The sequence below is a fragment of the Echiichthys vipera genome (assembly GCF_963691815.1).
Source record: "Echiichthys vipera genome assembly, chromosome: 19".
Lineage (NCBI taxonomy): Eukaryota > Metazoa > Chordata > Actinopteri > Perciformes > Trachinidae > Echiichthys > Echiichthys vipera.
In genome coordinates, this window is record NC_139844.1 from 13,516,227 (window position 1) to 13,659,620 (window position 143,394).

The window sequence follows — 143,394 nt, forward strand, 5'->3', positions numbered from 1 at the left end:
GCAGAATAATGACACAAAAAATGCAGTTTAGTGAAATCCTACAGTAAATTTATTCTGGAGAATAGTGTTGAAGCACCAGGAGGGCTCTCACATCCTCCATATCTGTGCAGTTCAAAATATGTTGGTTCAAGGATGGTTGAGGAAGTGGTAATGATTAAAGGGAAATATCGAGGAGTGGGCAATCTGAACATTATCCACAGTTTCTTCTGAACCAGAAATATGCTCAAGACCATAGGTATTTCGTCCTGTACTCTTGACTACTGCTGAGAAATAACATTAAATACAAAGAAACAGCTAATTATTTGCAGTTGCATTTTAATCTGGACTGGGTTTCCTTAGTACATTTTGATATATGAATGAAATTATAATGGCTGAGTTGAGATGGTCATTGTTTCCTCAAATCCTCAAGTAAATCCATGTAAATTATATCTTCTCAAAAAGAAAACTGTGAGTATTGTGTTAGGCTAATTATTTTGTATAAACAACAACAATAATAATAACAAAAGTTCACAGACAGAGTAAACGCAAAAGCGAATTAAATTACATACCCATATATATATATATATATATATATATATATATATATATATATATATATATATATGTTGATTCAAGGATGGTTGAAAGGATGGTTAGAAACGACAAGTGAATAATAAAAATGAAAGTAACAGATGATAAGGTAAAAAAGACAGTAAAAGACAATCAAATAGAAATAAGTAAATAAAAATGATAAGACGAAATCAAATACGTTTTTAAAACGCGTATTTAACATTTTTTGGCAAACGTTTAAATTGAATCTGTAACTTATCTGTAGTAGTCTGGGGGGTTGTTAGCAAACAAAACAAATTTGAAAAAACGGACTGTTTCAAGGTCTTCGGGAAATGTAGTTTTCAAGTGAATAAAAACAATGGGCCCGATCGGAAATAAAACTACAAGTACCAGCGTTGGCCGTTTGTTTGCGCATGCTCACGCCGGATCAAATCGAACGGAATAAAAGGTGAACTAGTCTGAGACGTTAAGACGGGGATAGTACACTCGGGAATAGGGCAGACATATCTGCAATCATCCGATTTTATAGCGAATATATCCTACATCCTCTTATCGGGATTTACTCGAGATATATGCAGTGGCGTAAATTAATTGAGATTTATCAGCAGAAGGCAAATATAGGCGTGTAGAAGTGCGTATTTTCCTGCTGCCCGGAATCGCTGCTGACCTAGCTAACATTAGCTAGCACTAGCAGCACATACCGGGGCCCACCTTTCCCAGATAACGGGAAACTTCAGCGTTTCTGATTAAGTGTTTTAGACTCATTTCTGCGTGATGGCTTGCGGGGCTACCCTGAAAAGAACGATGGACTTTGATCCATTAATGAACCAGGCGTCACCTAAAAGAAGGAGGTGCGCTCCGATCATGTCTCCGGTCTCTTCACCGCAGAAGTATTTGCGTATGGAGCCCTCGCCTTTCGGGGAAGTGTCGTCCAGACTCACCACAGGTAAGGAATTTAAAATCTTCATGTATACATTTCACAGTAATACCATAGTTCAGTATAAAAGTATTCAGAATTGTAAACTAGGGCCACGTTAGCATTCCTCTGTCAGCAACTCCAACCGGTAACTTGTCAATTTAATATTAAATTAGTGTTTTTTTCAATGCTGCCTGTTGTCAAACACATGTAAACAAAGTGATGTGAGTTTTAATCACCCAGTTGTAAATTCAGTCAACACTTTGTAGCAGTTTTTTTTTAATGAATTATCGTTTGATAATAGTATTAACAGTGTTGGGGAAATATCAGGAAACTCTGGTTTGTGACGTTACTGTGTGTAATCAATATATGATGGTGAATGATGCATTTGATAGTCACTAGTGGTGGAAGACGTACTCTGAGCTTTTACTTAAGTAAAAGTAGTAATACCAAACTGTAGAAATACCCTGTGTCAAGTGACAGTCCAGCATTCAAAATGTTACTTCAGTAAAAGCACAAAAGTATCAGCCTATTACAAAAAGTAAAAGCACTCATAATGCAGAATGGCGAATTTCAGAATAATATTGTAATTGATAGATTTATGTAAACATCACTTAAGTGTTGCAGCTGATAATGGTGGGGATAGTTGGATTTTGTTTATATACTGCTGTGTAGCTTAATCTATAACAATATGCCATTTCATTCGTTGATATTTTGTATTAATAACCTGCATTTGTAAAGTAACTATTAATGAAGTTACCAAAAGAAATGTAGTGAAGTAAAAAGTATATTGTTTCTTCTGAAATCTAGTGGATTAGAAGTAAAAAGGAGATGTAAAACTTAATTATATTGACACAGGGAAAACCCATGGAAAATTAAAGAAACAAACCTTTTATGGTCCTGGCAATTTATTTTAGCATATTCCTTTTTACCTTCAGGTGAGAATGAACAACTATGCTATCCATCAGAGCTGCCAAAAACAAACACATTGTAGTAAATGGATGAAAGCATTTTGAATATGCTGGTATGTTGGGGACACACTGTACACCCACTTAGCGCATGCTGGTTGGATGACAATACAATTTAAGTGGCTGGAATTCTGAAAAATGTAAATATCAGTCACTGCTGGCTGGTAACTCCAGTACTTTGAAAAAACTATTATAATATTCTACAATCAATTTGTTTCTAATGTAAGCACATTGGAGATTAGTTCATAGGTAAGTTATCATCAGATTTGCGAGTTCTACAATGTTTTTCCCCCCATATGCATGCTGCACCTCTGTTTATTGGAGCAAATGTTTTTCTATCTGTTTCAGAGCAAATTCTACACAACATCAAACAAGAGTACAAGCGGCTGCAGAAACGACGACACCTGGATAGTGCTTTCCAACAGGCAGACAGCTGCTGTCCTCTGGACCTGCAGAATGCTCACAGTGGATCAGCCCTGCCAGGTAGCTACTGTCTTAACCAGGGTATTGACTAAACTTCCTGGTTAGGACGACAACTGGGATACTACTAGCACATGATTACAAGCCTGATATTCAGACTGGCTGGCCATTATGTCACCACTTTATAAATCATGCTGACTTTCATGGCCCTTGGACTCTGACCTTCTTGTTTGCCATTTTCTCACAGATGTGAACTTGATTCAACACACAAGTAACCACTGACTAACATATTCATGCACTTTGGCATCAACAAGTTGGGATGTTATTTACCTTTTTCAACTGCCAACAACTGTGGGAAATCCCATATCCATAGCCGACTTCTACAGAGAAAACAAATAATAGAGTTGGAAAGCCCCCTTATCCTTTCACTTTCTTTTATTTCTACTTATTATGGTGCTTTTTTTAAATCCACCCACTCTGAAAAGGTGAAATGGACTGATACTCGGACAGTCAGTGTGTATCTGGTGTTATAGATACGAACATTAATATGTTGCCATACCTGCTTTGCATGAAAGTTGGACGATTTCAATGTTGTACTTATTGCAATATGAGCATGACCATGTTGCAATGCTTTGACAGCGTGTAATGTCATGCATCTTGTATTAATTGTGTCATGTTGACTCAACAGGTACGTCCTCCGGTGCCTCGTCTCCCACCAGGAAAGAGCAGCCTTTATTTTCCCTCAGACAAGTTGGGATGATTTGTGAAAGACTGCTTAAAGAGCGAGAGGACAAAATCCGTGAGGAGTACGACGAGATACTGACGACAAAGCTTGCAGGTAGGTTTTTATTTTTATGGCTTATAAAACAACTTGCAGCGAGTAATCCATACAGTGTGCCAATAAATGTTCACTCTTCCAACAGAGCAATATGATGCGTTTGTCAAGTTCACGCATGATCAACTGATGCGAAGGTTCGGAGAGCAGCCTGCCAGCTGTAAGTATATTTATTGCTGCCAAATACTGTTATGAAGCACATTTAGTAGTTATCTGCTGATTAAAAGCCTGAAACATGCTGATGAGCATCTGCTGCTTAATGCCCACATTTAGGAATAAAGTTGAATTTTAAAAATCGCTTCTGAATTGGAATCTGAATCCAAACTATAAAACTGAACATTTGTTTGGGAGAAAAAACATGTTTTTTGCTTATTGATTACTAGATATAAAGTTTGTCACCGTCTGCTGTTACTCATAAGTCACTGCATGTGTCTTTGTTTTGCACAGCCAACTTTAGCTCTGCTGTCAGAGGTATGGCTAAGCTTTACAAATTACAGTAGAATGTAATAGTGCAGAGGAAGATACTTTACTGCCTTAGTGAACAGTATTTTCTGCTGCATGCTGCAAGAATGGAGCACTTTCAGTGTCTCCGGTCATTGTCATAATGCCCCACAATCAGCTTATGCTAGCATGTCCGGCTCAAGTTAAGCTGCAGAGTCTGGTCAGTGTTAATGAAAACTTTATTCTAGGCTCAGCACCAGAAAAATGTTTTCATTGGTGTTTAAAGCTGGTTATAAAACAATTATTTGTCCCTCTCCACTTTTGTGAATCCTGGTGTTCCAACCTTTACCTACATTTTTACCCACTTTGGTAAATCAGTTTAGAGTGAGACAGTTTGACTTGGGGCTGAACAACATGGCAAAATTTGAAAATGTCATATCTGGATAACAATATAGCATGCCCATTGAAGGACGATAAACAATCCTATCTAATTATCTCCCAGCTTTAGTGGCGAGGGTTCATACAAAGTCTTGAACATTTGGAAAATGCTTAATTTTAACTCTGTTTTAAAGGCTAGGAATATGCTGATTCATATATAAGCCTTGAAAAATACTTGATTTTCAACATGATCTGCTGTTTCATCTACACTATGACTCGTGTAAACGGATAATCTTTTAATATTTTAAATGAAACGATCCAGTCGTCATGTTTGCTGTCTCACCTGACGCAGATATAATGTATAATAATCATGATCAAAACAAAAAATCAAATTTATTATGAGTACTTTATAAAATAAAGCGTAAATATACACTGATTGCTGTAGGTATTGAGGAATTCTGTAAACCTTTTCCCACAGTTGCACTCTTAAAAAGCTGTACGAACCGTGACACTAACACAAGGACAAACGCGCTGTGGTGATTAGTAAAACTATAATTATTTCAATCAAACACTAATGAGAATCTGGTCAGAAAACAGGCTTTTAAAGGGTGTTTATTTAAATCTTTTATTTATACAGGGCCTTTGAGTCTGGGTAGAGCAGTTCACAAAAATAAGACTAAATCGGGCATTTACACAAACAAAAGCTGAGTCAATTTCCTGCTGCAGTTCATTTCATGTGATTTGAGAAGAACATATAGTGGCCATTTAACCATTCACTCCTGAGCCCTAGAAAAACTGAGCTTGCCTATACTGGTGAAAGGGTTTACATATTTATTGTGTTTGTCCTCCACAGATGTTTCCTGAGTGTCAGTGTGAGATTTTGAGGAATACAATTTGCTGCAAGCTGCTCCAGCGACTCAGTGGGTCTAGTTGGACTTTTCCCCAAGCTGTGCCATACCGCCTCTATGTGGACTCAGTTTGTGGCATCCGCGTTTGCTGCGTCTATCAGAGTTAGGAGGGCTTCCTGTTGCCATCCTGTTCAAGGACTCTCTGTGACTCTACCAGTGGCCTCTTCACTGCCGTGTCAATATTTATTTGGCTTTGTTCTGATGCCTTCGTAAAAGGCTGAATGCCACCACACACTTGGCCTTTACCATTTTCATTTTTTTGTGATTGAGTTATTTCACAGAGAGGATGTTAGTTGTACAGCTTCTCTACATGTACATTTTGAGAAAGGGATTCATCAGTGACGAGTGGATGAACCAACGGCGCCTTTGATACTGGACTCCAGGAACGGGCATCTTGGCATTTTTCAAGTTCGTTTTTAAACTGTACTTGCAATTACTGCTATGACATTTGTATACACTGTATTTTTTTTAAATTTTTTTGCTTGACTTTTGTTCATTGTACGAAATCTTACTGATTTTATTTGCTGTAGGTATAAAGGGGCTTTGTTTCAAGAAAAGCAAACAAATAAAGTGTTTACACAAATGTTTGACGACTCGTGTTGAGTCACTACTGTGTGCACCATCTTTCTCTCAAAAGCTTTACTGGTTTCTACATGCTGTCGCCACAGTGGTTTGAAGGTGAGAGGATTTTACTTTCTTTAGTTTCTTTATCTCAAATGTCCCAACAACAAAGTCTCTTTCCTCAAACTCCCTATTCAGGTTACATTTTCAGCTTGTTCAACTGTCCCTAGTTTGGGATAAAACCCAGACACCCCTGTCAACAATTATCACTGGGAATGATATATTATAAACCCCTTTTTAAAAGCTTTTGATATCACAACAGACCAGGAAAGTGACTTTTGATATTGCCCAAAGTGTGTTAGTATTGAGAAAATACACCAGTTTAGTTTTTTGAGTAACAAATATTCAACTAAATAAAAGGGGAACACACAAAACAAGGGAACACACTTCTATGAAAGATGCTCCAAAAAAAGTGCAGGGTCATTGTTACCTGTGAGTCAAGAGCCAAACCTTTAAACACCATCCTAGTTTACTTGAATTAGACTTCTCCATATTGATCCCTTGGGATGACTCCTGAAAAGAAATTGAATTTCCAGCAGATTATAAAACACAAGGAGGTATAAAAATACAGAATAAGAAATGCAATAAACTCGATTACATAAATACAGAAAGTAAAACTGTAAACAAACAAAAATATTAAAGGTAAACCATACAGAAAAAAAGAAATATATATATATATATATATATATAGTAGAGATAAAAGTAAAATAAAAACCCCGGGAAATGAAATCAAATAGGCGTAGAGAAACGAGGATAAATATAGATAATTAATGTATCTTTACCTGCAGTAAAAGACTTTGTAGGTGGGCTTCAAAACCTAGGATCTATCTCTTCGGTTTTCTTTAGTGTGAAGAATGGAGATACAACTCTATGCTGTTTCTCCTATCTCCAGTAATAATATATATATATCAAATAAAATCAAAATCATAAGGATTAAATTCAAATCTAATTTTAGAGGGTTTAATATTTCTCATTTGTGTTTTTATCAGATTTAGAAAATGGCATTCGTCAGGTTTGGTTTTGTTCATGTTGCCAAGGAAACGCCATGAGGTTGACTCTAATCGTACCCAGCGGCCCTCATGAATGAATCATTTTAATGTTAAACCCTTGTAAAAAATAGCTACATTTTTCAATATTAAATTCAATGGTTACTTGTTTATTGATATTTATTGTTCTGAAAGAATATTTAAGGTTTGAAAGCTGTTTCACGGGGGATTAAGTGACCGGAAGTGTCGGGAGGGGCCGAGACAATAATCGAGCGAACCTCTTTTTAGTTGGTGACGTCTTTAGCGAACGAGGCCTGTGATTGGACCAACTCGAAGGAAGCGGTGCGGCTAATGCGGAAGTCAAGTCTGCACACAGGATGTCAGTGAGAATGCATCACACAGCAATAGTTTGTTTCTAATTTTGTAAAAAATAAAAAAATATATATATATCGTTATATTGTGTTTTCACGTTTATTAAGAAACATGGCGTGTTTCTTTAGAAGAAGAATCGCAGAAAAGGTAAGAAATAGCGACACACTATGCTAATGCTAACTTAGAAGCAGCATGCCTTGACCCTGGTGCAGGACTGTTGACACTTGCACATAACTGTAGCCCGGAAAGATATGAAACCTCCATAACTGAAAACCAATTAGCCTCACTTAGAACTATATATGTGAAATTCCCCAAACCACCCAAAGCAAAATAGGTGCATTTTAAAACAGTGAATACGGTGTATCCATCTAAAGATTCTCTACACCACAGATTTAACATTGCCTTAGATTAAGTGCGTTTTGTAAAAAGGCAATTGAATCCAATGTTGCCAAGAGGCACTTTGAATATAATTATGTGATTTCCCTGTGTTTTGTTCGTTTTGTAGTTGTTTGTTTGTTTTGCTTGTTTCTTGACCTTTTATGTAAATCTTACGTCTGTCTTATGTATCAACATGCAAGCATGTAATAATAATGGATTCACTTGTTTAACTTTACATTCAATTCAATTCAATTTTATTTATAGTGCCAAATCATAACAAAAGTTATCTCAGGACGCTTTACAGAGTAGGTAAAGACCACACTCTATGACTTATGTATGATAAACATAGACCCAACAATTCCCCCGTAGACTACGGTGGCAACGAAACCCTTCCCTGTTACAGGCAGGAACATCAGACAGACCCAGCTCTGTGGAGGACGGACATCTGTCTTGACTGGACATGCAATGTACTGAATTTTGAATTATTGTCTAAAAAAGGTTGCCTAAAAAAAAACTTGCACATAACTGTTAGCCTCTATAAGCTTATTGCACAATGTTTACTGAAATCCTTTACTTCTGTGTGTTTCTTTCCAATGCTTTTATTGTTTTACAATGTACTCAATTTGCATAGACTATAAATATATATATATGTAATTACATAGTCTTTGCTTTATGTTGTGTCATTGATGCTGTGAGAATTCATTTTAGCAGCGTCAATTCCTTGGCTATTTATTTTTGTATTAATATTTTTATTCTAATGTAATTTTATATGCGTTAATTTCCAATGATTTTAATGTTTTATGTAAAGCACCTTGAATAACCTTGGTGTTGGAATGTGATGTTCAAATAAACCTGCCTTGCCTTGCCTAGCTGGGTCGGACGTTGCAGCAGTCTGAGGATGCCTTCATACCGGCTCTGACAGCAGTTCCCGTTTTTAAGAAACAGTTAAGTGAGTTTATCATGAGCTCTGTTAGTCCTCTGCTCTTTATGTGCCCGTCTGTTAAAGCTCCCTGAACTTGGTCTTCTCAGGCAGACTGCTGACTTCAAACTGTCAATCAGCACATTACGGATCAGTGGGATTTTACCATCCAGTGGTGACATCCAGCTGCAGACAGAAGACTTGGCCACACGGGTAAGATTCCTCTTGGGGGAAGCATGGATAAAGGCTACGACTTGTTAAACAACTAGAAAAATTAGAGGATACAGACCAAAACCAGACGTGGAGAGACTTTTACATGCTGTTGTAATTTATAAAATAGACCTCTGTGATTGGCCTTCCCTCTAGTATTTCTTAGAAGAATTTGGGGTAATTGCAATTTAGTCTAAAAGCTGCTGCAACACACAGAAGAAATCAGAGCATATCATTCAACCTCAGTCCTCAAATTACTGCGCTGGCTTCCATATAAAGCCGTCTTTTCTTTTTTCTCCTAGTTGCGTAATTGTGTACATGTAAACGCCTCCAAATTCCAAAACATCGCCAAATTTCTTTCTTACTTACTTTTGTTACATTTTCTATATAAAAAAATGTTTGAAATTTCATGAACGAATAATAATATATTAAATTAAATGAAACATCTATCGTCTTGCAATTTCACCTGGAACCAAAATCATAAAGTTATAAATAAAAATAAAAATTTACTTCCAGCTATGGTTGCAGATGCACTCAATGTCTGTTCATCTTAATATAATCCTGAGCTCTAAAGAAAAACCCTGGACCCTTTTAACTTTCTTTAAATCTATTTTCCAGTTAAAGCATGACAGCGTGGTGGAGGACATAGCTGCTGGATATGGAGTGATCAACTTTAAAGTGAATCACAAGCTTCTCGTCCAGGTCTGTCAGTCATTTTCTCCCACTGCGGTGAAAACAGCCGTCTCAACTGATTCTACTGTGATTTATAACCTGCTCTTCTCCCGTTGTTGTAGAAAATGTTGGAGCCATTTGGAAAGAACGAGGGTCAGAGATTTGGGTTAAACAGTGAACTTTTCAGAACTCTCAAGAGAGGAACAACATTAGTTGAGTATAGGTATGTTTGTGTGTTTATACTGTATTTTAGACTCTACAGGTGAATGGGGTAACATTTTTAACTAACAGATATCACCATGAAACTTCCCCAGTTGATTACTTACATTGAGACAAATCATCAAGTTTTATGAAATGTATGTTTAAATATACAAAGGAGGCATTATTGAGTGCTAACTTTCGCTGAATTTGGGAGAAATCTACAGACACAAACAGATCAAATGTAGTAAAAAAAACACCTGATAATGTTATTTTCTTTCCACCAGACTGAAAGAAGATGCTAAAATATCCCCAAATGTTAAATTGTAATTGAAAGAATGATGTTCTTGCCTACAGTGTCTCCCCACTACATGTAATATTTTCCTCTTGTAGATTGTTATCAGACAGAATTTGTGTTTTTATGTTGCAGTTCTCCAAATATTGCCAAAAAATTCCACGCTGGACACTTAAGATCTACAATTATAGGTGAGTCAATCTGTATAAAAATGTTTTTTCAGCTGTGTAACTGTCCTGTTGTTTGTTAAAAAAAGCTTATAAAAATGTTTTATTAATATCCTAAATATGTTGGTATTGGCCTCAAAACCCTGTATCTGTATCAGGCTATACTGTAAACTTACATATTAAATCGTTTGTTAAATCAGTCAACTGCACTAGGGCCGCCTGAAAGTTTCTATCTCAACATAGTTCATTTCATAATCTCATTATCAATTTATATCACAACATGTTTTCTGGTAATTCTATCAATTAATACTCTATATAAAATAACATGGTAAAGCTTATTTTTGTACACTCCTGCTTGAATTAAATACTTGACTAATGAAAAGCACTGTCAATGCGACATGAACAGGATTTCGTCCAAATAACGTAAATAATACTGTAACACACGCGATAGAAGCAATATAGAAAAATACATACGATTGACATTTTCATATTGTTTTGAAGATATATGTCGTTATATTTCCCGGCCCTAAACTGCACTAAAATCCGCATCTCCAGGTAACTTCATTGCTAACATAAAGCAGTCTCTCGGACACAATGTCATTCGAATGAACTACCTGGGAGACTGGGGTATGCAGTTTGGTGAGTAGATAATGTGCAACATATTCAACAGGTGTCCTCCGGGCTCATAAATGCTTCCCTCTGAGTGAAAAAAGCTCTTTTGTTCTTGGATTTTTCAGGTTTGCTGGGAGCTGGCTTTGGTCAGTTTGGATGTCAGGAGAAATTGAAACAGAATCCCTTACAGCATTTGTTTGAGGTGAGTTTGCGTGTTTCTGGTTATTTATTGACATGTACACAACAGATGCCAATGAAAAAAACCTTTTTCCCCGGGCTCAGACAATGAGAAAATCGCACAAGTAAAACTGAAATGACAATCTCTAAGACATTAAAGTACAGTTGAATTATATAGATAAACTTTAAACATTATAAACTACAAATGAAGTTATATATGACAGAAATAGTTCAGAAAATGTTTATTATGGAAGGAACAATTGACTTTGTTTCTGAGGCATGCCAGAATTTAATGTGATGTATATTGGAAAAACTGAAAATCTTATTAGAATACAAAGTGAGATATATAAATATCTATATACATAATGTTTTGATGTATTTTGTTTAGTGAGATATATAAATATCATATATAGGTATAGATATTTCATTTTTTTGGCATGCTTTGTCTCAGGTCCTGTACTGGGGCGAACAGAAAGATTTACATTTCTCTGAAACTTTGACTATTTTCTCCGTTGTCCCTTTGTCTGTCTCTCTGTTCTGTTTCTTGTCAAAAACCAATAAAAACTAAAGTTTAAAAATATAAATCTGTGCAGACAGTTTGGATGTCTGGATTAAGACACACTTGACCTTTATCACAGAGAACTGTGTTGAATGAATGTGCGTTTCATAAAAAGTGTTGATCGTCTGCTCAGCAGCAGATAAACAGATGCATTGAGTGCGTTTATGTGTCTAATATCTAAATGCTGTTTAAAAAAAAATAATTTCTCCAACATTCCCATGCCCGCAATTTTTGGCAGTATTTTCTGTTTTTGTCTTGCAGGTTTATGTTCAGGTAAACAAGGAAGCAGAGCACAATGAGCGAATGCAGCAGGCTGCCAGAGACTTCTTTAGACAGCTGGAGCAGCATGACAGCGCGGCTGTGTCGTTATGGCAACAGTTCAGAGACATCACAGTGGATGAGTATCAGCACATTTACAAGGTACAACCAGCCGGACTGAACGACACGACCATGATCTAATGTCAGTAGATTCAAATCTAATCAAACCGTTTCTTTTCAAATCTCTTCAGCGGTTAGGAATCCACTTTGATGTTTACTCCGGGGAGTCTTTTCACCAGGATCAAGCCCAGGAGGTGGTGGAGCAGCTGCAGAGCCGAGGCCTGTTGAAGACCTCCGAGTATGTGACGACCTTTAAACAGTAACTGGTTTTACAAACACCAGTGGGTCAGATGCCTGCTCCTAGTTGGTTTATTTACTCAAAGTCCAACTGATCAAATAACTGGACTATATAACCTAGACTTTCTAGAAATTTCACACCCTGATTAATAATCTAATTGCTTCACAATATTATTATATTGTATATCAATATTATCCTGATCTTTATTTTTTTGCCTTTAAAATATACTTAAAACTCTTGAAATGGCACTAAAACACACTGGAATGACTCTACCGTACATTTTGTTAAGAAACAATTATGAGGACATTCATAGTAAACTTTAATTCATAACATGACTGAAAAGTCAAGGTGTCAGGCGTAAAAAAAACACACCTGAACCTGCAACGTCTCTGTTACAAAGTTTGTCCACCAGAGAGCACTGAAAAATGTTTACACTTCAACTGCTCAGCACATGTCTTCATCACAATTCATTATTTTTGAATCATTTCATATTCATCATATTCTTTTCTGTCAAAAACAATAAAACCAAGCTGCAACGTCCCTGCCAAACATTATGGCGTTCAAAATATCCAGCAGACATCCTTTATTATGGATTATGAGCAGGGGATTTTACACAGCACGTCATAATTAACAAATCATTTGTGATTTTAAAAGCAAACAACAACAACATCAACAGAAGAAAAATGACCATTTCTAAGAATGCACAAGAAAATCAATGATAAACTTCTCTTAAACACAAATTCAATCTTGCGTGTCCAGTAAAGTAGGAGGAGGAAGTGTGTACTTTATATAGACAAAAAATATGGCACGTTATCTCTACTTAAAATACTACTTAATGACTTATTAGTATTATTATCATCTATTCAGAAACAACAGTCAAGTCATTAAAAGTCACTGCAGTAGACATTGATGTCTCAGTAAATGAACACTGAGCAGACATGCACCTGTTGTATTTACAGGAAAGGAACAGCTGTGGTGGATGTGTCCTCTGCTGGAGACATGAGCAGCGTCTGTACGGTGCTCCGCAGTGACGGCACGACTCTCTACATCACCAGGTCGGTGCACTGTTGCTAGAAATGGTCAATTGAAATCTGCAGGAAGCTTTATGGTTGCTTAAGTATTGGTATTATTTAAAATTATTTTTTGGTTTCACTTGTCTGTGCTAGTGAATATTAGAGAGAGGTCAGAATTCAAGAATGTTGTGGTTTTCCGTATAATATACTGTACATCCATTTGTTTATACCTAAAGCAGCAAAAGCTAGAGTAGGCAAAAGTCTACATACTTCTTTATCAAACCTCTGTTTAACAAAGTAGAATGGAGTTGTAATGAAAAACCAAATACACCGTATGCATATGTGATCTTATGTTTGACTTGTACAGAGGGAGGTATGGTATGTTTTGGTGACTGAAGGTAATATGATATGCATCAGGTGGGTTGTAGACTGAGGCAGGTGTGTATTTTAATTAATTTTTTGTGCATCTTCACATGTTCTACCTGTGGAATAAATAAAAAGTAAAACAAATCTGCAGGAAAAATGTTTTTAATGACAAATCAAAGCTGAAGTGTCGGATGAATAATGCATGAGCAATGATCACAATAATAGCTTATTTTTACATTTCTTCACAGAGATCTTGCTGCAGCAATTGACCGAAAAGAAAAGTACAGTTTTGATGAGATGATTTATGTGGTAAAGAAAGTTATCTATCTATCTATCTATCTATCTATCTATCTGTCTATCTGTCTACCTGTCTGTCTGTCTGTCTGTCTGTCTGTCTGTCTATTTATCTATCTACTTTCTTTTAAAGATAAGATTGAACAGTAGGAGGTAGCTTAAAATATACACACATAGCTTCAATACGCTTCAATAGTAACATATATGGAAATAGCACATTTTGATTGCAGTCGTAAGTGATGAGCACATAGTGGTGTATAACTATCTTCAACATTGTAGTTTTTTGCAGTTATTTACAGAGCGGAGACAATCAGTCAATTGAAAGCTATTTTGATAATTGTAAAGACATTTTTCAAGCAAAAATCACAAACATTCTCAGGTTATGTGAGAATTTGCTTTTCTTTCTTATCTATCTTTGTTGGAAACAAACAACATATAAAGAATGTCATCTTGGGCTTTTCTGGTCATTTTATACATATGAGAAAACGAGGACACCATATGAGCGCAAACCTCCCAGGCCCAGGCATGACATATCTCACAATGTTAATGCAGTGGGAATTTTTCAAGTCCCGAAATCATGTTTCTGATTATTCCGACTCCACATTAATGCAGCATGAATTACTATATCCTCTCAATGTTAACAAAAAGCGACAAACAATTGTCTATCCACGACGTGATACAGGTCCGCTTCAAAATGTAATGGATTCTAATCCTGACGACATGACCTCTTTAGCAGGAGCAATAATTGGCAAATTAATAGATGATGAAAACAATAATTAGTTGCACTTTACTCTATCAATTTATTTAAACGGTGTTTTGATTACCCGATGTGATATCTCTTATGCTCTAAGAAGACTTCACTCTGAAATAAGTCAGGTTGTAAGCCACCAGAATGAGATTGCGTTTTTAAATTTTTATTTAACCTTTTTTTCCCAAAATGTTTTCATTTTTTCACATCCTCTTTGTTGATAGCAGAAACAATTATGCAAAACAAGTCAAACACCGAAATGCAAAATGGATGTGTGGATATGTGTTTTAGAGTCGTGGTTTAACCATTTGATTCTGTTTTGTTTATGAGTGCAGAGCAGCAAGTTAATCAGAGTTTAGATCATATGTTTGTGCCTCTACTTCTCTTGAATGAATCTCTTTTCCTTTTTACACTCTTCCCTTTACGCGCACTTGTTTTTCTTTTTAAGACGGATAAAAGTCAAGCGAATCACTTCCACGAGTTGTTCCACATCCTGCTCGCTATGGGACATTCTTGGGCCGACAGGTAGAAAGAAAAACACCTGAACAAACACACACACACACACACACACACACACACACACACACACACACACGCACGCACACACACCATAAACCAGTTTAATGAAGGCCGATTGGTTAGCTGATGGTGTAACACAGCTGCTCTCTCCATCATCCACCCACACGACTGTCTACCCTGTTTAATCTCCTGCTGCATCTTGTCGAATTATATTTATTTACAAAATATTTGCTTATCCTCTATTTATACTGCTACACACCATGTGTGTTTAACACTTATTGGGGCAATATAAATCTTCTTAATCAAGCTGGATTTAGTAATACTTTTTGTAATCAGCACTCCACCCATCATGGACAGCTGTTTTGAAACACTGGTCTTCAAAGTGTTGGTGCTTTACTTTAGTTTTTTATACACTTTTCAGATGTTTTGTATACATATTATGCTATTTTATACATCCAGTTCACTACATTTCAGATAGAAAGATACACTTAACTTCACCACTTTTCTCTGACAACTATAGTTCTTTCAAAAAATATAATAAACATACAAAATATGATAAATTGGTTTATATCAAAACACTCTCTATAAAGTACAATGTTATTAATAATATATCACACTGAAAAGGGCCATTCTACATAATGATTACCTTCACTTTTCATACTCTTGCTGATGATATTTTTGCATTTTTGCTTACTTAACAGAGTATTTGTACAGTGTCATACTGCTTTTACTTAATATATAAATGCGTTATTCCACCACTGGTTGCAGGTGTAAGCATGTGCCCTTCGGCCTGGTGCGGGGCATGAAGACCCGGAGCGGTGAGGTTGTGTTTCTGGAGGACGTTCTGGACGAAGCTCGGGCCAGGATGCTCCACAACATGAGCCAATCAAAAAGTAAAGCCTGTCACACTTTAGGCAGCAATTTGGCAACACAAATATTTCTTGTAGCTCCAAAAACAGCAAAAGATTAGTATGTATACTGTATTCAGTCTGTCAGAATATCGATGGACAAGAAAAAACTGTCGTCACCAGCATTACAAATTTGAATGTCTTTAAAAAAGGCAAACATTAAGAAAACTGTCCAATGTGGGGATAATGAACCTGTATTTGGGGACTCGCTCTTTCCACAGCAACAAAGGAAATGGACAATCCAGAGGACACCGCGGAGAAAGTGGCAATCAGTGCACTAATAGTGCAGGTGAATCTCTACACTCTAGTATTCAGTCAAATATTGCTTGTTTTGCTGTTTGATCTGCACCATGTGACAAGAGATATTCACAATTTTATTGACTTTGTTTCAGGACTTCAAAGGTCCCCTGCAGTCAGACTATAAGTTTGACTGGGACAGGATGCTGCAGGCTCAGGGAGACACAGGAGTTTTCCTCCAGTACACACATGCTCGACTCTGCAGGTAGAATGAATATTTGACGACCGATCCGCATCACAGAGATACTGTAACTGTATCTGTCGGTGTATAGGTTTTCTGATATTAAACAATATTCTTTCTAAAAGTTATTTGTTGTGGAAAGCAGCCTTCTGAGCACCTTCACAACATTTCGGTGCAAAATCCACGTAGAAAGACCTGGAAAAACCTGTTGCAATGTTCATAAAGGCATCTGACTATTGTTTAAAGACCTAATTAATTAATGTGCTGCTGTTTTGCTTACCACATAACATTGCTTCATTTTTTATAAACTGATCATGTTTTGTTTTGTTCTGTAAAAGAATGTGCAAAGTAACTTAACTATAGCTGTCTGATGGATGTATGAAGTGGTTTAACATGGAGGTAATCAAGTAAAGAGGAAGTACTTATGAACCATCCACCACTGCTCAACACTTCTAACACTTCACCAGCTGATTTCTGTTCCTGTTGGTTTAGTGTTCAATATATAAATAGATTATAGTTCATCTGCTCATCATGTACAGTCACTCTTGGGATTTAGTCAAAGCATTAAAACAACATTAATATATAAATATGCATCATGTGCTGACTTATAAAGTTGCCTTTTCTTACTGCAGTTTAATACGGAGGAATGAAGGTGCCGAGTCAGCTGAATTTGAGCCGTCCCTCCTACTTGAGCAGACGAGTGTCACCATATTGCAGCACCTCCTTCGGTAATCAAACCACTTTTTTTAAAAACCTGTCGTCCGTTGTCAAACAGACAATGGCAGATGTTGTCACAGTCTGTATTTGCTCTTCTGTATTTAATAAAATGCTCAATGTGCTTTTTGCAGCTATGATGAGGTGTTGTACCAGTCGGCCCAGGATCTGCAGCCCAAACACCTCGTCAACTTTTTACTGAAGCTGTGGTAAGCTTCAGTAAAGTCTGCTCAATTCTGTTTAAACCATAGACAACGTCATGCCACTTCCTCCAAAATATCTGCAGCTAGTGGAAAAAAAGTTGGTCTTCAGAGCTTTGTTTATTTCAACCTAAGCTATCGTCTTTTCCTAAACTCAACCAAGTAGTTTTGTTTCCTTAAGAGATTTCTGGCAAAAATCCCTGAAGACCAACTTCTCCCATGTGCAAAAAATCCAGCATATGGGCGCCGCCATCTTGTAATTTAGGAGCCAGTAGTGATCTGGCGGTAGAGTCGACCACAGCTGTCAATCATGATGTTTCGCCTCGTTTTTATAGAATCAAATCACTAATTAAAACCAAACTTATCAGGAAGATAAACACTTGAACCGCCAAGATGTTTTGGCTTCACTTTCAGGCGGGAGCTGTCAAGTCCTCCATCTTTAAATACAGTCCATGGTTTAAACCCAATATCTCTGTGCAGTTGCCCATAAAGATTAGGCTACACTAATATTATTAGTATGATAGTATTTGTAGAACTGGATTCCAGTGTTTTGCTTTGTAGGATTGTCTGACTCGTGTGATCCTAACATTTCATTTCAAATGAATTGCCTAAGCCCAAGGGGCGTGATTATTATTTCATCATTATGTTATGCTCTTATTGGATTAGCCTCCTGCCTACATGTGTTTATTTTGAAGAAGGTGACGCTCATTTTCAGTTTCCAAGAGTTGAGTTCGACAATTTGATCCAAGTTTCGTGGGTCATGACGCGGTAATATATTATGACACACATTTGAAGCTTCATTCCAAAACCTCAGTTGAAGCTTTGAATGTAAAAAAATGACATTTAGTACAGAACTATTTTGCTCCTCAACTATTAACTGGCTCATTAGAGTCAGTGTAACCATAATGTTTTTGTAGATATTGGTAATCAATCTGTGTATTAATGTTCTTCCCTTCTAATCTCTTCTAGTCACTTGATTGCCTCAGCACATAGAGAGCTGCCGGTGAAAGGAAGCTCTCAGGATGTCGCAAAGGTAGGAGGAGAATCACTAAAGTACATGTCTATGGTTTGTTTAAATGCATCATTCAGGCAACGATATACCAGTGAATCATTTACACCTTCGATACATTAAAATAATTACCATAAATAAACAAGACTATCTTCAAACAGCCGCCATCATCCCCCGTAGTGAATTAAACATTTTCTGTCATAGGTTTAAATTGCATTACGACGAACTTAAGGAAAATACAGGTGTAATATAAATATTCCTAATTCACATTGTGATTATTAGTGTATTAGTTAAGCTCTAGTTCTGTATTGGTGGTACTTGTAGCAGTAAAGCAAGACAGTTTTACTGTGAGTCATCAACAAAACAAATTAACTCAGTAATGTCAGTAAGACTGCAATATCGATATAAAGTTAGCTAACTTTGGCAACCATAAGCTGCCACTCAAGTGAGGTGATATTGCCAAAACCTCTGTCTGAATGCTATTACAGTGTTATTACAATTGTTAGTATTGCAATTTAAAAAAGGTGCTCTTTCAGATCCTGATTTAAATATAAAATGATTAATCATTCAGCCCAACGTATGTGTCGTGGTGAATCTGCCTCTTAATGCATTTATGAGAAACAAAGAGCCTGAAGGCAGATACTCTCTCGGTTCACCATGTACATGAGGAAATGAAAATGCTCTAAAATGCAAAAATAAACCTGTATTTTTTTTAAATCAAGCTTTATCTCATTTGCTAAATGTCAACAGGCCAGGCTACGACTGTTCAGCGGAGCCTGCTCAGTGCTGGCCAACGGGATGAGGATCCTGGGCATCACACCGGTTGATACAATGTGAAACTCAAAGTTTGTAACTTTATCTGTGGTGTTTTAACTGCTGTAGCTACCAAGCATCTTTATTCAATTTCTACTGTACATAAAAAGCCTTACATTTTCAAAATAAAATCATCTTCCTTAATTGAATCCAGAGTAGAATATGCATTTCCTACTATTGTCTCCGGTATTTTCAACTCACACAGATCATTATCAAAGCAAGTTACTCCTCCCTTGGTTTTCATGTTGACTGTTGTTTACAGCTGGAAACAAATCAGCACCCTCGCCTGTTGATGACCCATGTAGAAGACATTAAATAAAGAAAAAAGTTAGTCCAATACCCCTTTTTCAGCAAAATGAACATAGAATAGGGGATTTACTGTCTTCCCATTGCCAGTAGACATCTATGCCTTTCTCTTTTTTCTGTGTCACAAACGTGCTGGAAAACAGGGTTAGTAAACGTGTCAGTCAAAAAAAAAAAGGAGCAGAAGTTACTGATGGAACATAGCATTTTGCCAGATAAGGGGCAAAATGTAGCTTGTCCACCCTGTTGTTGTGTGTGCATCAATGCAAATCGGAGCTGGGGCCGATGAATACCAATGACCACTGCAGAGTAAGGTTGTCACGATACCAGAATTTTCAACTTCCATACAATACTAGAATGAAAAAACAATACTCTATACCTTTTTCGATACCACAGCAAAAAGAAGATAAAAGAAAACCTAAAGGAGGATAGTTTTTACACTTAAGTGTTTGATTTAGAAAGGCCAAACCACCCTCTAAACTCTTTAAATGCTGACCGTCGCTGTTACTACTGTACACAGGGCTTCGGCACGTGGAGGAAGCTTGACAGGCCTGCCTTGTGTAGTTATGGCTGCTGAGCTACAACTGGAGAATCACTGTTTGAGGGAGGAGGTAAGCAAAGAAATACTTCATTGGTAGGACTGCGTAGATGCTGAGCAGAAAAAGTAGCTTTTACCATATTTCAATTCAGTTTTAATGACAGAATGTGACACAGATGTGATACAAAAGATACAAGACACAGGAGAGATGATATAAACATAATCACACATGCAGTCTGTCGTCATCCTTTCAAGTATGTTTTCCCATGAGTTGGGCACATTCGAAATTAGCACTATGTGATATGGACATAAGACATTAACATTAGACAGTGTAGAGCAGACAAAGTTCTGATTGAAAACTACAAGATAAGGAGTTGTGCAGTTAAATGCCCCCTGGAACTGATATATGGCGACATCAAAATGAAAGTATTTACACTTATCGCTCCAGCACGGCTGAAGATTAATTCCAAGTTTTCACTGATTGCTTCAGATAATTAGGAAACTTTAAAAGCAGCTAGCTATAAAGGTCAGTTTCAGGTCAAATGTGTGTTTTTTCTTCAATGAACTGAACACAGAGATGTCTCAACCGAGTGTTCTTTTGGAAAGTAACAGTGGCTCCCTAATCTCCCAAGTGCAGTGCTCCCAGTGACTCACACATTGATCAGTCTCTGTTTGGATTCCTTGTCTGTGTCTTGCCGGCTTAACTTAGATGTGTCTTGCTTTGGAAGTCCGTACAGGTAGATGGAAACACACACCAGCAAGGCTCCAGAGGCAAATGAGATCGCTGCACGAGAGGGAAAGAAAAGCAAGATGAGACATTTCCATAATTTAAGATAAGACATTTGTGGAATAGTTGTGTAACTGTAAAAACCTTTGTTTGCATTTTTATAATATATGCCTAAGCTTTTGGACCAGCATGTTGGGCTGACGTCTTCTGGTCGGTTGTTCAATATGCTTTTGTCTGCAGTTGCTGGTGTTACTTTCATATGCTGTGTTTCCACCAAAGCGTTTTCCACTGGGGGCTAGCTATGTTTTTTTTTCCTCCGTCTGAGACACCTTGGTTGAGTCTGGTTGCTATGATAAGGAAGTAAATTGTTGGCACAAGGTAGAGTACCTGCTCTGGATCAAAGGAAGGCTGAAGTATCAAGGTAGAGAGGACAAATATATACCGTCCAGCATTATTCATTTCTCCTTCGTTGTTGTTTAGCATGTGCACATGTAGGATGTGACGATTGTTCTTGATGGTATTTGTCAGCTAAAGTATCTTGATTGCTATCCTGATGGCTGGCTGGTCATAAACCCTGTCCCCTCTACACTGTTAGCGAATGAGACATGGGGCAAACTAAAAACTCAAAACTAAGCCTCAAATACATTTTCCCCAAATATGGTTTCTGTAAATGCTGGTAGCTTTTATCACGCTGATGTTTGTCAAAGTGTTTGTTTCTCTTGTACATTTGGTTTTAATTCATTATTTGTTGCTATAAAAACCGTGTGAAACGTCATGATTGACAGCCGTGATTGTCTCACGTTTGGTCAAGCGCTTGTATGGACGTCACAGAATTTTTAAAACATATGGTCTCAGGAAAAAAAAGACTTTGGTGGACACACAATGCTACCAGGTAAAATGCTCCCAATCTAAAGATAATTTGCAGATTTCATTTTCTGACCAACTGATTGTTTGAAGAGATGGTTAGAATTTCACTTGACCAAGATTTTCTTTGGTTGCCCTTCCAGCATGAGCAAACATTTATTTTTGTATGTGCAAACATACAAATCCAAGTCAAGGATAGGTGGTGTTGTATGCTGGATAGATCCTAAAATCCCTGGAGGCAAATTTGTGATGTGACTTGTGACAATCATAAGCCATAAAACACACCCTCGTCTGAGTCAGTCTCGCCAGACTGACGGCAAAGCTATCAGCATAACATAGGGATGGGTGTGAGCGAACGATTCCTTGAGTAGTCCTCGTTTCAACTCCATGGGTAAACAACGCCACTCAAGTTTTTTTGGGTGCACACGCAATTTTTGGAACCGGCTCTTCGCCTCACCATCCGAGAGAAGTTGTGTTGACTACATGACAGGGTTATTGTGCAAGGCTCTGATAATAATATGGATGTCAACGAGTTAGAAGCTTGTTTCCAACAAGTCTAACAGGCACTGGGACAAAAAACTGAGCGCTCTGTCAAAGCAGCACCTGATGATACCTGTCACCCATCGCAGCGCATGTTCTCCACAGCAGGACAGATCATTAACATAATTCATAGCATGTATGTATTTGCAAACGCAAATTTAATTATTTTTTTGTAAGGAAACAATGTTTTGAAGTGAACAAAAAAATCCTTTCAGGGTAACTGTGACTGTTTTGACTGAGAATAAACATTATAATAATAGCTGGAGTTTGAAACAAAAACTATTTCCCCCCGGGATTATTAAAGTATTTCTGATTCTAATTAGTTGTTGGGTAACCTGTATTCTGTGCATCATTATTCCTGCAGGAAGATGCGTTGTGTTCTAAAAATAAATTTGAAAAAACGAGTACTCTATTGACCATCGAGGAATAGATGCGATCCCTCTGTCTTGGAATAAACTACCCCAGCCCATCCTAGTATAACAACAATGTTTTTGAGAAATTAACTTACTTATCTGTAGTCCAAACAAGAGGACGGACGCCACAGTTGAGAGAACGATGGCGGCTGCAGCAGAGAAGCCTTTCATGATGTTGTCTGTGTACTTCACCACCACCGACGTGTACAGACCACCCACACTGGCCAAGACTGGAAGAACAAAGAGCAGCTAAAACACTGAAGAAAAGTGAAATCAAAAAGAAAACATCCTCAGGTTTTAGTCATACTTACATACTACGAAGCACACCCAGGGTGTATAACCATAGAAGAAGCCTTTCTCCAAGACCTTCTCGCCATCCGTCATCAAAACACCAATCAGGGTGACCACAATGCCGGACAGGTACATCTGGATGTTTCTCACCCACAGAGACGTGTCTGAGCTCTTCAACACCTTCTCAAAGTACACACCTTAATCAGAAGTTAAAAACAAGGTGACACATCTGACTCCTCAACGACAGCAATGCAAACAAAAATCCATTCACTTTAAGCAACTTGTGATTAGAAAAGACATCGGCTGGTGTCAGTTTCAGTACACATCACGCTTTTACTTGGCTGGTCAATGTTTAGGCACAGTGTTTGTTTAGTTACTCAAGTATTTGTATTGTGTAGGAGCTAAATCAATAATGGACAAAAAGGATTTTAAAGAATCCTTTGCCGATTTTACCTGCAAATCCAGAACAAACGACGGCAACAGCGATGGCCATGAACCCCACGAAAGGATTTTGCTCAATCTGGGGGAAAAAAAGAAATGACATGAGCCCCTAGACAGACGGTGAATACCACCTGCACTTGAGAAAATACAGGTAATAAAAAGCCAAATCCATGATAGAATGAGTTACAGTGGATTGATTAGAATTCACTTATTCACCGTGCTGGTTACAACATATAAATCTGAAATTATTCCACCCCCCACCTGAACTTTAGTGGCCTCCGCAGGCTTCCACTGGACCAGTGTTACGCCCCCGCAAAGCATGAAGACAGAGAACCACTGCAGCCGGCTGAGAGAGCGGTTCAGCATGAGGACTGTACACAAGGCCGTGCACGGGATCTTCAGCTGATAAGTCACCTACACAGGAAAACACAAGTTAGGTCTAAAATCTATTGCCTGTTTATAGAGAGGAGGGGGACTGAGCAATTATTGTCAGAAAAACACAGATACAGCTCCACGAATATTGTAGATATTTGAAAACTGCTGAGAATAACTACACTTTTCACCCTGAACTTCACACTGGAGGTATCAATATTTCTATTTTGGAAGTTTAGTTTCCATAAATCTGTTCTTTATTGTTCCATTCTCCCCCTAAAGACAAAGTCTAGGTGCAAGCTTCTGTGCCGCAGCGTGTCTAGTCGTGCTGAAACCATTAGTCGAATGACAGAAAATGAATCAACAGAAATTCTAATAACTGATCTTTTGTTTCTGTCATTATTCATGTAAAAAAAAAGCCAAACATTCACTGTGTTTCCAGCTTTTCCAATGCCAGGATTTGATGCTTTAATTGGAGTATCTTGAGATTTGGACAAATCAAGATATTTTAAAGTTGTGACCTTAGGATCAGGGAACATATAAAAGACATTTTTGCTAATTTCTGACATTTTGTAGACTTAAACAAGTATGGGATTAATAAAAATAAATAATTAAAAGACTAGTCTTTAATAAAACTAGCTGTGTTGTATTTGAATAGGCAAACTGCTAACTCAACTACACTTTATTCAATATGCACCCACTCTCATCAGTGCAGTTCTCAAAGACAACCGTGGTTAAAATATTACATATTTCACTTTAGCATCACCTCTGGAAATCGTGATGTACTGTTTCCACTAACGATTAATCCAGAAATCAGCCGTTTGATTAATAATGAAAACATTTGTTAGTGGTAGCTCTCGTATCAATTCGTGTCACTGATGAAACAGTTGTGTCTATTAACAGTCCGTGTCAAGTTAGTGGGTGCAGAACAGGTTCGCCAACGATCCACACCCAGCCATTGTATTGAGCGTACGTTCATTTGAACATCATAAGAACTGGATTCACCTCATACCTGATAAACTGCTGCATCAAGGTTGCTCAGGGCAAGAAAGGCCATGTTATTCTGAACTGCATACACTATCGAGGGCACGCTCAGCTTCAGCAGTTCTCTTGGGCTGCAGAATACATGTTCGACTAAAGCGTTCTTCAGTCTGGTGAGGCTTCCTGTTTCTCTGAAAGGAGAAGCAGACGAGAATAAGACTGCAGACTGATGAACATGTGTAAATACCTTCGATAAACCACTTAAATAGATTTCCACTTTGTCATAACTGTTGACTCTTATACACTCTTACATGTGTTTAAAAACAGAGGATTGAAAACAGTGTCTGGCATGCTTGTAAGAACCACAAAGGCAGCTCAGGACATATGACCCAATTTTTTTTGTTGTTCCAAAGTTCAGGACAAACACATCTAGCGAGGCTTTTTATGTTTGGAGCACATTCATGAATATCAGAGAACAGCTTAAACTGTTTACTTAAAACATATACTTAAAACTTACCTCTTTAGCCTGGCTTTTAACAAAAACTTGAATGTTTTAAAGCCATTATTATATTTATTCCCCTTGATTTTGTTGTCTATTATTATTATTTGAGTTGTATCATTGTCATTATAATATTTTCTCTACTATACCCCCCCCCCCCATTTTTTCCATGAGCATTAGACTAGGAAGTAAATTTGAATGAATGTGGATGAAAGCTAGGTGCTATGCAAATAGTTTTCTTTGTTAAAAGGTTTATGTGTAAGCACACATCACCCTTTAAGAGATTAAAGAATGAAACTTTTCCAGGTATACACATATATGACATGAGTAAAAATAGCAGTTGAGCTGAGGAGTAAATAATCCTTGTTTGAAGTTAAGGGGATAAATGTCTTCCTATATGATCCTGGTCCCTGTTGTTACATCTCAACTGACCTATAATAATATTTACAAATAGGAAAATAAGGGCTGCTGGCCTGTGGTTTCATGTTACTGTCCCTCTACCTCTAGACTGTGATGTTCTTGAGAGTTCTGTTTTTTATCAATCTTGTACAGACAGACAGATTATGTATTGCTCTTTTCCAAAGACATGTGTTGCTACTGTATCCACTCACTTGGTCACTTTTTCACTTACAAGGACCTTTCTAAACACTTTATCCATGTTGTCGTTTTTTCTAAGTACACGCCTGTAGTGAAAGGTGTTAACGGAGTATGTACGATGACCGACACTTACTTTGTCAGCATCCCCAGACTCAGTATTAACTTCATGACCTCAGTGATGCACACTGCAGTTGTGGAGAAGTACAGCTCTCCCGATGAGATGGTCCTTGTGTACCGCAGTGCCACCGTGTATGTAGCCGCCACCAGTGTCATCACTGTCAGGCAGTACAGTTTGAAGACCACGCTCACATTTTCTGAGGGGAGAAATGTAGTTACAATGGCAACTTAATGTAGTTTTTAAGAGTCATAACAAGTGTTACCACGACACTATGACTGACACATAACTAGCAGCTAGCAAGCTATTTTATTTATATTTCCGTTACCGTTACTGTTGGTCCTCTGGCGGCTAACATTAGCCTATCATGCTAGCTTGTATAAACTGGTAAACCAACTCACCGACGGCCATCGTTGCTCCGCTTTGTGTCCGTCCGAGAGGCAAGTAAATAGACTGTCCTGCCCACGTCACATGCCATCAAACCCAGCAAACATTTCTCCAGGGAGGATTGGGGGAATGTTGCCCAACCAGCTCCACATCAAGCAGTGAATCTGGTTCAGATGTTCCTGTCTGGTGGCAAACTGAACTTCATTTCCCAGAGTGCAGCGCGACTCGACTTTGCGACGGGTGAGTTTGTTTTATGTGCTCTGAAACGGTTGAAGCCAGAATGATAAAATGACAAACGTAAAATTGAGAAGCCCTTCGTTGGGAATGTTTGGTTTTAATGTGTTTAACAGTATTACCAAAGATATCATAATATTTACTGACGGTAATTCTGTCAAAACTGCTCTGGATGTAACCCGCTGCTTTCAATGGAATTCTATTGCTAGGCAACAGCCTGGGCCTTTGTACTCCTCCTGTCCTGTTGACATATTTTTATTAAATTATTATTTAAAAAAGGATTCATAAACAAAAAAATGTACAGAACACGAGTATAATAATTAAAAACCATAAAATAAAATACATAATAATGAACACACACAGGGATTTACATAATTTGTTATACAATTATAAGATTTGCATTAACTCATCATTTTGGTTAGTTTTTTTTGACAGTTATAGGAGGGCAAGATATTTCATTTTATGAATATAAAATTGAGCTAAGATAAATTAATTAAATACTGTTCGTTATTCGATAAATCTGGGTGTTTGAATATTAGTAACAGGTCAGTTTCTCCAAATGTAATATTTTTGCTAAAATGTTTTTTCGAGATCCAACTGAAAATCAGTCCAAAAGATGCAGGAATTGGACGAGTAAATGTTCTAGTGTTTCTACAGTGTGGTTACAGAAGCTACGTTTGTCATAAATATTGGAAATATTTGCAAATAATAGAGTTTACAGGGTTATATCGATGTATAATTTTAAATAATTTGCATACACTGAAACAAGAAAAAAAACTGTGACACCTTTATAATGTTTGTTAACGATGAAAAGATAATCAAGCAACAATATATTATACAATATTCTATGTGACCAAGTCACATTACGTTTTACAGGAGCCAGACACTCTGTTGTATTCAACCATTTTCAATTGTACAGCAAGTTTTTAGTCTCGAAACTTTTGCGTAAAACCTTGTTTTGGTAAGCTCTGTGATAGAGGTCTTCTTCTGACATGAAGACAGAGGTTGCCAACACTTAATGGTCAGAAATACCAACAAATATATAATACATATATATAGGCTAAAACAACACAAACACTTGTGAGTTGCATGGCAGTAGGGCATAATTATCAGATCAAGATGTCCTAAAAAATGGAATGAAAAATAATAAATTTCCCAGAATACTAAATTGTGAGAGTTCAGGAAAAACACACTGTTAAAATTGATGATTATGGACAGACATGTAAAAAAACAAAAAAAAAACAGATTCAATGAATAAATGCTGTTTGAACATATTTATTTTTTAACAAAAAAAAACATGTCTCAGTCTCATTCAATTAATCTGCCAACAAGTCAACAAGTAATTGACAAGAGCTCACTGAAAATGAACAGCACATGGATTTAAGATCAGTAAATCAGGTTCAGAAAGAGTGTATTAAAATGCAATTTTCTATATCTGATATCTGAACTCTAATCAAATTATCACCTTGATAACAACATGACGATGGAAGCTTATTAAGGGATATTCTAATACAGCTAATATTAAAAAAACAAACTCAATATTTAGATAATTTCTGATATAGTGAACACTTGACTGAATCAGAATTCACCAATGCCTTTAATGGCTTTTTCGAACCTCTACATAACTACATACTATCTGTCTATCTATCTGAACTTCCTGAAGGGCAGTGGGAGCAGATCCTCTCACTCTGACAGCTGCCGATATCCCACCGCACCAACACACTTCCCGGGCATCACAGTCTGTTGGGAACACATTGAAACTGCAGGCGATTTTAAATGGGTTGAGAGAAGCAATGGTATCACCCATCATATAATAAATTCTTCGATGTTTAAAGTTACGGGGAAATATCCACCACTTCTTGTTTAAAATTCCCACAAAGATCACAGCCTGTGATATTATATTTGTGTGTAGCTCTACTCAAAAGTGGCACCCTGTCTGTGCAAGTCAGGGCACTGCTGCTGGAGGAAAAGCTGTAGTTTGCACAGACCGATCACTGGATCTGCAACAGGAGTGGGCTCAGGAGTTGTCAGAGGGAACATGCTCGATGCCTTCGCTCTCCCTCACCAGCGCCCTCTCCAGGATGACACGGCCCTCTTTGTAGCGCTGGCTTTCCTCGTTGGCAAACTCGTACATCCAGCCCAGCTTGCTGTTGCAGTTCTTGCAGCTGACGTCCCGCACCATGTGTCTTCCTGTCAGCATGACTCTGTCTTGAACCTCGCTGTGCTGCAGATTGACAACCTGGTGGGCAGCATGTCACTGTAATAGTTAATGATCTTCTACTGAAGTCTTACAAGTTTTTCAAGTTATTTCAGCAAGTGAAAACATTTCAAAGTCTGATAGGTGTGAATTAAATTTGAATTCAGATGGGGTTTAGGCGGGCAACTGCAGTGATGTTCATTTTTGATTAATGGTTTCCTCTATGAAGTGTAAAAAAATAAAGAAGTAGAATAGAAATGCAAAAACAAAACAAATTCTCAAAAGCTCTATCCTGACCAATATCCATCCATTTCCATACAAAACCCAAATACTGTATATAACATTTATAATAATATAAAATAGTGAAATGGTTCAAATCATCTCATTTAAGAAGCCTGAACTTTCAAGTGGTAATCAAATTATTGGAGCTATTAATAGATTAATGGCCAATCATCTCCATTGCAAAAACATAAATGCTAGTTTTATTATTGGCATCAGGACAAATGAATATCTCTTATTTCTGTTTTTAAACAAATTCCAAATTCATGTTAATGCTGATTCTAATCAGATTAATTAACCAGTACTATTTTGTGCATGTGCATGTTTGTGGTTGTGAGGCATTCTGAAAAGCTTACTAGCATCTGTGAGGAACTGATCATAATATGAATAACACAATTTGTTTAATGTCAACTGAGTTATAATTATATTACAGCGTTAACGCTGTCTTAAACTACACTGTAAATGTTCCTGCGATAAAGTATTTTAACTGATACACTAAAAAGTACATCTCTGCTGTTATCCATGACCCAGGTGAAGGAGGTGATGTGCAGGTACCTTGTTAAACAGGAAAGCTCGGCCGGTGGCTCCGGTGAAGCGCGTGGAGATGAGTTCAGCTCGGTTGGTCAGGATGGTGTCACAGTTGGCACAAGAGAAGAGGCGAGTCCCGCCAATGTGATCCACGAAGATCCGCCCCATTTCCACTACCACCAGAAGGTAAAAACGAAAATATATGGAGAAAGTAGCCCTGTTACATGACATAAAACAAATTTCTGCAGCAACTGAAGGTACTGCAACTAAGTAAATACAACAGGGGAAAGTTGTATCTTCTCCTCATGGGTGAGACATAGGACAATGCATTATGTCAGAAATTTTGCAATATCTTTCACACTGTGGTAGCTCTCCTTTTAATATATCGTGTATTAGTCCATTTTGGGCCATGTTGCAAGTCAATTACATCTTTGCATCAATGTAAATAGGACTCTAATTTGTCAGGTATAGTAAGATAGATTTACCAGATATTCCAGTCAGATCATTATTTCCATAAAAAAAAATCAATTGGTTTTCCAGAAAGTCTATTACAGCCTGAACGATATCATGACATAAAATTACATATACAGAGGGTTTTATCCATATTCACCACTTGTTTTTTTCTAATGACAAAAGTGTTTGGGACCATTTAAATGCACCCATACTAACAATCCATACAGTTTAAGACAAGTAGCTACTATGTACGACTTTCACACCGAAGCTGGGGTTTACGTGACTCACATGAAGGCATCATTTGGCCTGTTTGTCAATAACTAACGTTAGGTTACAAAATAATAGTTGTTCCTGTCATAAACTAACAAAAGATGTGAGTTTTATGAAGTCAAAACAATCGACCCTACGGTCTGTCAGATAACAAATGTTGAAGGCATCCAGACAACAGCTAACCGTTAACGGCCGAACAACGATTAACGTCAACGGCCGAACACCCGATAACGCCATGTCAAAGCCGACTTTCTCACCTCGTAACGTTGGATAGCGAAATAGCAGTTGCGAATAAATGGAGATTTTTGTCGTCTTAAGGTGTCCTTAACCACAGATTTGTCTTTATTCTATGTCGGTCGTCGTTTCCTCCGTTAGTGTTGTCAAACTGAGCTCAGATGGGAGCAGAGCAGCGAGGACGACATCTTCGGGTCAAAACTTTCAAAGTAAATCCCTGCTAAAAACATTGACTGAGTCGACGCCATTTTAAACTGTTAAAACTTAATGATAATGATCTAAGTTGATTTGTTGAACTTTTAGTAGGATATGTACGGAAGACCAGCATCATAAACATCATACTTTTATCCAATTACAAAGTCCATGCTTTTATTTTGAATGCGGAGTCTCCCCAGTTTCCCCGGTGTTTCTTTGGTATCTGGGGCTCTAAATAATGACCACGTGGGGGCAGCAGAGCACACGCGCACATCAGGGAGTTTTATGGGCACTTATTTGGTGTAAAAATTAAGCATTTCGGTGAAGCCTGATAAAGCTTATTTCTCTGTGCCACAGAGCTCCATTGTTGTTCAATTCTATTAAAAACACACAAGAGTTCCCAACAAATTCACGTTTTTCTGCTGTTTGGTAGTGTTTGCTAAATAAATAAAAAATACAGTGCCCAGCTGTGTAAATTACTTTGCCTTTTTTAAGTGAAACTATATGATTGTGAGTAGTTTTTGAAGATTTACATATATTATTCATTTAAATGGGCCTGGGGCTGCCATAAAGGACAGGGACATCAGATGGTATTGAGAGATGGACTAACACATTGCTGGTTTTTAAAAAATAGAAAAATGCCAGCCTTATCCTCTAAGACAGGGGTGTCAGACTGATCCAGTAAAGCGCCATGTGGCTGCAGGTTTTCATGCCAACCAAGCAAAAACACACCTGAAATCAACTGTGTGAAGACAGTTCAGGTGATTGAGTAAGTCGAGTCAGGTGTGTTCTTGCTTGGTTGGCATGAAAACCTGCAGCCACACGGCCCTTTACTGGATCAGTTTGACACCCTTGCTCTAAGACAAGTCCCTGGTTTGTCAGGTGTTAGGTGCTTGTTTATGTTAATTTAATCTCTCCAGAGTCAGATAAATAAAGCATGAGTCTGTGCACTTAGTTATCAAATATTATAGACTAATTTAGCATTGATCAAGGCCACCACAGGCCACACTTACCAGTATACTACCCAGACACTAATATGTAGCCAAATACTTATCATGTACTATAAAAAAAAAAAAGAAACCTCATAAAGTAACAGATTAACCTCACAGCTAATCAAGACAATGTGATTTACTGGTCATACATGGCATACATCCAAATAAAAAAGTTAGGTATAATATAAATCCCAACAGGCTTAACTGTAAAAGCTTTTAATCACATGCTCTGCTGCTCCACTTCTACCACCTCAATAAGCTTTTTGCATTTATATTGTATGCCACGTGCACTTTATCATCCCATGTCCTATAATGTTAAAAATGTGTGTCATGTTATAGAGATCTCTCGCCTCCTCACTGCATCTGGTGGTCTATCGCCATTACTACGCCATTTCTTGTTGTTCCTTCTATTCCTTTGTGGTTTTTTTTATAATTTTATATCCGTTCATACCTTTATGCACTAAATTAAAAGGACGTACTGAGAAAACCGTAGTCGTTCTTTGCACTCCAAAAAAAGTCAAAGAAGCTGTATACTCACGTCTGCTCTTGTTCTGAGCATTTGGAGCTAATATGAGCATTTTTAAATTAAAGTTCTTCTGTTTAAGAGAGGGAATAAAAGTAAAGGATTTTACTTTCAGCAGTTTGACAAACAGCACTTTCATCTACTCTCTTGATTCGTACTTACCTGTAACACCGCAGGCTTCTAAATAAATACTTATTAGTAATAAAGTACTTGTTTGTGATCAGACGTTTTAAGATGTTTGATGAAATTCTTGAGACAGGGAACGGAGAAGAAAGTAGTGTTGTCACGATACCAAAATTATGACTTCGGTACGATACCTGCCTAAAATATCTCGATACCGATACTGAAACGATACCACGGCAGAGAACTAAAACATCAGCAAAAGTAATGGAATAAAATATTAGATGACAAAATGTGGAACTTAAAATTATTTATTTTTATTCATTACAACACTTAAACTTAAAAAGTCAAACTAAATATAGAGATTTTTGTCAAAGCTGCAGAACTTTATAGCTACTTAACTTGTAACAACAACAACAACTAAAGTGCTTTAATCCCAGGTCAAGTTTGGCCCATCAGTTTTTAATTGTTTGCACACACAGTTTGGATGACTATCATGATGTTTTTGCATAATGCAGAAGTTGTAATTACAGAACAAACTGTTCAGTCCATCTAAGCCTGTCCAAAGATTAGCATAGATCAGGGAGATAAACAGCCTTGTTTCAGCAGGAAGGTCATGCAGAGTTAATGTCCTTGAGGGAAGATAACAGACTGTAAAGGCAGTGCGGCCTCATATATCTGGATTACGGTAATCATGATTGGAGTCGACTTTCGGTTAGAGACAACGTTCATAGTTCCGCAGCATTTTAGATCCTCTGGGAGCAACAGGGACACAATGGAGAGATCATGAGTACACATATTCAGTAAAGAGCAACCTCAGCTGAGTCATTGCAGTGTGTACAGCTGTCCAAATGATCTGACGCAGTGATGCAGACAGAATTAGAGACAGTTTTAAAGTCTGTACATCATGACATAAAAACAGTACTAGTAAATAATCTGGTTAGTTGTTTTCGTAACTTCTTTGCCCTTTCTTCTGGCTATCACTTGTCTAATCAGAGGAGAGATCGGGGACGATACAACACTGAAGCATCGTTGTTGTGTAAAAAAAAAAGAAAAATGTTTCTCAGGCCTTGAAGGTGGCGATTTCAGGTAATCTTTGCTGTTCATCAATAAAAGTGGACGTAAATTAAATGTTTCTTGGAGTTATGGGACAAAAAATCTCCCACAGAAGGTTCAGTAGAAAGTTTAACTTCTTTGACACTCAATTCTTAAATACACTGTAGGTCATATTTACTAATGATTTTTCTAATCCTGTCACCGGTCTATTTATTCCAGATGTATGTAACTGGTCTGACATGAAGCCAATGAGGAGCATAGTTGAGGGAAATAGTTGTTTGTCATTTCTCAAGAGATAGTTACAACTTTGTTTGCTAATAACCAAGATAATCTTCCCCACCCTCTTTCACTGGCGCTGTTCTGCCCTGTCACACCATGTATCTGCTGTTACAGTGGCGTGTTTCCTGACCTCCTGACCTTATATTGTTGTAGTGGAGAGGTCAAGACAACATGTCAAGGACTCATAATATTAGGTGTTTAAAGCTCCAATATCGTGCTCATTTTCAGGTTCATACTTGTATTTCTGGTTTCTACTAGAACATGTTTATATGCTTTGATATTCACATTGTGCACATTATTTTTCTCATACAGTCTGTCTGAATAAACCTGTATTCACCCTCTGTCTGAAACGCTCCGTTTTAGCTCCTGTCTCTGTAAGACCCCCCTACCGAAACAGCCCAGTCTGTTCTGATTGGTCAACATTTCTGGGTCTTCTGCATCAGCGTTCGTCTCTGCACTGCCACCACAGAAGGCAAATGACTGTGTACTACCTTTGTGACATCACAACCGTACAGAAGTCCTGACGGCTCATTTAAAGGCACAGTTTCTGACTACGGGCATGTGCATTTCCCTGTGGATTGAGCATTTTGAGTCCTTCACAGTATTTATTAAGCACCTTGACCTGCTTTATAATAAAAAATTAGACATGGAAATCTCACTTTTTCCAATATGGGACCTTTGAAATCAAACAACTCAGTGAAGATCGTTTTAGTCAACCTGTCCTTTTTTAAGGTGGTAAGATCTTAGGCCTCAAAATCAAAACATCCACACAATAAACTGCAAGCATGGCCTCTAATCATTGTCTCATTTACACAGTTTTAACACAGAAGACAAAACAAAGTGTATACATCTGAAGATGTGCTGTGTAGATACAGATGTGCAGAACTGATCATAACTACATGTTTTATGTAGCATACACAAATACAAGAAATACATTACTCATATTCAGCCATGTATTGCTCTTTTAGCAGGGAAATGCTAGAACCTTAAAATTACCTGTCTTTACCATGGCTGTCATCCCTGTACGTAGTAGTATATTACAGTGTAGTTGCAGATTTAGCATAACAGCAGATATTTTATTTGGTTAACGCATTAGAAGAACATAAATTTCCATTTCAATAATGTTATTTATAACATTTAAAGCACATGGTCTCAGATGGTCCAGACATGTAATCACATTAACACCCTGAAGTTCACTCTCACTCATTATTACACTAAAAGTTTCATTATCAGCGTCATTGATTCACTGTAAAACCTTATTGCCGTGTCCTTTGGACAAGTAGACCGGTCCCGCCTCTCTGTGCATATTTATGATTTTTCATTATCAGTAATTCGGACATTTCTGATAATTCATGTATAACTGATAATGACATAGAGAGAGGGCTGACCAGCAGACTGAGAGAGCAGAGAGGAAGGACGGCTGCAGAAAAGATCCATGAGGACAAAATCAGAGAAAATCAGAGAGATGATGTTTCCACAGCTGGTTCTGATCACAGTCCTGGGGCTCACGTGGACGACAGGTTTCTACTGTTTGCTTGATTTCATGCCCATGTCACTCTTTTTAATGCTGCAAGTTTTAAAATCTGACAGGAGAAACTGATCATCACGGTTTTAAACTGCTATAGAGGATCTAAATGTTATAAATCATGTAGTAAAATTGAAGCTTGATTGAATGACAACAAAGAGTGTGAATTAAAGAAACATCTGCATGGCATTTATTCCACCAATCTAGCATATTAATATGTTGGTATTATTCATTTGTGTGCCTTTGAAGAGAGTTTAAATATGTCTGAGCTGAGAGACAAGGAGACACATGTTTTGGTGTGTTTGACTTGTTATGGTGGAAATAGTGCAAAGATCATGTTGGTGGAAGTATATGAGATACTTATAGAGTATAGACGATACGTGTGCTTTGTGCATTGCTCAGCAGGCACATTTAAATACGCTGCATGGCTGATCAGTTCTTTAAAGTGATATTTAATCCACTATATTATTTATATGTCTGATTTCAGTAACTGGACTACCTTGCACTCAGATGTTCCCCTCTCAGTCGCCTCCTTCCAACGGTAAGTCAGATTATTAGAGCTCAAAATATGAATCAAAATATATACATTATATAAAAATGACATATTTGAAACCTTTTATTATTCATTTTGAGGGTGAATTTTCAGTGGAATATGAATATCCTGTACCAGTAAATACATTAATTCAAGTACTGTAAAAAACATTTGAGTTACTTGTACTTTACTTTATTTCCATTTCATGTTGCTTTATACTTCTTCTCCACTCCACTAATTATGAGAAATATCATTATTTTTATTATTACTCCACTGCATTTATTTGACAGACCTGACATCAGTTTTTAAACAGAATGTACTTCAGTAACACTTTCACTGCAGCACTTTTACTTCTAATGGAGTATTTTTTTGTTACTTTTACTGAAGTAAAGGATCTGAATGTGTCTGATTGATTCATACAGTAAATAACACAAACAGATTTTCAACCTTTTTCTGATGTCTGATCTGCAAAATACCAAATCCTCCTGTGTGAGAGTGCTGGGCTTCAATATAAATATATTTTTCTCTCAAGTTAATAGCGTCACTCCGTCAGATGTGGCTGTGCTTTCCTCCATTGGACTTCACATGCACAGGTGAGCACACGTCTCCACGAGTGATATTTGCACCACGAGGTCTAAAATTCAACAAAGCAGAGACACAATCAGACTGTTTTCTCTTCTTTTCCTGCAGCACTGAGCTGTCCACAGTGGTATCAAGACTCAGAGGTAAAATTCAAGTTTAATTTAGTTGTTTATAATGTTTACACGGCCTGAAGCCAAATGTTTCTTGAATAATTTACTTTTAATATCTAAATTACTTCACTCGTTCTCTGCACTGCCTTCAAACAGACTTGATGTTTGAACGCTCCAGTAACTGCTGATAAATCAAAACGTAACTTTCACTATTGTTGGCTTACAGTCTTAATACACGTTGTAATTCATCTGAAAACATTGATATGGGCTTCTATTACACTACTGTGCGGTATCTTTACTACGCTGATATCTAACGCCGACTGTGATAATTTGAAACAATGAACCCCAATACACTCGCCACACACCAGGCCTGTGGTGTGTTATCTATTTTTAGAAAGGTTTGTTACTTCATAGAGATAAAATACTGACTGAAGCAGGGAGGTCACAGATGTGGATCGAAGTGTGATTTAACATCTAATGAAACCATTTTGAAACACTGTAATGCTTTAGTAATTATTTGCTTTATTAGAATGCAGATATTTAACATATTTTATTGTGAAATTAGTGCCACATTTATAGATTAAATATGTTCTTATAAGGAATTATTACATCTGAAAGGGTGTTAAAAGTGTGTGGCTGTTTGAAAGCTATTTTGAATTATGAAACTCATAAAGACACATTTTCATAGTCACATCAACGTATTTGTGTGTTTGAGGGCTGAAACTAACAGTTTTTCCACTATTAATTAATCTGCTTATTATTTCCTCCATTCGTTAATTCTTTGATCATTGAAACATCATAAAATAGAAAATGTCCAGACTGCTTTTGTTATTAGACTAACAGTCCAAACTCCAAAGATGTTCTGTTTTTTTGAATATCATAGATAGAGCAGCAAAACCAGCAACCTTTTTTACCTTTTTTACTTCAAAAATGCAACAAAATATCATAATTGTTGCAAATACTTTTCAATACGTTTAAAGGACTAATTGTTTAAGTTTGAACAGAAGCTCTGGGTTTTGACTGCATTTATATAGGGCCTTTATCCAAAACTGAACGATAATCGGGATAAATCTGGGGTTCATTGTCTTGTCCAAGCATACTTTATGGACAGGAGGAGCCGGGGATCGAACCACCGGCCTTGCATCAGTGGAAACCCGGTCAACCCGTGTCACTTAACAACTTGTGTTAATGTCTCTCACACAGAGCTAATGAGCCTGTTTAACCCTGCACTCATCGGTCCTCTCTCAGATGAAACAAACCTGTATTCTGCTCAGTTTGTTCAGCACAGGTACGGACAGCACTTTCTGACACATGAGAACCACCGACAGCTCTGCTTCCAGTGATTCATTGTTCTCTTCTTGTTTCATTTGGTTAGTAGCACACTGGTGGAGCAGTCAAAGGAAGTGTCCCTCTACCTCCAAAACAATCAGGTAGGGGCTCCAGTGTTTGTACTCCCTTTATATTTATAATTAATTATAATTATTCAAAAAAGTCCCTTAAGCATAAAATAGCTTTAAAGCTGGAGTAGGCAGGGCAAACATTCTCTAATAACCTTTCACGCCATACTGTAATTTAAGTGTTCGGAGAGAAAACTAGACTTCTGCACCTCCTCTTGGCTCTGTGACAGGAGACTTTTCCTATTGGCTGTCCTACAAATGCAGATCACCGTGCATGTCCCTTCAGATGGTGAAAGTCTGATGCACTACCTACACTGTAATGCAACCCAAAAAAAAAGGAAGACAGACTCAAGAGAGTCTAAAAGAGAGTAGACTCTGACACTCTGTAAACTACAGCGGTGTATTAGGGCAAGCTATATATATATATATATATATATATATATATATATATATATATATATATATAAAAATACAGACCCGGGGGAGGGGGGTAGTATTTGAAAAAAAAAGGTGAAGATTTATGAGATTGTGGCAAATCTTTGAGAAAAATAGTTGCAGATTTATGAAAGTCGCAGATTCTACCTTCAATCTTGTTAATCTGCAACTTTTTTTCCCGAAATATAACCCCCCTCCCCGGGTCTGTATTTTATTTTTCTTCATACTTGGCCCTAATAGGAGGGCTGTTTTCTTTAAATTCGGCTTCTTCTATATTTTGTTATGTTTTTTCTTTTACTCAGGTCATTGATGTGGATCGAGACTGGAAGCTGGTCCTTCTGTTTGCTCAGATGGATCAGCTGTGTGACTGTGAGCAGCAGCAGGTAAACGGCTAAATATTTGAATATTCATGTAACAAAGTTATTAAGGAACAAATACATATTTTATGTGTTTGCAGAGTTGTTTTCTTTACACTTTGCTGCCTCAAACACTGAAGTTACAGAGTCCAAGTCGTTGTTTTTTTCTCATTCTTATCAGCGTCAGGCTCCAAGCTGATAAAGTTTGTCCGACAGAAACCTCGTCTTGAATAAAGCATTCAATTTTTTATTTAAGGTATTTAGCATTTTTTACAGAACAGCTGACAGCTTCCAACAATTGCATAAGAGGAAGGGAAATAACTGATGAACGATGAAAAATGCTTTTCGTGGCTACTTTTTTGTCTCTTATTACCTGACAGTGAAACTTTAACAAATGTTTTGTACATTTTCAACAATTCACAACAATAGTTTCAAACAAATGTACTTTGACAGATGAATAAGAAATGCTCCTGAAGTCTCAGACGGTTGTGTTTGTGTCCAGGTCATCAAAGCCGTGGTTGAAGAGGTGGATGCAGCTCTGCAGCTGCTGCACTCTCAGGTATATTTCTGATAGTGTAAAGAGTTTTTTTCATTACTGCAAAAATTCATACATTTGACATTTTCTTTCACTTCATTGTGTTGCAGCTGAAGCGGACCATCGTCAGTGTTGCGTTGTGGGATGGAGAGAGTGATAACAAGTTAGTTCATATGTAAAATGATACTTTTTTACCCTTAATATAATACATATTTATTATGTCTTAACAATCTTTTTTACTGACAGGATGTGTCCATGCATGGAGACCAGCAGTGAAGGTGAAGCCAGGCTTCAGAGGGCCACGCTGAGTCATGCTCTGCAGGTTGGTCCATTTTCACACCAGAATATCTGATCCTCTGCTTGTTTTTTAGCTGCTGTGAAATGTTCTCCTCATCTCCTTTTTTCACTGACCAGGAGTCTTTGGATGAGCTCATGGTAAAGAGGCGTTGGTATGGTGACAGAGATGACTTCACTGTCATTGTGCAGGAGACGCCTTTCATCGCAGACCTTTTATCTGCCTCTGTGAGTTCACTTGCATCAGTATTTTATCAGTAACAGGTTCTCCTTTGATCGTGAAGTTATTCTTTAAAATCAATAAAAACTTAGTAAGTTAGTGACAGTGACAGAAGCAGAGTCCTGCCATCTTAACAAAGATGTACTTTGTGAATCTAACGTACTGTACGATGTTGTCGATGTTCTTTTTTTAACAGAGTGGGAGGCCTCTCTCTGAGTCACAACAAACTGATAAACTCGTGGTGCAGATGTGGAAAAACCTGGTGAGGCCTAAAGCAATCTGATCAAGCTCTCTCACACACACACACACATCCCTGGTCACTGTTATTAATGACTAGAATCTTCAAATTGCTGTTAAATTGTCTGTGGTGAAAAAAGTAAACCTTGAGGCAGGAATGATGCTGGATTTAGGAAGTGTGTGTGTGTGTGTGTGTGTGAGAATGTTTTATCATCTCAGACTCGTACACAGCGGTTGCTTCCTCGCAGATTAATTATACAATATCTGACCTCTTAATGTTCACTGTGTTAGGTTCTCTTAACCTCTTTTGATTTTCTGATCCTGTGGTTTTTTTTGGGTTAAGGGAGAAGTTTGTTCCTCATTTCTCAGTTTAAAGGCCACTGTATATTTTTTAGTACGACGTGTGGGATATAAATAAAAGGTTCCATGACCTGACAAAAGGGAGAATATCAGGAAGTCTTTTCCTCTTTTACGGCTAATGATTTTCTAGGTGACCTCTATGCTGAAATGATTGGTAGCCTCATCTTTAGGTGAGCAGCGTTTGTGGGAATAACTGCAACCCATTTCTGTTTATACGCTGCTTATTTTTACACACACAGTGGTAGTAGAAGTAAGAAAGGTCTTTTTAAATGAGAAAATACTCATTTAATAAACAACAACATGAAAATCATGTGCAATCTATTCTATTCCATCTATCTATCTAATTAAGTCACACAGTCGGAGTATATACAAATAGGCTTTAACATGTAGTTATTTCATATAGACTGGTTATTGATTGATTTACCAGAACACATGCTGTCTAGAGAAATATATTATATATAAATAATGAGATATGAAAAGATCTATATCAGGATAGAAGATTTTGCCCATTCCACCCAGTGTCAAACCCAGGCAGGAATGAGGACTCAGATGCGGAGGTCCGCGGATCAAAACTGAATTTATTAACTTGACGACGAGAAACGTGGCACAGAACAAAGTGCAAAATAAAGAGGCTCTGCCCAGGAGGAAAAAACAAAAAGCAAAGTGAACAAAATAATTAATTGTACAAGGACGCTCCAACCAGGAAGGAAAAACAATGGAAAAACGAGAATTAAAAAACGCTACACTTACTTTGACAAAACAAGAAATACTATCAGCAGAACATGGAAACAATAAACTCGGAGGTATGAACAAGACTGTGGAAACAAAACGCTGGATACATTCGACACACGGTACAAAATAATCTGGCACGGAACAGGGGTAAAGACACAGACTTTATACACATGAGGGAAGGGGAGCCACAGGTGGAAACAATGTGTTGTGAAACAATTGGGAATCAGGGAATGACGTCAGACCCGTGACACAAGAGAAAGGGCAAGTGACCTGGAACGAGAGGAGAGTTATCTTTCAAAATAAAACAGGAAATGCACAAGACAAAAACCCAAAGACAGGACAAACCTCACCGCTGCGTGACACCCAGCACCATTGTAGTGTTGCTTTTTAAATAGTTAATAGTTATGTCTGAAGAAGTAGGGGAACTTTTATAAAAGAAGACTTCATCCTTCAGAATCTGAAAAGTAACTAAAGCTGTCAGACAAATGTAGTGGAGTTAATTGTATTTGCCTCTGAGATGTAGTGGAATCGAAGTACAAAGTTGCATTTAATGGGAATAGTCAAGTAAAGTACTTGAATTTGAACTCTTACATGAGTAAATGTACGTACATGTTACATTCCACCGCTGCTCACACATGTAAACAAACATACAGAATCATTGTTCTCTGTCTCGCCAACATGAAGACTATACACTTTCTGTCTTTCAGCTGCAGCCCATGAATGGTCGACGTAACACAGAAGAAAATGGAAAGATCATTGCGTTGCCATGTCCAACTGAGGTGCTACGAGCTCACACACATGCAGTTTAATCAGCATGTTAAAATGCACCATCAGATACTGACAAAGCAATATTCTACACTTCTTCATCTTTCTCAACCCAAGTCTTTCTTTCTTATTCCTCCTCCTCTCTCTGGGTATCTGCCTCCCTCTCTCAGGACCGGCCCTTCCTGAGGACGGAGGGAAACTCTCCTTCGTATCACCACAGCGCTGCCTCTCCTCTTCTTCACTCAGTGAGTACCGTGTGTTATCGAGCCTGGATGGAGGTCGTGGCAGCGTTGTACGCCTCCTGTTTGGTTCTGACTGTGGATTTGCTCTGTGTGTCTGGTCAGTTTACAGGCTCAGAGATGACCTGCGGGGACCTTGGCCCCTCACCCTCCACACCCACCTCAGGTACAGTCGCATGGTTTACTCTTTGGGCCTTTATCAGGCGGCAGGGGGACTTTCAGTTAACTAGAAAAAGACAAATTCAGTTTTTCGGGGGGGCTTATCATGTAAAAATGAAAAGGGAGAATTTATTTATAATGTGTATTCATGTGTCATTTTTCAATAATAGCTTTTTTTTATGTTGCAAGACCAGCATATTAAAGCTGATTGTGTCCTTTTTTACTTCATATGTGAACACATATGAAATACAAAGGTGTCACATTGACATACAACGAATTTATCTGGTATATAAAACACACTTTATCTTGTGTTTTTACATTCTTGTGTCACTAATCTGTATATTTATCACTTTTATTTATCATTTCTAGTCTTGTATCTCTGTTTAAATGACCTTTTATGTCACTTTTTATATCATTTGACATTGCTCCTGATTAGGGATGAAACAGTTAAATTCCATACGGTTAGTAGTAACATTTTTAAATTGTAGTTATTATTAAAACTGTGTTTAAGTACCACGCTTTGAAAAACTCACTCTAAATACTGTATAACTTTAAATAAAGCCAATATAAAACAATAAGAAACAACAATTTACTCAGATTTATTTTTAAATCAGTCACGTTAATCATTAATCTTTTAGTGTGACTTTTTTTTAAAAGGCTAAAATGATTGTTTCCTCAACATTTAATGGCGTTTTTAAGAATGCCAAGACACTGGGTGTGTTATTATTTTAATGCAAACAAAATGTGTATTTGAAATTTGAAATTATTTGCGTTTAAGCCATTTTCCTTCCGTTCTCTCTCTACTCCTGATAATTTTTTTCTTTCAAATAATAACTTATTTTTAACCTACTACAGTATTTCTAGCTAGTTTTATTGCTATATTATTATAATTACATGTTTATAGTATTATATTACTGTACAGTCTCTCTTTACTGTCCTGACTGATCTGATTCTTCTTATTTTTCTAATGTATTATTTATTTTTATCATTTTCCAGTCCATGAACTCAGGCCTGGCGATATCAGCGTGGTGGCTGCGGTGGGAGACTCTCTGACAGTGAGCCATTTTGTCATTATTTTAAGTTAGAAAGAAAGGAGATTACAAAATACTGTACAAGTTCTAATTCTATTAGATCTTCTAGAGTTTCTTCAATACCACTTCTTGTACCAAACCATTTTGCTCAAGGCATTGGTGGACATTTAAAAGACAGTTACGACAGAGGAATAATAACGGCACAGTGGTGTAACAGTATGAAATCTGTCAACCATAACTCAATAATTCCTACGTTAATTCTGACAACGTTACACACAAATGTCTAATAGGATAAAAATGACCTCAAACAACCGCAACATACAGCAATTAACTGATTAATATTAGTAATATCTACAGCGAAGACCCTGATGGTGTACTCATGGTGTAGATATAATAAAGGACAGACAGGAAATGGGGTGAGAGAGAGGGGGGAGACATGCAGCAAAGGGACGCAGGTCAGAGTCGAACCCGCGGCTGCTGCCTCGAGGACCTTCAGCCTCTTTACACAGGGCGACTGCTCTAACCACTGTGACACCGGCCACCCCAAAGTCAACTTTATCATAAAATTGTGCAATGTGTGCCAACATACAGAGGAGTCCAAAATAAGTTTCTTTCTGACCCACGGTGAAATTAGTACAACACATGAGTTACATTTATAATAAATAATTTAAAAATAATACAAAAATAAGGCAAAACCAAATGGTATAGAAAACTAAAGAAATTTAAAATGCCCTATATGTTCAATATTAATTTATTTCAACACGTTACTTGAACACTGTCCTGTTCTCTCTGTAAGGCGGGGAACGGCATTGCGTCCAGCCAGAACAACATCCTGGACGTCCTGACTCAGTACAGAGGTTTATCCTGGAGGTGAGTCATCACTTTCACACATAAATATCACACTACATTGCAACATAATACTTTTGTTTTACATCTTGCAGTATTATAAAATGGGGTTCTATGTAAAGTGTAAAGTGATTTTAAGTCGTCATTTTTAACATTGTATTCTGTTTTTTTGTTTTTTGTAGTATTGGTGGAGATGGAAACCTCACGACTATCACCACGCTTCCCAGTGAGTCTTCTTAATGCCTTGTTTCTAGTTCAAATAACATGTTAAAGTTGTTGCACTGGGATTTTATTGCCGTGTTCTTTGTTATAACAGACATCTTAAAACATTTTAACCACAACCTGACGGGCTACTCTGTCGACAAGGGCAGGCAGCAAACTGCTCAGGCTTTCCTCAACCAGGCTGTAGCAGGAGCCAAGAGCAAGTGAGTCCCATCAGAGGCGTTTTTATCTGTTTTTACTTAAATTATAAATGATAAATTAATGTTTTTACCTTTAAATTACCTGTTTATGTTGTAACAATTAAGACTGCTTACACTCAGACACTTGCATACAAAGCTGCTCTGCACAAATCCATTTGAGATAATGTGTTGTCAATTGAGTATTTTATGTTTATAGAATTAATAAAAACACATCCTCCTTTTCACTCCCTAAATGCTATTTTATTGTGATTTATTTGTGTTTTAAGGGACATACCTTCACAGGTGCGAGCTCTGGTGGCGAGGATGAAGAATGACTCTGTAAGTTTATAAAATATTTTCTTCCGTATTTTTAAATTTGCCAGCTCCCTTATAAAATCCTCTTGTGCTTGTATATGTAACATCTGCTCTGGACTACTAAGAGATCAAAGAGACATACAGTACGTGTATATCTAGGATAGAGATGCAACAATTAGTTGAGTAATTCATCAGTCGTTTGACAGAAAAATAATCGGCAGCTATTTTGACAATCGATTAATCATTAATAAAGTCATTTTTCATGGAAGACTGGCAGAAACTGCTGTTTTTAGCCTCTAAAAATATGGACATTTCCTGCTTTTCTCTGTTTCATATCAGACATAATATCTTTGCGTTTTGGACGGATTAATCAACATTTAAAGATAGCTTCTTTGATTTTAAGAAAGTGGGATGTACATTTTCTGACATTTTATAAACCAAGCAATTTCTCAATTAAACAAGAAATTAATCTGCAGATGAATCGCTAAAGATAGATATTGCTCATAGACTAGAACAACTCTACATACTCAATGTCCCATCTGATTCTTCTTTCTTGTACAGAGAATCAATTTTGAATCTGACTGGAAGGTGATCACTCTTTTTATTGGTGGAAATGACATCTGTGACCACTGCTACAACTCTGTGAGTACTAATTTGGAGAGTAATATGTATAATAATACAAATTTACTGTATAATAATTTCATGGAGGGGCCAAAAGACACAACGTGAAAGAACTTTCCTTTTTCTCTACAGCTACTTTACTCTGAAGAGAATTATATTCGTAATATTCAAGAGAGCCTGGATTATCTACACAAAGAGGTAAAAATAAACAGACACGCAGCAACATTATTATACACTGTACATACTGCATATATCTTATGTATGAGCATTAATCAAGCTCGTCTCTGTTAGGTGCCTCGGGCTCTGGTGAACTTAGTAGAGCCTCTCCAAATTACCCCCCTGAGAGAAATGCACATAAACGTTTCACTTAAATGCCCAACTTGGCTGGTAAAGTGAGTGTCCCTTTTTTAAATTTAATTAAAATCGACTAAACAATCATAAAGACTGTTATTATAAAACCTTGTTATCCCTCCTTTGCTAGTATTCTGTGTCCTTGTGTTATCCTGCCAAAGCCGAACTCCAAAGCTCTGCAAATGGTGGAGGACATCAATAGAAACTATCAGGTAGGAAAAGACATGATAAAACATACTCTGATTGTTACAGTCAAGTTTATTTTTCAGATTCCAGTTCATTGACTCTTTTTCTTTCTTTCTTTCTTTTAGCGTTTACTGCATGAGCTTGTGGAGTCGCGCCATTACGACACTCGCCCAGACTTCACTGTGGTCGTACAGCCTTTCTTCAGAAAAGTCATCGTCCCCAAACTACCTGTCAGTGACAGTACACAGAGTTTTAGCATTGTTTTAGTACACAAAAATAACTGTAGGCAGTTAATACGAAGCAAAATTGGAGTTTGTTGCTATTCTGTTTTTGTCATTGTCCCAAAATCAACAGTACAACAACTTTTGCTGTCCGGCTAGTTGGCCTCACCTTCAGTATAACTCATCGAATGTATATAAAGATGGGATGATCTCCTGTTTTTAGGGCATCAAATGACTAATTAAACCCAAAGGTATCAGAAAAAAATAACATTCGAACAGACATCAACATGATACCTCAAATAACAGAAACAATCTTTGGGAGAAATTAATTTTACATAATTTTTAGTTTGGTCCATGTCTCATCCGCTAACATGGAAGGGGTGGGATTATTTCTGAGCTATAGTGCAGCAGGCCACCAGGGGGCGATCTCGATGTCTTGGCTTCCCTTTTACGGGGCCGTCGAGAGTCTAGATGGTAACCCAAGATTTGCGAGTTTACGAGATGGTTAAGGTTAGGCATTAAACTTGAAAGGTTAAGTTAGTAGGCCTATAGGTTGTTGGGAAGCCAGTCTCATGAGAGTTTTTGCTTTCACAAATCTAGGGTCACCATCTAGACATGACCGTCCATCTCTGTAGTCTATTATGTATATCTATTAAATCAAGGGACATTAATTCCCTTACTCAAATGATTGTACAGTAAATACAAGCAACAACCAGCCACCAGTTAGCAGCACAAAGACTGTTAAAAGGTGTAGGTGTTAGCATAGCTCTGTTGAAAGGTGCTGGTTACTGTTCTTTTAAGTAGTATATAGCATATTAATTAGTTAGCATTAGAGGTGCTGGTAGGAAGATTTTTGCTGCCTTTGGACAAAGCCAGGCTAGCTGTCTTCTCCCTATTTTCCAGTACTTATGCTAAGCTAAGCGGCTGCTAGCGATAGCTTCATATTATACAGATGAGGGGTGCCGAGCTTCTTATCTAAATATTGGCAAGCTAGCAATTATATTATTTCTGTATTTCCCAAAATAAACTTTCCCTTGGATTTTAACTAGTTAATAGAAGATAAATTTGAGAGCTAAGCTTCCAGTGACAAAACAGGGATGATATTTTTTTTCCCAATACGGCTTGAAACCTTTCGGGACAGCTAGCCTGTTAAATCCATTAGAAAGAACTGATTTTATCACTTTAAACTTATTTTTTTGTTGGAAATGTTTTATGTAGCCTGTGTCATATTGCATTAGCCTGATTCCTACCTTAGTATAGGTAAGTCCTATAAATGCTACATGTACCCTTTCCACAGAATGGCCAGGCTGATCGCTCCTTCTTCAGTGCTGACTGTTTCCATCTCAGCCAGAGGGCCCAGACGCAGATGGCTCGCTCCCTCTGGAACAACATGGTAAGTGTCTAACTGTCAAGAAGAATATTACTGGACAACAAATTCAACCATAGTGATGACAAATCTGAAAAAGAAGGTTACAGGTGTAGACATAGTTGTTGTGAAAAATAACTTGTTTAGGAAACACTCTGAACACAAATTTATATACCTGTATATTATTACATACTGTATACATATATAAAGTTAATATCCATTGGAGTTATTGTAATAGGGGTTTCCGACTTAGAGTTAAAGTCAACATCGTAATTTCGTCCGACTTGGAAAAACAAAATGGCGGCTGTAACAATGTCAGTTAATCATCATTAGTGCTTCGGAACTCTGCTGCGGAACTCTGCCAGTAGTGGTTGCCCTTAGCAACGGAATGTTTAACTGAAACCAACTGCTGGGTCAGAAAAACACAACACTTCTACCTTTATTATCCAGCCGTTAAAGGTTGAATATGGAGAAAGAGCAGAACACCGCCATCTTGTGTCTCAAGATTGTAGTCGCAACAACAAGACATAATTCCACCACTCAGGTTGCCATGTTCATCAGACCCGAGACCGGAGTCTGTTTGAGTCTGTTTGAACTGATCCCCTCCGGCAAATCGCACCATAAAAACAAGAATTCCAGAGTCCAGAGTTTGACTCAAAGTTACTGCTAGCAGTCACAGCTAAGTAATGAAAGTTAGCTTATCGATCCAGGAGAAACGTAGCCATTTGGGTGTGCATTTTAATGCCTTCGAACTCCTTTCTCTCAGTCCATCGAGCGAAAGCTTGGCCTTTAGTGACTCTGGTTTTTGCCCGTCTCCGGTCACTCAGCTGCTGGGACAAATAACGCAGCTGCAGGATTGGTAAACTCCATTTCACCCATTGCCAGCCTACATTAGCTGCACCAAACAACAGACAACCCTGACAACCCTGGCAACCCGCAATCCCGGCTGCTATTGGCTGCTACAATGTAAACAGAACGTGACAGAAAAGTCTGTGGGTGTATTATTTAAAAAAATATATAATATAAAATATATAAAAAAATTCTACATATTCAACCTTTAAGCCTGACGTAACACCCTTTCAAAATACGATTTCCAGGTCCAAACACAAACAAAACAATACAACAACAACGGGCAAACATGTGAACAGTTACGATCACCTCTTTCGTCAGTTACACTCATCTTTTTCACCGATAAGCAAGAGGTAAAATGGCAATTACGTTGTTTTTTTAAAAAGTCAGATCTATTCAAACACAGGGAAACACGGCACAGCGGCGTTGTAGAAATACAAGGCTTGGACCGGCTTGGACCTGGAAATCATATTTTGAAAGGGCGTTATGTCACGTCTAAACAGACGGATACAGAGACTAGAAACATGATAGTGCTTTTGTTATGTATAAGATCATCATGTTTAATGTAACAGTGTATTTTATATTAAAGTACACTCTGACTCTTGTTTTCCCAGCTGGAACCTCTGGGCAAAAAGACGACCACACAGGATTTTAATGCAGTCATTGACCTGAAATGTCCAAGCAAGGTGGGAAATTGTGTTTAACTTAAATAAGGAGTCAGTGCTTTAAGTGCTTGTTAATGTTTTTGTTGTTTAAATCTTGTGATGGTTCAGTCCTGTGAAAAAAAACGCTATGAATACTTTTCCAAATCTTCTTTTATTTTAAGTTGTTTGCTGTAAAATGTTTTCTATATTTTGAGGCCACCAGGTAATGTCGTTCTTTTCTTTGTCTACAGACTTCACCATACATCCGGACCTATAAAAACAGCAATTACACATATGCTGGTCCCGCTCCAACACCTGGGCCTATCAAAGTAAGCATTATTTATTCTCTATGCATTACAAATAAAATGTATGATGTTTAAATAAAGACATGAATGACGTATCTGAATGAAGAACATTAGCTAATGTGATCATAATTAATCATTTCAGTCAAATGGCAAACATTATCAGCTTCCAGATTCTAAAACCTGCTTTTCTGTTTTAATTAATAATAAATTGAAGAACAAAATAAGTCTCTGTGGACTTATTTTGTTGTGTGAGCACTTTTCTCTATTTTATGACATTTTCATTACATGAAAATGATCATTAGTTGCAAGTTATAATTCAAAAATGACCATAAAAAACAACAGAAAGATCCCACAGCACTAAATTCACAGTTTCAATTAAATTCAAAATAATACAGTTACTCTTTACGTCCATCCATCAATTTTTAAAGTCATTTTATATTGACCACACCTTTTGATGTTTCTTCCCCCCAGAACTGGGGAAGTGATTTCTCCTGTGTGGACCTTGCTCCATCGGACACTGTGCCAACTTCAGGTACAGATACAGACCGTCATCTCTTCATTATCATCAGACAGTTGATATGAGTTTCAGTGTCCTCTTTAATCTCCAGTTAATCTCCTGAAACAAAGACAGCTATTCACACCACCAGTGACGCTGAGCATGAATGTGCTCACCTGAGTTGTCTCAATGTCTCTATATAATTTAAAGGTCCCATATTGTGCTCATTTTGGTTTTCTACTAGAACATGTTTACATGCTTTAATGTTAAAAAAAAAAGACACATTATTGGGATGAGGATCAGCACCTCTAAATCTGAGGCCATGGCTCTCAGCAGGAAACCGGTGGATTGTTACTCCGGGTAGGGAATGAGTCCTTACCCAAAGTGAAGGAGTTCAAGTACCTCGGGATCATGTTCATGAGTGAGGGGACGATGATGCGTGAGTTTGGCCGGAGCATTGTAGCAGCGGGGGCGGTGTTGCAGTCGCTCTACCGCACCGTTGTGACGAAAAGAGAGCTGAGCTGGAAGGCAAAGCTCTCGATCTACCGGTCAATCTTCATTCCTACCCTCACCTGTGGTCATGAAAGCTGGGTCATGACCGAAAGAACGAGGTCGCGGGTACAAGTGGCCATATAGGTTTCCCCAGGAGGGTGGCTGGAGTCTCCCTTAGAGAGAGGGGGAGAAGTTCAGCCATCTGGAGGAACTCGGATTAGAGCCGCTGCTCATTTGCGTTGAAAGGAGCCAGTTGAGGTGGTTCGGGCATCTAGTAAGGATGCCCCCTGGGCGCCTCCCTAGGGAGGTGTTCCAGGCACGTCCAGCAGGGAGGAGGCCTCGGAGAAGACCCAGGACTAGGTGGAGAGATTATATCTCCACGCTGGCCTGGGAACGCCTTGGGATCCCCCAGTTAGAGCTGGTTAATGTGGCCCGGGAAAGGGAAGTTTGGGGTCCCCTGCTGGAGCTGAATTTTTATACAGTAAAAAGCTTATAGATTATGCATTTATAAGTGCATGGAAAGAAAAGATAAACAGACACCGACTGCACTGTCACTCTTCACGATAACGATTTCCCGCAGTGACAGCTGCCTATTCCCTATTAGCATCATGTTTAAATCTGAAATATTGCCAGCTTTGCTATTCGCTTTGATACAAAATCCTCCACCATCGTCCTGTCAGTAAACTCTCCTGACTGAAAATCACATTAATGACAGAAAATATTCGGTTAATGCGACCTCTGGATTCACCTTCTGTGTGAAACACTTCTGAATATCTCAGTCTCATCAGTCTGCTCCAATTGGTCAGCATGTATGCAACTGTGCTTTTGGCGTCTATGTCCCGTCATTGCAGCCAAGGAATGACTGTAACGGCACTGTCTTTTCTTTAGCCTGTTCATTTCTCTGTGGATTACAATATGGGCCCTTTGATAGATGCTCTAATCGCATACAACTTAAAATAATTAGAGATGTAGCCTGAGAGCTGCTTAAGTGCTAAATATTACATAATAAACTCTTTTATGTCTTATGTTATCCTCAGTTCACAAGCTGAGACCAGCAGACATCAAAGTGGTGGCAGCACTGGGAGACTCTTTGACGGTTAGTGTCCTAACACAATGATTTCCACTTAATCCATCTTATAAGCAAAAGCAGACATAATGTACAAATTTGAGAAGATTACACATCTTTTACCTAACTTACCATCAGCGGTACTTGACAGGAAATGAGTTATGTTTTTAAAATAATATGGTATATTTGTCTGTGTGTGTTAACAGCAACTGTGAGCAGTTGGTATCAGTGATTTGGTGTCATTGAACTATGAACTCTCTAATCAGTTTGTTATCAGCCAGATAGCTTTATGTTCTGGTGTCTAGGCTTTGATGTGAGACTTATCTTTAGCAGTGTCTAACTGTCATCTGCAGCATATTATTTTTATTTAATATACACATTATTGTTTTCCGTGTCTTCATATGTGGCTCTCTGTTCACAGGCAGGCACTGGTGCTAAGGCAAAGAACCTGTTTAACCTGAATAAAGAGTATAAAGGAGTGTCTTGGAGGTATGGCATATCTGTAGTGATGATGAGGTTCACATTAACCATCAGTTTACGAACCAGGCTGATGTCTGTCGGCTTTTTTCTTGCAGCATTGGAGGGGACAACGCTCTGGAGACTGTCACAACACTACCAAGTGAGTTTATGTCACTTATTTGAGGGAAGTATAAAGTTTCTGTGAGTCAACTCCAACATAATGCTGCACAGGAGCATTTTTTTATATTTGGAAATCTATCAAACATTTTAACTTTAAATTGAATATACAGAGAAGAAACTCTCACTCACTTTTTTTACCCAGTTGCTACAGTAACAGAAACGCGCAGTGCACTACCCCTCACCTGGTACTCCGTCCTTTTTCCTCTTTGTCTCCTCAGACATCCTGAAGAAGTTCAACCCCTCTTTAAAGGGCTTCTCCAAAGGCCAGGGCCAGAGACAGAAGGCCTTCAACATGGCAGTATCTGGAGCTAAGTCCTCGTATGTGCACACTCTTTTACTTCCTCCACCTGGGTAAAACTTTTGAACGAGTAATTGTCATCACTTTAAATCCTTTTTACTGTATTTGTTCTGTTACAGACAGATCCCCGAACAAGTCCAAGCACTCATCAAGGCCATGAGAGAGAATAAGGTAAGATTTATCCAAAGGTGAAGAATTACTCTAGTAGTGTCAACCTTTTTCACGGTCATGTTCTGTAAATGTATTACACAGGAGGTGGATTTTGAAAAGGACTGGAAACTTGTGACAATATTTGTTGGTGGAAATGATCTTTGCCATTACTGCCTAGACCAAGTAAGTGTGCTTTAAAATTCATGCATATTACATAAATAACCACACATTTCTGTATGAAACTGCAGTTAAAAAAAGGTTTATTTTATATCTTTGCAGAATAATCTGTCACCCAAGAACTACAGCCACAATCTGATGCTCAGTTTGGACATGTTGTACAACGAGGTGAGATATTAAACATTATGTTGTTGTCATCTTTGGTCGACCTAAATACAACTGTGTAAAGTTTTCTTCTCTCTCTCTCTGTCTCTTTAGGTACCGAGGCTGTTGGTTAATGTTGTGATGGTCTTGCAGATAGATCCGTTGAGATCAGTTAAGAGGAACACACTTGGCTGTTCCCTCTTACAGAGGTTTGTTTTGCCCATTTTTCTCTCTGTTTCATCGTCAAACAGCAGACAGACTAAATTAGCAACTAGCTGGTGAATATAGTGGAGAAACGGAGAGGGAATATTTGATTGACATCTGTTTTGTGGACACAAACACGACTTCAAATGAAATATAATGTTGAATGTAGATGTTTGCAATATTGATTTGACAGGTAGAAGTAGAGCTGTGTTTGAAACAGAGCCTGACCAATGAGACTTTTGATCCAGACACTGATTTTAGAGGGGAAAATTTGATAGTGAATTTTTGAGCAGGAATGAAAACACATGTTTGTGTTGATACTGATAGATACTGATATCGATAAATGGATGGGCTGTTTAAAGCTTGTTTCTGCTGCCCTCAAGTGGTCAAAATAAAATCAGTCCAAGAATTTGAATTTGGTCCTTCCAGTGGTGTAAATTACCCTAAAGGATTAAAATCTAGTCAAAATAAAAGTTATTCATTAAGCAAGCTGATGTGAGAATGAAAAGAGACAAGCTGACATTTTTTTATGTCATCTCAACTTGAAGTAAACACAACCTTAAAGGTTGAATATGTAGAATGAGCAGAACACCGGAATCTAGTCTCTCAAGATCATAGTCGCAACATCAAAAAAATAATTTGAGCAGTCGGGTTGCCAGGTTTGTTGTCAAGTGTGTCGAGCAATCAGCCTGCTCCATGTCGAGTGACTAATCATATAGGGTAATGACTCATTTGGACTAATCAATTCATTTTTCAACAGTATTTGACATCATTGTACTTTCATTCTGTCCCCCTCAAAACACCCCATGGATGTATTAATTATTTTTTTTAAATATAGCTTTTAATAAAGATTCTACAGTATGCACATATTCAACCTTTAAGCAGATATCCCTGGGAACATTTGAGATGTCAGAAATATCAAAGAAAATTCATTTTCAACCAAAAAGTGTTGTTGTTGTCATGTTTTGGCATAAAACAGAAACACATTTCCAGTCCCACCCTCCCAAACTGCAACTAGTGTAGATCTACGAGGAAGAAAAGAGAATACGTAAAAAGATTCAGTTGTTTTGATGCATTGACAGTTTCTTCTCACACGCCTTACTACTGTTAATCTCTAGAACCATTTTTTATAGATTTGATCAGTCAAGGATTCATCATGGAAAAGTCTTTACGGGAGAATTAAGAATTAACAGGGATCTTTTTTTCACAGGACCAGCTGTCCCTGTGTCATCAACCCAACTGAAAACTCCCCAGAGTTTGAAGAAATAAAACAAATCAATCGCGAGTATCAGGTAAAAGCAAAGAGCTCTTTTAACGATTTCAATATTTACAATAATAAAACAGGGTTCAGTCTGTCATTCCTCTAATTTCCTTTTTTTCCAAGGCTGAAATCCAGCATCTTATTGCTGGAGATCACTATGAGGGAAAAGAAGACTTTGCTGTTGTCCTTCAACCCTTTTTACACAATTCCTTCATCCCTCATATTGGAGTGAGTTGCACAGACATGTATCCAAACAAGCATCCATGCATAAATAATGTCACAAAACTGAAAATCCATCTTTTCCCCAGGAGGGAGAGGTCGACTCGACTTTCTTCTCTGTGGACTGTTTCCACATCAGTGAGCGAGCTCATGCTGAGATGGCCCTTGCTCTGTGGAATAACATGGTGAGGAGCAGCAATAGTCCAAACAGCAGCACAATGACCAGTGTAAACAGGTGTATTTTGGGTTTTTGACAGAATTTCTTTTTCTGTTTCAACAGTTGGAGCCCGTAGGCAGAAAGCAGCACTACAACAATTTCACATATGACCGCTCCAAGATTCACTGTCCCTCTGAGGTATGTGTGGAGATTTAGAGTCTGAAAAGATATCCCGATGATCACAGCTAAGGTTTTTGTTGTATCACCAAACTTTTATTCATTTATTAATTAGAGTTGAATTTCAAGTATTGTTCAGTCTTAGTTTTATCGAGACCAAAAGTGTTGAATATAAAATGAATAAGACAATCTGAAATAAATCATATGAGGTCATCATTTAGTAAGCAACACTTCGCTCTCAGAAATGTTAAAAAAAATAATTTTCATGTTTTATGTATAGAAATATATATATATATATATATATATATATATATATATATATATTGACTTATTTCTGGATAGTATACTATGACTTTTTTCTTTTTTTCCCTATACTATACTATGACTAATGCAAAGTATTGGATTATCCCACAATTTTAAGGCGTTATATTTTGTCATGTTTTTATATATTTGTTTGTATATTTCATAATGTCTTATTTATTTATTACTGGAAAACTTTTATTACTTGACTCATCAACTCATGATCCTTGTAATACATTTCTGCACTAAACTATGTTATGTTCCTCTAGGCCAATCCCTTCATCTTCACTAAGATCAACAGCCTACCAAGTCCCCCAGTGACCACCACCAGTCCTCCACACACCATCCCTGTGCCCAGATGTCCTTCCTCTTTGCCTGTGTGGGTGCCAGTGATTGTGGGAATTGTCAGTTTACTGGCTGGCATTGTTTTTGCCTGGCTAATTCTCTCCAGCTGTCAGCGCCGGAAAAACAAAGTGGAGAAAGCAGTAGAAATGAAAGGAACTGTTTTTTAATGCAGTTGTTATTGAACTGTATTTATTGTCAACAGTATATTTAAGCCTTAAAGCTGCATCTGGCATTTCTTGACCACTAGGGGTCAGCGAATAGACACCGGGAAACACCCAGCACAAACGGCAACAATATGCCATTACGGTCCTCTTTCTCCTCACCTGTTGGATTAAAATCCAATATTAAGGTGATTTGTAAACCCGGTTTGATCCACCAATTCCTGACAAAATCATCTTGGTGTCTTTGTTTACCTGGTTGTTTCACTTTGTTCACCAGCTGCTTGTTTACTTTAGCTTTCTGCTGTTTCACTTAAGGCAGGTAGTGAACAGCCAGTTTATCTGAAGTTCTGGTAGCGACTGTTTACGTGTCAGTGTGAGAAAGTCAAGTAATCTAGAAAGCTGCATATAGCTCCAGACTGTGAGGCAGATTATCAATTGGTGTAGCATTGCTGACAGACTGTTCACGTTATAGAAACTAATTTGATTGTAACGTTATTATCAAAAATATTGATTGATCGTCTTGGTGCTACAAGTATGTAACATATTTGTAATTTTTCTTAATACATAGAAATTGTGAAATATTCCAAATGTAATTGAGTGACCCTGTTAAATCCAAACGTTTTGTACATTTCTCTTCTAAGTATTTATTAATAAAATAAAATTACTTAAATATATGAGCCATGGTTGGTTGACTTTTTTTTTTAAATAAAGCCATACATACCGATGTTTCCTGGTCTCTGATGTATCCCATCTGAATAAACTGTTATCTAGGTAACTTTTTTGTAGTCATCATAGCAGTCAAAGTAATAAGTATAGGATGTCAAAAAAGACAGGATGTCGAAAAGTTAAAAAAAGTCAAAATATGTCAAAGAAAAATGCTTATATCCGTTATAGGATAGTCTGTCTAAAGCAGCCATGGCATAGGTTGTGGAAAAAAGTCATGCTAAGTCAAAGAAAATTATGCCCCAAAAAATAAGCCAAACAAGTCATAGTATAGTATGTTGCAAAAAGTGAAAAAAGTCATATGTTATATATTATAGTGTAGTGATAACCAAAACTTGTACTCTTGATGATCCTTCCAGATGATTCATAAAGAAATAACCCGAGGGCCTCAGTTGATCTTACTTAGATATATAGTTTAATAACAACAAATCTGATCAGAGAAGCTTCGGCACGTCAACACACGATTGCAGACACCAGAGAGCTTGAATGGTATAAAGTGTAATACTTTATGGCATACTAAAATATGACTTTTTATGACACATTATACTATGACTTTTTCGTGGCATGCTATTTTGTGGCAGTTTAACGCCACTTTGTTAACGACTTTTTCATTTAGGTTTAATGACTGAAGGCCAATTATGATTACGGGCTGCAGAGAACCTCCATACGTGTATTGTGATTACATCCCAGGCATAAGTACAGCCTCACATAGCGTGAATGTAGACTCTTAGTCTAAACTGCACATCTGTGACCCAAGTATTTCTTCAGCAGGAACCAGTACGCTTGGTGCCACAGACAGGGCAGGAAAGTAGGAAAGGTTTGAGTGACAAACTAAATTACTCACTTAACTAAAAAAAAAAACAACAACCTTGAAACCCCCTTCTGCAAAGAGCCTTTCCCTAACTATCAACTCGGGGTGAAAGAATGATAATGGAGCTACTGTTTGATCTCCCAGGTGAAGCTCAGAGGCAGGCCACGCATCCTCTCTTTGAAAACTTGGTCAAAATACTCATTCTGGGCCACTGTGAAGAAATTCCTCCAGTCGCCTGCCACACCTGTTGCAAACAGACAGAGACTTTATTGTAAATAATGCTCTAATGAAAAGATCATTTAAAAAAGAGCCTTAGCGAAAGAACTGAATCTTTCATCAAAACTCTGTACTACATGTTCCTGGAAACATAAACCTTTTCGCATGGTCTCCTTCTTGTAGCGCTGCTTTTCCACCAAGTCCTTGAAGTTTGCTTTGGGGTTCGTCTTCATGTTTTTGAATGTGGACACCTCCACAATTTCATCGACGTCTTCGTTGGTCAAATCTTTTCCCAGAAAAGCACAAAGCTTCACAACTTCCCCTCTGCTGTCCTGTGAATGAATGAGGGAAATGTTTTACATCTTCTTACATCTATATTTTACTGTTTGATAGGGTATTTTACAACTGTTTATCAATTCAATTCAATTCAAAAAACTTTATTTGTCCCCGGGGGGCAATTCAGGGCAGACAGAGCAGCAAATAACGACAGTGAAATTATACAAAAACATTTTAACCTAACACAAGAATAAAGTGTAAGAGAAGAGTAAGTGTCAGGATGTTAGTGTGTTAGTACAGGTAGAACAAGTGTCAGGATGTTAGTGTGTTAGTACAGGTTAGAATAAGTGTCAGGATGCTAGTGTGTTAGTACAGGTAGAACAAGTGTCAGGATGTTAGTGTGTTAGTACAGGTAGAACAAGTGTCAGGATGCTAGTGTGTTAGTACAGGTAGAACAAGTGTCAGGATGTTAGTGTGTTAGTACAGGTAGAATAAGTGTCAGGATGTTAGTGTGTTAGTACAGGTAGAATAAGTGTCAGGATGTTAGTGTGTTAGTACAGGTAGAACAAGTGTCAGGATGTTAGTGTGTTAGTACAGGTAGAACAAGTGTCAGGATGCTAGTGTGTTAGTACAGGTAGAACAAGTGTCAGGATGTCAGTGTGTTAGTACAGGTAGAACAAGTGTCAGGATGTTAGTGTGTTAGTACAGGTAGAACAAGTGTCAGGATGTTAGTGTGTTAGTACAGGTAGAACAAGTGTCAGGATGTTAGTGTGTTAGTACAGGTAGAACAAGTGTCAGGATGTTAGTGTGTAAGTACAGGTAGAACAAGTGTCAGGATGTTAGTGTGTTAGTACAGGTAGAACAAGTGTCAGGATGTTAGTGTGTTAGTACAGGTTAGATACGGAGAACATCGTTGGCGTGAGATGTAGAAAGACGTGTGTATCAGATGTAAGCAGACATGTGAACGGGTGTATATGATGTAAACAATGTAAACATGCAGTAGACTGTTGAAACAGGTATAAACAAAACTGTAGTGCAGAAAAGATATAAGTGGACAGTGATCGGATTCAGATGAGGTCAGACGTGATACATGTGTGTAATGAGCAGACGTAACAGAACTATAGTGCAGTAATAGAGTATAAATATAATATATAATATAACTATAAGCTAAATAATAAAGTGATAGTGGTGCATGGCAGGAAAACAGCAGTAAGTAAATGCTAGCTCTGTGTAACAGATGAATACTGAAAAAATAAAGTGACCATAGTGCTGATTATATACTGCGTATGAATGCTAAATAAGGGAGGTTGAAGTAAAGCATTACCCTGCGTGTTTAAAAAAAAAAATTATTCACAAGCTTGGGACTGTGGAGGAAAAAAACTACATTAAACCATTATTAAAAAAAAGAAAATGTGATTACCAACCTTCAACATATCCTCATACTGGATGAAATGTATGTCCATCTGGTCTTTTTCATTGTAATATTCTCTCACATGATCAAACCACGATCCCATAAAACCTGCAACAAAATGACAAACAGGACACATTTTAGACATACAAATGGAGTATTTTCCCTCTTTTCAACCATGAATATAACACCTGAACCTACAGTTGCCATCCAGGAAGTCCTGAAAGAAGTCCTCAAAGCTCTTTGGTGTTTCCAACATGACCCAGCTTTGAGCAAAGTGATAGAGGGACACCAGGACATCCTTTGGGTTCCTCATCAAATACACAACCTGAACAGCAGCACATAAAAGGGGTTACCGTACTTGTCTTCATCATAGTCAAGTCTATGTAAAGCGTTCCTACACATTTTACACTTCAAAAGTCCAGACTTTTCCAGACTCAAATTTCCAGACTTCGCGGAGGACTTTTCAGTAAATATAAACATCTGAATACCAATTGTTAGATGCTTATTATGTAAATAAATTGTTTTAAAATCTTTTAACACGTATGTTAAAATCTGACTGTGTATGCCATTATGTTGCCAAGAAATTACAAGACATTTCTACCTTTGTGTTGTAGCTCATATAAGTGAATGAACTCCAAACATGTTCAATGCACAGCATTTATTCAAGCTAAATGTAAATTTAATGAAATTTTTCCAAACTATTTTCCCTTTTTCCGTATTTATCCAGAACTGGAAACTACTCAAATTAAAGTCCATATGTTTTCATACTGCGTAGAAACCCTGTATGTTACTTCACACAACAGGCCTTTCTTTTGAGGCTGCAGTTACTGTAATTAAGTACTGTAATTGTAAGTGCATCCTTTCTAACTAAGCTTAACTTACCTTTATTCTCTTGGCCTTCACTCCATGAGGCAACATGTCAGGGGGGAGGTGTGTGCGGTACAGCCGAGGATCCGGCCTTTCTCGAAGAAAGTTGTCCACGGAGAAGCCCTCCAGCCAGGGAACACGCACCCTGTTGGTGGCGTCCTCCACCTGGCTGGGGTGTGCCGAATCCATGATCTTGATAAGAATCTGCTGCATCCATATTGTCCCTTCACACAGAAGAGAATAGATACTTTATGCTTCCATGTTTTGAATTGTATGCTTGCCTGTAAGCAAATGTAAACAATATCCCAGTGCAAGGTGAAAAGTTGCCCCGAGTTCAATTTTATTTTATTTATAGTTGCAAACGCATCAAAAGTTATCTCAAGACACTTTACATGTAGAAAAGGTCTAGACCCCACTCTATGACTTATTTATGAGACCCAACTTATCTGATTTAATTTTCCGTGAATTTGATTTGACCTGTATTCCTACATCTACCTCATACAGATTTGACTAAGAGTTTTTTTGTTTACTGTTTATATACCTTCTGTATTTATTTAGCTAAGAGTTTATTGGTTATCTTATACTGTATTTTTTTCACACCTCCCTTGTGTTTTTGTAATCTGCTGGAAATTCAATTTCCTTGCAGGAGTCATCCCAAAGGGATCAATAAAGAGACGTCTAAGTCTCTAAGTCTCTACAGGTAGCCAATGCAGTGAAGCTCATGCAGGAGAAATGTGTTCATTTAAATAGTTCAGGTTCAGAAAGGGCAGTTGGACAACAAAGGGATGCAATCACATGACCCTGGGTAATAACATGACTTGAGATTATCAGCAAATTAGATTACACAGTAAAACATTTTTAGGATTAAAAAAATAACAATACACAGACACATTTTTGTCCGTCCCGGTGGAACCAGTTGTGCCGGTGGAACACAAGCAGCATGTCAAAGGATGAGTACATACATACTGCACTAAAGAATGACGTTCCGCCCCAGGGATTGGTTTATGTTGCTATACCCTAGGAGATTACCATCAGCCACTTTTCAATCCCTGTGCTTTTGCATCAACAGGCAAGATATGATTAATATATTCTGACAAGAGTGGGACAATCAGTGACAGTGGTCCTCTGTAGTTTATAGGGGTGACAGGCTATAAGGCTTGGACCCTCAAATTTGTACTGTTTTTTCTTTGTTTTTTTCCTAACAGACAGATCATTTACCAAAGTAAAACGTCCACCGGGTGAATGATGTTATATTTAAAATAAACTATTTCCAACAGTGAATAAATCCAAACCTTTTGAGACGTTAAAAGGCAAGCACACAATTCAACATATAATATGAAGACTGTTTTTAGTTTTCCTATAATTAGTACCAAATTTAAATAACAGATCTGTAAAATAAGCATATACAAAAACATCCTGCCGTTTACAGCAAATCACTGACCTGACTTTGGGTATGTGATCAGATAGATGTCACTAGGCCGGACATCTACATGCTGGAGAGCATCAAGGTCTTTGGGATTCAACCCTTCCTGCACCACAAAGTTCCTGCCTTTGTATCTGAACAGGTAAGGGCTTAGAAGGTCCAGAGAATCCATCAAAGGTTTGAGTACTTCTCTGTGCGTTTAAGATGTTGCAGTCAGAGGAGAGTCTATGGGTCCAGTCCTGTTCTACAGCATTTATGAACAAGTTCTCAGCCACTTAGGAATGACAGTCATGTGAGACCTTGGACTGTCTTGTTTTTTGTGTTTATGAACTGCAAAGGGGGTGGACTTCTGGACACTGAAAAAAATAATGAAAAATGTACGACGGCGAATTAGGGCCACGTATGGGAAAAAAGAGATACAAATGAAAACAGATTTATGAGATTAAAAGTGGCAAATCTACAAGAAAAAAGTAGCAGTAATGTTTTAAATATCTTCAAATTTGGGTAAAACTAACAGAGTCAGCATCCTCTCCCCTTGTTCCTTTCACCTCCCTACTGTTGCTATGAAATAAAAAAATATGCATGAAAAACCAATTTAAAACATGTTAATTAAAGTATATTAAATGGAAGCCTGAATAAAATTCAATATTCCAACACAACATTGAATCTGTTAGTAGTTGATCGGTCTATCTATTTATCACCTTTTTAGTGTCACTAGCTTTGTTTTTGACTGTGTACATAGAATATGATTATATAATATCGTTCATCTGTTATTGCCTGTTATCCGCACTATCCCCCCACTGTGGGACTAATAAAGAATTATCTTATTTTATCTTATTCTGAAATGCAGTGCAGAAAAACTGTAACAAAATAGAAACATTCCAAGAAAAACAAGCACATCGAAATTGTACTTTTGTGCATTGCTTAAGTGAATTTACTTAGTTATATTTCACCACTGCTGGTAACTTGTGTCTTGTGTGTGTCTGGTACGTGTGCATGCCTGCGCACGCCTGGGCAGGCTAACCCTCTTTTAAGCCTGACAGTCAGTACTCAGGGACCGTCGCCCAGGACCGAGTGTATCAGGAACATGGCCGAAAGCGAGTTGAACGTTGACAGCCTCATCTCTCGACTACTGGAAGGTAAGGGTGGCTTCCTGATAACGTCTCTTTCTGTGTCTTTCATCGAACTGGGCTTTCTTTTTTTCTAAACAGTAACTTCACGTTTGAAAAAAACCTCCAAAACAAACAAAAACATTGTAGCATCTTAGCTATCAGTTGCTGTTCCCCAGGAACCCGTAAGCTAACGTCAACCGTTGCGTTAAAAGCTCTCTTGCTCCAAAGCAACGTAATTTAGACGTTCGTACCCGTTATAATGTCGTCATAGGTCCATTTGTTTACCTACTCGCCGAAGTTGCATTAGTTAGTTAACGTTATTCGTGGCTCTGTCCGTAAAGAAGGGCATCGGGTGGCGTAAAAAATAGCCAGAGCTAGCTGACTTAACTATGTTAACTAGGGGTATAAAGTTAACAGCTAAGCTAGCCGTGTAGCAGAGTCCAGACATGTTTAGTGGGTTATCATTAAAGACAGAATGCAGTGGAATGAGAGAGAACTGTGGAATTCTGTGGTTGCTAAGTAACATTAACTGTTTTCGCTGGCAAGGCGAATAGCTAGCACCCGGACACGCCCCCTTACGTAGGGAGTCACTTAACTCACAGTTTTATCAGTTATTGCTTCAAATTTCAATTACAGAATTATTTTGAGTACATCCAAATTATTAATAAAAACAAAAGTATTGATACAGCTGGTATACTACAAGATTTTGTTAAAAGAAACGTGATTATAAAGCTTACCTTTCAATTCATTTGTTTGTATTTATTTTTCTTTTAGTACTCTTTCTTTTTAAATGAACTTATGTTTTATCATCATAATGTAAGATTGTAATGTCTATGCAAATGAAGTTGTGGAAAAAATAACTGAACAAATAAATAATTCAGTAATTTGTACATACCCGGAGAATTCCTTAAACTATGATTCAGTTCAGCACTAAAGTTTGTTGCTAAAACACGTTAAAACCTAATTTTTTCTTGTCGTCACACCCAATTAGAAGCAAATTAAAGAATTGTTGAAGTACAGAGTTGAACTTAAATAGCATGTATGCCATATTTGGACTGACAATAAAGGACAAACTGGAAAATTTGCTGCTTAACACTCATAATTTGACAAATTTATAATTTACCCCAAACCATTCATTCATTCATTCATTCATCTTCAACCGCTTGTCTCTGTCAGGGTTGCGGGGACCCCAAACTATATTTATGAAAATTCCACATATTTTTATGCTTCTCATGATGAATTCTAGTTCAGTAAATGTATTAATACTACTTGAGATGCATCCAACTTTACAAATGAATAGAGCCTGACTGTACTACCACCCCACTTTTATAATTGAAGAAATTATTTTTTATATTATTGTAATATTTAGTCTAAGTATTTAATTTTCATCTTTGGTTTTCGTAACTTTCTATGTGAATGTTTAAGTCAAAGGTTTGCCATGGTGTTACTGCATTGTTAGATACTTGGCTACCAACATACAGTCAATGCTAAAACATTACTAAACAAGCACGTTGTTTATTCTTGATACATGAAGCTGCCTTCTAGACTTTTTTGTCCTGTTTGGACCACACCGCCCTCACTCACTCACTTCCAGCTGAGCCAACAAGCTGTTCATTCCTGTACTTGCCAGTTCATAACAACCCGTGTTGACTGGAGTAAATGGCATGTCTGGCCAGTAGCAAAGCAAATGCATTGGTCAGCTCTCTTTAATGGCACACTGTGATGCAAATGTAAACAAAAGGGAAGCTAACTGCACTGAAAACATACTTTCACTCTCAGTGTAATTGGTAGACATTTTATGCAAGGATTAGCTTTAGACAACAACTAAATCTAAAGTTCTTAATTTGATATCAGCAATTTGTGGAAACATCACTGTGAAACAGGCAGGTTATTTATGATCAGTTGAGAAACATACAAAATGTTGAATTTAGCTAAAACCAAGTCCCCTAAATTATAAATTTGAATGCACTGACATTTTTTTATGATCATAAAACTGATTTAATCTTCAACTTGAAAAGCTACCTGGCCCATTGTCATGATGTTGAATTTGATGCATATTAGGTTTGATCACTTAATGTCTAGTTCTTACTTACTTTACCCCGTTTTGACCGTTGACCTCTTTGTACTTTTGACTTGCAGTGCGAGGATGTCGTCCAGGGAAGGTCGTACAGATGACGGAGGCGGAGGTGCGGGGGCTCTGCATCAAGTCCAGAGAGATTTTCCTTAGTCAGCCCATCCTGCTAGAACTGGAGGCTCCACTCAAAATCTGTGGTGAGAACAACACTCATCAACAGCCACCCTTTCTTTTTTGTTTACATATACAGTATATTCCAGTGCAAAGTGATGAGAAAACACATAGGGGCAACCTTGAGTTATCAAGTGTACACAATCACTGTATTGTAAGGTGCTTATAATTTATATTTCCACCCAATAGTTATTGTTATGTATGATACTGCTGTACACGTTCTGCATTTGAATGAACATATCCTTCCAGGTGATATCCATGGACAGTACACAGACTTGCTGAGGCTATTTGAGTACGGAGGCTTCCCTCCAGAGGCCAACTATCTGTTCCTGGGGGACTACGTGGACAGAGGGAAGCAGTCGCTGGAGACCATCTGCCTGCTGCTCGCCTACAAGATCAAATACCCAGAAAACTTCTTCTTGCTCAGGGGGAACCACGAGTGTGCCTCCATCAATCGCATCTACGGCTTCTACGATGAGTGTGAGTTGGAAAACAACACCTGTTTGTTGTGCGATGGCTGTGTGTGCAAACTGTTCACTGTCCTATTAAAATTAAAATCTCAAAGTAAAATCCAGTTTTATTGCGTTAGAAGCTTCATTTACAGTTGTTCCTTGCCTTATTTCCCACATTTCGTATTTTTCTCCTCAGGCAAGCGCAGGTTCAACATAAAGCTCTGGAAGACCTTCACAGACTGTTTTAATTGTCTGCCCATTGCTGCGATTATTGATGAGAAGATTTTCTGCTGCCATGGAGGTTCGTGAAGCATCTCATCATCGTTTACTGATGTACCACTAAATAATGTGGACAAAACACTTGTCTCTTCAATTATGTGCCTGCACATGGGATTACAATAGATGATTATGTAATTAATTATTACCAGCATTTCAGTATTTAATGAGGGGTGTAACATTTTATGTAATAGCAATATTGAAAGGTACAGTATTTTTAGATAATAATTAAAGTGTAATCTTCTAAATTTTATTATCTTTCTATATTACTATTACATAATCAGTTTAAAATATGTGTGAAGTAACTACTGGTGTTAATCGTGATGTAAAGTAATTTATTACATTATGGTACTATTGAGAACTTTTTTTTAAATCCCATTTTTGCCAGAAAGTCAACACATTGCCATGCTGCTTTAAGAAACATTAATGTTAACTATTCACTGATTCACAGAGGCTGTTCTGTGGTGTGCATCACTTACAATCTAAGCATCTGTTCTCCTCAGGGCTCTCACCTGATCTACAGTCCATGGAACAAATCCGACGCATTATGAGACCCACTGATGTCCCAGACACAGGTCAGTTGTGTCCGTGTTACTGAACAATCTCAGCTGATTGCATCTTTCACAAGCTGTAGATGTCTTGATTATTCTAGATTTTTCTTTAATTGCTTATAACTAATGCTAAAAAAAAAAGTGCCAATACAAATGAGAGAAACAAACTATTTAATGTTGGCATTTTGCAGACAGATATAGACAGAAATGAGTTTGGCAAAAATAAATTTGGTCATTTTTCTAGATGGTAATTAGGCATGGAGAATAAATTAGTTACATATTAAAGAAAAAAACAACACTATCCCTTACCAACTGGGTTAGTGAGCATTAAAGAGCATGGTCTTAATAAACTTTCATTAGTGAAGGACTGCTGGACTCACGGTTTGTGTCTGCGTCAGGCTTGCTGTGTGACCTGCTGTGGTCTGACCCAGACAAAGACGTCCAGGGCTGGGGGGAGAACGATCGGGGAGTTTCCTTCACCTTCGGGGCCGATGTGGTCAGCAAGTTTCTCAACCGCCACGACCTGGACCTCATATGCCGAGCACATCAGGTAACACCTGTGCTGCTTTGTGATTAAGGGCTATGTTTGCAATATCACCATGGAGAAATATCCAGGCAAATCAACTGGAACAACTTATTTTACAAACTCATGACAGTGAAGTTTAAAATGTCAGACTTTATTCCAGCTAATGTAGAATCAAACGAAATGTTGATAGCAATCAGTTCAGTTTTACATATTTAAAGAAAACACACTGACTTCATGTGAGGAGGAGCTGTACAGTTTTTTGATAGCTTCAAAATCATCTGTTAATGTGAAGGCAGTTTCCTGTTAATGAAACATTAAGAGGAAATTCACATTTGCAAAGCTAGAACTAGTGATTTTTTGGGGAAATTTTGCTTAAAGCATGACTTCAGTGATAAATCATTTTCTGTTGGACTGATTGTTTCATCTCTAATTCTGCTAATTTACAGGTTGTGGAAGACGGCTATGAGTTCTTTGCCAAGCGACAGCTGGTAACGCTGTTCTCTGCACCCAACTACTGCGGGGAGTTTGATAACGCAGGCGGCATGATGAGTGTAGACGAGTCCCTTATGTGCTCCTTTCAGGTAGAGAAATTGTTTGTTTTCCATAACACAAATCCTGATTTATGTGCTTTTAAAGTGTTTTAACACAACTACCGTCCTTTCTTTTTAGATCCTGAAGCCGTCAGAAAAAAAAGCAAAGTATCAGTACGGCGGGGTGAATGCAGGACGCCCTGTCACCCCGCCTCGCACAGCTCAGGCACCGAAAAAGAGGTGAGCGGCTGGCCCTGACTCTCCTGCTCCTCCCCTGGCTGGTCTCTGGCCCGTGTACCTGCAGGCTGCCTCGAACACTCCCGCCTTCCTTCAGTCTGCTTGTTCATGTGTAAACAAAAACTTCAGGAGTGTTTTTTTTGCTTGTTCTGTGGGTATTTTTAATGAACATGTGAGTGGTATTTTTCCATATCTCTTTTTGATGGCATCATATGTATTAACTCAGCCCTCACTTCTACTACTCACTCCATTCAACAATATTTAAACCAAACTCTTGTGGAATGGGCAAGATGTTAAGAAAAGATGCTTCTCTGCCTTCACATTAACAATGTCCATAGTGGTTTTGTGAATGCATGCACGCTTGTGAGATTGAGATGGGTTCTTTGCCCTCGCCGACAGGGACAACTGCTTCTCGCCTCACCTTGATTTGTCTAAAGTTCATGTAACTAACTGATCTACTGCCATTTCCCACTTCCATACATGATCAAGTAGTACACTGCTTAAAGGAATAGTTTGACATTTTGGGGAATGTGCTTATTTGCTTTCTTGCAAAGAGTTGGACTAGAAGGTCGACACCATAATTATTGAGCTTTGTTCTGATAGGAAGATTTACCAGGAGCTAAATGGACCAAACTTTGTGTAGATTCACAACAAACTGTGTGTAAGCACAAAGACAGAAACTTACCGTACACCTTATTTTGTCAGATGTGTAAAGCTGCACGTACGCCTGAATCTGTTTTATAAATATCAACCGTTGTGGAACTGGGGGGACGTGCCCAAACCTTATTTCCACACCCACATTTAGCCATCCAGTCTTTATGCTAAGCTAAATGAACTCTAAACAAGCGTTTTCCCCAAATTATTCAATTCTTCCTTTTAAGAATCTTAAGTAAGACATTGCTACAACTTTCCCTTCAACTTAAGAATGTTTTTTTCTCCTCAAAAAGATATCAATAAAATCCTGCGTTTGTGATGATATAAGTGCAAGAGATCTTTCCATATGCAAGCATAAACATGTAAAGTCTGTTAAAACTGTTAAAAAGAGGACACAGCCAATCGTCGTTCTTTTATCCCTCACGTCGCTGAAGTGACATATGTGTTTGTTAAAGTGCAGAATGTCCATTATTGGTATAAAACAAAGCAATTCAATAGCACAAAAATATAAATTTCCCTTCTGATGTAATTTCATTGTATGTAGGAAATGTGGAAACCAAACATCAGTGAGCACTTTGAGTTTGTGTCTTTTAGTCTGGTGAGTACAGTAGGTGTGTAGAAAAGTAGAGATGCCAGCGCAAGAGAAGAAGGTAAATGGAAGAAATGTGCAGCAGAAACTGACGTACAGGACAGGATGGGGAAAAAGTCAGTATATTCATCTTAACAGCCGTATATGTCGACCTCTAACACACATTTGAACATTTGTACTTCCAGTCATCGCATGACACAAGAGGTCAAAATGTCATTTTGTTTGTTGTTGGCTAGTTATATTACAGTGTTTCCACGTAGTGGTTATTGAATGAAGTAAATCATTTCCAACTCCTTAATAAACATTTAACCAATGTATTTTTATTTATTTAAATCTTGCCTTTTGCCTTGTAAAGCTTTTGGTCTTCAAGTTGGAAACAGTATGTTAAGGTGTTTTGAGATTTGTACGAGTTTGTTTGAAACGAGTGAAATAAATGGAAGTTCCGTTGAGCCGGGTCTCTCTCTGTTTCTGATCCATTAAATGTTGAGTTCACTGTTCAATGGTACATTGAAATCATCACGTTATTAAATCTTCATACATTAAAAAGTTCCTGCATGTGTGGAGGGATTTTAATGCTGAATCTGGGGCAGACAGACCTCAATCTGACTTGAGGGCCTTAAGGACTGACGGTGGTACTCTGCTGAGGTAGTACTCGTGGTTGCGTAGTGTAGCAAGAACGCCAGCAGAATTCATGTGCTTCACATTAGCATTATAGCAGTATGCATTGCCATGCATGTCAGTCAGTTTACCTACACAAGAAATGGAGAAAGGAACATTTGAGACACTACGCAATCTTGAATTTGAACCTACAACTATGCTGCTAGTTTAAAATCTTTCTTTCTAGATTGCTACGGATACACAGTTTTGCTTTTTAATGCTCCAAACATCATTTGCTGCCACATAATTACCTCCAACTGCTTGTAGAATGGCTTCAGGAGCACAGGTGTCCCACTTCTTGCACCCCGGACTGGCAAAGACGTAAGCGGAAGCCTTTCCTTCAACGAGCTGGATTATCTACAGAGAGATGATTCAATAAACAAACAGTGTTTACACATCAACACCCTCTTTTAAATATGTACTGGTAATGTTATAGCAATAACACACCTTTAGTTATTATCATATGCATATGAGTGTCATATGGCAAACACAATCATACTGAGCTTCTTGTGATGGCAGAGGTTAGGAGAACTAAAAGCTTTCTTATGGAATCAATCAACGTTTAAATAAATATATACAACAAGAATACGTCAATAAAGAAATGAATGCCCACATCATTAACATAAAGACACAAATACAGAAATAAATGTAGTCTGGAAAAATGCAGAACTACATTTAAGACATATTCATGTACTGTTTAATTACCAACGTTTATTTATTCTTTTTTTCATTCATTATTCACTTTTAATGCATTTATCGACTTATTTCCATATTTATTTCCATATTTATTTATTCATTTATTATTTTATTTTAGCATTTATTTATTCCAGCATTTATATATTCTTTTATTTATTTATTCCTGTATTTATAATATTCTTAAAAGGAGCCGTACACGACATTCAAAGCATTTATATAGCAGCAGACACATACGGGTATTTGTTATGTAAGGATTTAGAGGAGAGCAGAGAATGAATGTCACCCGTGTGTGTTGTAAACTGAATTTCTCTGTTCCTTTGTCTGTTTCGATAGCCGGTCCAACCACACATGCCTGTCAGTGCATGTTGCTGTAAAAATAAGTTGGTATTTCACGTATTGTGGAACGTCCTGAGAGTCGTGTCTTTCGAGTTCAGCCTCTTTAACAACCTCACTACGTGGTCAGCTCTAAATCCACCTCACCTTGTTCCCAGCACCACCCACTCTTATAACTTCATGAGGCTCCATGGCATCTACACAATCCGTTACAAGCTTGTTGCTATGGGAACGCGTGGTGGTGACGATGCGTCTGTCACCGGGAACTTCCTGTAGCTGAAATCCAAAGGCGCCCAATCCCGGCATTCCCCACATGGTCCTCCCTAAAGCTGCTCCTGCTCCGAGCTGACAAGGAGAAAGTTTGAATTAACCAGAGTGACGGCTGTTAGGACACGGCTTCACGATCAGTGAGTTTGTTCTGCACCTGGTAGTTGTAAAAAGGCTGGTTGATGACACCTGCAATAGCTCTGCCTTCGTATGCAATACCGATAAGCACCGTCACATTATCCAGGAGCCCTTCAAGCAGAAAACAGCAAGATGTTAGCTGGAAGCCACTTAAAGCCATCCATTTTAATGCACTTTAAAAAATACTTGTGGTCGATACATGTGTGTCATGGAAATTACATGCTGGACGGAAAGAAAAGGTGAGTAGTAGTGAAGATGCTAGGGTTAAACTTTCTATCAGTTTCCATACAGAGAGCTGTGCTTTGAGGAAGAGAGGTGTCCGACCCTTTGTTTGGTATCTGGGCCTCAGTTTGGTGGAGACACCTCGACGCTGAACTCAGCAGGGAGAGAGAGACGCACAGGTAGACGGCAGAAGCAGAGGTACAAAAGGGAAGCGAAAGAAAAAGGTTAAAGTGACAGTGAAGCTGTGAGAGCCAAATGCCAGAAACAGTATTTATGTTCACCGCCGGGTAGTAAAATCACTGAACTCAACCTGTAAATAAAACGATGAATAAAATAATTTATCATATACTAAGGTAAGCCACAGAAAACATGTCAGTGTAAAAGTGGGCTGCCTGTAAATTTGTATATCAGGGACCAACATCGGAAACTAAAAAGGGCCGATTTGTGATATTTAGGGGCTGACCGATCAGACATTTTCTGTCCTGGACTCAGGTTACCTGCAGATACAGTGCTGATCCGACACCACTGATCTTTTTTTTACCACAAATCTAAACTGATGTTGATCATTTTGTCCGAGGTAAGATGAGGCGAAGGATTGTTGTGGCGGGTCTGGTTTTCATTGTGGATGTGTCACGTCTGTCCGAGACCCCATCTGATTAATCAGGTCGGCATCTCTAGTAAATCTGAAAATGTTACCATAGCAACACTTTACACAGGGACAGAGATCTACAGACTTTTCCTTGTGATTGTAGCACAACATAAATGTAATAATACACTCAACTTGTACACTTTTTTTGTGCATGGGCTGTATTTTCATAAGGTATCATAATTTATTATTACAAATAACTAATTATAAGATAGACTCAATACTAGTATTACGCAGTTAGTATAATTATTAGCTAATCAGTTTTCAAGGTAATCGTAACTGCTTTAAAAAATAAGATGTAAAGTGATGCTGTGGCTTTATTATCTAGTAAATTATTATAATAACCGGTTTAATCTGACTTCTATTTAAACAGCCCCGCTGACTTTAAAAATATAACAGACCAGGTTCAGGTTGCAGTTTTAGTTTTGTCGCTGTGACAAAATGCTGCAAAGCCAGAAAGTGCATGAGTTCTTTAAAGCCCTCAATAGACTTGTTCAGTGAGTTTCTGGATCAAGAACTAGATGGCTCACAGTAATGTTTCAGCCCACACTCAGAATTTGCCTTTCACACTCACACACACCCACACATGTGGAGGCAGATTTTTTAGGAGAATATTTGAAGAGCCTACCTTCAGTATATTCCTTTGTGCCATCGAGGGGATCAACCCACACAACTAGCTGAGATTCAGGGAGAAAAAACACTCATAAGAAGCAAGAATGTATGTATTGATACAACTGTACTGCACCTCTTTTTAACCACTATGATCATTTAAACTGATAAATATTTATTGGATTTCTGCTCAGTGGTTACCTCCTCCTCTTTCAGCCCGCTATATTCTGCCGGACATGTCTTCTGAAGGATTTCCTCTGAGTGGCCGCTCTCAATGAGATCTTCTTTTGTCTCCTCAGCTGGAAGATCCTAATTAACCAATGATGCACAGGATAATCAGTCGCTCACTCTCCATCTATAAAGCCCAATACTAGAATAATGGCGTTGGGGGTGGGTGACCATGGACCAACATACTAAACTAGAGTCTAATGTGCTCACCTCCTCTCCAATGATGGTGATTTTGGGGAAACGTCTGGACAGTGACGCACAAATGCTCTGCTGTGCCAGTCTGTCTGCCAGTGTCTGCAGATCATTAGCTCCAGTCTGTGCAGGGGACACAGAGGAACCCAGAACAGTTAAAACAATTAATTTGAGTCTATTCCGTTTTATAAATTACCTTTAATCTCCACAGCAGGTCAGTATTTACATGTTGTGCCAATATGGGACAAGATATGAGCATATTAATATGTTCTGGGATTTAAATACAAAACATAAATTGGTCCCACCTTTTCCACAATGCCAAGTTCTCCACTGCGAAGGACCTTCCTCACAATGGCCCCGGCCTTTTCAGCCACAGTGTGGGCGGAGGCCACCAGCCGCATGATCACAGCAGGACTTCCAGACATGGCTGATAGACAGAGCAGACAGTTGTTAGTGAACAAAAATTGGGACCAACAGATAAATCTACACTTCTACAGCCTCTAGAGTTAGTAATACAAGTCAAAGTCAGATTTATTGTGAATTTCTGCAATATGTGCCAGACATACAAAGGAATCAAAAATATGTTTCTCTCTGTGCCACGGTACAGAACATTTACAATAAATAATTCCTAAATAGTGTAAAAGAAATAGAAAACACAAAAACTAAATAGTGCAAAAGAAACACAAGAACACAAAACAAGAGATTCAAAGTGTGCATTGTAAAGGACATAATGTACAGTATGTGCAATATACAGGAAACTACATTAATACAATTAAAATGTACAATTAAAGGAATGAAGTTGAAGGGATGATCATACACTATATCCAAAATCTTTAAAAACAAAATGACCTGCAGTTCCTTTTGCAATTTCTCTTAAGACTTCAAAATCTTCCTCTTCTGTGAGTATTTGACAGAAAGTGGGAAATTAATAGCAAGTAGCAAAGACTGGATTAACCTGATCACTTTACAAAGCGAGACTTGCCATTAAATATTATATTTTACGTTCACACACGTCAGTGAGTGATTTATATCTATTTTTAAGAGCAATTATACTATCTTTCTAACTAAAAAGAGCGTGTAAACAGTCAGAATAAGAAGCAAACATCTGCATTTCAAGCTAATTGGCTAACATGCTACTGTTAATAGCTGGCTGAATCATATATATATACTCCAAGACCATCAACAAACACAGAAGAAGTGTGTAGTGATGTGGGATGAATACTTACCGATGATAAAACAGAGAAGAAGCCACCAGACAGTTTTCACGGGTCAGAGAAATTGAATTTGGAGAGATACCGGAAGTGAAAGACCTTTGGCCTAAAGCGCAAAGATGAATTGTCAAGATAGTTACCGCTCCACTCAAGACACACATATTAAGCTATTACAGTTTTAAAACGCATAACAAAGACGTTAACACCGGATTAAATGTAATAGTGATTTGTAAAACAAATGACTGTTTAAGGTCCTCGCTGAACACAAACGATAACATCTGCCTCAGATTGGTCTAACCATGGGTCTAACGGCTTTAAAGCGAATGCGGAAGTACATGGGAGGGAAGCCTCTCGTTTTGTCGATAAAGGCAAAGTTTCTCTGATAAAATGTATTTGTATGTGTTTTTCCAATGCTTTTATTGTTTAATGGAAAGCACTTTGAATGAACTTGTTGTTGAAATGTGCTTTACAAAATAAACGTGCCTTGCCTTGAAGAAAAAAAGGAGGACAGAGATACTTGCTTTGCATTTTCTTAGGCTAGTTTTCCTTTTCAGCTCAACTCTCATTATTTTTTTATTTTAAAAAGATATACTAAGAGTTTACATTAAAATGTATGGAATTTAAAATTGAACATACCATAAAAACACTGTCAAAACAATATGGGCACCGCGTTACCCTCTGCGTCGTCGTATTTTGTGATATCGAGGATTAAAGGCAATACGGCTTAACACTTTAGCAATGTTTATTATATTTTTCTTCATATTAAACACAGCTTTAATGAGCTAAATACCAGTTCCACATGTCTTACCAAACCCATGTTAATCAGTACAGGAAATGGAGGCAATAGTTAAAAATGACAGACATATTTTAGGGAAAATGTCAGCCATAATATTGTGCACTCAGTGATGGTGATGAATGTGTGGTTTATCCCTCCTTTCACAAGCTTCAGTGATAACGTTACTAAACCGTTTCAAAGAAGAAGCATGAACAGGAGCAGAACTGTAGTAGACCAAATCTCAATTTAATGTGTTATACAGAAATAAATTACTACTGTAAGTCCTTGTATTTTTCATGATCAATATCACAATTTTCAAAGGAGAAAAATATCTCATTATTTGATGGAAATGTTCAAATCTTAAGCACTTCATCTGTTAGCCAGAGGTCTGTAACCCATCTCTCCCTCCAGCTGCTCTGCAGTGAGAGAGCCCAGCAGGGGCTGACAGTCTGGATTGAAGACAGAATAAGCGCTCAGTTCTCCGGGCTCTCGGGCAGCTGGACTACGGAGTCCTTCATAGAGCCAATAGAAGAGCGAGATGACGAAGAAAGGCAGGCCAAACTCCAGTTCAACAAACAGACCGAGCAGGACCAGCCAGAGCAGCACTTTCAGCAAAGTAAGGTTTGAGAGGATAAGTTGTCTTGAAGACAGCCATCTTCCCAGAGCGCTGTCCAGCAGCCAGTCGCTGCTGTCCTGCAGAGAAGACAACAGGAACATTTCACATTTCAACACCACAGGTATACTGCTGTTGTACAGGCCTCTCTCTGCTGTTGTGTGATTCTGTGTTACATGTGGAGCTACTGATGAGCTACTGTGAACTGACACATCCGCAGCTTTTCAAATGTGAGGGTTTTCTGTTTTTCTATGTTATATTACTGTAAATATTATACACTTGGGTTTTGGAGGGTTAGAGGGTCAGACAAAATAAGCAGTTTTAAGATATCACATTGGGTTTTTAGTATTAATTATGATTGGTATTATAAACTATTTTCTGACATTTAATAGAACATATGATTAATCAATGAAAAAATATAATAATGGACTGTATACTTGCATATACCATACAACATTCTGTTATACAATGCTATATTGTGTTACACTACATTGTATTATTACTATTACATTGCACATATATGCTATACCTCAACTATACTGTATCAAAGTACAATATACTGTTAATATGGTGTACTGTCTTATCACATCAATACTATATTTCTATTTTGTTATGTCATTACAGACATTAAGATTAGTTGCTTAATCACAGTATATATATTGTTCTGGTGTACACGTTTACATATAGTAGAGTCACTTCTATTAATCATACCGTGTCACCTAACCTTATAACTTTGACTTACATTTTTGTTGTATGGTTTGGTTCATTTAAAAAAAAAGAGTTTGCGTCTACCTAATATAGAAAAATATCTTATCTTAATTCGTGATGTAAATATTAGTTAGTTACATAAGCAGTTGTAGCCTTAGTTACATATTATGTGTTTTTTTAACTTGACATGTTCCACCATGTTACCTCTTTGATAAATAAAAGCAGATGAGTCTTTGTCACATCCACCTGCAGTGGACACTTATAACTTAAGTAATACGTTGATGAACTTGTGACCTGATTCACAGTTTAAACAAAAGTCGCATCATACACTTTACTGACGTCTCACCTTCCTGGGAGAGCTCTGAGTTGCAGCTCTGACATTTTCTGTCTCTTCTGTCACTTCACTGTCGGTGGTTGTGGTCGCATCAGTCTGAGCAGCTGTGTCCTCTTCAGTCTGTGCGCGGCACTGCGGACCACTCTCCCCCCTTGTCATGGTACTTGCAGCCTGTCGTCTGGCTCTGAACTCTGCCAGCTTCTGCTCCATCGATGAGCACGTCTTTTAGGTGTACGTGGCAAAACAGCCGCTGGTTTAACTTGTTTGACTCTTTTTGTATATCAGTGTTGCTCAACTAGACTAGAGTTTATTATAAACAAATTGCCAAATACAAATTACACTGAGTGTCATTCACTTTAACAACATTTTGAAAAGATTTTATCACGCTCCTCGTTTAGCTCGGCGTTTGTTTACCTTTTTACTTCCGCGTCTATCTGAAAGGAGGAGGTTGTGTCGCAAAACGCTTTCAACTGTCGTAAAAAACCCCGTCGTTTTCCAGCTCATTTTTTTACAGGTCTGCTACAAGCTAACGTTGTTCGGGTTTGTGCTCATAAGTGGTGAGTTTTTTAAAAGCTGTACAATTTAATATTAAGTGGCTGCTCCAACATAACCGTTGTTGCTGCTGGTAACCGTAGCTTAGCAAACGTTAGCTTACGTCACAGTCCAAGCTGTTGATGGAGAGCTCATCACCACAACAACCAAACTGTTCTTTATGGTGAAACTAAAACACTAGTAAACGATAGTTAGGCTAATTACCTTTAGTGATAGAGTGTATTCTTGTAGTCAAGTAAAGGGCCATTATGTCAACAGCACTGGCAATCGGTTTTAACATTTAATATAATCACACTCCTATCTGTAATTAGATTTTAGATATGCACAATAGCATTTCTCCGAGTCAAATTTAATTCTTACTAGTCAGAATGATAATTAAAGATATCCACAATGACATTCTTACAAGTACACAGCTTTTGCCATTCATGTGTTCTGGGCTTTTCATTCTAGATATCCACAATTAAAGTTAAGATATCTGGACTCTGTAATGTCATTCTTAGTAGTAAAAGTGTAGTTGTACATATCCATAACTAATCAGATTGTATTTTGGATGGTCAAAATTACCTTATGGATATCTGGAATGGTTTTTCATTTTACACATCTGACATTAAAATTAGGACTGTAGATATCTAAAAAATGGGAGTTTTTCCTGGTATAAATGACATTACAGATATCCATAATGTTTATTCTAGATATATGAAAATGTAACTGTGGATAATCTAGAATTGAAAGCCCACTACACATGAATGGCAAATGCAACATAATTAGTACTAGTAAGAATGTCATTGTGTACATCTGAAATGTTATTTTTGACCAGGAATACTTGGATTACAGATATCTGCAATACATATCCGGTCTAGTTAGTAAGTGTTCAAACGGCTTGTCATAAACACCTAACGTTACTGTCTTATGGCAGTGTTTATACTGTATATATAGATAACGTTATAGTTAACAGACATCGGTATATGATCGCCAGATATTACTATATGAAGTGTGTCATCTGGTTTGGGGCTTCTAACAATAATTTTAACTTAAATAAAATTTAGAAATTTGTTAATAATTATTGTACAATATCAGAAAACCCTGAAAAATAATGACAGCTTTAGTTTCCAAATTATTTATTACAAAGAAAAGCAGGTTTTCTTTGCAGCACATTCAAGGTTTGTTAATGACCACACAGCCAAACTGGTGGAATAATATAATATCATGAAAAGATTCAGATAATCTGAAATATTTGTAGCGGACATCCCTGCAGACCACGTCCTACAGCCACCGTCTGTGAACACAGTTCGTCGCTGTATCCACAAATGCAAGATGAAACTTCTTTAGACCTGTCCTCGTTCAAGCCACAGTTTCTTTCTTTGCTGGTCATATGTACATGTTGTTCTCACGTTTCTCTCCAGACATGGCCTCAGCTCCAGCACAGCAGCCCACCCTCACCGTTGAACAGACCAGAGGTTGGAAGAAATATTCTGTTACGTTTACATTTTATAGCTCTTAGGTGCCCCACGTCTTTATTGCTAAATAAATATTGCATAAATACACTTGAGATCTGTCTCCATTCAGCCGGACACTGAAAACATTTCATCATTAGTTACTGAGAGCTTACATCTGTGGGGTTCCTTAGTCTTTGGAGGAATCAGTTCAACTTGTTTGCGCTTGTCATTTTTAACGAAAAGCACATTTAGTTTCCGTGTTTTATCAAGATCCTGTCTTAACATGCTATATGAAATGTGTACCTGCATCTCAGTTATATATTTTAATGCTGTAGAAGCAGGGTAAATACTGATGTGTTGTTTTTTTTCTTCCACAGTGGTACTGAGTGAGGTGATCCAGGCCTTCTCAGTACCAGAAAACGCCGCGAGGATGGAGGAGGCTCGAGAAAGTGCCTGCAACGACATGGGCAAGATGCTGCAGCTTGTGCTCCCTGTCTCCACCCTGATTCAACAAGAGGTTATCAAAGCTTACGGCTTCAACAACGAAGGGGAGGGTGAGCACAAGGCAGCGTTTTCTAGCATTCAAGCACAGAAATGACCTTTTAGCATCTTTCTGTAAAGGGGAATATTGTAACACAGGATTGAACCAGGCTCTCTTTAGTGGGGATGCACTGATCTGACTTTTTCATTCCTGATACCTGAACGTTGGGTTCCTGCTGATATAGAGTAGTGATCCAATAAGTGTTTAAATAATAAAATCACTGTGTGGAAGTGACTTGGATAATTCTCTTATCTGTAAGGCAACACCAGGCTTTACTTAAACATTGCTTTTCTAACTTTATTTAAAACAAATACATAAATTAACTGAATTATTAAATAAAATAATACATTTAATTGAAGAGATCATCCCTAATGTCACCAATACCCGATCCAGCTCTCTGAGTCAACATCGGTTCGGTATGTGATTTCTGTATTGGTGCATCCCCACTCTTTAGACCAAAATTCATCATTTTATTCACTAGAACTATAGATATAACTTTGGTGTCATCGTCTGAGATTAGGTTATTACAGTATGTGTTGTGTGTTATTTGGTCTTACATTCAGTCATTCAGGTGATACATTTCATCACGCTGATCTCGGCTCTGCTTCACTTTCAGGTGTCCTAAAATTTGCCAGATTGGTGAAGATGTACGAAACCCAGGACCCCGAAATCGCAGCGATGTCAGTTAAACTGAAGTCTCTCCTCCTGCCACCACTGTCCACACCGCCTATAGGAGGCGCCATTCCAGCTTCATAGGACTTCTTTACATTCAATGGTCAACTGCAAGTTTGATTTCATTTAATGCGTTGGATCAACATAAACACTCTCAATCCAAGATAATGGAAAAATTATACTTTCAAACTCAATACATTAATACGTTCCAACAAACATGAAACTTGTCTTATCTGTATTATGGTGTCATTTATAACTTCCTCGCAAAACCTTGTTAAATTATTGCTTTATACATGTTTGTTTGTTACATTATAACCCTTTCTTTGAACCTCAATTTTCCTTTAATGCCATCTTTTTTTTAAATACCATTTTTATACGCTGACAAATGTAACAAATGTTATAAATTAAAAGGTTTTCTGTGAGTGTGTGGTATTAATGGAGAGAATGTGGGGAAAAGAACTCCCATATACATAACTTTATTATTGCAATAAGGCTTTGGCAAATACATCTTCATACGTTTACCATGTCTTTAAAAATACTGAAGGAAGCGCTTAGACACATTTACATATACACATTTCCTTAAAGGCAACTTTACTTAATCGAATACTGTAGTATTTACGATAAAACATCACTATTCCAACATATAAAATCTCTTCTTTATGTCTGCCCCCCTTTCTGTGTTTTGTGAGTCTTATATTTGGGTGCATGCAGACTTAATTACTTAAATTGCCCCCGATATTCTGAAATCATCCACTTAAAAATACAAGTTTACATTAATCATTAAGTGCTCGATCTTTTTTTTTTTTAAAGGCAAACAGTGCAAAACCAGTGCACCCAGTAACAAATGTGAAAGTGATTGTTGAGGTGTCTATTTTTTGGATTTAAGTCCTGTGCTGATTTTAAATCCGACAAATATTTTAGTGTCTTGTGCATCATCACCAAGCAGCTATTTGAATCTGATTAAAAGAAATGTAGAAAAATAAAAAGTACTCAAAGGTTTAGTTTCTTCCGTCTGGGTGGTGTCTGTGTAAAGGACATCTATTGAAACATAAAATCACGTGGTGGAGTCTAATATTGCTGACATTTCAAATCCTGGGTGTTCAGATCTCATCGTGAGTAGTGCTCCCTCTTGTGGTGGACGGTGTTTCAGTCCTTCAGTCCCAATGATGGAAAAGAACCAGCAAGACGAGGGAAACAACTTCACATCTCAAAGTGACGGAAAATGCTTTCGACGTAACCCAGGACCCTCTGCCAGTCCGGCCCGTCCACCTTCAGCATCTCCTCCACGGCCTGTCACACAGTTAACATGCCAAGATTTTAAGAGCGGTGGACACAAATGGGTTAAGTTTGACAAGTTTTTAAAAAGAAGTAATCATCAGAAGTGCATTGTGTCAAACGTCTCACCAGTGTGGCTGTGATTCCAACGCTCTCTCCCGTCTTAAAAGCAAGGTGCAGATTTTCCTTCTGTAAAAACATTTGAGTCAGAAGCAGCTTTTGACATCAGGTGCACATTCTTACAGAGACAAATATCTCATTTATGGATTCTTGTAAAATTACTAAAAAAAAGAAACATCCACACAGAAAAGACAGATCTGACTCATACATTCTGGTCTTGAAAAAGCCTAAAAATGTTCTATGCTACTGTATTTCAGACTTTATCTGAGGTTTGATTTGACAAATATATTTCAGGTGAGTGTTTATGAAAGCCGCAGTAGGTAAAAAGCAGAAAAAATTATAAAAAGCCTGAATTTGAAGTAGAGCGAGTCCTCTGAAGTCTAGTATTCTCTCAGAACACTCAAATTACGTTATGATTAAAAGATTATGGCTTATTTTTGCCCAACAACACCAAAAATCCCCTGCCCACCCCAGGTCTATTGAGAAATAACATAAAAAATGGGTTCGCCTTTGTTTTTTTGCTCGGAGAACTATTTTATTGTGGAAATCGGAACATCTGACCAAAGCTTCGGCTTGCATGAATGAAATGATGCTATTGGTAGAAAAGGTAAAATACTCAATAGAGGGTTCACTCAGAAATTCCATTCAACATGGGACCCTTTAATTCATTTTGAACGGCTTAAGACCCTCCCCTAAAAAAATAAAGTACATGTGAGTATTGGTTCTCCCCTGCAGTTCATAACCCGACACATCTGAGGGAACTTTCGGGATTACAAGAATTTGGACTGGATTGTTTTTGTATAGCTTTATGAGTTTAGAGATCATCAGTTTTTGTGACTAAATGAATATGTTTTTCTTCTTTTCGGTCTCAGTTTGGCGTAAACTCAAAATCACCAAAAACTATTTGAATTCATCACAGGATAGTACTCGTCCCCTTCACCCCAGATTCAGTCGCAGCAGCAACCTGACGTGTGAAATCAAAAGAAGTAGATACAAGAACTCTCTAAACCGTGTATAACATGCAGCTTAATGCATGTCTCTTAGCTGGTCACATGCACTTTTATATCAAATTAGACTTTGGGCTGACTTATTTTTTCTTCTGTTTTAATGCGATCAAATGGGGTTTACTATGATTATGTCCTGGTCTTATTGTATATGCTATTTAATCATTTTTACTGTGAACTTTATGGTTTTTTGGAGCAATGGACCAAAATAATTTCCCCGTGTGGGATAATAAGGTTGATCTGAATCTGTAAAGGGCTTTTGGCACTAACTCAAACACAATCTGCTCATTCTATTTCTTTTGTTTTGAGAATCAAAAACAGTTTTACCTTGTCTGCTGGGTCGAGGGTGTCATATGGGATGTTGGTTGGTAAATATGTATGAAAAACGGCGCAGAACGCCAAGCCGTCCTCCCAGCTACTGCTGAAGTTTGTGATCTCAATATTCTGCCACAAAACATACTTGATTAAGACAAAACAACTAGGAAAATGTATCTTTGTTGCCCACCCTGCATTCCTCTAAATTTTAAAGACTGACATGAATTTCAAGACATTTAACTGATGTTGACATTCTCCTCTCGAACCTTATAACCCTGGGTACGACCCTGGCACCAGCGCAGCAGGGAGTTTCTCCTGGAGCCGCCATGACGCCTCAGCAGAGCACTGAAACCATCCTGAGGTCTGGGAAGGCAGGAAAACGTCTCAACAGAGATTTCAGAATAACAGTAAAAAGTAAAACCACATATAATGACATTAAAGAAGAGAAGAAGTGCTTTTTCCGCCGATTCAAGCGGAGATTGTGATAGAACGTGACTGCAGGGTTGATTCAAATCATTTTGACTCACTTCAGTGTCTGTTGAGACGTCAGTACAAACAAAGAAAGGGGCCTCAGTTACTTACTTGATGGAATCTGAGCTTTGGTCCTCATCCTGTTTTCCTGCGAGACAAAAACACAGCCTCAGCCATACAACAGTAAACTGATCCAAGTCTAAAAGAGCATAAAGGTGGTTTAGTACTGTAGGTTTAAAGCTCACCTGTGTACAAGCCGGACCAGCTGTCCTGCCGCTGTAAAATACGGTCCATCCGTCTCCGTTTGGGTGGGTCTTCTTTCTGGAAACATTTAGATTTAGAGATGGATTTTACAATAACTAGTGTGATTCAACTATAATTAAAGTGTTTCCCATCTCTGTAATCACTCAAATCTATCTATATAATAATAATAATAATAATAATAATAATAATAGAAAAGAACATTCTCTTATCCATTCAGGTGTTTTACCTTGCATAGCGGCAGTGTTGTGCTTGTGTTTTTGGAGGTCTCGTTTATACTGGAGGATTCATTTGGGAGTGGGAGACGAGAGAGACTCCTAAAAGACATTTTTTTGCATGTTTTATAATTCGTCTTTGGTTAACAGCGGCAACTGTGTGTGTGCGTGTGTGTGTGTGTGTGTGTGTGTGTGTGTGTGTGTGTGTGTGTGTGTGTGTGTGTGTGTGTGTGTGTGTGTGTGTGTGTGTGTGTGTGTGTGTGTGTGTGTGTGTTCATAGACTCACCAAGATCTTTCAGACAGCATCACAATCCTCCTCGGATCTCTCCCTTCTTTCTTCTTCTGGAGTGCAGCCAAACTACGAATGTATCCCTCCGCCACCCCTTTCCCTGTGAGCATGCTCCCTGATCCGTTTGCCTCCTCCGGATCATGACCCACAGATTGAGCATCCACCTCTTCATCTGTTTCACTCTCTTCTTGCTTTTCAACATTTTTAGCTTTAGTGTCAGCTTCAGCTTCCCTGGGTTTTTCCTCCATAACTTCCTGTATTTCCTCTCGCTGCCCCTCCTCAGAGTCTTGTCTTTCTGCCAGTTCGTCACAGTCTGTTGTGTCTTTCCCCACGCACGCATTCCTCAGAGCGCCCAGCTCGGCTCGCTCCTGCTGCCGCTGCCGGGTCAGTTCAGTCAGTTTGCAGCGCACCTCTCTGTGCTCGGCCCTCAGACTCTCCAGCTCTCCATCCTTCTCCTGTCGTTCGCTGAGGGCCCGAGCCAGCTGCACCTCCACAGCCCTGTGGCTCTCTTGGAGTAAACCCAGAGCCTGCTCTGCCTCGACCCGCAGACGGTCGGCCACAGAGACGGCAACCTGCAGGTCACACTGGAACTGATGCCACTCCAACCTCTCTGTCTGTCATGGAGGACAAAAGAAAGACGACAAAATGGAAAAGACACGGTGTGATCTCAATTTAAAAGCTGCTTGTTGCTGATATGGCTCTTAGGATATTATCAGTGCTTCTGATGAGATAAATATCTGTATAAATCAAGCAAGTAATTGAAGATGTTGAACTTTTTCAGCACAACCTGGGCTATCTGAATATGTATGCTGTAGTGTTGTCATATCAAATAAATAGTTAAGACTAAACTGCCAAAGAAAAAGCAAATACAATTTTACTTTCTCAAGATTTTATTCAACACAAAAAAATCAGAGTTTTAAGGTCAAGTCTGCACTGCACAGCAAATAAATGTTTTTGAGATTCAGGAAATATTTAAGGCCTAAGGGTGTCCTGTTCCCTGCAGCTCCAACTCACCCTGAGTGTCCCCCTCAGTGTGTCCACCTCCTCAACCAGTTCATCTCTCTCTGTTATCAAGCGCCTGAGCAGCTCTAGAAAGCAAATTAAACAAACAAAAAAAACAAACCCACAAAGTTCAGTGGAAAAAAACAGAAAAGTCTGACAGCTAGAATCAGGATAAGTCGCTCATTTCCCTTTTACTCAAGAGCAACAAACAGCACAAAACAGGAAAAGAACTAGTAACATTAAACATCCCAGTGAGCCTGGAAAACTACACATTTTAACAGAAATCTTGGATTACCAAGGAGGTATTTACCAGACAGGGGCGGTTTAACATGAGAAATGCTGGATCCAGTCCGGTTTGGAGTACTTCTACCATCCAGCAGACATTTTAGAGTACCAAAGTGGTGACTCAATCATCTTAAAAACTCAGTTGTGCTTCTTTTAACATTTTAACAGGGAAAACACCAATTTAACCATCGGAGGGATGGGTAGTACAATATGTTGTTTTGGCATTGTGCTCTGTTGCTGAAAAGCGTGCAATATGTTTTTTCTTGTACTTTAAATGTTTTAAGAATCCTTCCAAGGGCACTTAATTGTATGTACACCCAAGCACAAGACAAATTACCATAAGGGACAATAAAGTATATTGTATCATACTGACCCTGACTAGTGACTAAAATCAGGATGTCTGGACAGCTGCAGCTTCTATTCTGACCCTTCCTTCTTTAATTTGTCTCTTCTAAGCAAACTCTACATCACTGAGGAACATTTTTAAGTTTTCTCCCTCACTTTGTTTACTTACTTACCGCATACGGTGCAGTAATTCAGTAGTGCTAAACTATCTAAAAAAAGTTCTTTTTGCATTGAATGACAAATTAATTTAAGTCCAAAGAATCACAGCTACAGTTTTAAGCAAGTTATCCATAATCTGTAAGTAGAAATAAACTGTATGCATATATGTTTACAGCTAAACAAGGTACTTGTGGTTCCTGTAATTTACTTTAAAAGGCAGGCACACATTTTGCAGTTTTTTCCTGATCTCCAACAGAGGTCTGTAACAGTTGACTTAAACTATCTTTAAGACAACAGTGAAGACGGAGCACCTACCTACTGCTCCTGTGGTGACATCAGTGTTGGGGTTCAGGCCTAGTGAGGCCCTGTAGTGATCCATCAGACTGAGTAAAACCAGGGTCATCTCCTCTCCGGCTTTCTCTGCTGCAGCCTGCGGCTCCAGCCCGCTATCCTGCTCCTGCCAGCACTGCTCTGAAGGAGATTCTCTGGATGGCGGCAGAAATGCCGGGCTGACGAGGCTGACCGGGGTGCTCGCTGCCTTCCCAAGCCTCGCCGTTGCATCGCTCACATTTGTCTCTGAGGGGATGCTGTCTACGCTTATCAGAGCCCATTCTGAGGGAGCAGACAGTTTCTCTGTCCAGTCTGCAAGTGGAGAGGTGGTGGAGGGGGTGGTGCTGCCGGCTGGCGATGGCGTCTGTGCCTTACTGGAGGAAGCTGCAGAGGGTAAGGCCATGGCAGTCAGCTCTGCCTCTGAGGGTGTGGTGGGAGGCGTCTGGAAGAAATCTAAAGGAGAACCTGAGAGGGGGGTAAATAAATTGTAAAACAGATGAGGAGCACAATAAAGAAAGGAAGACCAGAGAGATAAAAAAAAAAGAGAAAATGACTCCTGAGTCTTAAACTCATCTAATAAAAGTTGTGTGCTAAATGCAAAGCCCCTCTCTTCTTTTCCTCGATGCAGATGTAAGGACTGCTCCCTTATTTACTGTCCGGGGCTGACTGATGCAGCAAAAAGCCTCTGCTGCCAATGACTTGGCAGGCTAACACTCACACAATGTTCCCCCATGTGGTAAGATCCAGGAGGAGAGATTTTCACCCTGATCTACTATCTAACAGCTGCTCTTACTGCCACCAGGAGGCGATTACGTCCATCATCAGTGCTGCCAGGACTCTGCATAAACCATGAACCGCAAAAAACACACTTTAAAGGAGTAGAGTTATCCAATCCATTTTGGCTTGGTTAATGCCTCCTGAAACATCATGTTAGTGTCACCTGTTTGTGAAAAATAATGTTTAGAGCTTTGTGATTTCTGTTTGATGCTGGTTGTACAGTATGCTGTTCATGGTGTGCACTGGTTTTTAACAGATTTACGCAACAGGATCTCCACCTCCTTCGACACAGATCTTTTCATGCTTCCCCTCCTTGCCCTTGCGTTGTGCTGCAGCATACTGCATACTCATCATTTCCCTGGCAGCAGCATGATGTAGTCTGCTCAGCTACAGCAGGAGAGCTATTCCCATCCTCTAGCCTGAGTCTACTTCCTGCATACGGACAGCCAAGAGAGGGGAAACAAGGAGCAGCATTTCAAACAGCTGAAAGTGAGAGTTAAACTGAGCGTGCAGCAGAATGAAAAGCCTTAAGATAAAAAGCTGCACGAGGAAATTTCACAAATTATTCGAGCCAGATCACAGCCGGTCTGTGATGCTTTGAACTGAAGGCTACTGAACCCACGACAGAGGCTAAAAAGATCTGATTTGGTCTGATCCATCTGAATCCTCTGTGATGCTGTTTGTGTTTCACTACAAAGTGTGTGTGATGTTTCTGTGTTCATACAGTACACTGACACCTGAATTTATCTTCAGACAGGCTACAACTACAGAGGGTCAATCAGTGGAAATGTGATGCTCACCTCTACAGCAGCCCCATATTTACACAGAAATTAAACATTTTAGTATTGTATTATCCAGGTATAGTGGCTATACTTCACTTTGTGCTGACACAAACAACATGTGGCACTTTCTGTCTAGGAACCAGGAGGACAACAGTCTAAAAATAGTCTGTCTTACGTATGATGAGGAGGAGGAAGGTTTCAATTTCAATGTGAGAAAACTGGAAATGTGCAGTGCAGCCACAACCAAAATGTTCTGAATCACTTTGAAAAGAGTAAAAAAAATACATGTATAAATAAAAATAGTTGAAGTAAAGATCATCCATTGTTTGCCTCTGTCCTAAGGTACCTGCAGTGCCATGGCTGTCTCTGCCAGTCTGGTTACCCATGATCCGGCAGGGGTGGGTATGTGGACGGGCCACTCCAGTGTCCTTCACTGCGTCCTCTGTTTAGTGAGGCTCTCTGCTGTCTGGAGGGAATAAAGTAACTCTCAATCTGCAGAAATAAACGTGTCAAGAAAAGAGCTTCACAAGAACTCTGCTTTAAAAATGGTTGGTGCAGAATCCTCTAAACTTGGAGCCACATATTTACCCTACCGCAAGACTGGGGTCCTTTAGGAGTACTGTTTCTTATACAACATAGGACCACAGTGTTTAGACACTACAAATGTCACTGCGTCATCTGTCTGCAGTTGTTGTTGTTAAACTCACAACAGTCTGTTTGGCCTTTCCAAGAATTAAGAGCTCACAGTTAAAACAATTATTTTTATATACACCTGACATAAAGCACATATGTGTTCTGCAATGAAGAGCCACGTGTTAAAACGATAACATCCCTTCTAACAAAGTATACCAGGCTCATCTGCAGTGTTGTGGCGTTTGTAACACATGGCCGATTCTCTACAAAGAATTAACCAAACCCCATTGAATAATCCAGCGATTCAAAGTTGCCATGGTTATTAAGAAAGACATATCATTTAAACGCCACAACTAACCTCAGGAAGAGGCTGTTGGTATCCCCAGGGGAATTCGGCATGCACATGAATACTTATGAATCCCTACATTTAAAGTAATTATTTTTTTAACAACTGAGTCACACCGCTGACTACTGGCCTCCGCAGATCATTGTACGGAATATTGTGTATCAGGTGAACTAACTAAACCAAGACTAATATCAAATAAAGACGTTACTTAGTCAATCAAATACAGTATTACTGAGTCATTTCTTTCAATTATAAAATGCCTTAAACATTGGCTGTGGTGTATATTCCCGCTGCAAAAGAGCCACGCAACACTAAACTGCCCGGTTGGTGGATGAAGTTTGGAGTGACGTTTCACCCCAAAATAACGGGTGATTTCATCTTGTGGAACCATTTTGAATGTGACATACGTTGCATCCAACAAACGACGCTGCACACACCTGAACCCCGCAGCTTAATTCATCCTACCTGCTCAACCTGCCAGCTGGACGCCCTCCAGGTTGGTCCCCGGCTGCGCGGCTGGGTTTCTTCTCCGCGTGTCTCGACCTCCCTGTCGGCGTTTTCTGCGCCCCGTCTCCCAAATTCAACGGAGGACTCTGTCCGAGTCGCTGGCAATCAAGCTTCCATTAAATCTCAAGACCCTCACACGGCTTCAGAAAGGCAGCCACCATCTATAAATTGGGTCCAATTCCCAATAATATCCAACTCCGCTTCTCCTTTAAATCCAATGCGACAAAAAGAGACGGAGGCAAAGTGATTGCGCAGCAGCTGCACGTTGGATCAACGACACGAATGTTGTTAATGGCATCATTTAAAGCAATGCTTGAAAACGCTACATGATCTAAGGTATACAAGTGTTGCACTGCTGACAAAAAAAGAGCATGTGGGAAAGCAGCGCGAGGAAACAGTTACACCTGCTGGAGGTTAATTATCTTTAAATGCACGTGTGGTGGCACGCGGGTAACAGGTTCCAGCTTCACACAGCCTGGAGGTGTGTTACGTCTCATAGCAGCTGTCAAAGCACACAATATGTGAAATAAAAACAGCCAAATAACTCAATAGACTATTGCATGCAAAGCAAAGTCAATGTATTATAACAGTGGCGGCTGCTGCTCTTTCAGGGAGGGGAATCTTATTTTTCCGGCCTACATCATAAATGTGTTTGTTTATTTATATCTAAATCTACCCTTCATTCCTTTTCAAGAAAATGATCTGTGACCTTGTCATATCAACTAGGCGTCTTTTCCAGGGACTTGACCAGTGTCCTCTCAATGGCCAGCAGAGCTGCTTAAACGGCCTTGGCTCAGCTGGAGCTGCTGCGCCAGGCTACTGTGAAGTGTGACCACCTGTGAGTGTGAGTGATCGTGACGGGGCCAGCCCACTGTCCCAAAGACCCACAGAGACACTGACCGTCAGATGGGCGGGACAAAGCCCAGCATTTATCTAATGACCGTCTAGTTTCGCTGATAAGCAGCTGATTCTGAACAAATGATGAAGGCTTTCTAGCGCGTATTTAGCCAATGAAATACACACAACAGTACATATTTCACCACTTTTTTTTTTTGGTGCCATTTTAGGGGAAGTCCCTTGCAGTCTTAGAGCAACCGCCGCTCTTTTTGTCCAGTCTCTGTTTTCTAGTTTCGCACACCCTAAACAAATATTCTTCATAATTTATAATTGTTACATAAATATAAAGTATGAAGAACATTTCATCGTAAAATGTCACAACGATACATTCAACATGAATTCAAATTCAGCTGCAAAATTAAACAAGCAACCAATTAAAACACACAGGGAGATGTGGAAGCTTGGCTTTGGTGTTTAAAGTGAAGGCCTTTAAATGGGTTTTATCAATTAAATATATTTAAATAAATAAGAACCTTATATTGAATGTATTTTATGAGGCACCGATGTGAAGAAAATGTATAAAAAGCATAAAGTAAAGAGTCTTTCCTGAACTATACTGTCCTTTTGTTTGTCTTTTGGTTAATTTAATACATCAGTACAGTCAAATATAGTTAAACTGACAGCAGAATAATAGAATAAGTAGAAAAAGTGTCAGGAAGATGACAAAAAGAAGGAGGATGTGAATCCTGTGTGTGTAAAACTGTAATAGTAGGGAGACAATACTGAATTCCACCGAGGAAGCATCACAAAAGTCAGATAAAAAGTCTTGGCTCTTCATTTTTTTGACCAATAGAATAGAAACACATTAAATCAGTGGAAATGTATCTGTGTTCATCAACAGTAGAGTCGGGCTGTTTCAGCACCATGGACAGAGCCCAGCGACGAAGATTGTCTCTGTCGCCCTCCAGTGACAGAAGTCAGCTCTGACAGGAATAATGACAAAGGCAGTAACCTTTGGATTTCTCCTCAAATCTAATTATGTCTACAGAGTACAAGGACTAGAAAGTAACTCACAAAGAACATAAACAGAAAGTTTAAGTATGTATTTTGAGGCTTCATGAAGGTTTGAGTTTGAGCATTTTCCAAACTCTTATTTTAGCAGCTTTATTCTCTTTGGGTCTGTGTTGCGTTACTGAAGTTTTTAATACTGCAAACAGTAGATAAGAAAAAACGATTGAAAATGTTTGTGAAGGGGCAGCTTCAACAGTGGTTTTTGTTTTCCCGTTTCTTCAAAATTTGTATATTATCATTATTGCCTTTTTTTCAGCACATGCTGCAGTGTCTCAGATTTTTTTATCTTGTTTCTTTTACCCTCCAAACCAACATAATCTTCCTTCCACTTTTGAAACTTTCTGACTGAGCAGCAAAGCATTATTTTCGTGTTTTCTTGTTGCCAAGGTTATGTTTCAGTGTTCGACAATGGTATAAGGGCAGATTGATTCGCACTGTGTAAAATATATTCTCTCTGGTGTGAGCAAAGCTTAAGAGATGCGGGCCGTTTTCTGCTTCTGGCTGTTTACTGCCCTGTACCCACATGATTTCTCTGTGACCGCTACTGTACACAACGCTGCAAAGATCAGTTTCTTAGTCTCAGAAATCAATCTCAGCATGTTTTTTCACACTAATCCCACTCACTTGTATTACCATAATCACTGGCTCCAAAGCTTAAGGCACTTTAAAGCAAAACTAGTTTATTTTTCTGCATATCACCCTTTAGAAACCTTCACATTCATTTGTTTATGATTATTGAGCTTGTGGAGGAGGAACTTCTGAGTTCTGGGCTGATGTCTTACTTCTCCAGGAGACAAAAAAGAGAGACGCCGTGGATCAGGGTGCGTAGGAGAAGACTATCTGTAAAAATTCAGTTTAGGTGTAACTTTTCTCCTGGATGTCAATTACTAGAACTCTTTTTAAAGAAATATACGCTGAGCTTGTGCTTTACCAGTTCACTGCTGCTATCCACCCTCACAGAAGCTGCAGTGACACCACAGTCAACCAACACGGTCATGAAGTTCTGCTGGAGTAAAGTGCCTCCCACAAGGGCACTTCAACAGCAGCTGTTGAAGGATATCCTTTAAATATACAAGTTATTTCAGTAAAACCTTCACGGGTAAAACTTCAGTTATTTTACTCATCAGGCTGCACAAGCAAAGTCAGAATCCACCTTCAAAAGCCTTCCTAAAACAAGCCACCGAAGCAACACTGGTATCGTGTTCACCTGAGTCCTTGTGTGTGTGTGTGTGTGTGGGGGGGGGGGGTGGGTGTGTGTGTGTGTGTGTGATCCTGGAAAAATGTGGTCCCGGAGGCACCTACTGTGCTCAGATTTTGTCGCAACCCTGTAAGGTACAATCCCCAAACTTTACCGGTGTGTAGTTGAGATCAAAATGAAGAATGAGTTTGAAAATTATTGTGATGCGAGCAAGGGGGCCAGAAGTAGAGAAGGGGCCCCCTACTTTACGGCCCTGGCCCAATAGCATTGCAAGGTACAGTCACAAAACTGTACAGGTGTGCAGTTGAGACTAAAGTGAAGGCTTCAAAAATGTCTGTGGTCCGAGCAAGGGAAGCAGGGCGGCAGGATTTGGGCCGATGTGATGTAGCTGCTGGTGTGATCCCATTGCAAGATTGTCTCTAGTATTAATTATAATTTTATCTTTTACGTCGTGGATTTTTTCCCTTGTTTTACTGTAAAGCCCTTCGTAAGTTTGTTAACCCTAATCCTACTAATTTAGCCGCAGACCCCACAGGTACACTCCTTGTCGTATCTCACAGGGGCTTTCTTACAATTTTTATAACGACTTTGTCAATCCATTTGTTTCCACTGACTTCATATCATTGTTTACGTTTCGGTTTTAAACAATTCAGTTCACACACATCTTCAACTGCCAGAAGTTTCCAGATTAGTTGACCTTTGGGACAAAAAAAATGTCATCACTTCACCATTTTTATCCTAATAGACTTTTGTGTGAAATGCTGTCATGATTAGTGTAAGAATTCCCGAATTATGGTTAAAAAAAAATGTTTTTTGAGTTCACAGTGACCTTTGACCACCAAGATCTAATCAGTTCATCTTTGAGTTCAAGTGGACATTTGTGCCAAATTTGAAGAAAATCCCTCACGTTCACAGAATGTGACGGATGGACAACCTCAAAACATAATGCCACAGTGGCAGATGTGAATCCTAATTTAAAGTAACCCGTACTGTCAGGACCTCTCTGTCAGTCACTTTGAAGGAAGCAGCTCTATTTTTGTTTTGACACAATATGCACATCAACGGTACTTTCCTAAAATAAGAATGTGTTATAGCTTTTGCAAACTAGAAAAAACTGTTTTTTATTGCAAAAGCCACTTTTGTTATTATTCACCAATCACATTCGTTCACCCACACACTACATATTTTATTCATGTATTTACACTTTGAATTATACGTCACGCTTATCTAATATAAGCTGATATTTAATGAAATGAATGCTTCTACTTTTCCGTGCGTTTTTTTCTGTTTCAGTTTCCATGTGAGGCTGTCGAGAAGTTGCGCCTGTTTATGATAATCAATATTACTAAATCAAAAGTAGGCTGCTGTAGGTTGCACACTTTGTAAAAAATGGCGTCTGATATTGGCTGTCTTCACCGGAGGAGCTGTGCTACCAGTGACCACAACATCAGTGCTTCATAATTCATCTCCAGAGAATGAAGTCTGCCGCTGCATCAGGACTTGCGTCGGACAAGAAAACACATACAAGCCGCCGTCATCATGGGAAACTACGGCCGCCTTGTCGCAGATGTGTCTAACGAACGAGGCAGTGAGCATGTTCACGGATACAAGGAGACATGACCGCCTTTCACTCATTTACCGCCCGTACACTATCGAAGAAGAAGTGACCTTCTCTGAGGAGGAAGATGTCAGCGCTGAAAAAGGTAGGAAGGGAAGAGGTTTCGTGTTTGTGCATGAACCGAGTCTGCAACGAAGCCTGTTGTTGTTGTTGTTGTTGTTGTTATTGTTGATGACTGTTATCTCAAGTGAACCGTGAGGTCTGATGATGGAGGTGTTTTTTTTTGGACCAGGTGGAGCCAGCGTGTCGCACCTGGTCAGATTGAAAGTGTAAAATGTTAGAAAGTTGTGCGGCGCATGAATGAGTCACTCCCTGGATGACTACTTGCACTTCAGGGTGTCTCCTGCACCGATTAATCAACCAATCAACCAGTCAATCAAACGCACTGAGTGATGATGCATAGTGTGTGGGTGAGGTGTTGTGTCAATGAATGCGTCTGGAGGTGGAGGGAGGGTGGAGGAGCCGTTGGAGCCAATGCGAATGGAGGGGATCCGCAGCTTCTCCCTCAAGTTTCTTCTGTCTGTAAAAATGCCCACTCGCTCCCATTGTGCTGCCCCCCCTCCTCCATTCAGTCAATGTGTGTGTGTGGCGTGACTCAGCTGTATTGTACTATATCTGTCATCCATCTTTTCATCTGTCACAGGTGTTACCATGGCTACTACAGACTCACTGCTGTCTTTTCTTTGAGAAGGACTCAGGTAAGAGGTGGGAGGGGTGATTAAGTCAAACATAATGAGGAGATGTCTTTCACGCTGAAAGGCAGCTTCTTTTTAAATTTTTTCATACACGTTGTAAAATGGTTTTATAGAAGCAGGGATCTGAAGGAATGACAGTGTTATGACAGTGTTCTTTGTTCAAGCGGTGGGTTTCCGTGAGTAGGATCAGACCATTGTGGCCTGCTGTAGTTGGTGTTTTGTAACAGTGTAAACTTAATTTTAGAGACTTTAAAGGATGCGTCTTGTGATAATTTATATTATTCTGATCAACACATCCCACCTAATAAGGCCGAATTGTCCATAAGTCGACATCAATGAGCCACACTGTCGCACTGCATGAAGATACTTCATGACCATAAACACAGGATCCGTAATAAAACAGACATTGCACCATATTTCAAGTTCTAAGACCGATAAGTTTTGGATTGTGTTTATAAATTCACAAGTATTGGAGGCAGAGAAAACGCTTGATGAGGATTTATTTTTTTTATTAGTGAATTTAACCAAATAGGACGTTATACCTCAGACTGGTCCTTTGGCCAACTTTGTGTTTTATTTACTAGTAATTGAACTGACAAAAGCTTGTATTCAATTTTCAAACCATAATTTTCCTAAAGTTGTTCTGATACCTATACCAGTATTGGAAATGTCTCAGATACTGTCTAAAATGCTGATATTGATATTGGCAAGTATGCAACATGCACTGTTTCGATGCCATGTCATTTAGCCCTGAAAGAAATCTACTTTATTTATGTTATTTATCCATTATAACTGACTAAGAAAGTTCATGTTTTACAAAGAGTTTAATATGAATTAGATCATACAACAATGATAGTGATCATATTACATCCATACAGGGTTAGACTAAGCTGTTAGAAATACTAATAATAAATCTAATATATGTTTTAAGTTCAGGTATTGTTATTGGGAAGGAAACGATGGAACATCTGTAATTTTTCCTATACTTACGTTAAGTCGACCTTAAAGCACTATCACCTGTCGTAAACATTTAATAAATAAACATAACAGTATATATAACTTTAGCATAATCCACAAATAACTAACCGTTATAAATAAACATGAAACTATTATATGAACTTAATTGATATCAGAATATATATATATATATATATATATGATTACCTTATTGGAGTTTTATTTGAGTCAATCCCACTTGCAACTTCCTGGTGCCTTGAAACCACAGAAGAAAGTAGTCCCTGAAATGTTTTTTTCCAAAACAATACAGTGCCCAGCTGTTTTAGGAGATAATATAGCCTTTTAAAAATAAAACATATATTTGTGACCTGTTTTAAAGGATGACTTCTTCAGTAGTAACCAAAGGGCAAAGGAAGCCACAGACGGGCTGGGGAGGTCAGAAAGTCATGTTGGTTTTGGTGTTTACGTGGTACTTAAATATCGAATAAGAGCGAGGGCAAGGAAGAGTATTAGGGCGTCCTAACCGGCCAACTCTACCTTGACATTGGATTTGCAAGACTAGTGCTGATTTAAAACTGCAGGGGGCATGTTGAGCCATTTTTCAACCCATGAAATGCAGATTTGTTTTATAAATTTGGTGAAAAACGTCAAATATTAACACCAGCATTGATGTGTTTCATTACAGTACAGTCACATCAATTAGTTTACAGCTCAAAAACACGTTTACGTTCGCAGTACCTATTTAATATAAAATATGAATTAGTACAGCTTTATACCACAGAGCAATTCAACAGGCCTTTGGAAAAGCTGGTTGTTAGCACCGACGTCTTACAATGACAAAGATCAAGATGTTTGTCTACAGTCCAGCCAAGTGCATGATGTGAATGGCTTGAGTCTATTATAAAGAAAAGGTAAAGACAGCAAATCCACCTCACATACTGTGGTGGAGGTGTTCGCTGTTGTGATGGGTGAAGCATTTCGGACTAGAGCATAAAGGAGATAGTCGTTGATTAGGTAAACTCTGCACGGCTCCTTCTTTCAGCAGAGGGAAGAAGCACTGCAGGGGTTCGCTGCCTTTCTTCTACATTTTCCGGGCATCATAAATGATCAAATGCTGGCTCACATCAGCACAAACCTCAAATACTATCACAATGATGCTTTTGAAGCCAAAGGCCAGGACATCATTGAGGAGCAATCTTAATTTTTGTGAATTTTTATGTGCTTGTTTATAAATACCACAGATTCACACAAGAACAGGTTTTCTCAAGATTATTGTGACAAGATAATAGAATTCACTAGGAGCTCATTTGTTGGTGTATAATTTACCAATGAACAAACATTTGGAGGTCAGCTTTGGCTATATTTAAACTGAAGCTTTACCTTTCTGTTCTGCTCATTAATATCTCAGGGATGTTTTCCACATTTAGACGGACACTAATTGTTACCTTGTGTCTGTAGTGCTGCAGTGTCGTTCTAAATCTTAACAACATCCTTTTAATAAAGACTGTTGGATCTCAAGTTTGACAGCATTTGCTCAAACAATAGTCATGTATGTGTTAATCATCGCATTTTGAAAATGTCTCTTTAAGCATTACAAATGGGCTGACAGTGGAGTTTCAACACAACCACACATCAGAGATTATCTGCGAGTTAATCGTGTGTAGGGTCCTACTGTGCTTTTACAGGCTTTGTCAGCACAAAGGCTCCAGATGAAGTGAACGTGGATACGGGAACATCTCTGCTCTGTTTGATGTGCATAACCTAAAGAATTGTTCAAAGTTTTTTTTTTTTTTTTTTTTTTATCTTTATCAGCCATCCGCAGAACTTGCTCTTGATCAAACCTTGCTCATCATTTTCTCAAGGTTGAGGCAGAATGTTAATGACTGTGTGGACCGAATCATCTTAAGGAATATAAAGCAAGCAGGCCACACAGTGATGCAGGAGCACTGATTCTGTTTATGGCTTTGAGTGCATGAGCTTACGCTTTAAAAACATGCATGATGAGCATTTCACATTTCTGTTGTTTTTTTAATCTGGAACAGGATTGCAGCACAAATGTGTGAATCTCTGCCATCTTCTTAAGCAATTCAGATCAGTGTTACACCACTAGGTGGGACTGTTCACTTGATAACATATTGAAAACGCTGCTATGACATACCTACTGGTGTATTTCAAAAACTGGCCATTTCAGAATCCACTACAGACTTTGTTACTGTCAATGCACTTACTTGTGTGCTTTCTTATGCTGCTCACAGCAGCAGTGAAAGGGTAAATCTGTTAGGACTGAAAGCAAAGGAATCTCTAGAGCACAAAGACTGAATTAGGGGTCCAACAAGCCCACCGTTTGCTTCGTATTGTGGTTTTTAGGTCACGGTTTCGGTTCGGTTTGTCTTACAGATTAGGGAGATGAAAATATAACCATTTCCAATATTCTCTCTGTATCTTCTAATCTGCAAAAAGAACATTTTTCCTTAATCCAGAGATCTGATAATATATGATTAGTAATATATGATTGACAAACAAGTGTTTGTCATCCTATTTAAACCTGAATTAAAAGATGATAGTGCATCCTTAAACGTTACATTTTCACCTCCACATGCCATCTCCACTGATCTCCACGCTACTATTCTTGCATCCCAGCTTCAGTTAGGGCAAAGGAGAAGGTAGAGTCCTGCATGCACACAAACCAACAACTTTTCATATGTTTTCCTTATGGTATCGAAAAACCGTAGGCGAGTTGCAGTTTGTGTAGTGAAGGGTTTAATTTTATGGTTTGGTTTTGCATCCCTTGCCTGTATTGTGTCTTTGCTGAAAGAAACCCTAACCCTCAAAACAATTAGAGGATTTACAATATTGACTATTTTCATAGTTATAAGCAAACTATCATAATCATTTCAGTACCGAAGTAGCACGTGTGTTTTTCCAACAGTCTCATTATCCATGATGACCAGTTTCAGTCCACTTTGATTTGCTGTCAGTCTGCACACAACTACGTAGTGGAATAAAAAAAACCCACCAGTTCTTTAAAGTTTAAATCTGCCGGTTGGAGAGAATACATTGACACGACCGGTTGACAGTTGGCAAGAGTCGATAGTTTTTTTTTTTTGTAGATCGCAGGAAAAGGCATCAAGGTGTGAACTCCTACATACACACGATTTTACATCTTTGTGTGTTAGCTTTGTCTTTCATCGCCTTATTTAAGCAATCATTCTTTTCTATCTGCATCAGCTAGGCCTACAGAGTCTTTTCTCATCCAGTGAAGGAGTACTTATATTTCTCCCGAGTAGCACCTCTACTGCTTCAGAATACCAATAAGTCTTACATTGGGCCTAAAATCAATATGATCCTTTCCAAATCTGTATTTATTCCCCCCTCAGATTGTCTTTCAACCTTAGCATCTCTGCTGTTGGACAGAGAAGAGGCTGGTGAAGGAGGGAGGACGTGAATGGAATGTGAGGGTGGTTGGACTCGGTGTTGTTCTGCTGGTTGGGGAAATTTGCAGTTCTAGTTTGGATAGGAGGTCGTCTCAGGACTTTGAAAGACAGGAGTGTGTTCAAGTCTTGTGCTTTAATCTGCTTGGATCTGTTGCGGGTGAAGGGGAACCATCAGCTTTGGCGTGCCTCCTGTTGTTCAGTGTTTTGCAACTTTCTCCATGGATCGTATGCCTGAAAAACGTGTGTCTGATCTCGGTGACGTCAGCAGGGTCCCGACAAGACCAGGAAATGGGTCCCTCCCTTTCGATTGGAGGAGTGATGTCATCGCAGGGAGAGCGTGAGGTTGGCTGAGGCTTTATTGAGCTTGACATTTTATCACCAAGAGCACCAGACGTATGACCACATGCACCAGTCAGTGCGAAGACGCAGAGCAGGAAAAGTGAGAGCCAAATAACATGGCAACACGTTTGTGACTCATTATAAACCCCCTTGAGAGGGAAAGGGAGTTAGGCAAAGGCACACAGAGAGACAGGGATGCAGATAGAAACCCAGAGGGGAAGAAGGACAGCATGAGTGTGCATGCTGATGGGGATAGGAGCGTGTGGAGCTACAGAGCTGCAGAATCCTGAATCCAGCAGATGGAGACTCCGTGTCCTTGTTTTGCGGTGATCTTTGGAAGCAACATGCAGCTCGCGCCGCTGCCTCGCACTGCTGCAGTGGAGGAGTAAATGCGGAGCCCAACACTGCTCCAGGTGATCCACAGCAGCCCAGCCCGGCAGACTGCTCCCTCCTTTGCCTTCCCTCTCCTCCTCCTCCACCTCCTCTTCCTCCTCCTCCTCCACCTCCTCCTCCTTCACCTCCTCTTCCTCCTCCTCCTTCTCTTCTGTCAGTGTTCCATTCCTCTGAGGGCTTTGAAAAAAATATCAAGAAAGGAACAGAAAAACAGAGGAGAAATTCTGCTTCCCCCTCCGTTCTCATGTGAAACACCTTGCATGACTGTCTGCTGCTTCCTTGTCATCGTGTGAAGACGCGCCGCATATGTGCTCCAATGTCTCCGGAACATACACTCGCTGCAAGGTAAGAAGACTTAGACTTATCCAGAAAAAAATCCTTGTGTCTGTGTGTGTGTGTGTGTGTGTGTGTGTGTGCGCGCGTGTGTGTGTGTGTGTGTATGAATTTAACAGGTAGATGAAGTTGGCTCAGCAGATTAGGTAATTGATACTGCATGCAATGCATGGAAATGAAAAAAACTCTCAGAGATAAATCTTGGTCGGATATGAAATAATAAATGTCTTCAGTTTTAGAGGAAAAGCAGCTCTTCTCCCCCTCAATCACAGCAATCCGTGCAGGTGTGTGTGTGTGTGTGTGTGTGTCATTAGGTATGTGTGTAACAGAATCCAGCCGGGTGGGAGGGATCGCTCCTCAAACAGGCTTTTCTATGGGCAACAAGGGGATTTTCGTCTTGACAATGTGGCCAAACAGCTTTCCATCGATCTTTTTACGGCTACAATCTAACTGACGGACTGCCTTCTTTGATGGTACTACTAGTTAATCATTATGTAATCATTTTTATCGGTTCTGTCGGCTGTAGAGAGAAAAAAACGCTCTTCCTGTCGATTTACGTGTTGGTCATAGATAGAGGGAATTCAGGATGAAGTGAGGAAGCAAAGTGGGAGATGAGGATAATGGCAGCATATAGATGGGAACATGGGAATGGGGGTTGTAGGAGAACTTCCTCCATCACTCTGTGATTTTGGAAACCTGCTAGCCAACAGCTGAACAGTGCAATCTCTCTCAAATCCTTAAATCTCCCAATCACATGTTGGGTGTGAAGCCTTAATCCCTGAACCTGTTAAGTGACCTAATGAGGGTTCATCACTTTCACCTTAGATACACACGCACACGCACACGCACACGCACACACACACACACACACACACACACACACACACACACACACACACACACACACACACACACACACACACACACACACACACACACACACACACACACACACACACACACACACACACACACACTTCCTTATGCTATAAGAAGAGATGGAGACGAGCTGGTACTGCAGCGATATCCAATTCCTGCATTCTGCTATTTGACAGAGCTTTAGGGCTTTTCTATGTGTGCGTGTGTGTGTGTGTGTGTGTGTTGAAACCTTTGACAGCGTCTTGTGCTCCATTTAGCTCCTGGGTTTGTTCGTCCAGAAAATCACAAATGTGTTGGTTATGTATGACCTGAAAAAGAAGAAGAAAAAAACATCACCATAGACCTGTTTTTGCTAAAACACTAATTTACGTGTGAATACGGATCAGATTGCATGCCAGGTTCTTTTATAACTGTAGTGATATGCAGCAGAGGACTGACAGATGCTCTTTACGGAAAGCATTAATCCTTGTGTCCTGACACATGCAGGCACACACTATGCATACAGCATTTGCCCTTCCAACATGCTCCATCTCCTGATACACTTGCTAAAGGCACACCTACAGTATATGCATACATACGGGCACCCTCAGACAGCTGTGTGGACTGAATCAAGCTGCTTTCATGTGTAGAAAGGTATCTGAGGTGGTCGTTTGTCATGGGTGGCATTAGGATGCAGAGGAGGATCTCAGGGGAGCAGAGTCACAGCTCCTTGCATCTCCCAGGCGGCTTTTTACTGCTCTAATTCTCCAGCAGATACACCGACGTCCTGAAACGCCTCATTTAGCCGGTTCCCAGCAAAAAGCTTGCAGCTCCCATCAAGAATAAAGCGTGGAAAGCCCTGCTAGCAGCCCCTAGAGGCTGCGATGTTTATTACACACAACAATACGCTTGGGGGGAAATGACAACATGGCCGACTCATTTTGCTAGAGGCTTACTACTATGATGGTTAAATGAACAGTTCAATGTTTTGGGAAATTTTCTTATACACTTTCTTGCCTGGGGTCAGATGGAAAAGACACCACAGATACCACTCTCCTGTCTGTACAGTAAATGTAGCTGGAGCCAGCACTTAGTTAGCTTAGCTTAGCATAAAGGCTGCAGAAATGTAGAAATGACAACTTTTTATGGGGGGTTATGTATTGGACTATTTCTTGTCCAGGATAAATAACTTCCAGGAGGTTTTGCTGGTTGCCTAGCAGCACTTTGTTTGTACTAATTAAACAAACGATACAACATGGTAATCAGTGAGTTTTAGAGATGCTGGAAGACAGATTTTGTTACCTTTGGACAGTCAGGCTAGCTTTCCCCCTGTTTTCAGGCATTATGCCAAACTAGTTTCCCTTTGGGAGCATGAATGTGGTTATCAAATTTCACAGTAACGTGCCTGTTCCTGAGAACCATGAATATCCAAGCAAGCTCTGGAACAGGTAGCTGGACAGACGGACGGATGGATGGTTGGACAACATAAGGCAATGTCATGAAGCGAACATGGTAGCGCCAAAACCTGCAGCTCCCACATCGAGTTTCACAACGGCTCTTCAGAAACCTATAGGTGACATCAAACTACATCCATATTTTATAAACTCTATGGGACTGATCAAATATTTGACGATGGTTCAGTTTGTGATGAAATATCCTCTGCGTGTTGTAGATTATTTTAGATGTCATATTTAAGATCTCCGCTGGACACAACAGTTTCCTTCTTGTATCTTGTTCTGCAAATGGGCGCTCAGTTGTTTGACACAGTTCATAAAGTGGCTAAATTGATTGTTTATATACCCTCTTGGTTTTACTCACAGAGAGTGTGTGTTTGTTTTTAGGATTAAACGCTGCAGTACGTCTGGCTGTTGATGGCATCTCTTCTCTTTGTTTTGCTGCAGGGGTTTGGAGGTCAGGATGGAATGATTAACCAGCCATTAACTGGCGAGCTGATTCTTTGCCGGGTGCAGAGCAGGACAACAGTAGAAAGACCAGTGAGCTCTGTAAAATGATAGTCCACAGAATCTTTTTTACGATAGATTTTTAAGTTGTCTTATCCACGGTGTTAAACATCTGCAGTCAAACTGGCACTGCTGCAATGACTTCTTCTTTCCTTGAAGAAGATCGCTTTCTGTTGGTGGCACCACTTAAGTCATGGTGGTGATGACTGTGCACGTTAACCACAAAAAATAGTATCAATTCCAAACATAAAACATGTAAAACGTGGCAGTTTAGTATGTCAGTCTTTCTACCCTAGCAGAACATCGCTGCTCTTTCCCCCTCAGACTTTAACTAGATTCCAACAATGGAGATGAATCAGTAACAGTAAGAAATTCAAGTGCTGATGACATCCAGCTCAGGTAGTGACACTTTTGTGAGATTTAGCAATTAATTTACATTCTAGCAATTCAGGATTTGCTTTTTTTTTTTTTTTTCGCAGTTTGCCTATTTAGATCTCCAACTGTTAAAATCTTTTCTCTGTCTTGTCACTCTCTTCTCATCTTTCTCGTGACACCTCAGTATTTTCTCCTGCTTCGTGCCAACATCTACAAACACTGTAGACTATTGTTTCATGTGAATATCTTTCTATTTGTCTAAGCAGCGGGTAAACCTTCAGTTCCAGATAAATTGAGAACAGAAAACACACAATTGTTGTAGGAGTGTTTAAAAACACTAATTATTGATGATTTTTTACCTCCGCAAAGGTCATGCTTTGGTTAGGTTTGTTTGTCTGTCAGCAAGATTTCGGAAATAACTACTGGCCCAATTTAATGAAACCTGGTGAAAGGGTGAAGCATGGGTCAAGGAACACAATAAGCATTAACATTTTGGAGCGGATATGAATCACAGGGCGGATACTCAAATATATTTTTTACATTGTGAGACAAGTCTTCTGGCCTTGGTGGAGGTCTGTGCTCTCCAAGTGCCCTTTAGTTTTCATTAGCAATTCATTACAAGATTATTTTCCCGATTCATGACTAAGCATCTGGTCAATAAAAGGTCAGTATAATATGAAAAGAATGTCTTGTTTCGTCCAACCAATGTTACAAAACCAAAGAATATTCTACTTACAGGAGTATATAAAGCAGCAGATCCTTACATTTGAGAAGCTGGAAGCTTGAAGAGTGACTTTATCCGATATCCTAACTCAACATGTTCCATCTGTTTCATGTCTATCATTATTCTTTTGCTGCTGCAGTGACCCAAGACTCCCCACAGGAATCATTTAAGTTTCACCTCAGCTCAGTTATTTTAATGTTTCCTGAGCACCTCATATGCAGTCTTGTGGCAAAAATGAACAGAAGCTGGTGCTTGGTACAATACCATGTTAGGTAATGAGAGAAGCTGTGTGGGTGTATGAGTGAGTGGTAGAGTGAATACGAGTTTGAGTATAGAGAGCATTCAGAGGACTGAGCTGGATATTGGCAACAGAAAGCACAATTGATACAATTTATCGTACTCTCCGCACATTTGACCTTAGTAAATAACTGTTAACTACACACATTCCAAGTTGTAGTTAAATGTGTAGGATGATTTAAAACTCAGAAATGGTTGACTTAAACATCTGTATTGGCCACGTGATGTTAGTATGTCAGAAAAACAGTGATACTACATACTGTTTGTGAGTGCTGTTGAGCGTCAGCATTGAATTTATCCCTGCAACGTTAATTTCATGGCAAATGCGAACTCTGTCATTGTCACTTAAATATCATTTTGAAACTCAGTGAAAGGCTTCTCGGAACTTTGCTAACTATTGACTTACGCTCTCCAGCTTTTAGCTCTGGGAAATTTTGAGGCAGCATCAACATCAAATTCCTACAAATTGAGGGAATTTGTTTAAATGAATCCCCTGCTTTTATGTATTTATCATCATCAATGTTTTGGGTTAGGGCTAGGCGATATTGTTTCTAACCCTATATAGGTCATGTCTGTTTTATAACCTGGTATAGCATGTTTTCTGTTAATTCAATAAATAAATAAATAGTCTATGAAATAATCACATGGTAAAGCCTTTTTTTGTATACTTGTGTGAATTAAATACTTGAGAAATGAAAAATACAGAATATTTTCTCATTTTACTAAGAACTTTCGAGCAAAATTGTGCTGTAACGCTCTGTTTCTTTTTCGACATGTGGGATAGAGACGACTTAGAGAAATATATATGATAGACATTTTTATATAATTTTAACAACGTATATCTTCCTTCTTCTATCCAGGACCTTCAATATATCAAATCATGAGTTATGTAATCCAGTTGATGTTAATGTCATTGAACTGAGAAACTGTAAAGTTTGATTATGAAACAAAAAGGGATTGTTTCAAATGATATTCACTTCTCAGAAGTTTGAGTTAATGTGACTATTCTCGATATCATTTCCATTAAAAGAGAATAAATAAGCATTTTGAATTATCGATGAATTATCTTTGGACTAGAGAACGATTTCAAATAACCGTGTCAGCTGTCAGTCGAAATGGTAACTGTGAGGTATTTGAAAGAAAATCAGTAATAGGCAACGATGAGAACGACTAAAATCATACAAACTGCACTGATCAGACGAGAGAATCTCTTGTCGAAGTCAGATAAGCTTGTTAAAGTGTATTGACTTTGAGCATTAGGAAACCCCTCATCCAGGTGTGTGTGTTTTTTTTTTTTTTTTGAGTGAAATATCTGTTGCAATTAATAATGGAATCAACCGCCTGGTGTGTGGTGTGGTTTGGCTTTCCTAATGAGGACTGGATTCATCCTCAGTCTCTGACAGTACGTCGAGTGGGATATGCTGCTCTCCAGCCTGTTTCCATGGAGATATTCAGGAGCTGTAGCGTCCCCCCACCACCACCACCTTTTTTTGCTGTATATTTCTACCAAACAGTGCTGCTTCATAAGAGGGATCTGGGCCAGGGTGTGCATGTGTGTAACGGTGTGAAAACAGGCACACTAACAAGTATCGCTCCATTGACGGATGTGCTTGTGCTATAGTGGCATTATTAAGCGCTACGGCAGTGAATGTGTAAGCGTGACTGTGTGTGTTGCAGCTCAGTATCTCCAGTAGTGTGATTGTACAGTGTGTTAGTGTGCATCTGTGTGTTGCACTCTCTCTGCTGTAGCGAATGTCCAAGTGTGAACGTGTTTGTGTGTCATAGTGTGCGCTGAATTGTCATTGACAGAGTATGTGAGTGTGTGTATAGTGAGTCAGAGTGACAGAAAGAGTGAGATCATGAGAGTGAGAGAGTGAAAAGAGATATGATCTAATTAATGCACAAAAACGATGGTTGAGCGTAAGCCATGGACAATATAATCTCATTAAAAAATAAATCCTGCTGCATTCTTTGAGCTACATGTGTGCCATTTTATGTGTAGCTACTATATATATCCCTCTAGGGCTGCAAAGCCAGAAACTCAGGTTTCTTGCTTACAAGGTGACAAAGGTGACAAGTGATTCCTGGCCAGACAAAGCAGCCACCACAGGGACGGAGCGTGTCGAAAATAGCTGTGAAAAGGATCTTTCGGTCTTGGCAGAATGATGCAGTGCAGAACTGAACAGAGAGTCCCTGCTGTATGAATGCCAGGGCAATCCCTGTAGTAGCAGGATTTCTAATCCTGAAACTCTGTCCTGTCAATACGCAGCCTGCATCTGTAGCATAGATCCGTCCTTTGGTTCATCGACTGTATCTGGTAGTTTTTCTCAATGTGGCTGCCAGGTTTGTCAGAAGCACATAGTAATTAAGAAACGGCCTGGGTAAACTTCTCAGATGAACCTCAAATATATTCAGCTTTATATCGCAGAGGACTGAGAAAAGCATCCAATTTTCAAAGAGTTGAAGCTGGAGCCTGTGAGGTTTTGCTCAAAATTCCAATCAAATTGTTGCTGATTAGTTTTTCGGTGGCTTGACTAATTGATGTATTGATTGTTTTAGCTCTACATGTGAGCAAACAGTTGCTTATTTACACATCCAGCAGTTACAGAGCAACAATGGCATTCGTCTGGAGTCATCATGGACATCTAATGAATGTAAGTCCAATATTCACTCTGTTTTTTGTCTCTACCAACTCCTGAGGGAAATATCTGTCTCTTTAGCAGCTAAATGCTCCACAGAGTTCACCAGCTAGTCCTAACCGTGTCTGTCTGCTCTTTGATGGGTGCTCTTTCACTGAAACAGCTGCTTGCTGTAAAAAAGATGCTATGAGGGCAGTGAGAGTGAACCAAGACAGTAAAGTTGTGGGCCGGACAGCTAAACAATGAGCTTGAAGATGCTATAAAGCTCTGTAAAGCCAAGGTGCTAACCCCTTTCACATTGTTTTCACATTCTTATTTGATGAACTGTTGAAGACATAATGATCAAAGCAGCTTTAAATGGATGAATAAAAAATCAAGCTTTGTTCTTATCTAAATTTGACAATTGTGTTGGCCAGTTAAATATGTTTTTCGGTAGCTGTGGAGTTATAATCCCGGCTCTGCCTACACTACAAGAATACCCCCAACCAAATACAAAAAAAGACATTAGATTACAAACTGAAAATGGATACATAAAGAAACAAATATGTTCTTGATGTGGTCTTTGGTTTTCCATTTGAAAGTCATACCAGAGGAAAGAAAAAACAGAGATCAGAATCAGCTTTATCGACCTATGTAGTTTTAATCCGTACGCCATCATGCGTGAAATTGGTTCAAGTGTGTGTGTTCTCTCTGGCAGCATCCATAGTGAACATCTTCATAGCTGATAATAGGATATGTGGCGTACAAGGTTAGCCTGTAGAGAAACTGGATGGTAGCCGTCATCTCAGTCTATCGCACTCTGGGGAGCGCTTATAGGATCAGTACGAGTCAGGGCAGGAGAGAAGGTGTGTATGTGTGTGTGTGTGGATACTAAGGTTAACATTACCACATTACGCTTGATCCTTCGTCAGTGCCATGGTACCTGCCGTGCGTTAATGGCCAATGTTCTGACTCATGCAGGGCGGCGATGCCTGCCAGGTGGTACATGTCCACACATGGAATTCAGAGCGCTGATACTGATTTGCTAAACCAGTGTCCACTCAGCCAAGGAGCAGGGGTGGAGAAGTGGTGGGGGTAGGATAAAACACAGACAGGGCATGGCAGGGTTCACCTTTCAGCTGGTTTACTCTGAAGCTCAGACACTCTACCCCTTTATCATAAACGTGGTCACACATGCACAGTGACATGTAGAAAGTCGTCTTTAAAAAAACACTGTACAGGTGTTCAGCCACAACACCTGTAAAATGCTGGTGTTTATAAAGAAGAAACAACTGGTTCTACATTTGTTTTCATCCAAATAACTGTATTTTGTTGCGCAAACCTTGTCACTTCAGTAAAAAAGTGCAGCTTTATTCTTGGTTGCTTTCCTGCACTCAGTCAGAGCAGAACAGCCTTGCACAAACAGTGTTTTCAACTTCTTTTATATTTGGTTTCAAACAAAAACTGACTTTCCACTCTCTGACCATTCCTTCAACTTTCAAATCACATTGGCAAAGCCTCAACTAGCCTCTAATCAGAAGGCTCTGCCCACTTGGAAACAGCCTATGTAAGAGGTTTTTACTTGACTCCAGCAGGCTGCTATCATACAGCACTCTCAGCCTTGCCTGAACAGCAAACCCTTGGCTCATCAGCACAGCTTGAGCATGGAAGTGCAATATCAATAATGTTGGATATTCCACTCAATAGGGATCCATCAAGAGTCTCATGGATGGTCCTGAGTCACTTTTGAGTCCATTCAGTAGTTTGGTTAATTTTCAAATCGTGGTTATTAAGATTTTAATCCTTTTAAGAGAAAACTATTTGAATCAGTACAGTACTGAGACAGCTTTTCCTGGGTCATTTTTGCTGCTCTGATGGAGTTTTATTAACATGGACTTTACAGCAATGTAGCGATTTAAATACTATTTTTTTCTGAAAAGCCCAACCTAATAGCGTTTTTCACTGCATGGTACTGACTCGGCTCGGCGCGCACCAGCCCAGTGCGGCAGGGATGTGCCTTTCCACTGCAGTCGCTACCTGCTTGATGGAGTGTTTTCAGTGGCTTTTCAGGGCTGTGGTTCTATGGTAGCTCTGTGTATTTTGACCGTTTTTGTATTTTTAAACATAATAAAAGCATTTCTCATGTCACAGACGCCACTGAGAGTGTGTTAAGGACGTTACTTTCATACTGTTGGTGGTGGTTTTTCTTCTGGTGTTCCTGCTCACATCACTGGAGCTCCTCGTGCGGAAGTTGTCTCGCAAAAGAAAGTGGTGTCAGCATGGAGGTTTGCGCCTACACAGCAACCTATTTTTTGTTTTTGAAGCCTGCGAGCTTGAGGAGTAGTAAAACAACGGATAAACACATTTCCTTTCCTATAAAATCTTCACAATAGAAGTGCCATGTTGCTTTGTTATATAAAGGCTTTTATTACGAAGCAGCTAAATCAGGGAATGTAGGGTTTTCATCAGCAGTAACTTAAACCTTTTAAAACATCTTTCACTCTCGTCTTCTGCACAGATGTGACTTGAACCTCACAACACGCTAAGATCCACTTTACTGTCGGCTCAGCTCGCTTGGTATCTCAACAGAGGGGGTATTAAAAAAACAAAACAAGTACCACCTACTATCCACAACTTTTGTTAATGGAAGACCAAAAAAGAGCAAGTTGAGCAGTACTGAGAGTACAGAGCTTTCCGAAATGTGTGCTGGCACATGAATGAAATCCAACCGTTTAATTTGAGGCCTCAGCATTTGCTAATCGCTTTAATTGCGTGGGATTAGATAGATCTGTTCGTCCCCACAGAAACACAAGATTGTGTCCTGATGTGTCACGACACACAGAGGTGAGAACAGTGACAACACAGTCTGGCACCCCGCTGCTGCTGACAGTTTGATTCAAAACTAATCATGGGTAATTCTGGAGCTTGTCTTGCTTTCCTCAGAGGAGTCTGCATGGGGTGGAAAGTGTTGACATGCAACTTTCAGTGGTTGAAATCTGTAGAACAACCTTCACTCATATTGTCTCTGACCAGATTTGGCAAAAACAAGTTAAAGAGGAAGAGATTGTCAATAAAAAAAGTTAAGGTTTGTGTTCAGCTGACCAGAATCAATTAACTTAATTAGAAGTGGCATTGCTGCTTTAATTATGCAGACAGAACATTGAGACTTGCCTCTCAGGTAAGAAAGCGACCACCAGAGGGCAACTCCACATCTTTCCTTGTCAAATCTTACAAGAAAAACTTAGAGACCAGGCTGAGGAGGGACAGATGTATAAAAGAACCCACCTCTACTCCTAGTCATTTTTCCATCAGCCCATTAAAACCAAAACTCAAAGCTTTCAGCTCACTTGAATCAGATCACTGTACTTGTTTTAGTGCAGAATACCAATATACCACCATCCCATTCAGGATTCTCAATGCAACATTTTGAGTCAGGAAGTGTCACATGCAGCCAACCAGCTGAAAAGCATCCAATTTATCACCTTTTCCAGTCATAATCCGTAAGATTTAAGATACACGCAGCATAACCACTGGCAGCAGCGTCACTAACATGGCTGCGTACTCGCATTTAGAGATGGGAACATGTCGCCAAAAACACTCAGATAGGAATACTCGGCAAGTAGAAGCGCTTTCAATAATGGGTCACATGATCATCACCATTGTTTTAACTTACTTACTTTAACAGACAAAGCCACCATTTGGTCTTTTATGAAGTATACACTGATCTAATATGCTGGATTGATACTGGTACTGCTGGTACTGATGGAGCAGGTATCGTCCATTTTAAATACAGTAGGTTATTTTTGCTCCACAGCAATCCCTGGCCTTATGTTACCTTAGAGTACAGTACATCCCTACCATTTAAAGGTCCCACATTATACTCATTTTCCAGTTCATACTACAGTTCATGTTCTTCAGTTCATACAAACATATTTTGGGTTTCTATTAGAACATGTTTACATGCTTTATTGTTCAAAAAACAGTATTTGTCTCATACTGTCACCCGATCAGATACTCTTACGGTTTTTGTGGTCTTCATTTCAAACTCAGTTTTCTACGGTAGAATTTATTTGTAAAATGAAAATGTGTGAACAGGTGATCTTAATAAAAAACCTTATCTGGTGCTGCATATGAGCTGCTGTTGAATTTTGTTGGCATGGAAAAAGAAACTAGCCCTGTGGAATTACCTTGCATGCCTTTACTGAAAATCGCATTACCAAATAGTTTGTATCTTTGCAGAAAATCTTTTTGATGAATGAATCACTTAATGCCCCAGAGGGTTCTGACTTGATTTTAGTTTTCTTATTTGCCTCACCGGGCTCACTATCCATTCAGGCCGTTATCCCTGCACAAAACCCTTCACAACAGCAAAGCCACCACTCTCGGCGCTCTGAAACCACGACAAAGGCTTGCTATTGTGACTGCAGATGGACATAATGAGAAATATTGCTGCGTGAAATACCCAGTTTGTGCCTGTGTAATCTCCCTTAGCAGCATCTTATTAAGATATCCTGCCACTGCAGCATGATCTTGGAGTCTTAAGAAGAAACAGCTTCTATTCAATGTCAGACTGCTGTGACAAATCACACTCGAGTGCGATTGCCACACTGCCGCTGACAGGAACACCTCAGCATTATCAAATCATGGTCGCAATCAAAGAACAAAGTCAAAGTAAATAATAGAGGTCAAGCCGCTGAAAACTTTAAACTACATGTAGATTGGAAAATAATGTCCAAAATCTGAATGTTTATATCTAGAACAGCAGTGTTTTGGCCGATAAAGGATATGATGAGTTTACAGACTAAACTGATATGTCAATATTACAAACAAACAAACCATCAGTGAGTAAATAAAGGGAATTTAAAGGTATTTAAATGACCAGTGAAAAACCCAACAAGCAGGGAATTTCACAGCTCAATGTCCTGAATGACAAAACACCGTCTCTTTTAGTTATTTCTACCTGGGAGTCTGTAGGTTCACTTACTCATAGAGTGTTTGAAAAACTGAAATGTAGCCAGCAGCAATACAAAGCTTAAAATGAAACAGGTAACAGTGTGTCAGTCACCTGGCTGCAGTCTGGGGCTTAACAACTAAAGCATGACTCAAGTTTTTTTATCTTTAGGCACTCAGCACGTGGTTTTAGTTTAATATTGCAAAAGTCAAGTGACTTTCAGCTTTCAGAGTCTTTTAACCATTAAACCAAATCCACAATATTTACATACACATAATCAAAGTGCTTCTCTTTCCTGTGTGTGGGACTCAGGATGTGAACCCAAAGTCCCAACCACCTCCATGTGACTAATGTGTACACTACATAATGCTGTCAGGTGACATAATCCCATCGGCTAGTCATTGGGAAAACAATTTACTGTTATATAAATGTATTTTCAATTGTTGATTTCCAAGGGTGAGAGACATTCATTTAAACAAAAGGCTTCTGGTCTTAGAGTGGTAACAGTTAAATACAGGATATTACTAAGGTAAGGAGGATTTCATCCAGCTAGAAATTAAATTTTAAAAGCTACAAATCTCAGCACATGGCAAGTAACCACTGAGTCACTGGTATTTATCAATAATCCTACGCCCACAGATATATTAAGGTAATTTGGTTCAATATAAGACAGCACAAATCTTCCTTATTGCCCTTGTTGAGTCAGACAAAGTTCAGTAAAATGCAAAACTGGATGATGTCCATGGCCTACACACGATTATTACATGTATTGTAGACAATCTGGTGCCAAATTTTACAACTAATACCGCAGTTAAGGTGAATTACTCACAGCAGCTCAGAGCCATGTTGTTATGTCTAATAATCATGAGTATAATTGGTTTCAGTTGTGTACAAAAATGCAGCGCTGCATGTGACACTGATAAGCACTGATTGGCTACAAAATGCAGACATCTGGTTACATGAAGAGGCCAAGGGTGGCTGAAAAAGACATCTTGTGCACATGATAACACACTTGTTTCTGGAAAAGGATTAATACGTGAGTAAACAGAGCTAATAGTCATTTGGTGCCATAACAAACTGTATTAGTTATTAGCCTGTTTGATGTATTAAAGGCATTATTCATACTGTGGTTCGTGGCTGCAAGTGGGAGGAGGAGAGAGTGTGGCATCCTGTGCTTGCATACAATTTTGCAACTGAAACAGTTTTTTTAGGATATTTTTTAATATAATTGGATGCTTTTACATTTCTGTTTTGCATTAATATTGTTTATGACTGTTGGGGGAAAACAGACCACTATTTTGCATAACCTATTTTCTAGGTCAGACTCAAATATGAACATTCCCGACCTCAGGCGGTAAAATACAGTAGATATCGCCCTTAAATTGAAATCATCCCAGGGCCTTTTTTTAGCAAATACAGTCATCAAATAAGCAATCAAATTTTTTTTTTACTTTTCTATTAACAGAGAAATCACAGACAGTGGCACACAGCCAAATGTGGCTAACACTGATTAGCTCGGGGGAGCACGGCGAAGGCATTAAAACGTCTTATTAACCACTAATACTGCTCAAAATAACACCAGACCTCTGCAGACCCCCACATAAAATGAAGCACCAACAACATAGTTAGTGAACCTAGAGTTTATTAAAAGAGTGTTTTGAAAGACTTCCCTATTGGCCCCGGTAGCAGCTCCTATCATAGTAAAGTCCATTCAAGTCGATTACCAAATGCAATCCAAAAGGAAGAAGCCTATTGATGCTTTGTTTTTTACGGATAGTGGAGACCTGCGTCGGCAGTTTAGTTCATACACTTCGCTGATAAACCAGAGAATTGTAGAGCAACATGATGTTACAATCAAAGAAATTCTTTCTCTTTATCTCTCTCCAAATACGTCCTTGCTACCCATGCTATGTGAATAATAGTCATAATGTCTGCATCTTTTCAGTACTATATTCTATTGAAAGTTCATAGAAAATTACTTTTTAAACTCCTTCAACACAGAATTACAAGTCTTAAACTACAGTGGGCTAACTTTTTTACTCATGCTACAATTTTTTGGCCTGTGTTACAAAACACTCAACCTCTGTTGCACCAGTGCTATGTGCTATAACTGTGAGGTCACAGTGGCCTTGACCTTTGACCATCAAAATCCAATCAGTTAATCTTTGAGTCCAAGTGGATGTTTGTGCCAGATTTGAAGAAATTCCCCCAAGGCGTTCCTGCATATTGTTTTCACAACAGAATGACAGATGGACTGGACGTCAACCCTCTACAGGACATGGATCTGCACCAGATAACACTCTGTACTGAGATCTCTGGCCTTCAAAACTCACTCCCTGGCTCATACTGTGCACTCTGCCCAGTGTTATTGCAAGTCCCCGATCCGGCCATAAACCATCGAAGCAGTACTGTTTCCACCACTATGCAGAAGTATGTACAGTATCCCCCTGTGCTACTGTGTGAAATGCCTCAAATGACCCCAGCACACACATATATACTCACACATTTAAACCATCACAGCCCTCTGCTCTGTTCTCCATCCTCCCCTCTCTACATGACGTGAAGCACCCTTTGCTCTCGCTCACTGCTCACTGAGCTCAGCTAAGTGTTGCTTTGAGATTTATACATGGGAGGCCCACTCTGCCACATGATGTAATAATCGTGGTGGTTTGCTGTTGCCTAGATACAGTGAGACAGTAGAGAAACCACTCAACCAGGTCTCGCTGTCTCTGTCACTGAGACCCCCAGGACCGTTTGAGTCGATCAGAACAGAAGAGTTTAGCGCTAGGGGCTGTTCCCTTTTGGAGCTAGTATTTCCAAAATAATTAAATGAGAACGCAATAATCTTAACTTTTTAAAAATGTTATTCTCTCTTAGGTGTCTGCCTTAAACAAATTACATTGAAATGCTTTAAACAGTGAACCACTCCATACACATTCACTGTCTGCTCTGTTAAAAAAATGATTTGTTTTGTTAGATCATTTTCTTGAGCGCACCCTGGGGTGTTGTTGCCTAAACGTGTTACCTCATACCTCATCTTTGTACATAACAAATCTCCATTAGCAACAACTCACTAACCCTTCACACACCTCCTCATCTGTATTCCTCTCGCTCTCCTTCAGTCCTTCACTCACTCAGACGTCCCACAGCTATACAAGGGAACTCCAATATCCTGCCGAGATGCAGGTCACTATGTTTGTCTCAGTGTACTGTATGTGTGCGCTATAGAGGGAGGCGGTGACTAAACCTCTGCTTCTGTAACAGTGTTGCATTAAGTGCATCTCCACTCTGCTTTTAGCCCAAAACGGATCCAAATATTAAATCCGCCTGTTGCTATAGCAATAGTCTCCAACACTGAAAACTTTTTGTGCCTTTAAACTGCATGAAGATGGTCTGATAGCCTTGTTTATGAGCGTGAAGATGGGAGTCTTGAAAACTGAGATGGATGAAAAGCTAAAAGGGCCTTGTGCCCTGAGGGGTTCACAAGTATCACAGCGTGCACTTCACACCAACCAGAGGTGATGACTGATAACTGATATCATTTTCGGTCTACAGCGATGCGTTACTGTGTCACCAAACTGACATTTCAGGTTTATTTTTAAGCAGGAGATCAACTATTTAGATTTAGAATATGTGGTCTAATTATAAAAATAATAGTTTTATGTAAGCTACAAGGTTTTCAAAGATGCAGGGACCAGCCTGTCAATTGCTGATTCAGTGGACAGTTTTAAACGACAACTCAAAACAAGGCTTTTTAATATAGCCCATAACTAGCAGCTGTCTGTTTTAATCTTTCATGGTTATCTCTAACTTTTATATAACAGTAACACTTATTTTCTCCCTTCATACTTGGGTCAAGGTTGTGCATGAAAGTTGTTATTAAAAAAAAGTTAATTCATTCATTCAGTCAATCAAGACGTCAGCATCCATGACCATCCTGAAGAGAACAGACACTGATATATCATCAGCACAGTATTGGTCCCAGGTTTGAAATCTAATAATTGGTTTGGCTTAAGATAAATCTTTTATGTTTTTTATTGGGTAGTTGTACAATAGCACTGTCTCTGTGTACCTTTGGCACCTTATATGAACAGATCTTCCCATACTTCCATACATCGTTCCATTCAGCAAAAGACAAATCCTCACATTTGAGAAGCTGGAAGCAGAGACTTATGGACTTTTGGACTCTGAACAATACATTTGATGATGTCACTTAGGACTGGGATGGACAATTTCCACTATTTTCTCTAGTCTAGAGACGAAACAATTAATTCAGTGATGAAGAAAATTATTAGTAGATGAAACAATGATGAAAACAATAGTTAGTTGCAGCTCAAGTTAAACTAGCCAAGTTTTAACGACAAACGACGCAACTTAAACTCATACTTTGTATTGTGAACGGCCTTGACTTTTGGAAATTCACCTGAAGTCTACCCTCAAACTAACTTAAGGAAAACACTTCTGGAAAAATTGTCATGAAATTTTTCTTTATGAAAAAACTTAAACCAGCAAATACCACAATCCTTTGACAGAGAACAGCCATCTTCTCTGCTGGATGAGTAATGATAGGCCATCATCTCGCCACCATCTGCTGCTCTGGTGCCAGTGCTCTGCAGGGGACTGGCTGTGACCTTGGGGGGAGGCCGGGCTGGCTAGGCCTGTCTGCATGACATGGACTCTTGCTGCCAGCTGCCCATTAGTTCTGGTGAAACACTGTGAGATGAGTCAGTGATGCCATGCCCATGCTGCATCTACTGTAGATTTGGCTGCTAGATTGGCTATCAGGGTGCATTTCTGTTGCTAAAAAGGCATTTCAAGTAGATAAGGCCATGTGCAACACAGACAACAAAAGATGGAGCAGATTAGCTATGGTGTTGAAATGGCATGGTTGATGAATCAGTCCTCTGTGTCTCCAGTAGTCTCGGTAATTTAGCCATTTTCAATGCGACAGCAGTAAAGTCTGACTTGTTTGTCACTGTCATGTTTGGAGGGGCGCTGCCGTTTTCCAAATTAAAAGTAGAGCCTGTCACACATCCATTTTTTTTTATTTTCCTCACACAAACCTTCATTACAAACCGCCACCATAGTTGAAGAAGTTACACTGTAGATGGGTAGTATGAGAGGCTCCATGTCTTATTGCTACAATTTTAAATCATTAAGCTGCACTCCTACTGCCAGTACCGCTCTTAAAGTCACACATAACATTGCACTAATTGATTGATTCGCGTCACATTATGTTTTAACATGTTTAGCTGATTGGTCACACAAGGATTGGATTCTGCCTTGACACAGTGGAGGGGTAAATTAAGTCTTGAACGATATTCAAAGATGGACAGTTTAGAGGGACATTAACTTATCTTGCTACCTCGATTAGACCGGTGGGAATTGCAACAACACTGGCAGAACATTACTCCTCCTGGACTCGTCTCTGCAAACGCCTCTCCCTCCAACTCTGCTCCCATTCTCTTCCTGTGCTTGACACAAACAATAGAGTCACGTCACATTTACACAATAGACGTGAGTAAAGTAGCTAATTACAGCAGAGATCCAACAGAAACATCCGCAGAAAAGGCAATATATCACCAGGAATAATAAAACTGCTTTAACAGTCTCTTCTGCTTGAGTTATTAGCCCTTGTAGCTGTGTTGCAGTGGTCACTTAGTCATGGTTGAGCAATTAAATGGCCAGTATACACAATTAGGAGTAAAGGGCTCAGATTTCTTTTAGCTCTTAAATGGTAGAAATGCTGACATGAAACGGCTAAATGTCACTGGGAAAGATGACATTTGCTCCTGATCACTATTATATGTGTGTGGTTGTGTATTCTTTATTTATGAGTGAGCGTACAGGCTCACATTACACAGTGCTGTAGACACATTTTATACCATAGAAGCACAGACCCTTGAGTTTTTTTTAGACTGTCACACACATTGCTGTTGCCCACACAAACAGTAACATGTCATATCTTTCCACTTCTCCTCCCCTCCCTTTCTTCACCACACTGTTCTGTGTAATATAGCAGAAACAGTTGGTGTCACCTTTACAAACAGCTGCAGTACATCAACGGTGTTTTGATAGCGCTGTGTAATCCCAGTGTCCATCGCTGCTGTCTGTGAGCTTCCACTGTGTCTATTTTTCCCTTCTCGGGAGGGAGAAGAGAGCTGCTTAGATGACAGCCGAGGTCATCGCGCTTGTTTTTATCTGGGCCGGTGCTGTGACAGGCTTTTGCTTTCAAAATCCTCAAGACGAGGCCTGGAAGAGTATCTTAGAGCGAGAGCAACACACGCAAGACACACGCACTGCTGGGTTGTCCTTTGATGTACCGGCAATCAAATCGCAAACTTTTAATCCAAAGGAGATGCTGTTTGATGTTGGGGGGAAATATGTAATGCTTAGTTCCTCTGACAAATCCTAATACCAGAATGGGGAGCATGCATGAAATGTGGATGTCCAAAGTTAAAGGCAGTTATAAGAATAAATGAAGATATGATGTACGGTGAAGTGTGTTAGATCATTAATGTCTGTGTCACCCTTTATGGTGCATTTAGCATGTTCTCATGGCTCATTAAGGTGCCAGTCGGCTCAGTGAACACCGCAGCTGCATGTGGGTTAATTATCAGGAGGAACAGTATAACCCGCCAAGATGACTGATTTGGACATGCATGTCCTCTTGTTGGATATATTCGGTATTTGCAAGCTATAAAATTTGGAGTTGTAAGTGAACCCTACGTTGCAAACCATCTCCCACTGATATATCTGGTGTTGCCTGGCAACCACTTAGCATTTTTTTGTAGAGGATACCCTTATACTCATATTAAAAAAAAGCCACGGTGAAGGCTAAGTTGCTTGAACTCTTACTGTGGGTGTTTGAATACTGAAAACATTATTTTTCTCACAAAACACCAGGAGGAGTATCGCTGTCCTATTATGGAGCCAATTTCTCTGCCCCAACGTTCCCAAGAAAGCTGCACACTTATCTTTTCATTTGCTGCAGAGAAAAAGCAGAAGTACAGCAAGACATTACACACATTTAGAGCTATAGATAAACCTGTGTCAGATCAATAGGCTGCCATGCCTTGAGGGCGGTTTGAGAATGGAGTGTATAGTTAGCTGGAATCAAATGTGTGCTGTGTAAGTGAAAGGTCAGTTGCTGTCTTGGTTTGCAGTGTTTTTTTTTAAAGAGCTTGTTGGAATTGCTGCTGGAGGTTAAAACACAGGATTCGTGTTTTATCTCTGAAGCTCAGAGAGTAGTAGCCAAACAGATAGACATTCTGCTTTTTATTTCCAGACTGACTCATGCCTGATGCACTTAATATAAGCTTAAGCACTGAGTTTGTGTCACATGTATTTAATATATAGTATGTATAATAGCTGTTGCATTCATGCATTGTCACATAGCCTAAATAACAAACCCCAGCACTACACACCCATCTAATACAGTAGGTACACCATTTGTATTAATTTGTACACTACATTTTCACCAAAATGACTTTGAGGTATCATATTGAGCAGGCCTAATCCGCCAGCATTTGTGAATATTAATCTGAACCCAGCTCGATCCTTTGGGCTTGTCGGGCTAGCCACACTCTAATACAAATACTGTAGTTGTGACAAAAGTTTATTCATTGTTCACTGTTATTTGAGAGTGAGATAGAATAAAACTCATTTTTTCATAACTTACATTTTGTTTATTAAATAAAATTTAGCATAAACATTAAATTCGTGTTGTTTTTAAAAATTGTGTGACTAAGACATGTAGAGAGTGGGCCATTCTATAGTTGAAAAATAATCAGTGGTCTCTAGTTGACAAACTGTATGGAAACACTGTTTCTAAATTAATTCATGTATATCTTTAACATATTTGTGATGCAAACTTAACAAACTGCCATTTACACTGATATTGATGTTTGCAATAAGCTTATATCGGCTGATAAATTGCTGCACTTTTCTTTAGAAGAAGTCCATCTTTCAAGACATTGCATGTGTAGAGATTTGACAAAAAAGAATTCACCTGCATCTTCACATTTTTTCCTGCAATCATACCACCATGAGACCCATTATTCCTTTACACGCATTTGCAAGTAGAACCAACATTTTACACAAGAAACACTTTTAAGTGGGGCATCATTGTCATCACCGCCTACCCTGCACAATGTTCTGGAAGTAGCATACTGAGTCCTCTTCATTTCATCTTTAATTTTATGCAAATAAGTAGTTTTGAACTCATCACAACAAACTTTTGTTTAGGAGACGGGGTTTTTATTATTCATACCTTTTATTATTATTATAATCATAAGCAAAATTATTATTTGACTTTTCATGTAATCAAAGTGAGAACATAAACAGCATCTTCACTGTTGACAACATATGGCTGTCATATTCATAACTTCATTATTTGTCATGAGGAAGATTTGCAAAAAGTCACCATCACAGCCAAATGACATGGTAATGGATTCAGACCTGCAGCTGATCTGCCTGTAACTGTAATTATCTCCACATCCTGCTTTTACTTTCATTAGCAGTCTGTCACCATAGTGCGCTAACTGTGAGACAGCCAAATGAGAACAAATTAATAAGACTCTGGAACGGTCCCAACTCTCTTGGAGAGAATGTCCAGCTTATTGAGAAAAAAACAACAACGATTGAAATAGTGAAACAATAGTGCAACTGAGTTGTATGTCTCTCCTCTGAAAGAGAATACTGAAAAAACAGATAGGGGAATCGTTTAAATCTGAGACTTTTCGGTATAATCTCCAACTGTGTGCTGCTAGATCCATTGAAGACAAGAGAAAATAAATAATGTCCGCTAATGCTGAATCTGTCCTGGCTTCAGAATAGGAAGACATTATTGTGAATCATTATATTGGTCTTGAAACATTATGTGCAACATCCCACTCAGTTAGCATCTTAATTTAAAGGGCATGAAGAAAACAAATATACCAACTAAATTCAACACAGCTCCATCTTTGCAAATGTGTGAAAGCATGTTAAATGTTTTCAGCAGCTTATAAAATGCCGTTACCTGTTTAACTTACTATTTCCAAAGGCACTGTTTATCTAATGATGCAGTTATGGAGGAATAGTTGATATTGTTTTGGACTTGAACCAAGCGACCCAGGTTTGCCACTGCAGACACCTAATTTGTCTTAATTATGAAACCATTAGGTAAAACCTAGCCTGTTTGTTCGTCATTGTCTGGACTATCTTTAGTTTACTGTGAGGATTATTTGCATACTGCAGGTACTGTCAATTTCCAAACACTTTGTTTCCTTGAGTTCTTTATTATCCACTAGTTCCTAGAGGAGAAGTGTGTGTGTGTGTGTGTGTGTGTGTGTGTGTGTGTGTGTGTGTGTGTGTGTGTGTGTGTGCGTGTGTGTGTGTGTGTGTGTGTGTGTGTGTGTGTGTGTGTGTGTGTGTGTGTGTGTGCGTGTGTGTGTGTGCGTGCGTACGTGCGTACGTGCGTGCGTGCGTGCGTGTGTGTGTGTAGGAATAAAGAGTGGAGGGACAAGTGGGGAGGACATGAGAGGAATCACTTACTGAAAGTCAGTAAATGAGTGAGTGTATATGCAGTCTTAAAGGCAGAGAGAGATCTACCCAATTAAACAAGGGCTGTGCTGCCTTATTATTTATGCACATGGTGTCCAGCATCATTGAGTTATTCTGATAAATCACTTTCCCTGCGGTAAAATCAATGTGTGGCGCACGCAACTCTTCAGCCAAAAACATACCCGGATAATGCCCCAAATATGGAAGCTGTGTTTTCCCTCTCAAAGCCCTCACAGTGCCTGCACAGCATCAATAATGCATTAAAGGTTACAGGTAGTTTGTTTGTTTTTGTAATTTGTAATTTAGTTTGAACCTCACACTATGCCGTTAATTAATCATTAAACGGAACATGAGATTCTAGCTGACTTAGGTCAGCATGTGAGACTGAAAGGTTGAGGTAACATCAGGGGATTTCAAACAATTTTCAGCTGTAATTGAACAAGAAAATTCTATGGCACCTGACAAACAGTTTAAAGCTGTACTTGAAAATATTTTAATGCCAAAGACAAAGACAGATTATCTGGGCGGTGTTAGATCTACTGCAAATCTATTGTGCCTTTGTTCTCCTTTTCCTTGTTTTCACATTTATAAAAGGCATTAATACTTTAAAAACTATATATTAAACTGTAAATACTATATTGTTTCTATCGCACTATTGAAAATCTGTGCCGAACTGTATTTTGGCAGTATTTATGTCATTTTGATGATGCTTTTAATTCTGATCTTTGCCTGTTTTGTTCATTTTGCACTGAGGTTCGTTATAAAATGAGAAAATACTTAGAACTTTTTATTTAGGCTTTACTGTGTGGTCATTTCATGTGGTCTTAACATGCTATATTGTAAGATATTGTTATTGAGATGAATGTATTACCTATACGGGAATTAAAGATTATGGCCATATCCCCCATCTCTACAATTATCTTCAGGAATCTGGACATTGTTTCTGGATGTGTGTCTTTTGATGCTTTGATCACCACCAACAAATTATATTCTGACAATTTTCAGATCTCTAAACCCATGAATCAAACTAAAAAAAGGGATAAATTCAATGTCTTTGATGACACATTTGTGCTGCCTTATATTTGGAGTGCCTTTATCAGTGCCTTTCAGCTTTATCCTTGCTGGACATCGATTTCTCTTGTATTACCTATACACTGACTGATAACATCAATCTTACAAGTTCACTGCATGTCACACAAGATGTGGTGTGAGATGGGTCTAATAAGTCTGCGTGAGGCTGTGCGATAGCACTTTTAAAGCATGTGAGATAGATTGAATTATAGAGCTGCAATGTAGAAAAAGGACAAAAACTCATTCAAACAGAGACACATGATCGACCTGCTCTCATGTTTTTAAAAAGTAGGAAAACAAAAGTTTTGGCCCTAGTGCTGAGGATCTGTGGTGGCCAGGGAAAAGAGAGCCCCTTCTGAGTTTGAGTTTGACCTTTTACGTCTGTCTGGGGGCCTTAAAAATATTTAGGTAATGAAAAGTATTATAAAGAGCTTGTTCTAAATCGTGTATCTCCATGGGATTCTCAAACTGTCGACAAAACCATGTTGCTTCACTCCACTTCCATCTTAAAGGAAGTGTCACACACAGCAGAGTTGGAGCTTCCTAGGTGCAAAGCAGAGGCTGTGGGACAGAGACAGGGCAGGGGTCTGGGACACCAGCAGGGTCAGTTTTTCTCTGTGGGAACTGTTGAGAGTTGGTCTGTCAGGTGTTGGAGTGGCTTGGTGAAGCTTCTCTCTCCGTTCTCAGCGTCCTCCTTCACTTTGGCTTATTGAGCCCGGAGCACACTGTTTTTTTGTTTTAGTCTCTCTACACTTCCTCTTAGTTCAGATGTCAAGGCTTGGTCGTCTCTCTTGAGCTAGTTGAGCTCCTCTTGAAACTGCTGTACGATGTTGTCTGGGGGGCAGACATCCTGGCCTGGGTCAGCTCTTTGAAGTCCAACTCCAGCAGGGCCATACTCTCCTTTAGCTGGTTGTGTGGGAGGGGCTGAGGTGGACAAGGTGGTGTGGTTTTCTGTTTGGCTGTCTTAATCTTCACTGTCAGACAGGACGTTTAACCTCTTGGTGTCCACCTCGGCTTTGAGCAGGGAGAAAGGTTTTCAGGGTCGCTTCAGCCCTCTGGACCATCACCTTTCCCTTGGTGTAATAGGTGATGGTGAGATGAGGGTCATCCTTGTTCAGATGTTTATCCTTACAGATCTTTAATCTGCCTCCTGAGCCGATGCCCCAACTTGAAATGTAAGGACAGTTATTGCACAGAGTATCTTTCCAGATGTATATAGAGTCTGTGTAGAATATGATGTAGGTCTTCCTTCTTCCATCTTTGCATGGTGCATAGTCAGTGAACAGCACTTCTTTGTTTTCCTGGAGTGTCTTCTCCTTATACTGTATTTCTCCCTAGCTGCTGCACTCTTACATGCAGGTGGGTATTTACCATCCCCTGTGTACCGAGATTTGCGGTTTTCTTCATATGCTTTGATAAATGACAATTATGCACATTTACATGTTAATATCAAAAACCCTATCCTACTTATTTTTTCCTTTAGGATAGTTGTAAGGTGTTTGTATCGCTCCTGCCCATGTGTTAGCATGGGAGTTGGATGACAGAAATCATTTATTAATGCAAACATTTGTTTTTATTTAAGATACCATATTGATCAAGTGCCTTTTATGATTGGATAGCACATGAAGCTAAAATGGACAGTCTACCATTACAAGTACATGCCACACATAGACTGCCAATAAAACACTGTCTGATTCTCTTCAAGGATCTGCTCTCGTTGACTCCACTGCAGCACAGTGGTGAAACCGTTATCCAGGGGATTCCCCACCATCTCGGCATCACACTATGAGAGTTTAGCTGCAGCATAACATTGTCATCACCTATAATGCGACACGAGAAACCCCCTCCCTTCAAAACTCACCACACCCCCATCCCACTCACCAACAAAAGATTTTTTTATCCCCTGGTCTGTTGCGTCACAGCCTTGAGAAGTTGACATGGACAAAAAAGGAAAACTGATCAAACAAACTGAGAGCGAACGCCCCTCTCAGAGCTTCTCTTTGCATTTGTCACATCTACTGATGTTCCTGTCATTTTTTTTCTCAGACATTACTGGGAGTAGTTTCATCACACATACACAATACTAGTAAATAATATAAGAGCTTTCTTTGTAAGGTTACTGAAAAAGATTGCAAAGAAAGAAAAAAATCAATGAAAGTTGTGCTACCTCAAGATTCTTTTGCACCGTTTTGGACGTATCCCATACCACATGGTTATGGGAAAGAATATGTGACAGTTGAGCGGAGAGACTGTATACCCTTTTGATTGATAAGAGGTTACTGAACCTAATAAGCAGAGGAGCTCAAGGCTTCCTTCCTGGCTGTAGGGTCCTTAGAAAATTGGGTGCAAACCAGCACCATACAAAGAAAGCCAGCAAAATCCTTCACATCTTGGCAGATATCAGCACTCTGCAGTAGCCAAGCAGCCATAAACAGGGTTTTCTTTAAAACTGTAAGTCTCATGTTACTCTGTGTAACTAACGCTCTGTTTGCACAGGACCAATATAAACCTGCGGCCTGAGGGATTTGTGACCACATAGTACATAAATTTTTTGCAATTCAAATCATTTAATTTGTCATATCATATTCTTAGTAATAGTGGTAATTGTTTGTATTTGGCATGCAATTTCGTTCTTTTTCCTTTGAATGCATGTCATGTAAAATGGAGGCAGTGTATTCTATTGTTGAGTGCACTTCTAAGTTCAAGCTTCAATGTATGGTTGGATTAACCAAAAAGTAAAGACATACAGACGGTGTAATTGTGACCTCTCCAGGGCATCTTTGATTTTGGCTAATTTCATTTCCTTTGAGGGCTGCCACTAACAAATATTTTCATTATTCTCATTGATTAATAATTTTGTTGACAAAATGTAATGAATAAAAAAAGCAAAGACCTTCCCAAAACATCCTAAGCCTGGGGTGACACATTGAAATGATTTACTGTATCTGGCTAAAAGTCTACAGCTCAAAGGGACTGACTTATTTAAGACCAAATATATATATTTTTAAAAAGCAGCAAATCCACACTCTTCCGAAGTTGGAACCAAAGACTTACACAAGATTATTTCTGTTAATCAATTAATCAATAAATCATTTCGGCTCTAAAGCCTTTGTCTTAAAACAGAAGTTTAGGTATAATCTATCATTTGCATGAAAACTATTTCCAAATAAGAGATCTTTAAGATCTTATTACTTCAAGTGTCCGGCACAAGAAATCAATCTTCATTAAAATCTGTATGATGAAGTACTCTACAGCAGTATGACCCATTTACCATACTCTTTTATATGCCGGCAGCAGACGTTAACTTGTACCGTGTAATTGTCTAATGCAGTAAACCTCACAAGGGACCTCTCAGAGTTGTTAACAGCTGTCTGCTCCTTCAAGTGGAATGGACAACGCTAAAGATTTAAAGACACCACGCTGACAGTCGTACAGGTGTTGCTCTAGTCTAAGGAAAGAAAAGTCCAGGGGGGATTTCCTAGTATTTCTTTCTCAACATTGTCAGGTTGAGACTTCAGCTATATAAAGAAAAACCTTTCACTTACATAACCAGAAAGATTGGCACTGGGGGGTTGCATCTTGGAGTCATAATTAAAAATCTTTTAAACTCTCATTAACCCTCGTTAATTACTAAATAGGTGTAATTAATTTGCAGTGAAATGTCCTAGAAATATTGTCAAGTCTGAAGAGACTTGAAGCTGTACTTGAACTTAACTTGAGAGATTCTGTGACTCATGGACATCTTTGAGTTGTAAGTTGAGCATTTTTAATTATTTTTTGAGGTTTGGACTTTTATGTTTAGGTTTGTTTCACTCAGACATATAGATTGGTTTGTCAGCTGAGTTTCACAACTGTTAATTATTTATTAATTATTTTCTAGCCACAGCTGCGCATAGCAGTCGTGCATAATGACAGCTGTACTGGTGCTGTCGGAGAACCTCTCCCATGTAACCTAATCAGTGAAATTGCAATTCTTCTTTGCTGTTCTACTCATTGACAGGTCTAATGAGCAGTGGAGTGGGCACAACCATCAATTTGCAAACAGATGTTCAAGGATCATTTCTATATTTGTTCATAGCTACTAGCTGTGGGAGTGAAAACGAGGTGTGTGCATGTGCACCCAGCTCCACAAAGATTGAGATACGTAAAAACAAAATCAGGAATGCATAAAAGTGTTGCATTGTTTTTAATACAAAAAGAAAATAAAATAAAACTTAAGTCCCAATATGTTAATTGACAAGTGACACCACATAAAAAATCACTCAGCATAAAAGACGGACATGAACTCAGTGACCTCTTTGAAATGTGCTCTGGACTGTAGCCTGTATTCATATTTAGATGCCAAATTCAATCAATGCATGAGCTCGGCCTCATGTACAGAGAATGTATATTTATACCTCAACCTGCCTTAAGACGACACTGCCAATCAATAAATAAGACTCTTTACTGACTGCAGAGACTGACAGTAGCAGAGACGTTTGGCTTGCTGGGCTAACACATCATGCTTACATATAATGCATCTGTTTTGCCTCAATTGCCACTATTTAACAGCATGATATATGGATATAGAAAACAAATATTACGCACATTACCTTTTAGGACGCACATTAAAATTGACAAATAAGCTATTTAATCCTTTAGTTCTAGTTTAAATTAAATATTCAGTTAATATTTGCAGAGATATGTTAGTCATACATTTCTATACAGTAGGATTTTTCAGTGATATAAAGAGCTGCATTTAAAGGCTACATGCTGCTGTTGAATACATGTGTTTAGGAGGGAGCAGGTGGTGCCCCTCCTGGCCGGGTCTTGTTTCTGTGATCCAAGTGAGCTTTAGCCTACATGGTTGTTCCAGGTGTTGGCTTCCTCAACTCCTCTGTCAGGGCAATAGCAACCGAACAAATGTAATATGTCTGTTGAGGTGGTTTGTGGTTATGTCTGTGCATACGTCTGCTTCACGTAATCTGCATTAAGGTACGTCTACTTTTAAGATCACAGCACAGCATCAGTAATGAATCCTGGCACCTGGTCCTGATCTGCATTCTTATGCTATGCTGCAGGAAAAAGCAGCTCCACGTAAGATAGACCGTGCATAACATTATTTGGGTTTATTGTTGTACATCTTTTTATTTTCTTCAGTGTTCTTTTATTTTTTTGAAAGCTAGAAGCAGTCTGCCATGTTGCAAACACAATACTCTTGCATTGACCCGTGTGTTCAGTAATCAGAATCGAGGTCCAGATCCATTAGTACTTCAAAAAACAAGTCAATTTATATTTACTGTGACAGTCGTGTCCCACATCAATACATGACCCCCTCCACTGTTTACACACCAACTTTACTCCTTTTTGTGTTAGCGTACCATATTTACAAGAATAGAAAACTTTACCCAACAATGTAATAAAGGAAAATTAAACTAACTCTTCTGACACAACTGAACTGAACTGAAAGAGTTATTTGATTATCTAATGATATGCACAATTCACCAGAGCTGCGTCAAAATGTGCATTATGATATCTGACAGTCAGGCTGTACAGATGAAAATTAATTTCCTGACACACATTTCTGTTGATTTGTGGGTATGATCCCTGACAAACCGTTACATGAAAAACTGCACCTACAAGTAAGCTTTAAACTTCATTTGTCATGTTAACAAACCCAAATTCTTTTTTTGGTCATTCTGTTTGGCTTCACAAAGCAGCCCTTACAGTACATCAACAATACACACAATACATCAATACAATACAATTCACACACATACTACTATCTCTTGAGGCTTAGACAAATGGTGTGACCCGGCCTCTGCAGCAACACCCTGCTGTGACATCTGATCTTACTGTAATTCCTTATTTTAAATCATTTACACGAAGAACAAAGTATTTCACCTAAATTAAGCCTGATTGCTAGTGCGAGGGCACACATAATACGCTTTTGTTTTTATTTATTATACCTGTGAAGAAAACACAGCCACAACAGAGTATTTCTCTCCCAACAATTCCCCCTGTGTGCTGGTCCATTTGAATATATGGTAATTCAGTTAGTGAAGATGCTAATCTTATAATTCTGTAAACAGGCTTTCCCTTTTAGGAGTTGATTTTGAGTATCAATACTTTTGTATTGTTTACCTTAATAAGCCTTGCTGGGTGGGGCAATCCTGCTGTTTAGGTTTGATAGGTTTCATCCTCTTTATATAGCTTATTGTAAGACTCCTCTAGTTTCTCTCTGCCTCTCTTTAAGGATCTTTTAATCTGTCTTCAGCACAGCCATCAGGAGGAGGGCCTGTATGTTTTATGTGCTTCACATTTGGTTAGCCATCATTAAAGCTCAAGTTTTCACAGTGGCTGTTTGACAGTCTGGTGCAGGCTGTACAGGTATTGGGGGAGGAGTTGTTCCTCACCCCACCTTACATCCTTTCTCTCTCTCTATCTCTCTCTCTCTCTGCTGCAGTAGGCTCAAGACAGATGGAGCGGTACATGACAAAACAGCCTAATTAAGAGAGTGGTGCACCTTTGAATTCCCACACGTGGAAAACCTCTCCAGAACCGTGACAGAGCATGTTGGCAGCGAGCAAAGAAGAAAAACATTTTTCAATTTGCATCATCCATCTTTGTCCTCAAAGTGCTTTGCTTTAACTACTACCTGGAAAGCCTTGCGGAAGCGCATGTAACAAATAGGCTATTAAAATGAGCTGTTTCTATTGCACATTCACCTGCAGTCATACAATACAGAACGACAACATGGAAACCCTAAAGAGCTACAAGGCTGAATACATTTACATGCTCAGAATGTTTTAGACACAGATAAAAGAAATGGCAAATTGTTAGACCTTCACACAAAGAGAGGTTGTAGTTTTTTCTTGACACAGAGATGACAATAAACTCCATATTTGTGGGCATCTTGAAAAGAAATGAAAGTCCTGGTACTTTATTTAACTGATTTAAACAGCTGCTCACTTTGACTTCACTGGATATAGCATTCACCTTCATCTTTTCTCTCTTCCCTTTGGCTCTGTAATATTGAGATAGGCATTTTGATGACGATGAGTTATGATTAATGAAAATAGTCACAGACCTACATGAGTGTGCAATCAATACAAATATTTTATTTATAATACTTAGTATTCATAGACTTCCCCCACTCAAAAATGTGTTTTTTCAAGTGTTTGTGTCCCCTAAAATGTCCGACATTGACTACAGTGACTTGTGTCTGCAAAGTTTGTCACTAGAGAGGTGTTTTCACATTCCTCATTAATCATACCAGAGTAGCTTTTACATACTTTAGAACATGTCTGGAGTGGGACTTCAAAATCGCTTGATGTGACACATCCCATCTGGAGCCGCTCTGCTGTGGCTATTTTGTATCACTCTCGTAAAGATTTTGCTTAATTTTAATGTTGATGCCAAAAGTCAGCGGTTCAAAAGCTTTAAATAGCTCTGTGTTTTCCTCACGGCAAAATTCACACAGACAAATATTAAATCATCTGGAGGACACTTTAAACCCTATAACTTAATAATATCTTCAGTGTTTATATTTCAAGGTTGGCTGTCTCCAGTTAGAAAAAAACTTCTAGCGTACACATAACATCTGTCTCACAGCACTAATATCCCAGATGATGTAAGGAAGCATGAAACTTCCATTTAAACATCCCTTATGTATTATGCCCAGTACTGTATGCATTATGTACTAATGCCTGTGTCCAAATATAGGTAGTAGTAGTAGTTCCATGGAAACAATCACTAAGCAGCTGTTTTGAAAAGTATATACAATTTACTACAAAAAGTAAATTTTTTCAACAGATAATGTTGAAGGATCATTTTTCAGTAGGTTTAAAATCTAATTGTCATAACAATACTAAGTTGTTTCAGTGTCATTTCGTGTCTCTGTGCCTTCTGCGTGGGAAGACTGGATGCTGAAAGCTGTCAGTCAATGTCAGTGATGATGTTGCTGCTAGAATAAAAGTGAGATGGTTGCAGAGAGTTAAAGAGATCATTTTTACTTTTGAACTTGCATGCTGCTATAAAGACCAATGTGTGACACACAGGTGGTTTGTTTTTGTGCAGAGGTACTTGCTGCAGGTCATGGCAAGCCCCGTGCTGGTGCCTTTCCCCATACTGTTTTTGTACTTATCTCTCTCTCTCTGTGCACCAAAAGATGTTACACTTTTAATGTAATAACAAGAGATCAATGGCATAATGCATTGCATTATTATGAAACATTCAGTTTCACCGAATACTGTAGGAAAACTCAATAGTGTTAATAGCAGGTTTAAAGCACTAGTGTCTGTTACTATCTGTACACATACCACAACACATGTAAAATAAGGCAGTATTCTCCCTTTGGGTGTATATTTCAGAACAATATGTTGAGGTAAATGTCCTACCCAACTAAGAAGGCTTTATTGTTCCATAATTCTCAATATTCAAACTCACACTGCACAAAGTAAGACTCAGCAATGGCTACATACTGTTCATATGAGCAGTTCCCATGGAGATGTGTCAACATTTGCTGCAAGACCTGAATGAGAAAAGGTAGGATGCCAATTCTAAGCATCCTACACTTTCTTTTTTAGTTGTTTTTCCCCATAATGTATCATCAGCAGTGATATATTTGGGTATATCGTCGGAAACAACAGAGAGGTTAGGAGAAGTACTTGATGAAGGGGCACAGACTTAATGTGGAAGAGATTATACAACTTCTGGTCATTTGGCTGCAATGATGTGTTACACATGGTTATAGTTACAGTGGAACTCGGATGTTGTCAGTGCACCTGACCTAAGACCATGAGGTCCTCATGACTTATTTCAGCCTGTCCATAGGTACAGTAAGCATACAGATCTACGAAAGTATTCAGAGATACACATAAACCCTGAGGGAATTGTATTTTACAGCTCTACAGTATATAGGACCTTATCTTTTGTGTTAAATCAATGAAGTGTGGGAGGCTTTAAAGGCAGCTTCACATTGAGCAGTGACAGACTATAAGCTCCCTATTTGGCGTTTTCTTCCACTGAAGGGCGTAGAGAAGAGACTGAGGCTGTGTCCAGGATGTGTGGCATCAGTACAACATCAGCCTGTCTGCCTGCTGAGGAGAGAGCAGCAGCAGTGGGAGGGAGTGGGTGGACATATCAAAAGGTGAAATGCAAACTCTGCTGCAAAGCTTCATCCAATTGAATATGATTTTGTCTCAGTTGCAAAGTCTAACACTGTTTCCACTTATATAATGTCCACTGCTGTCCCTGTGTGCACGAGCAAAAACACATATCCATTAAAAACAGTCTCCCTTCTGCTGTTTCTGCAATACTGCTACACTATGACGCTTTGGTTTCATGCCAGTAAATATCCATTTTGCTTCTCACTGTTGCCATTTGTTATAACACAATATGAATAAAATAATGCCAGGCCATGCCAACTTTACATTTGATCATCTAAGCAGATAAGGCCTAGCACTGTACTTGTCTTCCCTTCCCATTGTTTCTGGTTTGTTTGGAGTAAATAGAGATGCACCAATCCATTTTTTTCTGATCCAATCAGATACTGATACCTTGGCTGAGCATATCAGTCGATACCGTTCCGATACCACTGTTGAATGAATGAACTGTAAACCTTGCCATGTGAGTGAAGGCATCAGGCTCGACATAAACATTTAGCCTTGTTAAAAAAAGGTAACACATTAACACAGATATAAATGTACTACATATTATTTGTTAACAAATAATAAGTATACATTAGCAGCAAAAATAAATAAATAACACTTACATGTAAATGCACTCCACTTTCAAATGTATTATTAAACCCTAACCGGTGTTGCAAACGTAGAATTGAAGTGACTAGATCGCTGTAACTGTATCGCTGTGTATGAAATTAATAAAGAAGAAAAGACTGGCTCGGACTCATTCATCTGATATCCGATCCAGCTAATTAGTCAATATCAGAGGAGCTGATACCCGGATCGGTGCATCTCTAGGAGTAAACAGATGAACTGGGCGGTTAAGGCTGGGTTATGCTCGGAAAAAACAAGTTTGTACCATATGTCCAACATCAGAAGGCAAAAGTGTATATGGCTAATGAAAGTAGTTTTGTGAAGAATAAAAAAAGCTTGAGAGGGGAGCTCAATGCGTGACTAATTTCTCACTTCCACACACCTATCCAATTAGGGTGTTTACATGCCACAGTATTCCCATTTCTGGCGGAGTACTCCAGCTAGCATATCAAGGTTCCTCAAAAGCAGTTTGGTTTTTATATGTGCAACGCATTAAAAACATTAAAAAACAAAACATAAAAACATTACGCATTACCACTATTTTCCAAAAGCCTGATCAAAAAAAGGCTATTCAAGATGTAAACACACTCTACATCATTCATGTTGGGATCTTCAGTTCTTTCTCATATCTGCAAAGTGAATGACAGCTAATTTTCTTTATATTATATTTTATGTCACCACTCATCATCTTCAAGACAGTCACTTTCACAAAGACTAATCTACAATATCAACCTCTCCAAAATTGTCTGCTTGCCTCCAATCCAGTGCATGTTGACTGGGATAAGCTGCAGACTCATGTGACATAATCTAGCAATTAGTGGAAAATTACCATTATTTAGTAAAAGAGATTTATTTTTGGTAGGTTGCTCTATCTGTATGCAGGACAGCTCAGTTATACAGGAATATCATGTAATTTAGTATATTTATGACAGGGAGACGTATTAAATCATAGGCTATGGAAAGTGCACCTAAATAGCTAAATATGAACCTTAAATGGAGTGTGTCCAACAGCAGCGTTACTCTGTGCTTGTAAAAGTAGCCAACTATGTTAATACTACACTGCATCTGTGTTTCACTTCTCCATACTCGCAAATTATGTTTAATCTATTGAGTTAGTTGGTGAGTAACCCTTCACATTTCCATTTATGTCAAACTTAGTTTACTAAGCCATTATTTTCCCACAGAGACAGGCCAAACACAGTTCATCTGAACATAATGCCCACATTGCCATGATCTGGATTAAAATGGGTTAAGTATCTCTGCAACTGAGGTAGATGAGAGCCGGCAGTCCCTGCCCATGATAGTCATATCAGCTCTCGGCTTCTTTTGGCCCTCCAGTATCCCTGTAAACCTTGATAATTAATGTGAATCATGACGTGTCTGACAACTCTGTGACTGACCTGATTTGATTAGTTTCCTAGTGAAGAGGTGGCTTATTTTTTTCACCAAACACCTGAGGTCTTTAATCTAGAGATCAGGGCTAGGGAACTATCAGGGCGAGTAATAACGATTGATTAAGAATGGATGTTTTTGCTCAACGGGGATCGATAAATTATCTTGAAGATGATATTTTTCAATGGTGTGATTCATGCTCTACAGTTTAGCTGCCTGTTGCTCTGTTCTTCCCTGTGGCATCAGCTAGTTGTGCATTGGTGTGGAGGAGGAAAGCCTCATTTATTCCAAGTTATGCAACCATCTTGGGAAATGCTGGCCAGGCTGACTGTAGAATAGCGGCAGAACTTTAACTTAACAGCCAGCAGCACGAGCAAACAGTGAAGCTTTCCTCTTGCTCTCCCTTTTTTTCTTTTGCACTAGCTGTAATATCTCCCCTCTCAGTGTGTGGTGTCTTTGTCAGGGAAAAAAGTGTTTTACAGGCATCAGGTGCTGACAGAAGCACATTTAAGGGAGAGCAAAAAAAGCCTGTTGATCATACACCACAATAGCTGTTGCATAAGCTGTGAAACAGGAAAGCTCTCATCAATGTTTCATGGACTTGCTTTGTGAGGTCATAAAGAGCCCAGAGGGAGTATTTGCATTCATACAACCTATTGAAGGAAAGGAAAAATCAACTGCGAAGACTAAAAGCATTTTCATTTAGTATGCCAACATTGATTGTCACCCTAATAAAATTGTTTTGTAAAAACTTTCACTTTTGCATACAGTATATCAACGTACAGTTTGATTTATATTCACACCATGGCTGCATGTAAACTTCTGAACAGTAAATGTAATCTCCTAAAATGTTCCCTTCACCCTAAAAAGGAAACAAGCTTGTTTGCTTTTCTCAAAAGCCTTTCAGGAGCTTAAACAGAAGCTTAGTTTTCTCCCTTCTGAAGACCATCAATCTCTCCCACTCGACACATCCTCTTTTTTCCTTTGCTTCTGGTTTTAGCTATCCTCTCATACTGTAGATTATATTGTTGTTGATGCACATGTGCAAATGTTTCAGCCTATATTTATCCAAGCACAACTGCTCTTTGACACAAATGGCCTACTTTGTAATCACACACTCACAACTGGCCACTGGGTAGTTTAGGTTTACGATGTTCTTTAAAGGGCACCTCAGTAGTGGTGATGACAAAGCAGCCTGACTTATTCTTCCAGAGGGTTAATTGCCACAGAGATATGTTAAGCCCAGTTTTCCAATGTCGCAGGTGAAAGTTGCAGCGGTGTGAACTGACCTGTCTTGTTGTGAATCTACATCGGCTGATGTTGTCGCCTGTGATTCAGCTTGTCAAATCGTCAGCTGGTTTTAGAACGTAACACACGTCACCTGTTTCAACAGACAATCAATCAAGCGGAGGCTCAACGAACGTGCGTGAGAGAGAGAGAGAGGAAAAAGAGACGAAGAGAGAGAAAGGGTTGAGCGAGCAATACAATGAATAAGGAGAAGGTGCACCGGAAATAAATTGGGGAAATAAAACGGTATTTTCGCCGTTTCATCAAAACTAGAAATGCATCTGTAGCAAGTTTCTCACTATCTCTGCCCTCATTTATATTTTAGAATGCTACAAATTATATCCAGCTACAAGCCTGAAAAGTCTAAGGTTAGAACGGAAGTACAGAGAGGCGTTGCTATGGAGACGATAAATCATCTCTCCTCGTCTTCTTGGTGTGAACGGGCAGGTTTCAGAATGTTGCAGACCTGCACGTTGCAAGTAGTTGCAAGTTTCAACATGACTCGTTGCAAATCTTTGGTCTGAACAGGGCTTTAAAACTACTGGCTGAATAGAAATATATAATATAATGAAAAAAAAAAAACGTGCTGGTTGTGAGAAGAATGCAAAATATGCCAACAAGGACACACAAGTCCAGACCTGGTACGTTTATCTAGTTTTGCTTGCAACCTGGCTGCAGTACTCTCCTGGTGACTAAAACTGGTGCTATTATAGAATCTGAAGTAAGAGCTGTGTGGTTCTCCATAGTTGCATCAACTCATTGTAGGGAGAATAGGCAGTATTGTCCAAGATAGGAGTGAGGAACCTATCCTCCTCTCTGCTACAGCCTGCAGGGTATCCAGACTCAGCCCTGTGACACAGCTAGTATTTCTTTTCACCTGTTTGTTGAGCCTGCCGGCACCGTCTGCCTTGATGTTGCCTCTCCCACTCACAGAACATTCAACTGGTCACTATGTATCAGGCGAAGTTGCAGAGCAGTCTGTGGCAAATACTGGATGACACAAGACTCCTCAGGAAAGACAGTCAGTGTGTGTTTGTATTGTCATACTGGAGCAAGTTGTTATGTGATGTGAACTCCCGTAACTTGACTCTTGCATCCTCACTAGGGATCGGTGGCAGGTGTCACTGGCCTCCTGCTCTGCTGGGACATCTGCCACAGACTATTTTACTTCACTTACATTGAATATGAAGGGTAGCATTCAATAGATATTTAAAGTGGCATGATACTGGAGTGCTTTTGAGTTTAAACATAATTCAATTCATTTCACATTCACCTTAGGGATGAAATAGCTCCCAGAGGATAGTTATCCAAAAATATTGCCAGTCAGGATCAAAGATTATATATAAAGATGCACAAAGCTTCTCCACTTCCTCTTACAGTACAAAAGTCAGTGTTTCCCCTAGGTTTACAGCCTTTGGGGGTGGGGTATGCAGTCTGCATAGGGGTGGAACTGCCGTGCACGATACGTAGAGCAGAGAGCAGAGCAGAATTGTAAACGTAAATGAAAAAAATGTTCTGTTGTGATCTGGTGCTGTTGGGCCCCTGAAACTGGTTAGTGAGATGTAATTGTGGAGCTTGTCAGTGCGCGTAGTTTCTGAAATAAAACACAAATAAACAAATGAATATAGTTATTTCTTATAATCAGCATTATATAAGCACTTAAGGACTGTTACTTAAATCTGCATCTTCTCTAAATCAGTATTAAACACAAAAACATAATAATGTTCCCTCTTATAATGTTAAATAAAATCCCATTGAACCACGTTACCTGAACATTTACAGGACTACAAGGCAGCTATAGGAGCTAGCCAGTTAGCTTATTACTTGGTGCAACTAGTTTGGGATCAGACTAATTACTGAAACGTGTGTCTTACAGCAATACAATGAACAGACTTAACCAAGAGCATACACTTAAGTAAAACAAGATGACATCATAAAATAATCATGTTATTGTGCTTCATGAATCTTATAACATCATAACTTGCATCATCAGTGACGACTGCACCGCGATGGTCAGCAGGAAATGTAACGAGATGCGCGCATTAACAGGAAACAGAAATAAAGCGCGACTTCACAACAAACAATTTCAAAGTAAAAGTGTCTGAACACGAAGAATTCACAACAAGCGCTACATATAAAATAAAATGAAAATAACCTGACCTTCAAGGGGGCGGGGGGTGCCGTTGGGAGTACGGGGCGCCACCCTAATAAAATGGTACGGGGAAACACTGAAAGTGATGTGAATTTCGCAACCAGAGTGCAGTAGTACTTGGGCAATATATCTATATCATATAAGTCCCGCCCATTCACCTAGCCGACCAAACAAGAGTCAATTACAGCTGTCAATCATGATGTTGCACCTTGTTTTTATAGCATCATATAACAAATTAAAACTAAACTTTGAAAAATTAACACTTGAACACACATCAGCTTGATAAAAAGTACTTAGTAGTAAGGAAACCATCTTTGGGGAAAAAACTTACAATATTTGTTCCATGTCCCATCAGCTAAAATGGAGGGGCGGGGTTAATGACCAAAACTGCAGCCAGCCACCAGGGGTTAAACGAGATGTTTTGGCTCCACTTTCAGGGAGCTGTCGAGTCGTCCATCTTCATATACAGTGGATGGTCAGAATGTTCTCAGGTAAAATGCATCAATCAATTTGCAAGTCTTGACAAAGCCTGACGAAGATATTGATGTTGATCAAGTTTTTGATTAAGCACCTATAAAAGTACTTTGGATGTGCTTACCTTCTACTATATTTAGCTTTATTTTGCCCTTTGTATTCACTGTGGGGGGCAAGCTTGCCATAGCAATAAAGTACACACATACAGCCAAACCCAAGACTGTGGTGTTTGTTTGTTTTGTTGTTTGTTTGTGTTTATGTTACCCAAGTTGTTTCAAAATTGGGTTCATGTCACAAAATCTTTAATTCTAGTAATAATACACATAGATGTGATACTAAAGATAAGAAAGTAACGGTGGAGTGGCCGGATGTTTCTGTGGACTTCAGGAGGGGTAATGCTTAAGTAACCGTAGATTACACTAGAGCTATAATCTACATCTGCTTAATGATTGATTTATCAACTGTAAACGTTTTTAGTACCTTCTCTGTAGTTTATTTTCCACCTTCTGTCTCTCTGTGGAAAATAATTTAAGTCAAATTGACTCTACTCAAAATGAATTAGTTCATAGCTAAAAAGACCAATCTGGGTTGAAAGATTAGTCTCTAAACAGCTGATTATGGGGTAATCAAACCACCTCAACAGAGTCGATGTAATCAGAATGCTGGGGTAGAGAGAAAATGCAGATGAGGCTGAGAGTGATACAGACACAACTTTGTGGGCACAAACAGATATTTTGTGTCTTCTGAATGTGTACTTCATTATTTCATAATATCCGTGTTACCATGCAGCGATACATGATTGCCGAATTTGTCTGTTTTGGACTGGTATAATAATTACAATGTAGTGCAAGCTTAATCCACTGTGGCCTCAAAACTTTCTGCATCATTACCTCTTTGAACATGCTTCACAAAAGAGTGATGCTGAATTTATGTCAGGATTATAGCATTGATTACATTGGACTGCAGGTCTTATTGTCTTTTTGCTTGGGCAAGGATAAAATAGAAGTTTAAAGGTGCATTAGGGCTACTGCTAATGATTATTTTCATTATCGATCAATCTGACGATTTTCAAGATTAATCGTTTGGGCTTTAAATGTCAAAAAATAGAGAAAAATATCCATCCCAGGTACTCATTGTCCAAGGTGATACTTTTAAAAATGTCTTGTTTTGTCAGTCCAAAAGTCAAAGATCATATAACATGATATAAAAACCTAGAGAGATTATTATTTCTCGATACAATTACTTTAATGATTAATTAATTATCAAAATAGCTGGAGATTATTATTTTGTCGATTGCTTAATCGATTAGTCAACTCATTGTTGCAGCCGTAGGTCAGAAATCAGTGCGGAAAAGTTTCTGATATAGCTGGTTAACTATTGGTAAGACTAGTGGAGATGTAGTAGATGGGGGCTGGACTACTCAACCAAGACGATTGTGTTGGTATGTGGAAATATAAATAAGCATTGTAGAGACAAAGAACATCGTTTCTCCTATCTCTGAATGATAAGCCAGAGTATGATCAGGCAATGCAAAACCAGTAACCAAGTAACATCTAGAACCCCCTGAATTATTTAAATTAGAGGGATAAAAAACAGATTTTTGTCTTGAGAGAAAAATGAATGTGTCACAGATGGGTATTAAAATATTAAGCCCATCCTCTAACTGGAAAACCAGAGCTGATGTCTTGCATGTCTTATAGTAATGTGTATCATCAAACTCTCACAGCTTTATTAAACCAGATTAATGCAAATAGCAGAATATAAAATGTCTGGTTGGCAATTTGTTCCTTCCTTACTGTATAAGTGAAACTGCATTTCAACATGGAACTGATGATGTACTGTACGTTTAGAGTACTGTTACGACCTGCTCGTTAAGGCCGCAACAAAGAAGGGAGGACCACACACAACAGAGTCAATTGTGAACTTTTACTTCCAGTTTGTGAGTTCAACAAACACAATCACCACAGGTACAAGCTTCATCTCGGCAGTCAGGAAGAGAGTGAACTCAGGAGGCCGGGCTTTTTAAAGGCTCCCCCACAGGTGCAGTCAGTGGCAATCATAGGTAGAGGCGGAGACACAGCAGCAGAGGCAGGGCTACAGCAGCAGAGGCAGGGCTACAGCAGCAGAGGCAGGGCTACAGCAGCAGAGGCAGGGCTACAGCAGCAGAGGCAGGGCTACAGCAGCAGAGGCAGGGCTACAGCAGCAGAGGCAGGGCTACAGCAGCAGACAGCTTCCCATCAGCAAAGGCAGCAGGCCACAGACACCTATAAAAGGCAACAAAAAGGCAAGCACACAAGTCCACACGGCTATGGCCGTCACACTCCCCCCCATAAAAAAAAGACCCTTAGGGTCTTCATAAAGTCCCTTTCTAGGTCCCAGACAGAGCATCTGCCATCACGTTCTCCCGACCTTTAATATGGCAAATGTTCAGATTAAATGGTTGTCAAAACAGTGACCAACGCATCAGCCGTTGGTTGTTGTTCTGCATACTGGATAGGAAGGTAAGAGGATTATGGTCAGTGTACACAGTAATTGGCATCATGCCAGATCCTACATAAACCTCAAAAAATTGAAGAGCCCATATTAATGCTAGGGCTTCCTTCTCCACAACTGAATAGTTCAATTGGTGACATTTGAACTTACGGGAGAAGAAACAAACTGGGTGATCAATTCCTGCTTCCCCTTCCTGTAACAGTATCGCTCCTGCACCAACTCCACTTGCATCCACCTGAATCTTGAAGAGTCGTTCAAAGTCAGGAGCGTCAGATTCCTCACGTTCTCCCATTCTTCCTGTCTCTTCTTCCTCTTCTCATCAAGCTCTGCATATTTTGGAGTGTTACACATGTTGCACTCTGACCTCCTAGCCCAATTGACATTGCCGCATGTTTTGCATTGCCAATCATTCGCACTGAAGAGGCCTCTACTCTTCTCAGCCAGAGTTTTCCCAATTTCTGTTCCTCCAGCTTTCATCATCTTTGCCTCTGTGGTTTTCTCCCTGCCACATCTGTTACAACTAGTTCTTCTAGCAAAGTTCACGTTCCCACACTTTTTATCAGGACAAATCCAGTCCCCGTCGCTTACTCGGAAACTCTTCCCCGACATGTTTGTGCCTGTGACACTGACTCGTGTGCTGCAGTTAGCTCGGCGCTTCTTCCTCCTACTGATGGATGGCAAAGGGAAAGGACACAGCACAGGCTTATCCTGAACTTTCTCAGGCAGCTCCCCTTGAGAACCCAACTCTGAAGAATGTGCTTGTGAATTAGCCTTGCTCATTGCTCGAGTCACCGCGCACACAGTAAAAACATTAGGATGCTGTCTTGAACACTGATCTTGCTCCTCACAACACCTTGGTGATGCTGTAAGTACCAGTGGTGGTAACACATCCTTCCACACTTTCGCCCCAGCCAAGTCGTTACCCAGGATAACATCCACGCCATCCATAGGCAATGAATTGCAGATTCCCATCACCACTTCGCCCTCAACCAACTCAGAAAATAAATTAAGTCGGTGCAAAGGTACCTTTAAAGGGACCAAACTAATGCCAAGAACTGGAGTAGCGTCACCAGTATCAGTAGCTGGTGAAAATGGCAGCAGGTCTTTTACAATGAAGCTCTGTGATGCCCCTGTATCTCTCAGGATTTTAACAGGCCTCCGGTCACCTTCACAAATAGAAACAAAACCCTTTGTCATGAAAGGAGCATACATATCTTCCTTTGGGAGCACCGGAGAAGTTGATGCAGGCAGTGGTTCAGTCACCTTTGATGATCCTGGAGCCACTAAACCTGCAGACTTGACATACACATTAGATTCCATTACATTGTGATCAGACCTAGAAATTGGACATTCTCCCTTCCAGTGACCCTTATTTTTACAGGAATGACAGACCCTTCCTGGATCAAATCTACCATCTGTCCCTGGAACATTTCTGACACAAGTCTGGGAGTCTTGATGAGAACCACCATACTTGTACGGATTAGACCCCCCATTCTCTCTTTTTGAGACTTTTGCACCATATTTATATTGTTCTGAGCCACCAACATGGGTCAATACATATTCATCTGCTAAAATAGCAGCTACTGAAGCTGTTTTAACCTTGTTTTCATTAATATACACGGCAATGTGATGTGGCACAGAGTTTTTAAATTGTTCCAACACGATGAGATTACATAGATCCTCATAGTTATCAACATTAGAGGCAGAGCACCAGCGAGCAAAGTGAGCTGAAATTTCATGTGCAAACTCAACATGCGTTTGCCTGTCATCCCTCCTCCATCTCCTGAACTTCTGCCTGTATGCCTCCGGCACCAGCTCGTATGCCTTCAGTACTGCAGCCTTTACTTTAGCATAATCTAAACTATCAACAGAGTTAAGGGAAGAATAGGCGCTCTGTGCCTTACCTGTGAATACACATTGTAGCATTAATGTTTTATCTGCATCAGGCCATCCTCTAGAATCTGCCAGTCGCTCAAACAAAATAAAAAATGTATCGGGATCCCTTTCATTAAATTTGGGTAACAGGCGCAACTGAGCAGCAACATCAAAGCTGGTAGGACCAACAGGTTGCCATGGTTCTCCAGCCCCCAAGAGAGATTCGCTAGACCTTCTTTCCCTCAAAGACTCCAGTTTTAACTGTTCCAGCTTCAACTTTTCCCTTTCCAAAGCTAGCCTCTCTGCCTGTATATCCATTTCCCTAGCTCTATATGCTTGCTCAGCCTGCAGTTTTTTATGTTCCAACTTAAAGTGCAATTTTTCCCGTTCCAGCCCGAGCTTGTCTTTCTCAAGCTGCATATACTGCTCCGCAGATAACTTATCACATGTTCCTGAAAGCATCACATCAAAACCTTTAACCTGCTCAGGTTCAATAATATCCATTGACTTTGTCAACTCCTCAACAATGCCGTTTAATTCAGTTTTATTAGGCATCTGTTCAGGTTTTTGCCAGCCTAAATGCAAAGCCAAGTCAATCAAATCTGCCTTTTTAAATTGAGACAATGTACTACGCACCGGCCGCTGTAAAAACTCATTGACCAACGGATTACTATGGTCACAAGACATATTTTTGATATTAAATACCCCAATCACACAGGATTTTAAATTTCTGTTCACCAGTTACGGCAGAACCATAGCACAGCACAGACAGCCCACTAGAGTGAATGGGATTAAAAAAAACAAAAGGAGCTTCCCCCCTGAACTGCCTAGCCAAATTCTAGCTAACTCGACCCTAGTCTTCGTATGTGTACTGGTGGTGGGTATTTATGCACCTAAAACCCGCTTGCACTGGGGAAGACAAACTGTCCCAGCCAATGCTACGGATGGTGCCCCCGAGACAATTGCTACTAACCACGCGGACAACACACCAAAACAACAAACAGCCCTGAAAAACAACAACCTCAACAATCCTTCCTAACGAAGAACTGTTGCTACAACCTATCTGGGGGAACAAACAAATGCTCCAGTCAGGACAACAGTTTTATATGATTAAAATCCTCCCCCACAGCCAAATACTGTCTGAGCACATGGCATGGTTCTGCAGCTACAAACAATATCCCCAAACCTCACCACAGCAAAGCAGTATGTGTTAGTATGGCCCCTCCCCAAATATTTTCCAAACAAAAGAAATATCCAACATCAATAAATATATAGATCAATGCCCTAGATGTTCATCCCGGACGAGCCCCCATTTGTTACGACCTGCTCGTTAAGGCCGCAACAAAGAAGGGAGGACCACACACAACAGAGTCAATTGTGAACTTTTACTTCCAGTTTGTGAGTTCAACAAACACAATCACCACAGGTACAAGCTTCATCTCAGCAGTCAGGAAGAGAGTGAACTCAGGAGGCCGGGCTTTTTAAAGGCTCCCCCACAGGTGCAGTCAGTGGCAATCATAGGTAGAGGCGGAGACACAGCAGCAGAGGCAGGGCTACAGCAGCAGAGGCAGGGCTACAGCAGCAGAGGCAGGGCTACAGCAGCAGACAGCTTCCCATCAGCAAAGGCAGCAGGCCACAGACACCTATAAAAGGCAACAAAAAGGCAAGCACACAAGTCCACACGGCTATGGCCGTCACAGTACATACCAATGCATGGGATGTGAATGTATGCACACACCACACAAATTATCTGAATATGCATTCATTACTATTGTTAGCTCTAATTTGACACATTTAGTTACCTCAGCAACGGCTCGATGTCATCTACTGTAATGCGGTGGATTTGAGAGATTGTGAGAGGGGACTTAGGGAGAAAACAGAGATCTATGGTGGTGTAAATGAGATGAAGACGGGAACACAGCAGAATGGTGCTACAGTATGTTAACTGCACAGTTATTTTTACAGTAACACTGCATCTACTTCTTCTAATAGTCACACACTGTGTTTTAATATTAACCAAAAATGTACAACCTCTGCTTAAAATAAAGGCGGAAACGAAATTTGAAAATGAATCACATTACGCCCTCTAATGAATAAAAGTGGGTTTTAATGTGTTATACTGTAGTTAAACCAAATCTCGAGGTAAGGCAAGGACATCATTCAAATAAAAACAATAATTACATCTATTCAGTAATGTTATGCAAACCACAACAAATCCCACTGGGGGTGGATTTTAAGGGTTTGTGTGTGTTTCC

General features: G+C 39.1%; 10 protein-coding genes across 10 annotated transcripts; 5 read left to right on the forward strand and 5 right to left on the reverse strand.

The window, feature by feature from the left end:
- Nucleotides 1–1,020: 1,020 nt before the first annotated feature.
- akirin2 (akirin 2) lies at nucleotides 1,021–5,980 on the forward strand. The gene is made up of 5 exons (XM_083933546.1): nucleotides 1,021–1,495; nucleotides 2,782–2,916; nucleotides 3,542–3,691; nucleotides 3,777–3,848; nucleotides 5,361–5,980. The coding sequence occupies exons 1-5, from the start codon at nucleotides 1,324–1,326 to the stop codon at nucleotides 5,369–5,371; spliced, it is 540 nt and encodes a 179-aa protein (XP_083789672.1). The 5' UTR covers nucleotides 1,021–1,323; the 3' UTR covers nucleotides 5,372–5,980.
- A 1,423-nt stretch (nucleotides 5,981–7,403) lies between these two features.
- Nucleotides 7,404–19,350, forward strand: rars2 (arginyl-tRNA synthetase 2, mitochondrial). Its single transcript, XM_083933491.1, has 20 exons — nucleotides 7,404–7,541; nucleotides 8,643–8,716; nucleotides 8,802–8,904; nucleotides 9,520–9,603; nucleotides 9,696–9,796; nucleotides 10,202–10,257; nucleotides 10,789–10,872; nucleotides 10,971–11,047; nucleotides 11,843–12,001; nucleotides 12,091–12,197; nucleotides 13,157–13,252; nucleotides 13,825–13,885; nucleotides 15,067–15,143; nucleotides 15,906–16,030; nucleotides 16,267–16,334; nucleotides 16,438–16,547; nucleotides 17,156–17,251; nucleotides 17,372–17,446; nucleotides 18,407–18,470; nucleotides 19,197–19,350. Exons 1-20 carry the CDS (start codon nucleotides 7,506–7,508, stop codon nucleotides 19,281–19,283), a joined length of 1,740 nt encoding a protein of 579 aa, XP_083789617.1. The 5' UTR covers nucleotides 7,404–7,505; the 3' UTR covers nucleotides 19,284–19,350.
- Nucleotides 19,351–20,231: 881 nt separating this feature from the next.
- slc35a1 (solute carrier family 35 member A1) lies at nucleotides 20,232–26,501 on the reverse strand. The gene is made up of 8 exons (XM_083934393.1): nucleotides 26,342–26,501; nucleotides 25,959–26,139; nucleotides 24,761–24,920; nucleotides 23,638–23,790; nucleotides 23,389–23,455; nucleotides 22,956–23,132; nucleotides 22,740–22,874; nucleotides 20,232–20,884 (listed from the first exon to the last, which is right to left on the reverse strand). The coding sequence occupies exons 1-8, from the start codon at nucleotides 26,349–26,351 to the stop codon at nucleotides 20,751–20,753; spliced, it is 1,017 nt and encodes a 338-aa protein (XP_083790519.1). The 5' UTR covers nucleotides 26,352–26,501; the 3' UTR covers nucleotides 20,232–20,750.
- A 1,341-nt stretch (nucleotides 26,502–27,842) lies between these two features.
- LOC310961931 (protein yippee-like 5) lies at nucleotides 27,843–30,685 on the reverse strand. The gene is made up of 3 exons (XM_083934237.1): nucleotides 30,546–30,685; nucleotides 29,593–29,738; nucleotides 27,843–28,800 (listed from the first exon to the last, which is right to left on the reverse strand). Exons 2-3 carry the CDS (start codon nucleotides 29,731–29,733, stop codon nucleotides 28,579–28,581), a joined length of 363 nt encoding a protein of 120 aa, XP_083790363.1. The 5' UTR covers nucleotides 29,734–29,738; nucleotides 30,546–30,685; the 3' UTR covers nucleotides 27,843–28,578.
- A 4,470-nt stretch (nucleotides 30,686–35,155) lies between these two features.
- Nucleotides 35,156–55,593, forward strand: LOC310962210 (phospholipase B1, membrane-associated-like; the record flags this gene model as incomplete). Its single annotated transcript, XM_083934597.1, has 41 exons — nucleotides 35,156–35,207; nucleotides 35,700–35,753; nucleotides 36,277–36,337; nucleotides 36,435–36,469; nucleotides 37,640–37,724; nucleotides 37,815–37,866; nucleotides 38,571–38,651; nucleotides 39,127–39,183; nucleotides 39,270–39,334; nucleotides 39,406–39,481; nucleotides 39,574–39,681; nucleotides 41,710–41,781; nucleotides 41,938–42,012; nucleotides 42,112–42,172; nucleotides 43,162–43,220; nucleotides 43,993–44,066; nucleotides 44,225–44,268; nucleotides 44,359–44,467; nucleotides 44,731–44,782; nucleotides 45,320–45,400; nucleotides 45,512–45,577; nucleotides 45,671–45,771; nucleotides 45,861–45,942; nucleotides 46,042–46,146; nucleotides 47,435–47,530; nucleotides 48,967–49,038; nucleotides 49,248–49,325; nucleotides 49,773–49,833; nucleotides 51,327–51,385; nucleotides 51,777–51,844; nucleotides 51,931–51,974; nucleotides 52,213–52,316; nucleotides 52,416–52,463; nucleotides 52,545–52,625; nucleotides 52,722–52,787; nucleotides 52,878–52,972; nucleotides 54,178–54,259; nucleotides 54,352–54,456; nucleotides 54,537–54,632; nucleotides 54,728–54,802; nucleotides 55,351–55,593. The coding sequence occupies 41 exons, from the start codon at nucleotides 35,156–35,158 to the stop codon at nucleotides 55,591–55,593; spliced, it is 3,180 nt and encodes a 1,059-aa protein (XP_083790723.1).
- Nucleotides 55,594–57,231: 1,638 nt separating this feature from the next.
- Nucleotides 57,232–61,486, reverse strand: LOC310962091 (amine sulfotransferase-like; the record flags this gene model as incomplete). Its single annotated transcript, XM_083934449.1, has 6 exons — nucleotides 57,232–57,365; nucleotides 57,495–57,669; nucleotides 59,038–59,132; nucleotides 59,223–59,349; nucleotides 59,907–60,115; nucleotides 61,333–61,486. 6 exons carry the CDS (start codon nucleotides 61,484–61,486, stop codon nucleotides 57,247–57,249), a joined length of 879 nt encoding a protein of 292 aa, XP_083790575.1. The 3' UTR covers nucleotides 57,232–57,246.
- A 901-nt stretch (nucleotides 61,487–62,387) lies between these two features.
- On the forward strand, nucleotides 62,388–69,029 carry LOC310961651 (serine/threonine-protein phosphatase PP1-beta catalytic subunit-like). The gene is made up of 8 exons (XM_083933802.1): nucleotides 62,388–62,453; nucleotides 64,566–64,697; nucleotides 64,921–65,151; nucleotides 65,320–65,424; nucleotides 65,903–65,974; nucleotides 66,349–66,500; nucleotides 66,923–67,057; nucleotides 67,146–69,029. Exons 1-8 carry the CDS (start codon nucleotides 62,402–62,404, stop codon nucleotides 67,248–67,250), a joined length of 984 nt encoding a protein of 327 aa, XP_083789928.1. The 5' UTR covers nucleotides 62,388–62,401; the 3' UTR covers nucleotides 67,251–69,029.
- On the reverse strand, nucleotides 68,595–73,784 carry bpnt1 (bisphosphate nucleotidase 1). Its single transcript, XM_083933803.1, has 9 exons — nucleotides 73,701–73,784; nucleotides 72,780–72,901; nucleotides 72,493–72,597; nucleotides 72,256–72,363; nucleotides 72,074–72,122; nucleotides 70,597–70,688; nucleotides 70,320–70,517; nucleotides 69,395–69,500; nucleotides 68,595–69,235 (listed from the first exon to the last, which is right to left on the reverse strand). Exons 2-9 carry the CDS (start codon nucleotides 72,897–72,899, stop codon nucleotides 69,084–69,086), a joined length of 930 nt encoding a protein of 309 aa, XP_083789929.1. The 5' UTR covers nucleotides 72,900–72,901; nucleotides 73,701–73,784; the 3' UTR covers nucleotides 68,595–69,083.
- Nucleotides 73,785–74,703: 919 nt separating this feature from the next.
- saysd1 (SAYSVFN motif domain containing 1) lies at nucleotides 74,704–76,537 on the reverse strand. Its single transcript, XM_083934239.1, has 2 exons — nucleotides 76,128–76,537; nucleotides 74,704–75,153 (listed from the first exon to the last, which is right to left on the reverse strand). Exons 1-2 carry the CDS (start codon nucleotides 76,323–76,325, stop codon nucleotides 74,830–74,832), a joined length of 522 nt encoding a protein of 173 aa, XP_083790365.1. The 5' UTR covers nucleotides 76,326–76,537; the 3' UTR covers nucleotides 74,704–74,829.
- Nucleotides 76,538–76,596: 59 nt separating this feature from the next.
- On the forward strand, nucleotides 76,597–79,644 carry grcc10 (gene rich cluster, C10 gene). The gene is made up of 4 exons (XM_083934360.1): nucleotides 76,597–76,672; nucleotides 78,071–78,124; nucleotides 78,481–78,657; nucleotides 79,261–79,644. The coding sequence occupies exons 2-4, from the start codon at nucleotides 78,073–78,075 to the stop codon at nucleotides 79,398–79,400; spliced, it is 369 nt and encodes a 122-aa protein (XP_083790486.1). The 5' UTR covers nucleotides 76,597–76,672; nucleotides 78,071–78,072; the 3' UTR covers nucleotides 79,401–79,644.
- Nucleotides 79,645–143,394: the final 63,750 nt, after the last annotated feature.

Excerpts from the sequence above, each read along its gene's own strand:
- akirin2 (XM_083933546.1), top strand. The coding sequence starts at position 1,324 with ATGGCTTGCGGGGCTACCCTGAAAAGAACGATGGACTTTGATCCATTA. Across the intron at positions 1,496-2,781 it reads GTCGTCCAGACTCACCACAG|AGCAAATTCTACACAACATC; the intron begins GTAAGGAATTTA and ends TATCTGTTTCAG. Across the intron at positions 3,692-3,776 it reads ACTGACGACAAAGCTTGCAG|AGCAATATGATGCGTTTGTC; the intron begins GTAGGTTTTTAT and ends CTCTTCCAACAG.
- rars2 (XM_083933491.1), top strand. The coding sequence starts at position 7,506 with ATGGCGTGTTTCTTTAGAAGAAGAATCGCAGAAAAG. Across the intron at positions 9,797-10,201 it reads ACAACATTAGTTGAGTATAG|TTCTCCAAATATTGCCAAAA; the intron begins GTATGTTTGTGT and ends TTTATGTTGCAG. Across the intron at positions 13,886-15,066 it reads TTGATGAGATGATTTATGTG|ACGGATAAAAGTCAAGCGAA; the intron begins GTAAAGAAAGTT and ends TTTCTTTTTAAG.
- slc35a1 (XM_083934393.1), bottom strand. Across the intron at positions 24,921-25,958 it reads AGTCTGGGGATGCTGACAAA|AGAAACAGGAAGCCTCACCA; the intron begins GTAAGTGTCGGT and ends TTCTCCTTTCAG. Across the intron at positions 22,875-22,955 it reads CTGGGTGTGCTTCGTAGTAT|TCTTGGCCAGTGTGGGTGGT; the intron begins GTAAGTATGACT and ends TTGTTCTTCCAG.
- LOC310961931 (XM_083934237.1), bottom strand. The coding sequence starts at position 29,733 with ATGGGGCGGATCTTCGTGGATCACATTGGCGGGACTCGCCTCTTCTCT. Across the intron at positions 28,801-29,592 it reads GAGCTTTCCTGTTTAACAAG|GTTGTCAATCTGCAGCACAG; the intron begins GTACCTGCACAT and ends GCTGCCCACCAG.
- LOC310961651 (XM_083933802.1), top strand. The coding sequence starts at position 62,402 with ATGGCCGAAAGCGAGTTGAACGTTGACAGCCTCATCTCTCGACTACTG. Across the intron at positions 62,454-64,565 it reads CATCTCTCGACTACTGGAAG|TGCGAGGATGTCGTCCAGGG; the intron begins GTAAGGGTGGCT and ends TTTGACTTGCAG. Across the intron at positions 64,698-64,920 it reads GGCTCCACTCAAAATCTGTG|GTGATATCCATGGACAGTAC; the intron begins GTGAGAACAACA and ends ATATCCTTCCAG.
- bpnt1 (XM_083933803.1), bottom strand. The coding sequence starts at position 72,899 with ATGTCTGGAAGTCCTGCTGTGATCATGCGGCTGGTGGCCTCCGCCCAC. Across the intron at positions 72,364-72,492 it reads TCACCATCATTGGAGAGGAG|GATCTTCCAGCTGAGGAGAC; the intron begins GTGAGCACATTA and ends TTGGTTAATTAG. Across the intron at positions 69,501-70,319 it reads TGGGTGGTGCTGGGAACAAG|ATAATCCAGCTCGTTGAAGG; the intron begins GTGAGGTGGATT and ends ATCTCTCTGTAG.
- saysd1 (XM_083934239.1), bottom strand. The coding sequence starts at position 76,325 with ATGGAGCAGAAGCTGGCAGAGTTCAGAGCCAGACGACAGGCTGCAAGT. Across the intron at positions 75,154-76,127 it reads CTCAGAGCTCTCCCAGGAAG|GACAGCAGCGACTGGCTGCT; the intron begins GTGAGACGTCAG and ends TCTTCTCTGCAG.
- grcc10 (XM_083934360.1), top strand. The coding sequence starts at position 78,073 with ATGGCCTCAGCTCCAGCACAGCAGCCCACCCTCACCGTTGAACAGACC. Across the intron at positions 78,125-78,480 it reads CACCGTTGAACAGACCAGAG|TGGTACTGAGTGAGGTGATC; the intron begins GTTGGAAGAAAT and ends TTTCTTCCACAG. Across the intron at positions 78,658-79,260 it reads CTTCAACAACGAAGGGGAGG|GTGTCCTAAAATTTGCCAGA; the intron begins GTGAGCACAAGG and ends CTTCACTTTCAG.